At 42.6% G+C, this 144,179-nt stretch overlaps 1 protein-coding gene across 2 annotated transcripts; it reads left to right on the forward strand.

Annotated features, from left to right (window-relative positions):
- The first annotated feature begins 51,489 nt into the window (after positions 1 to 51,489).
- Positions 51,490 to 97,964, forward strand: TMEM121 (transmembrane protein 121). 2 transcript variants are annotated; one of them, XM_070746834.1, is made up of 3 exons: positions 51,490 to 51,810; positions 53,036 to 53,126; positions 95,675 to 97,964. In XM_070746834.1, exon 3 carries the CDS (start codon positions 96,362 to 96,364, stop codon positions 97,298 to 97,300), a length of 939 nt encoding a protein of 312 aa, XP_070602935.1. In that variant the 5' UTR covers positions 51,490 to 51,810; positions 53,036 to 53,126; positions 95,675 to 96,361; the 3' UTR covers positions 97,301 to 97,964. The 2 variants fall into 2 exon arrangements, with proteins under 2 accessions (XP_070602935.1, XP_070602934.1); XM_070746833.1 differs by lacking the exon at positions 53,036 to 53,126.
- The last annotated feature ends 46,215 nt before the right edge of the window (positions 97,965 to 144,179 follow it).

A 144,179-nucleotide genomic window follows, 5' to 3' on the forward strand; every position in this document is an offset into this window, starting at 1 on the left:
ACATCACAAAGGAGGAGCTACATTAATAAACAGAGTTAACTATCGAACTACTGGATGTTTCTCAATGTCTTTGGAGGCTGTCAATCTGCAGCGTGACAATCCCTCCTCAAATCGCCATTCTTTGCCAATCCTCAGGGCTTTTATTTTTTATAATTTTAAACCCATATATTTTCTCCTTGCCTCCCTTTTTACCAAAATATAGAATCTTTTTCATTTCCATTCTGACTTCTTTCTTACTCTGCCATTTCGCTCATAAAGTCAGAAAGTTCCTCCTTATTTCCAGGTTGAATCTCTCCAACCATTGCTCCTTGTCTGGCTCTGTGGTGCTTTGGAAAATAATGCGTTCACCTCCTCCCTGTGGCAGCCTCTCAAGTATTTGTAGACTGCTATCATGTCTCCCCTGGACCTGAAAAAAGAATCACTTTTACTGCACTTGGTATCAAGAGTGCAATGCAGAAATCACAGGCTGCCCACAAACAGTTGAGGACATTTTTGCAATCCTTATATGAAGAGTCACCAAAATTAAAACAATATATTCTTAAAGAAGAGAATCTGCTCTTTCTAATGGTCTTAAATTGAAAAGGATTGAAGCTGTCCCACAGGATCAAACGGCATCAAATAATTAAATACCAACTTTGAACTCTTATACTGTATTTTTAAAATAACTTGAAAGTGCTGCAAATTGGAAGACCTCATTGCAGCTGTATACTTAATACACCTGCCAAAAATCAACCTGAAAGGCGAAGTAGTTTTGAAACTACAGCAGCCTGAAATTGCTGTAAATTCTTTCTTTTTTGGGGGGGGTGGGGTTTTGCAAAGTTTGAGCCTGAACCATGTAAAAAGTAAGAGGACTAGGTATATGAGGGTTTGCCAGTTTATAATGCCTTGCAAGGTGTGCAGGTTCTCCAAATATTTCCACCATACTACTGAAACTGCTATATTTACAGTTTCTGGAATTTGGCCCAAAATGTCATTTTTGCTAACTCAGCATTTTGCAATCCTTTACTTGAGATCTCCTAGAACTAACAACTTTTAATCTTTTGGACTAAAATTTTGCACAGCATAGTTTTATGTCATAAAGAAACCATGTGCCAAATTCCATCAAAATCTGAGATGGTAAGTGTTCTGCCGGGCTCTCGGGTAGAAGCCTCCCGAAAATTCAAGGGTACAAATTTCAGACACACACACGTTTGAAAGTTCAAAACAATGTTCTTTATCACAAAATTCAAAAGAAACAAAGCACCTTTTTTGTATTGCAAAGAGGACTCTTCCCCAAAACAACCTTGTAGGCTGTACAAGTCCCTTAATCAGTCCTTAAGTACTTAGCTAGTAGCTGTGAAGAAACATCACAGCCCTCCTTCTTCCCACGAAGTGAAACACACATACACTTTACTCTGCTTTGGTGTCAAAGGCGTGAAAAATCCACAAACAAAGTTAAGAAACAGCGAGGCATGATCCTGAAGAACTGTGATCAGATAATCTTCCACAATGGCCAAGCCTACATGCTGCTATTTGTATCAGCAGCTCTAATTACTGGAGCCCCACCCAAACACAGGTGGCCTCTCTTATCTCCTGTAATATGTCCTCAATTGGTCTTTTCTACGCATAACTCTGCACCTGCATGGGTCCAAGACTTCCTCATCTGAAGCGACCGAAGATAATGAAGATTGGCTTCCTAGGCTGTGTGCCAAGCCTCCCTCTTCCAAGTCACTCCCACCTTCTTCTTCGTCCGAGGAAACTGCACTACCTGCCTCTGCCAGCAACAAAACAGGCCTAGGACATGTTGACGTTTCCCCTGCATCCACCTCCACATTCCCTGGAGTAGGAGCTGGGCCGGTGCCAAGCATAACGGTAAGGTGGGGACCACTGGTCCACTTGACACGGAATGACTCTATATCTAAATGAAAATGCAAGATCTGCTAAAGTATCTTGTGGTTAGCTCTGGCCCAGCTCCTGCCCCAAGGACTGTGGAGGTGGATGTGGGGGAAACATCCAAATGTCACAGATTCGGCCAGTGAAATATCATCTGAAGAAAGAAGTGTCTGTGAGATGGCAGAGGGGGGCCTGGCAGGCAGTCCAGGAAGAAACCAGTCCTCATTATCTTCGATAGACTCTGATGAGGAAGCAATGATAGACCCACGCATGCGTAGAGCTATGCATAGAAGAGAACAGCTTCAAAAGTATTACAGGCGATAAGAGAGTCCACCTGTGGTTGGGTGGGTTTCAAGTAATTAGGGCTGCTGTTAAATGGGCAGCATGCCGGCCTCGCAGTGTGGAAGATTATCTGATCGTACTTGTGGACTTTGCCTTGCCATTCTGGATTTTTCCCAAGACTCTGTGTTTGGATTTCAGGACTTTGACCATAAATCATAGTGAGTTTTACAACGTCTGCTTTCTTCATAGTAGAAGATACATTCCTATAGAAAACATTGCTTGTATCTTTATTTTTAACAAAGCAATCGACTATTCTTCAAAACCAACTATTACATCACATAATGCTTTCCTTCTTTTTTTCTTTGTTTTAATCTTTTATTTCATTCCAATTATCTATTATCCAAATTCCATAATCTATTGGTACAGGAAATGACTTTGATTAAAACTCTACAACTAGCAATTTCTTTTTTGCAATAATTTGATGATATCTATTTATTGAGAAAATAATAGAAAAAGCAACCCTTTGATAGCTCCAAGGACATAAATTCTAGACTGTAATATTGTGGTCCTGTTGTGTATGGACAGATACAAGATTCAGCAACTACTACTCTTCTACTGTTTGCCTGAAAATTAATTATCAGAGGTGGTGGATGCCCAAAAGAAATTATAATAATTACCTTACTTTTTTGGAAGTATAAGTACATGGTTGCAGATTTCCATTTGTATTTCATTGAAGGGATGGAAGAGACCGGGGGGGGGGGTCTTTTAGGCAGGAGACCTTATATCATCAAATGGTTGTCCAGTTTATTCTTGAAACCCTCCAGCAATGGGGCACCAACAAATTCTGGGAAGCAAGCTGTTTCATTGATTAATTGTTCTAACTATCAGCACATTTCTTCTTGGTTCTAAGTTGGATCTCTCTTTAATAATTTTAATGGGGTAGGACAAGAAGTATTGGTTTTCATCCATTACTTCTTGTCCTACTCCCAGATGCTTGGAGGATAAGTCAATTTCATCTTTTGACCGCTCCTCAAATTAACATTTCCCCCCTAATCCTTTTCTTTGATAAGTTGCAAATACAATGATACCTCGTCTTACAAACTCCTCGTCATACAAACTTTTTGAGATACAAACCTGGGGTTTAAGATTTTTTTGCCTCTTCTTCCAAACTATTTTCACCTTACAAACCCAAGCCGCTGCCACTGGGATGCCCCGCCTCCAGACTTCTGTTGTCAGTGAAGCGCCCGTGTTTGCACTGCTGGGATTTCCCTGAGGCTCCCCTCCATGGGAAACACCACCTCCGGACTTCCGTGTTTTTGCGATGCTGCAGGGGAATCTCAGCAGCACAAAAACGGGCACTTCGCTGGCAACGGAAGTCTGGAGGTGGGGTTTTCCAGAAAGGGGAGCCTCAGCGAAATCGCAGCATCACAAAACCACGGAAGTCCGAAGGTAGGGTTTCGAGGACTTCCATGTAATTTCATTGAGGCTTCCCTCGCTGGGAAACCCCACCTCTGGACTTCCGTTGCCAGCAAAGCATCCGTTTTTGTGCTGCTGGGATTCCCCTGCAGCATCACAAAAACATGGAAGTCCAGAGGTGGGGTTTCCCATGGAGGGGAGCCTCAGGGAAATCCCAGCAGCGCAAAAAATTATTTATTTATTTTTATTTATTTATTGGATTTGTATGCCGCCCCTCTCCACAGACTAGGGGCAGCTAACAACAGCAATAAAACAGCATATAATATTCCAATACTAAAACAGTTAAAAACCCTTATTATAAAACCAAACATACGTACAGACATACCATGCATAAAATTGTAAAGGCCTAGGGGGGAAAAGTATCTCAATTCCCCCATGCCTGGCGGCAGAGGTGGGTTTTAAGCAGCTTACAAAAGACAAGAAGGGTGGGGGCAATTCTAATCTCTGGGGGGAGTTGGTTCCAGAGGGCCGGGGCCGCTACAGACAAGGCTCTTCCCCTGAAAGATGTTTCTCTAATGTGAGCTGTGGATCAAGGAGGATGCCCAAGTTGCAGACCCTCTCTGAGGGGGTCAATGATTCTCCCCCCAGGGTAATGGACGGACAGATGGAATTGCCCTTGGGAGGCAAGACCCACAGCCACTCCATCTTGTCTGGGTTGAGTTTGAGTTTGTTGACATCCATCCAGGGCCCAACAGCCTCCAGGCACCAGCACATCACTTCCACTGCTTCGTTGACTGGACATGGGGTGGAGATGTATAACTGGGTATCATCGGCATATTGATGATACCTCACCCCATGCCCTTGGATGATCTCACCCAGCGATTTCATGTAGATATTAAATAGCAGGGGGGAGAGGACCGATCCCTGAGGCACCCCACAAGGGAGAGACCTAGAGGTCGACCTCTGATCCCCCACAAACACCAACTGCGACCAACCGGAGAGGTAGGAGGAGAACCACTGGAGAACAGTGCCTTCCACTCCCAACCCCTCCAGCCGGTACAGAAGGATACCATGGTCGATGTTATCGAAAGCCGCTGAGAGGTCAAGAAGCACCAGGACAGAGGACAAGCCCCTGTCTCAGGCCCGCCAGAGATCATCCATCAGCTCGACCAAAGCAGTTTCCATGCCGTAGTTGGGCCTGAATCCAGACTGTTGAGGACCTAGATAACCGGCTTCTACCAAGGACCATTGGAGTTGGTGCGCCACCACCTTCTCAACAACCTTCCCCATAAAGGGAAGGTTGGAGACTGGACGGTAGTTATTAAGCATTGCTGGGTCCAGGGAAGGCTTCTTGAGGAGGGGGCGCACAACTGCCTCCTTATAAGGAGCTGGAAAGGACCCCCCCCCCCCCAGGAGGCATTGACAATCTCCTGGACCCAGCTCCGTGTCACCTCTCGACTGGCTGAAACCAACCAAGAGGGACACGGATCCAGTAGTCAGGTGGCAGAACTCACAGCTCCAATGGCCTTATCCACTTCATCAGGTGTCACCAAGTCAAACTCCCCCCAGACAGATGGACAAAGACGTTTAGCCCCAGTCACCTTGACTGACTCGTTGTCAGTCAACTCTGTTTTCTAATTGGAGTCGAGGTCCACTCGGATCCGAGCGATTTTATCAGCGAAAAACCTGTTAAAGTCCTCGGCACTACTCTGCAAGGGCTCCCCAACTCACCGCTGGTTAAGAAGGGAGCAGGTTACCCTAAACAGAGCGTCCGGGCAGGATTCCGCTGATGCAATCAAGGCGGCATGATACGCGCTTCTTGCCGCCTTGAGCGCCACTTTGTAAGTCTTAATATAAGCTCTTACAAGTGTTTGATCGGATTCGGACTTACTCTTCCTCCATCGCTTCTCTAGACGTCTCTTCTGGCGTTTCAACTCCCGGAGCTCCTCGTTGAACCATGGAGCTCTACGGGGTCTAGTGCCGCGGAGAGGTCGCAGTGGCGCAATTCGGTCAAGGGTCTCCACTGCAGCCTTGTTCCAGGCCTCAGCTAGAGACTCTGCCGAACTGTGGATGAGTGTATCTGGAATAACCCCAAGCGCCTTCTGAAAACCTTCTGGATCCATCAGGCGCCTGGGGCGGAACAACTTAATCAGTTCCGCCTCCCTGCAGGGGAGGATTGGAGCCAGGAAGTCAAGCCGCAGTAGAAACTGGTCCGACCATGACAAAGGCAACACTTCTAAGCCCCTTAGCCTCAGACCATTTCTCAGTTGCTCAGAGAGGAATACCATGTCAGGTGCATGCCCCCCCCTCATGAGTCTGACCCTGTACTACTTGGGTCAGGTCCATGGCTGCCATGGTGGCCATGAACTCCTGTGCCAGTCCAGAGGTTTCACCAAGCGACGGCAGGTTGAGGTCCCCCAAGACAGTAAGTCTGGGGAACCCCACCGCCAGCCCGGCTACCTCCTCGAGTAGCACAGGCAGGGCTTGTGCCATGCATCTGGGAGGCAGGTACGTGAGAAACAAGCCCACCTGAACCCCTAACTCCAACTTTACCAGGAGGGACTCGCAACCCGCAATCTCTGGAGCAACGAGTCTACGCAGGCAAAGGCTCTCCCTGGTGATAATAGCCACTCCTCCCCCCCTTCCCTGGGGTCGAGGCTGATGCCATATTTGAAACCCGGCTGGGCAAATTTCAGAGAGAGGAACTCCTCCCTCCAGGCCCAGCCAGGTTTCAGTTACATATGCCAGGTCGGCCTCCTCATCCAGGATTAAATCCAGGATGAGGAGAGCTTTATTTACCACCGACCTGGCATTGAGTAGCAGCAACCTGAGCCCAGGGCCAGAATTACACTCGTCACTAGTATTCTGGGTTAAGCTCACGGAGCCGGAACAAGGGATCGTTATTAAGCAGCGATCCCTCCTTTCCCTGGAATGGCTTGCTCCATGATTCCCGGCATATCTGCCTCTCCCCAGCAGCACCGGTATATCCTGACCCTCTGCCACCCCAGAGATAGGTGCCTCCCCCTCCTGCCTCTCCAGTGCCAGGTAGGCCAAATATATTATTTACATCGCTCCCATTCATCTCATCCATATTGTAACCCCACCCATCCCATCCATACCAATCATTCACTCCATACATACTATACTCACCCCAATTATCCATCACTTAACCCCCCCAATAATTTAGTTAAAAAATAAAGCAATTAAAACACTAATAAAAATAAATAAAAATATAGAGTATACAAAATATAGGTACTAGTGCAGTAATTCAATTCATTAAATAAATCCAGTCAGCAGCAAGTAACAAAAATGCTAAGTTCTTAAAGTCAAAGGTTGTTCAGAGTTCAGGATCATTCAATCTCCCTCCCCCCTCAGGAAAGGGGGGGTGTCCTGCTCATCTAGTTGCATCACATGTCCATCCTTCTCAAAGTTGACATTTCCAATTCGCCATGTCCCCAGCAATATCCAAAGCCTCCATGCAGCCTCTGTATGGTCCATTTATGATCATAATATTTTCTTCCTCGGCTTCCTCGTTTTCCTGTAGGCCTCCGTCTCCTCTCTCTCCTCATCCTGCAGCTCCCCACCTGGCTGGCCCTCTGCCGCCGAACACCCCCACCATTCGGTGTTCTGGCTCTCCAGGTCAGTCCGGCACGTATGGTGGGTCTGGCTGTCCCAGCTCGATTTTCTTGGCAATTCTCAGCCTCCCAATGCCTTAGCTCAACAGGAGAGGGGGAAAAGACTGCAGGTGGCTTCATTCTAGCTGGTGGCCGCCATTTTCCGACCCCCAGCTGATTCCATAGCAAAAGCTCCGCGGCGAGAATAATCCAGAACAGATGCCATGGAGCAGGGGGCAGCGAGATCTTCCTGACTGGGCACAAGGTCCTTCCTCTGGAGCTCCAAACCCCCCTCTCTGTCCTCAATGAAATCTCCGTGGCGAGTCTCCGAGTCTCCGTTGCAAGGTAATCCAAAAACAAACGCCGTGGGGCAGTGGGCAACGGAATCCTCCTGGATTGAGTACAAGACCACCCCCCTCCGGGACTCCGGGGCTCCAAGCTTCCTTCTGTCTCCTCCTCCATCCTCCGTCTTCCCAGCGATGACAAGGAGGCAACAGACAGCACGCCGTGGCGCCGCAAACGGCAAGTGGCTCAACTATGTTTTTTGGTCACCATTTTCGTCATTTTCCGAAGTCCGGCCGATCACACCACAAACTTCAGGACAGAAAGGGGTGCGGGGCACGGGGGAACAGAGAAGGAGGATCCTCCTGGGCAGCAAATGCTCACCTTCCCAAGCCGCAAGTTTTAAGCCGAATTTAAACTGTCGTTCCCTATATTTTTTCGATGTTATCCACCGTAGTCCAGTGGAGCAGCAACTCCGCCCTTCTCCTTGCTCCCCACCAGATGGGCGCTTTGGCTGGTAAAAGGGGTGAGTTTGGGGCTTGCATGCATTAATCACCTTTCCATTGATTCCTATGGGAAACATTGTTTCGTCTTACAAACTTTTCACCTTACAAACCTCATCCTGGAACCAATTAAGTTCGTAAGACAAGGTATCACGTACCTGGTTCCCTTAAATGTTCATCATATGGGTTAGCTTTCAGACCTCTTACACTTTTCCCTTTCCTTCTATTTATTCCCCAGCCATGAAGGGGCCATTCAGAGTCCTTGTCCTCCGTTGTTCACCTCTCCTAACTGTTCTGTGCATAGGTGCACCTGGAACATGCCCCAGCTGTTTTTCCTCACTCATATCAGCCTCTGGTGGCTGGGAAAATGTTGGATGGTCCTGGCTCTGTTTCTGTGTCCGACACATCCATCAGAGACTTCCCCAGTTTTCAGAAATGGCCCAGGTTACTCCCCACTTTCCTCATTGTCCAAGTCTGCTGAAAGCTCCACTGGCTACTGGCAGGCCACAGCAGGCGGGTGGAGCAACAGATGAGTGCTAAAAGAAGGCTGCTCTCCTGATCTTTCAGATTTTTCAGCCACCTTCACTGGATCAGATAGCAACCCATTGTTTTCTCTCTCTTCTCCCTCCCTCCCTCCTCTCTCTTTCAACACATTTTCATGTGATTTTTACTCTGTGTCTCCCTGGTGCAGTGACAGGCAATAGGAACTGAAAAACCCTTTCTCTCCATCCACGAAATCACTCACACTCCCAATTCCTTTAAGGTTCCCATTGGCCTATAAACTAAAGCCAACTAAGTCAGGCACAGGGTTAGATCTAAAATCCTCTCCACTCTTTTCCTAGCAGCTTAGCTACGAGGTGGAAGGTCTCCAAACTTTCCTGAATCAGTAATAGAGGAACCAGCTTAAATAGAATTTTTGAGCTTGACAGAAGAGGCCTCCAGAGCAATGCTCAGCATGCAAAGGAATGCAAACATGCATGCACACACCCATAACTCCATCTGTCCCTCCAATACCCTGGGGGGGGGGAATTATTGACCCCCCTCAGAGAGGGTCCACAATTTGGGCGTCCTCCTCAATCCACAGCTCATATTACAGAAACATCTTTCAGCTGTGGCGAGGGGGGCGTTTGCCCAGGTTCGCCTGGTACACCAGTTGCGGCCCTATCTGGACAGGGAGTCACTGCTCACAGTCACTCATGCCCTCATCATCTCAAAGTTCGATTATTGTAACGCTCTCTACATGGGGCTACCTTTGAAAAGTGTTCGGAAACTTCAGATCATGCAGAATGCAGCTGCGAGAGCAATCATGGGCTTTCCTAAGTATGCCCATGTTACTCCAACACTCCGCAGTCTGCATTGGCTGCCGATCAGTTTCCGGTCACAATTCAAAGTGTTGGTTATGACCTATAAAGCCGTTCATGGCACCGGACCAGGATATCTGCGAGACCGCCTTCTGGCGCACAATTCCCAGTGACTGGTTAGGTCCCACAGAGTTGGTCTTCTCCGGGTCCTGTCGACTAAACAATGTTGTCTGGCGGGACCCAGGGGAAGAGCCTTCTCTGTGGTGGCTCCGACCCTCTGGAACCAACTCCGGCCAGAGATTAGGACTGCCCCCACCCTCCTTGCCTTTCGTAAACTCCTTAAAACCCACCTCTGTTGTTAGGCTTGGGGGAACTGAGACATCCCCCCCTTGCCCATGTAGTTTTGTGCATGATATGACTGTGTGTATGTATTTTATATATTGGGGTTTTTCTTTTTAGACTTTTTAATGTTAATTTGTTATTTTAGATTTTAATTATTAGATTTGTTACCATGTATTGTTTTTATCACTTGTGAGCCGCCCCGTGTCTGCGGAGAGGGGCGGCATACAAATCTAATTAATAATAATAATAATAATAATAATAATAATAATAATAATAATAACAATAATCTGTAATAATGAGGTTTAATTCTCTATTCAAGCGGAACTTGAACAAAAATAGGAACAATTTCTTTACTAGTATTGAACAGATGGCAAAATAAGGTTTGAGAAAGACTGCCTGAACAAAACAGTTTAAAGGGGGCGGGGATCAGTGTTCCCTCTAATTTTTTTTGGGGGGGGGCGGAAAAGTATAGTGTCTGAGCGGCAGTCCCTTCGGGACTGGGTGACAGAGAAATAATTAATAAACAAACAAACAAACAAACAAATAAAAAACCCACCCTGTTTTGCCTCAGATAATTTCAAAATAAAATACTGTACTGTGTGTCTATAACAGTGAGCTCATAATAGGGCAACTCCATCAATATCAAAATGCCACTTAAATAGTTGAGCTAGTTTCAAACTAGATTTTGATTTTCTTTCTCTCTTCCTTACTCCCATTCTTTTTCTTTCTCTTTTCCTTCCTCTCTTTTTTCTATCTGTTTCTCTCTCTTCCTCTCTTCCTCTCTCTCTCCTTCCCTCTCACTCTTTCCCTCTCGGCTTCTGGGCAGGTTTGGAAAACTCTGAGTTGATTATGATTTTTAAGTGAGCGATTGCTCACTGCTCAGCTTAGAGGGAACTATGGCGTGGATGACTTAAAGCGAGTCAGAGAGAATAGGAATATCTGAGGAGACGCAAGGCTTAAATACTGCAGAAGGCACAAAGGTGATGTTCCAGTAAAAGGACTCTGATATCTTTGTCCAAGGCATGTGTTTTTTAAAAATATTTTTTCCCATAGAAGTAAGATTAACTTCAAAGCAGAAATACTGTCAACGGTCACCACACCTTTATATTTTGTCATCTAGAAGTCTATAACATCATAGAGAGGGGCGGCATACAAATCTAATAAATAAATTAAATAAATAAATAAATAAATATTAGTACCGGGCATACATTGATGGGAATAAGGTGGTCGCTGACCATTTGGTGGGGGGGAAGCAACAGGGAGGAGAGTTCCGTTGCTCCGCTGGACTACGGGGGGAACATCGAAAATTGGAGGTTTTTTAACAAACGCAGCAATTCATCTTCTATGACACCGGAGAGGGGAGAAGTGCCCGTGTTGGAGAACCCTGCCTGGGGAAATGTTGGAGGTGTTGGAGAGGCGTTGGAGAGTCATTCTACTGATCCGCTGGGACCGGCTGTGACGCCGAGAATGGCGGCCGCCGTTACGGCTTGAGCTGCCCGTCCCCTCCTCCCCCTAGCCGCTTGCCGCCTGAGCCATCCTCCTCGAGCTTCCGTGAGCTTCCGCGACTTGCTTGTTGCTCTCTGTGACTGTTTGGCATCTGTTTGTCATTTAACTGCCTGTCACCAGTGGGAGAACTGCGAAAAGAACCGAAAGAAGGAAAAAACAGCAAAGACATTGAAGGCACCGAGGATCAGCTGGGATCAGCTGGGACTCGGGAAATGGCAGCTACGAGGAGAGATTGAGAAATCGAGCTGCTCATTGCCTTCCGCCTGCCGCGCCGATTTGCAGCCGACCTAGATCGGATTAGACAGCCCTGCTAGCCCTGGCTTATCGGATAAGGCATACCTCAGACGCCAGGACGCCAAATGGTGGGGGCACCTGGCGTCGAAGGGGATGCTGCCTGGCAGTGGAACCCGAATTACCAACCATTATGGGGACCATCTGTGTCGGGACCATCTCTGTCGGGATCATGTGGAGACTGCTAAGAAGAGGTTTGAGAGTCGTATGGAGCCACGGAGGGTGTGGGGATTCGGAGATGTCGCCTAACAGAACTATTAGCTCTTGGGGGGAGACTGGGGCGACCAGCGATTATTGGGACTGCTACAGGGAGAGAACTTGGAATAATCCAAAATAAGGCAAGAGACAGATCCTGGAGTGCCGGTTAATGGCAGTTGCCAACACTGAGAAGTCCACTCTATCATTGCACTTTAAGACTAAGACATTGGCTTTAAAACACTTTAAGACACTTTAAGACTAAGACATCAGCCAACCTGGAGTTTGGTTCCCTCGTGCTGCTGTGTTTCCTTCATTTTCTATTTAATAATTAATTTATATTTTCTATTTGATATCTATATTAATTACTGATAGGATTTTACAGTTTTTACTTATTAATATTTTAACTAATTTATTGGGGAGGGTTTCTTAAATTAGATGGATGATTGGAGGGGTTGTGATGATAGGTATGAAATGAATGACTGTTATGGGTGGGTTGGGTGGGATTCGGATGAAATTTATGAAAATGGTATGAATGATTTAATTAGCATGCCTGACACTAAAGAGGCGAGAGGGGGGAGAGCACTGATGTCTGGGGTGGCGGAGGGTCGGAATATTCCGGTCTTGCTGGGGAGAGGCAGATATGGTGGGGGCCACAGAGCTAGCCGTTCCAGGGGAACGAGGGATCACTGCTTAATAACGATCCCTTGTTCCGGCTCTGTGAACCCAATCTTGGGTACTGGTGATGAGTGTAATTCTGGCCCTGGGCTCAAGTTGCTGCTACTCAATGCCAGGTCGGTGGTAAATAAAGCTCTCCTCATCCGGGATTTAATCCTGGATGAGGAGGCTGACCTGGCTTGTATAACTGAAACCTGGCTGGGCCCAGAGGGAGGAGTTCCTCTCTCTGAAATTTGCCCAGCCGGGTTTCAGATATGGCATCAGCCTCGACCCCAGGGAAGGGGGGGAGGAGTGGCTATTATAGCCAGGGAGAGCCTGGGCCTACGTAGATTCATTGCTCCAGAGATTGCGGGCTGCGAGTCCCTCCTTGTGAAGCTGGACTTAGGGGTTCAGGTGGGCCTGTTTCTCATGTACCTGCCTCCCAGCTGCGTGTCACAGGCCCTGCCTGTGCTACTTGAGGAGGTAGCCGGGTTAGCGGTGGAGTTCCCCAGACTTATTGTCTTGGGGGACTTCAACCTGCCATCACTCGGCGTAACCTCTGGACTGGCACAGGAGTTCATGGCCACCATGACAGCCATGGACCTGACTCAAGTAGTACAGGGTCCGACTCACGAGGGGGGACACGCACCCGACATGGTATTCCTCTCTGAGCAACTGAATAATGGTCTGAGACTAAGGGGCTTAGAAGTGTTGCCTTTGTCATGGTCAGACCATTTTCTACTGCGGCTTGACTTCCTGGCTCCAATCCTTCCCCGCAGGGAGGCGGAACCGATTAAGTTGTTCCACCCCAGGCGCCTGATGGATCCAGAAGGTTTTCAGAAGGCGCTTGGGGTTATTCCAGATACACTCATCCACAACTTGGCAGAGTCTCTGGCTGAGGCCTGGAACAAGGCTGCAGCAGAGGCTCTTGACCGAATTGCGCGGTTGCGACCTCTCCGTGGCGCTAGACCCCATAGAGCCCCATGGTTCAATGAGGAGCTCCGGGAGTTGAAACGCCAGAAGAGACGTCTAGAGAAGCGATGGAGGAAGAGTAAGTCTGAATCCGATCAAACACTTGTAAGAGCTCACATTAAGACTTACAAAGTGGTGCTCAAGGCGGCAAGATGCGCGTATCAAGCCGCCTTGATTGCATCAGCGGAATCCCGCCCGGCCGCTCTGTTTAGGGTGACCCGCTCCCTTCTTAACCAGGGGGGAGTTGGGGAGCCCTTACAGAGTAGTGCCGAGGATTTTAACACGTTTTTCGCTGATAAAATCGCTCAGATCCGGGCGGACCTCGACTCCAATTGGGAAACAGAGTCGACTGATAACGATTCAGTCGAGGTGACTGAGGCCCGTACTTGTCCACCTGTCTGGGAAGAGTTTGATCTGGTGACACCTGATGAAGTGGACAAGGCCATTGGAGCTGTGAGTTCCGCCACCTGTTTGCTGGATCCGTGTCCCTCCTGGCTGGTTTCGGCCAGCAGGGAGGTGACACGGAGCTGGGTCCAGGAGATTGTCAATGCTTCTCTGGGGAGGGGGTCCTTTCTGGATCCCTACAAGGAGGCACTTGTGCGCCCCCTCCTCAAGAAGCCTTCCCTGGACCCAGCCATTCTTAACAACTATCGTCCAGTCTCCAACCGTCCCTTTATGGGGAAGGTTGTTGAGAAGGTGGTGGCGCTCCAACTCCAACGGTCCTTGGAAGAAACTGATTATCTAGGTCCTCAGCAGTCAGGATTCAGGCCCGGCTACAGCATGGAAACTGCTTTGGTCGCTCTGATGGATGATCTCTGGCGGGCCCGGGACAGGAGTTTATCCTTTGTCCTGGTGCTCCTTGACCTCTCAGCGGCTTTCGATACCATCGACCATGGTATCCTTCTGCGCCGGCTGGGGGGGTTGGGGGTGGGAGGCACTGTTCTTCAGTGGTTCTCCTCCTACCTCTCCGGTCAGTTGCAGTCGGTGTTAGTGGGGGGTCAGAGGTCGACCTCTAGGTTACTCCCTTGTGGGGTGCCTCAGGGGTCGGTCCTCTCCCCCCTGCTATTTAATATCTACATGAAACCGCTGGGTGAGATCATCCAAGGGCATGGGGTGAGGTATCATCAAAACGCAGATGATACCCAGTTTACATCTCCACCCCTTGCCCAGTCAGTGAAGCAGTGGAAGTGATGTGCCGGTGCCTGGAGGCTGTTGGGGCCTGGATGGGTGTCAACAGACTCAAACTCAACCCTGATAAGACGGAGTGGCTGTGGGTTTTGCCTCCCAAGGACAATTCCATCTGTCCATCCATTACCCTGGGGGGGGAATTATTAACCCCCTCAGAGAGGGTCCGCCACTTGGGCGTCCTCCTCGATCCACAGCTCACATTAGAGAAACATCTTTCAGCTGTGGCCAGGTTCGCCTGGTGCACCAGTTGCGGCCCTATTTGGATCGGGAGTCACTGCTCACAGTCACTCATGCCCTCATCACCTCGAGGCTCGACTACTGTAATGCTCTCTACATGGGGCTACCTTTGAAAAGTGTTCGGAAACTTCAGATCATGCAGAATGCAGCTGTGAGAGCAATCATGGGCTTTCCTAAATATGCCCATGTCACACCAACACTCCACAGTCTGCATTGGTTGCCGATCAGTTTCCGGTCCCAATTCAAAGTTTTGGTTATGACCTATAAAGCCCTTCATGGCATCGGACCAGGTTATCTCTGGGACCGCCTTCTGGCGCACGAATCCCAGCGACCAATTAGGTCCCACAGAGTTGGCCTTCTCCGGATGCCGTCAACTAAACAATGTCATTTGGCGGGACCCAGGGGAAGAGTCTTCTCTGTGGTGGCCCCGGCCCTCTGGAACCAACTGCCCCCAGAGATTAGAATAGCTCCCACCCTTCTTGCCTTTCGCAAGCTTCTTAAAACCCACCTGTGTCGTCAGGCATGGGGGAATTAAGATATTCTTTCCCCCTCGGCTTCCACAATTTATGTATGGTACGTTTGTATGTATGATTGGTTTTAAATTAAGGGTTTTTAGTTTTTAGTATTGGATTGTCGCACGTTGTTTTTATTACTGTTGTTAGGCGCCCCGAGTCTACGGAGAGGGGCGACATACAAATCCAATAAAATGAAATGAAAATGAAAATATCTACTTCTCTTCAGTTTTCTCAGAAGGCAGCTTAAAATATAATACTATGGATGGATATAGCATTGCTTAAAAATGTAGGGATTCAGCTCCAGTGATCTCAGAGGCCGATGTCTTAGAAGAACTTGAACAATTAAAGATAAATAAGGCAATGGGTCCAGATGGCATCTACCCCAAAGTTCTTAAAGAACTCAGATCTGTGGCTGTTACGCCCCTGACTGATTTGTTTAACCAATCCCTTTTAACAGGAGATGTTGCTGATGATTGGAGAATGGCCAGTGTTGTGCCTATCCACAAGAAGCGCAGTAGAGAAGAAGCTGGTAACTACAGGCCAGTTAGCTTGACATCAGTTTTAGTTAAAATAATGGAGACTCTACTCAAAAAGAGGATAAATCAGCACCTAAAACCCAATAACTTATTGGACCCAAATCAGCATGGCTTTACTGAGGGCAAATCATGTCAGACTAATCTAATTGATTTCTTTGACTATGTCACAAAGGTGTTGGATGAAGGTGGTGCCGTGGATATTTCCTATCTGGACTTCAGCAAAGCCTTTGATACGGTTCTACATAAAGAGCTGATAGATAAATTAGTGAAGATTGGACTTAATCCCTGGATAGTTCAGTGGATTTGCAGCTGGCTGAATCATAGATATCAGAGGAGGGTTGTTAATGGTGAGTATTCTGAGCAGAGACTGGGTACAAGTGATGTGCCAGTGTAATTATCATGCCCTACTCTATTTATATTTCACTGCAAACCCAGTGTAATCATCACTGCAAACCCTGTGTAATCTTACCTAACCTATTTGTATTTTTCAGTTTATACTCACTCATCACCATATCATCTTTTCTCACTCCATTTATTTCATTATTATTATACCTCAGTATTTAATTATCATCAATAAATTCATTATTTATAGTCTTTATATAGAATTATTAAATAAATCTTTACTCTTAAATTTTTAAACCTTTAAAAAAAATTTATAATTAATTCATCAAAATCTGTATTCTTTATTTCCCAGTAATACTATTTAATCCATTCTCCTTCTTTGTCTTTACCACTCTCGCTTTCCACTATAACTTCCAAAATATGACAATGTATGGTGTAATATAATAATGCAATATAATAATAATATAGTTCAAGTTAACATTAATCATATATTCATCTGAACCTCAAAAACAATTATCCTGTTCTACTTGTAAGTTTTTAAACCATTTTCAATTTATATCTCAATTAATAATCATCTGGATCGAGACTCACTGTTCACAGTCACTCATGCCCTCATCACCTCAAGGCTCGACTATTGTAATGCTCTCTACATGGGGCTACCTTTGAAGAATGTTTAGAAACTTCAGATCTTGCAGAATGCAGCTGCGAGAGCAATCATGGGCTTCTCTAAGTATGCCCATGTTACTCCAACACTCCGCAGTCTGCACTGGTTGCCGATCAGTTTCTGATCACAATTCAAAGTGTTGGTTATGACCTATAAAGCCCTACATGGCATCGGACCAGAATATCTCCGGGACCCCCTTCTGCCACATGAATCCCAGCGACCGGTTAGGTCCCACAGAGTGGGCCTTCTCCAGGTCCCGTCGACTAAACAATGTCGTCTGGCAGGACTCAGGGGAAGAGCTTTCTCTGTGGTGGCTCCGACCCTCTGGAACCAGCTCCCCCCAGAGATTAGGATTGCCCCACCCTCCTTGCCTTTTGGAAACTCCTTAAACCCCACCTCTGCCGTCAGGCATGGGGGAATTGAAACATCTCCCCCTTGCCCATGTAGTTTCTGTGTATGATTCGACTGTGTGCTTGTTTTTTTATATATTGGGGTTTCTTTTGGATTTTTTAACCTAAAACTGTAATTTAGATTGCTAAATATTAGATTTGTTACTATGTATTTTTTTTTTACCATTGTTGTGACCCGCCCAGAGTCTATGGAGAGGGGCGGCATATAAATCCAATAAATCTAATCTAATCTAATCTAATTATCATATTCTATTTTATTTATTTCCATAAATATTATTCATTCATCCTGTATCTTTCATTTTCCCTTTCACTTTTCCCCCTTCTTTTCATTGTAGTTCCCAATTTCATAACAAAATAATATAGTAACCATATAATTTCAAATAGTAATTAACAATAAATTCATCCATTTATCAAAAAATTATTCATTTATAATTTCCTCCTTGTCCAAATCCTCTTCCACCAGCTCTTCTTCTTATTTCAAGTGATGTTTTTTTAATCTTATTTTTATTTCCATTTCTCAAACTCATATTTCCAGTGCAGTTATTACCCTTTCCATATTCTCAATCCTCTTTTCCATGCTACAAAATTTATACATTCTGTCCCTTATATAATTCCAAACGTAGGTGTTTTCTCATCACATTTCCATTCCCATAGTCAAATAGCTTCACTCAAACAGTTCAGTGATTTTTTCCATCATCAGTTTCTTCAGTCACTGATAACAATTGATATAATCCTTTCATTTCACAAGTAAACACAAAGTTCATTCCATCATCGCCACCACGATAGATAAGGTGTTCCAAGACTAAGGTCAACAATTGTGCAAAGTAAATCAAAGATTCACCCTGTAATAATTCCTCCAACCAGCAGGTGGGGCAGTGAAGGGCTGCAAAAACGTTTGCTATCTCACTGGGAGTGTGGCTTATTTTACAGGTGTGACTTGCTGGCCATGTGACCAGGTGGGAGTGGCTTGACTATAATTTTTTGGGGTGGAGCAGTCTGCGATGCTTTTCTGTTTATGTCAGGTTAGCTTGTTGATGTGACTTTTTAGGGATATTTGATGACGATCCTAGAACTAGGTGTTTGAATGTTTTCCTTGAGGGGGAATTTGTAGGTCTGAGTGTTTTCAACTAGAGGGAGAAATCAATTGCTCAGTTTTAAATTGGAATGCTTCTGATTGGGTTAGATTGGAAAACAGACATTTGTTAAATTTGTGCTGATTATTGTGTTTCCTTCTATGTGTGATATACCTCCATTTGTTTTCCTCCAAGGGTTTATCAGCAGGGTCAAATCCTCTGAGAGTTATTTGTTAATTATTTGGTTCAATTTGGGCATAGTTTTCTTGCATAGGTTAGAGCTATCTTAGATAATTTATTTTTTCCCTCTAGTAGCTCACATAATTTATATTTAGCACATGTATAATTTGGGTGTTCTTTGGGCATAAGCATGGAAGTTGGAACATATATTGTATCAGTATCAGTTATCTTTTCCATGAGTTTGTTTCTTTTTGCTGGTTCATTCAAGGATAAAAAGTTTTGAATCGTTCTTTTTTTCTATCCTTTTTTCTGCCTTTTTGTGTTTGTTTTTCTACCTTGTTATTTATTGAACTTGCTTACTATTATGTTAGTTTTATTTATCCTTTACTTTCCTATATTTTCAAAAAGTTTTTGAGCTCCAGATCCTCCCTATTTTATTAAGATTTGCTTTATTTGATTGATCTTTATTAATCCTATTCTTCCTTGATTTCTAATCTTTCATTCTTGTTCTTGTTATTGCCTATTTATTTAATTTTTAATTTCTGTCCTCTCCGGCTTCTTCTTGTTTTTTCTGCCAGCTCCCTTCTTTCTTTAGGCGCTTGGGACTTTTCAGCCTCGTCCATTCTCTGGTCAGTTTTCTTGGTCTGCCATTCAACATTCCAGTCAGCTCAGTTCCTTCTTTACTTCTTGTCCTGCCTTCAGATACTTTGGAAAATAAATTGACTCACTCTTCCATGTGACAGCAGAGAAATACTGGAAGACTGCTATCATATCACTCCTAGCCCTTCTCTTTATTAGACATACCTAGTTCCTTTATCATATGGTTTAGGCTCCAGACCTTTTATATTTGTTGCTTTTCTTTGTATTTTACTCTCAATATCTTTTTGGTATCATGGTGATCAGAACTGGATGCAGTATTCCAAGTGTTGTCTCACTTCTGCAATATAAAGTGGTACTATCATTTCCTGTGGTCTGACTTACAACTATCCTTCTGTCAGTGCAACTTGGCCTGCATTAGTTTTTTGGCAGCTGCAGCATACTGTTGGCTCATACTTAAGTGATGGTCCACTAGGACATCTGAATCCCTTGCAGTTATTATTGTTATTATTATTTTGTTGAATAGGGCCATGTTCAAGTCTATTCAGATCCTTCTGAATCTTGAGTCTATCATTTAAAATGTTAGCTATTCCTTCCAATTTGGTATTGTCTTCAAATCTAACGAGTTCCTCTCCTAATCCTCTAATCTAGATAATTTATGAAAAATGTTAAAGAGTACTGGGTTAAGACAGAGTTTTGAGGTATCCCATTGCTTGCTTTCCTCCATGTAGATGTAGTTCCATTGAAGAATCAATGGGTGCTGACTGCAGTTGATCAGCCAGTTGCCAATCCCTTTTATCTATCTCACATTGTTCTATCTTACCATATTGTAAGTACATACCGTACTTTTTCAAATGCCTAACTAAAGTCTAGATAAACTAGGATTACCTAGCTTTTATTTCAAATGTTTATTCTTAGATAACTAGAAATCAAGATAAACCAGGATTAAACAATGGCAGGCAAATAGGCAGTTCAGCTGCTTGTAATATAAATGAACTGATTGTCATGGTTCCAAGTAATGAACTCAACCAATCCAGCAACTCTTGAGACTTTTAGCTTTCTCAAAAAACTGCTTTATTGAGTACATCATTTCAGCAGAGTTGAATTAGAAAACCAGCTCTGGATATTTCCTGCACTTTTAGTATAATTAAAGATTAGATAGCTCCCTTTCACTGGTCACACATCACATTGTCCAATTAGGCATTCTGGCTTCTTCTTAGTAATCTCTTCCAGTCTCTGGCCAGCACCTGTTGGGATGACCTTGATTCTCATGAGATAAGATGTTGATGTTTAGTCTGACATTCCAAGCTCCCACCCACCCACCCAATTGTGTCAAGCTGAGAAATGAAGAAAATGGCTGTGACAAGCCCAATCTGTTTCAAAAGTGACACTGACATTATAAGGAAGATTACAAGACTGTGTACACACACACACACACCAGCTGCATTTGCATTTCCAATAGAGTTGTGTACTAGCCTCAGTCCTGTTTGATAAGTTCTTCAGGCACATGTTGTCACACACTGTCCAGAGTTTGAAGAAGTGTATATCAAGTCCCCATTGGATTATTCTCTCTCTGACTTTTACAGATTGAATACTGTGCCTCCATACAATCATTCAAGAAATCATCTTTCCCAATGACTGTGTCTTCTTGGCACACAAAGAGTTAGTGGGTCTGACCCCCCACTAACACTGATTGCGACTGACCAGAGAGGTAGGAGGAGAACCACTAAAGGACAGTGCCTCCCACTCCCAACCTCTCCAGCCAGCGCAGAAGGATACCATGGTCGATGGTATTGAAAGCCGCTGAGAGGTTGGGAAGCACCAGGACAGAGGATAGACCCCTGTTCCGGGCCCACCAGAGATCATTCATCAACGCGACCAAAGCAGTTTCCGTGCTGTAACCGGACTTGAATCCTGACTGTTGAGGACCTAGATAATGATGTTCTAAAGTCAGCTGTGGATCGAGGAGGATGCTCAAGTTGCGGACCCTCTCTGAGGGGGTCAGTGATTCCCCCGCCCAGAATAATGGACAGACAGATGGACGTGTCCTTGGGAGGAAGTACCCACAGCCATTCCGTCTTGCCTGGATTGAGCTTGAACCTGTTGGCACCCATCCAGACCCTGACAGCCTCCAGACACTGGCATGTTACTTCCACTGTTTCGCTGAGTGGACACGGGGTGGAAATGTACAGCTGAGTATCATCAGCCTACTGGTGGCAACTTACTCCGTGCCCTTGGATGAACTCACCCATTTAACCCTGTTCCGGTCCCGTGAGCTCAACCCGGGATACTGGTGACAAGTGTAATCTGGGCCCCAAGCTGCTGCTACTCAATGCCAGATCGGTTGTAAACAAAGCTCTCCTCATCCGGGATTTGATCCTGGATGAGGAGGCCGATCTGGCATGTGTGACCGAAACCTGGCTGGGCCCAGAGGGAGGAGTTCCTCTCTCAGAAATATGCCCAGCTGGGTTTCGTGCATGGCATCAGCCGCGAGCCCAGGGAAGGGGGGGAGGAGTGGCTATTTTAGCCAAGGAGAACCTTTGCCTGCGCAGACTCGTTGCTCCGGAGATTGCGGGTTGTGAGTCCCTCCTGGTGAAGTTGGACTTAGGGGTTCAGGTGGGCTTGCTTCTCACATACCTGCCTCCCAGCTGCGTGGCACAAGCCCTGCCTGTGCTACTCGAGGAGGTGGCCGGGCTGGCGGTGGGGTTCCCTAGACTTATTGTCTTGGGGGACCTTAACCTGGCTGGGCCCAGAGGGAGGAGTTCCTCTCTCGGAAATATGCCCAGCTGGGTTTCGTGCATGGCATCAGCCGCGACCCCAGGGAAGGGGGGGGAGTGGCTATTTTAGCCAAGGAGAACCTTTGCCTGCGCAGACTCGTTGCTCCGGAGATTGGCCCACCAGCCGGGTTTCAGATATGGCATCAGCCTCGACCCCAGGGAAGGGGGGGGAGGAGTGGCTATTATAGCCAGGGAGAGCCTGGGCCTACGTAGATTCATTGCTCCAGAGATTGCGGGTTGTGAGTCCCTCCTGGAGAAGTTGGAGTTAGGGGTTCAGGTGGGCTTGCTTCTCACGTACCTGCCTCCCAGCTGCGTGGCACAAGCCCTGCCTGTGCTACTCGAGGAGGTGGCCGGGCTGGCGGTGGGGTTCCCTAGACTTATTGTCTTGGGGGACCTTAACCTGCCATCACTCGGTGGGTCCTCTGGACTGGCACAGGAGTTCATGGCCACCATGGCAGCCATGGACCTGACCCAAGCAGTACAGGGTCCGACTCACGAGGGAGGGCACACACCCGACATGGTATTCCTCTCTGAGCAACTGAGTAATGGAATGAGATAAAGGGGCTTAGAAGTGTTACCTTTGTCATGGTCAGACCATTTTCTGTTGCGGCTTGACTTCCTGGCTCCAATCCTCCCTCGCAGGGAGGCGGAACCGATTAAGTTGTTCCGCCCCAGGCGCCTGATGGATCCAGAAGGCTTTCAGAAGGCACTTGGGGCTCTTCCAGATGCACTCGTCCACAGTTCGGCAGAGTCTCTGGCTGAGGCCTGGAACAAGGCTGCAGCAGAGGCCCTTGACCAAATTGCGCCGCTGCAACCTCTCCGTGGCACTAGACCCCGCAGAGCTCCATGCTTCAACGAGGAGCTCCGGGAGTTGAAATGCCAGAAGAGACGTCTAGAGAAGCGATGGAGGAAGAGTAAGTCCGAATCCGATCGAACACTTGTAAGAGCTCATATTATGACTTACAAAGTGGCGCTCAAGGCGGCAAGATGCGCGTATCATGCCACCTTGATTGCATCAGCGGAATCCCACCCGGCCGCTCTGTTTAGGGTAACCCGCGCCCTTCTTAACCAGGGGGGAGTTGGGGAGCCCTTGCAGAGTAGTGCTGAGGATTTTAACATGTTTTTCGCTGATAAAATTGCTCGGACCTCGACTCCAGTTGTAAAACAGAGTCGACTGACGAGTCAGTCGAGGTGACTGGGGCTAAACATCTTTGTCCATCTGTCTGGGAGGAGTTTGACTTGGTGACACCTAAGGAAGTGGACAGGGCCATTGGAGATGTGTGTTCTGCCACCTGTCTACTGGATCCATGTCCTTCTTGGTTGGTTTCGGCCAGTCGAGAGGTGGCGCGGAGCTGGGTCCGGGAGATTGTCAACGCTGCCTTGGGGAGTGGGTCCTTTCCGGCCCCTTATAAGGAGGCACTTGTGCGCCCCCTCCTCAAGAAGCCTTCCCTGGACCCAGCTGTACTCAATAACTACCGTCCAGTCTCCAACCTTCCCTTTATGGGGAAGGTTGTCGAGAAGGTGGTGGCATTTCAGCTCCAGCGGTCCTTGGAAGAAGCTGATTATCTAGGTCCTCAACAGTCTGGATTCAGTCCCGGCTACAGCACGGAAACTGCTTTGGTCGCGTTGATGGATGATCTCTGGCGGGCCCAAGACAGAGGCTTGTCCTCTGTCCTGGTGCTTCTTGACCTCTCAGCGACTTTCGATACCATCGACCATGATATCCTTCTGCACCGGCTGGAGGGGTTGAGAGTGGGAGGCACTGTTCTTCAGTGGTTCTCCTCATACCTCTCTGGTCGTTCGCAGTCGGTGTTAGTGGGGGGTCAGAGGTCGACCTCTAGGTCTCTTCCTTGTGGGGTGCCTCAGGGGTCAGTCGTCTCCCCCCTACTATTTAATATCTACATGAAACCACTGGGTGAGATCATCCAAGGGCATGGGGTGAGGTATCATCAATACGCCGATGATACCCAGTTATACATCTCCACCCCATGTCCAGCCAACGAAGCAGTGGAAGTGATGTGCCGGTGCCTGGAGGATGTTGGGGCCTGGATGAGTGTCAACAAACTTAAGCTCAACCCAGACAAGACGGAGTGGCTGTGGGTCTTACCTCTCAAGGACAATTCCATCTGTCCGTCCATTACCCTAGGGTGAGAATCACTGGCCCCCTCAGAGAAGGTTCACAACTTGGGCGTCCTCCTCGACCCACAGCTCACATTAGAGAAACATCTTTCAGCTGTGGCGAGGGGGGCGTTTGCCCAGGTTCGCCTTGTGTACCAGTTGCGACCCTACTTGGACCGGGAGTCACTGCTCACAGTCACTCATGCCCTCATCACCTCGAAACTCGACTACTGTAATGCTCTCTACATGGGGCTACCTTTGAAAAATGTTCGGAAACTTCAGATCGTGCAGAATGCAGCTGCGAGAGCAATCATGGGCTTTCCCAAATATGCCCATGTTACACCAACACTCCGCAGTCTGCATTGGTTGCCGATCAGTTTCCGATCACAATTCAAAGTGTTGGTTATGACCTATAAAGCCCTTCATGGCACCGGACCAGATTATCTCAGGGACCGCCTTCTGCTGCACGAATCCCAGTGACCAGTTAGGTCCCACAGAGTGGATCTTCTCCGGGTCCCATCAACTAAAGAATGTCGCTTGGCAGCACCCAGGGGAAGAGCCTTCTCTGTGGCGGCCCCGGCCCTCTGGAAACAACTCCCCCCAGAGATTAGAATTGCCCCCACCCTCCTTGCCTTTCGTAAGCTGCTTAAAACCCACCTCTGCTGTCAGGCATGGGGGAATTGAGACCCTCTTCCCCCTAGGCCTTTACATTCTCCAATGCACTTGCAAGGAGAGTCCAAGATGGGTAATTCTACAGTCTGATTGGTCGGGACTGAGTTTAATTTAAATATTAGGCAGGTACCGCCCCCTTAGCCCTCCAGTCTTAAAAACTCAGTCGCAGTAAAGGGACTTTGAGTTTGGTCTCTTCTTATGTTTTGTTGTTAATATTGCTGTTATTAATAAATTTGCTACTAATATTTTTCTCTTTCTTTTTGTCTTTCAGGTGCAGCAGGGGGGAAGGATTTCCTCGGGCAGCCAGGGTTCAAACCTCCAGAGGGTTTAACCCTGTCAGCTGCTGCTCCTCTGGGATTCTCCCCACATTATTGAGAGTACTTGTGGGAGACAGAGAGAGCTCCCGGGCTGTCTGCCTCCATGGTAGCGCCCGGTAGCCGAGGTGATGACTGACGCTTCGGGGGGGGTCCACCCCTCCCGTGGCGAATAGGTCACAGGGCCGGTTGTCCCTTCCGGACAGGGGCCTTCGTGAGGGGCTCTGCGCTAGACGCGCCCCTCCCCCACCGCTCCGCGCTACCTCAGTGAGCGCCGAGAGTGCCGACTGTCAGCTGAGAGCCTCTGTGGAATTAGAAGACCGCGATCGGCGTCGGCAAGGCCTCAAAAGAGAGGCGCCGGGATCGAGAGCGCCGGCCTGGTGGCAAAGGCTCTGGAGGCACAGTTGGAGGGCAGGAGAGCTTGGCTTCCCGCCCGTTCCCATAGCAATGGCCCGGCGGTCATTTTTGGAGGCTGGAATAGACCGGGCTGCTCGTAACGCGCCCGAATGTATCCAGGGTTGCCGGGGCAACGGCCCAGCGGCCATTTTTTTATGCCTAATAAGACAGCTTGATTGAAGCGTCTCCCTCAGGCATCGGGATAGGAGCACCGAGCTTTCCTTCTGCCTGGCAACGCGCAGGCGCAGTCAGAGGCTCATTCGTGAGGGGCTTTTGTTCCTAACGGTCATTGGTGTGGCATTGCTCCTTGTAGTGCTTTACTCTCCCTTTCGTGAGTAGTTACTGACCATGGCAGATCAATCAGCCCAGTCCGGGGAGGAGGCCATTGTCACCAGGCCCAGCACCCCCAAGGAAAAGGCCCAGAAGCCCAAATCTTCTCAAGGGGCCTCTCTCAGAGAGGCGGAAAAGCGTATAAAGGCACTCGAGAGGCAGTTGGAGACCTCTCAGAGATCAGTTGGACCTTCTTCTTCTGCTCTGCCTCTCAATGCCATCCCTCCGCCAGTCTCCCCCATGTTCACACCAGGGGTTGTAGACTCGGCCTCTGAGAGGGATTGGTCTCCGGAGAGGGTCCTCCAGTCAACTACTTTAGCTAGGCCGGAGTCCCTAGGCTTGGGGAGGCAAACTACCTGGCCCAGCACCTTGATGGCTCCTCAGGCTACTATTCCTCAACAATTTGGACAGTCCCCTGCAGCTACCTTCACACCAACAGCGGCGGGGTTGCACAATGCACAGGACGCTTGGCAGAGCATGCCCCAGGCCCTGCAGGACCTTATCTCTAGCGCATACACCCAAGGGATGGCTAATGCAGTGCAACAGCAACAGCAGCTGCCAGCAATTCCGGTTCCACCCAGGTATAGGGACCCCTGGATGGCTCCTGCCACTCAGTCGATCATAGGGTCCAGGGAAGATGATACCTTCTCCAGAGATGAGTTTAGTGAGGCGGAGGATGAGCTGTCCGGCGATGACCAGCCACCGGAACAACCAATCTACACTGGTCTGTTTAAGTCATCCCTCTTCAGGGTTTTGCTGAACAAGGCAAAAACGACCATTGACCAGGCTGGAGAAGGAGGTCAAGGGGCGCCTTCAGCGCCGGGTCAGCCTACGGGAGGCCTGTTTGTCTTCCCCAAACAGGAGACTGTTAATGTGCCATCCTCCCACTTGTTTCTGGAGACAGTCCAGCGCCCATGGGAGAGCCCTGCGACAGCCCAGGGCCCATCTAACCTGGACAAGCGATTTTATACCTTTGACCAGGCTATGGAGGATCTCCTGGAGCTGCCTACGGTGGACAAACCGGTGACCAGCTTGGTCTCGAATGCCCTTGTCCCTTCAGAGTCTCAGGAGGGATTAAGGGCTGAGGACAAGAGGGCGGACAATGTCGTTCGTAGGGCTCATCAAATGGCGGCTTGGGCCGTAAGGGCTGCTTCTGCAGCCTCATTTTTTAATAGAGCTACGATCCTCTGGATACAAGAGATCCAGTCCAGAGTCGATCCACAAGATGGGAGACTTCGCCAGGACCTGAACAAGCTGTTGGCAGCCACAGAATTTTCCGCAGATGCCACCGTTAATGCGGCCAAGTTTGCATCTCCGGCAATGGCGTCGTCGGTGGCTTCCCGAAGGCTAATCTGGTTATGAAATTGGCAGGCCGATGTAAAATCCAAATGGGCCCTTGCCTCTTCACCCTTCAAAGGCAAGAAACTCTTCGGGGAGGTCCTAGATGATGTGTTAGTGGAAGATAAGGATAAGAAAAAGGTTATGCCTAGATCCAACAAGAAACAGGAGAAACGCTTTAATCCTTATCAAAGGAGACAGCCTTTTCGGTCAGATTCATCCTCGACCAGTAATCAGATGTCGAGGCCCTACTTTCAAGGATCCTTTGGCCAGGGTTCCTTTCGATCAGACAGTCTGATCGCAACAGGTCTTTTCAAGGCCGCCGCCCCTTCAGAGGTTCCAACAGGGGCTTTAGGAAGGCCAAATGACTTTCCAGTGGATATCCCTTTGGGCGACAAGCTGATACATTTTTCGGACATCTGGACAAACACATCCTCGGACACCTGGGCGGCTGCCACGGTATCGGAAGGACTGAGGATCGAGTTCATTCGCCCTCCACCGTTTTATTGCCGTTTTATTCCTTGTCGCACTCCCTTGGACATTCACAGGAAGAGGCTTCTGTACCAAGAGGTGTCACACCTATTGGAGATAGGGGCCATCGAGGAGGTCCCTCTACCCCAACAGGGTATGGGGTTCTACTCAGCAATCTTCCTGGTCCCGAAGTCATCAGGAGGGGTCCGTCTCATACTGAACCTTCGGAGATTGAACCTTTATGTCAAGTACAGAAGGTTCAAAATGCATTCTCTCAAGTCTATTCTGGCAGCTATCAGGCAGGGGGACTATATGACATCCATAGACCTGAAGGAGGCCTACCTCCATGTCCCCATATTTCCACCTCACAGTCCCCATATTTCCACCTCAGTCTGGATGGGGCCCATTTCCAGTACAGGGCCATGCCATTCGGGCTTTCATCAGTCCCAAGAACATTCACGAAACTGCTGGATGTCTTGACGGCCAGTCTCAGGCATCAATCGGTGCGCTTGATGGCCTACCTAGACGACATCGTCATTCTTTCCAGGACAAGAGACCTTGCATATCAGGACTTGCATCTAACGATCCAGACACTTCAGGATCATGGCTTTTGGGTCAATTTCGACAAGAGCCACTTGACTCCCACGACACGCCTTGCTTACCTGGGAACAATCATAGATTCCAGGAGGGGCTTGGTCTTCCTGTCCCAGGAGAGACAGTCCACTATCAGGCAGCTCGTTCGGGAATTGGCACTTCAACAATACCCCAAACTCTCTTTCCTATCCAAACTGCTCGGTACGCTGGTTTCATGTATAGATATCACTCCGTGGGCCAGGTATCACTTACGTCCTCTCCAGTGGTTCCTCTTGCCATTCCAGAGGAGGAAGTCCAGCCACTCCCACCAACGGGTGCATCTCGACGCGAGGGTGTGAAGATCCTTACAGTGGTGGGTGTCCCCAGCACTGGGAAAGGGTTCCCTATTTCTGGAACGGTACCTTCTGACAGTGACGACAGACGCCAGCTTGACTGGGTGGGGAGCCCATCTTTCCTCACATATGGCCCAGGGCCTATGGGAACCGTCGGACTTGTGGGATGTCAACATCAATTTTCTGGAGTTGAAGGTGGTCTCCTTGGCCCTCCTCAGTTTCGCGGACTTAGTGAGGGGTCATCATGTCCTCATTCGGACGGACAATGTCTCCACCTGGTCTCACATCAACAGACAGGGGGGGACAAGATCTCCGAGACTGATGGGGGAGTCGGAGTCCCTGCTCAGGTGGGCGGAGGCCAATCTGGCTTCCCTGTCGGCAGAGCATATCTCGGGAGTGGAGAATGTGTGCGCGGACTGGCTGAGCCGGGAGACCTTGGACCCAGGGGAGTGGCAGCTGGATCCAGCAGTTTTTCTGGACATTGTTCAGAGGTTTGGGAGGCCAGTCCTAGGCCTGTTTGCTACTCACAGCAACTCTCAGCTCCCACGTTTCTTCTCCCGCTTTCCGGCCCCAGGAGCGGAAGGGGTGAACGCTCTTCGACTCCAGTGGCCGCAGGGGCTTCTGTACGCATTCCCACCGATCTCCATCATTCCCAAGGTAATGCGGAAGATTCTGGAGCAAAGGGCGGAGGTGCTGTTGCTGGCCCCATACTGGCCTCGCCGCATTTGGTTTGCGGACCTGATGCAACTGTCAGTGTCGCCTCACTGGAGAATCCTGGACCACCGGATCTCCCTCTCCCAGGCCTCGATATCACATCCAGAGCCTCAGTGGTGGCAGCTGACCGTGTGGCGATTGAGCGGGAACATCTGAAACGCCAAAGTTTGCCAGACAAAGTCATTGATACGATTCAGGCTGCTCGCAGGCCTTCGACAAGGAGGATTTATCAAGTGACTTGGGCCTCCTTTTGTAAGTTCTGTGAGGAAAGGGAGGTGGATCCTCAGAGGGCCTCCCCTCTCATGGTTCTAAGCTTTCTGCAGGCAGGCCTAGAAAGAGGACTAGCACCAAACACGTTGCGCCGTCATGTGGCCACCTTATCCACGATAATAGGAGGAGACAGTTACCGCCCCCTCACCAGACATCCTTGGATCAGGGACTTCTTAAAAGGGGCCGCCAACATCAGGCCACCAACCATACATCGGTTCCCTTCCTGGGATTTGTCTTTGGCGTGCCTTAACTGGTCCTCCATTCGAACCGTTTCGCCATGTTCCGCTGAGATTGTTGACTCTCAAGACTGCCTTCTTGGTGGCCATCACATCTGCCAGGAGGGTCTCTGAAATTGCAGCTTTCTCCACCAGGGAGGACTTGTGCAGGTTTCACCCTGATAGAGTGGTCTTAAGACTTGATCCAGCATTTTTTCCAAAAATCAACTCCACCTTTCACAGGGCGCAGGAGATAGTACTTCCGGACTTCTGTGCCCATGGGACTCACCCTTCGGAGCTAAGATGGCATAAGCTCGATGTGAGAAGAGCCCTGAAAATTTATATCCGCAGGACTCAAGAGTTCAGGGCGTCAGAGGCCTTGTTTGTGTCCTTTGCAACTAGGTCCTCGGGCACCAAGGTCTCTTCTCAGACCATTAGTCGCTGGCTGCGTGAGTGTATTGCAGAGGCTTACAAAACTAAGGGATCCAGGGCATAACTGGACATTCTACACGCAGTACGGCCACTACAGCGGCTTGGAGAACTCAGGCTTCGCTAGAGGACATTTGTAGGGCGGCCACTTGGGCGGCTCCGTCCACGTTTGTCAGACATTATCGGATTGACTCCTTTGCTTCTGCGGAAGCAGCCTTTGGGAGGAGGGTATTGCAGCGGGTGTGTTCCTTTTCAGAGCCCCAGGTCAAGCCTTCTCCCTCCCTTTGATTATATCTTGGGTATATCCCATCTTGGACTCTCCTTGCAAGTGCATTGGAGAAGGACCGTTGAACTTACCTGAACGGTCTTCTCGATGCACTGCAAGGAGAGTCCAAATTCGCCCGAATTCGGGACCGGGGCTACTGTTGGAAGGTTGTGTGTGTTTCTGTTATCTTTACTAGTTACCTTGAATGTTTCAATAAATTTTGTTAGCTTTACTGCTCCTTCGTTTCATTTAGACTGGAGGGCTAAGGGTGCCTGCCTAATATTTAAATTAAACTCAGTCCCGACTAATCAGACTGTAGAATTACCCATCTTGGACTCTCCTTGCAGTGCATCGAGAAGACCGTTCAGGTAAGTTCAACAGTCCATTCTATGCATGGTATGTATGTATGTTTGGTTTTTTATATTAATGGGTTTTTAATTGTTTCTAACATCAGACTACTATTGTACACTGCTTTATTGTTGCTGTTAGCCGCCCCGAGTCTCCGGAGAGGGGCGGCATACAAATCCAATAAATAAATAAATAAATAAATAAAGTGGCGCTCAAGGCGGCAAGAAGCGATGGAGGAAGAGTAAGTCCGAATCTGATCGAACACTTATAAGAGCTTTTATTAAGACCTACAAAGTGGCGATCAAGACAGCAAGATGTGCGTACCATGTCGCCTTGATTGCATCAGCGGAATCCCGCCCGGCCGCTCTGTTTAGGGTGACCCGCTCCCTTCTAAAATAGAGGGGAGTTGGGGAGCCCTTGCAGGGCAGTGCCAAGGAATTTAACTTGTTTTTCGCTGATAAAGTCACTCGGATCCGGGCCGATCTTGACTCCAATTGTATAGCAGTATCGACTGACAATGAGTCAGTTGAGGTGACTGGGGCTAAACGTCTTTGTCCATCCATCTGGGAGGAGTTTGACTTGGTGACACCTGATGAAGTGGACAAGGCCATTGGAGCTGTGAGTTCCGCCACCTGTTTACTGGATCCGTGTCCCTCCTGGCTGGTTTCGGCCAGCCGAGAGGTGACAGGGAGCTGGGTCCAGGAGATTGTCAACGCCTCCTTGGGGAGGGGGTCCTTTCCGGCTCCTTATAAGGAGGCACTTGTGCGTCCCCTCCTCAAGAAGCCTTCCCTGGACCCAGCCGTGCTTAATAACTATCGTCCAGTCTCCAACCTTCCCTTTATGGGGAAGGTTGTTGAGAAGGTGGTGGCGCTCCAACTCCAGCAGTCCTTGGAAGAAGCAGATTATCTAGGCCCTCAGCAGTCTGGTTTCAGGCCCGGCTACAGCACAGAAACTACTTTGGTCACATTGATGGATGATCTCTGGTGGGTCCGGGACAGGGGCTTGTCCTCTGTCCTGGTGCTTCTTGACCTCTCAGCGGCTTTCGATACCATCAACCATGGATTATATGAGACAGATGGAAGAGTTAATAGAACTCGATTTGAATGGTGGTTGGGCCAACAAAAATGGTTGCAGATTAATGCAATATGCAAATATTTGAATAAAAGTGAGATTAAAGAAGCATTTTGAGAGAAGAAAACTGTCTAGAGAAAATATTGAAAGAAAAGATTAATGATTCAAAAGGACAGGCTAGTAAGATTTATAGCATGTTACTACAAGTGGAAGAGGAAGTGATTAAAGGCCTAACAAGATACTGGCAAAATGAATTACAGATTAATGAAAACGAGATGGAAGAAGTAGTAGAAAATATATATAAGATAAAGAACACAAGAATTAGAGAGATGAGAAGGAAAATTTTACATAAATGGTACTTCACGCAAGTAAAACTAGCACACTTCCAGAGGAAAGGAAAAGGAAATTGCTGGCATGGTCGCCAAATAAAATGAGTTTTTATGCATATGCTCTGGGAATGTGTTGAAGTTCAAAAATTTTGGAAGGAAGTACAGAATGAAATTAACAATATGCTAAACATTAATTGGATAATCATGAAAGAATTAGCAACACTAGTTAAACATCGGGAATTACGAGAATTTAAAGAAATCAAAACAGCAGCTTTGGAAAGCGCTCAAGCAGTAGTGGTAGTGGTGTGGAAGGATAGTCTTCGGAGAGGGGCGGCATACAAATCTAAGTAATAAATAATAAATAAATAATAGTAATAAATGGACAATCCAGAATTGGTACTGGTATATGGTGAACCACATCCACTTCGAAATTATGGAAATAAGATTAAATAACTTTGATGAAAATAAATTGGAGAAGCTGATGGCATGATGGAATAAGGTGAAAAATTATATCTTAAGTAGAATTTATGACGACAATGTGAAAAATAAATTCCAATCACTTTTTGTATGTAAAGAAATGTAAACCGGAGCTAAGGAAGAAATTGAAATTTATTGTAAATAATTTAACCCCCTAAATGGTGGTGGGGTTTATTGGTGTTCGGCACTTTTTCTTTAAGATTTTTTGTTTGTTTGTTTGTTGTAATAAAAATTTAATAAAAATATTTTCAACAAAGAAAAAGAGATACCATCGACCATGGTATCCTTCTGCACCGGTTGGAGGGGTTGGGAGTGGGAGGCACTGTTCTCCAGTGGTTCTCCTCCTACCTCTCCGGTTGGTCGCAGTCGGTGTTAGTGGGGGGTCAGAGGTCGACCTCTAGGTTTCTCCCTTGTGGGGTGCCTCAGGGGTCAGTCCTCTCCCCCCTGCTATTTAATATCTACATGAAACCGCTGGGTGAGATCATCCAAGGGCATGGGGTGAGGTATCATCAATATGCGAATGATACCCAGTTGTACATCTCCACCCCATGTCCAGTCAACGAAGCAGTGGAAGTGATGTGCCGGTGCCTGGAGGCTGTTGGGGTCTGGATCGGTGTCAACAAGCTCAAACTCAATCCAGACAAGACAGTGTGGCTGTGGGTTTTGCCTCCCAAGGACAATTCCATCTGTCTGTCTATTACCCTGGGGGGGGAATTATTGACCCCCTCAGAGAGGGTTCGCAACTTGGGCATCCTCCTCGATCCACAGCTAACATTGGAACACCATCTTTCGGCTGTGGCGAGGAGGGTGTTTGCCCAAGTTCGCCTGGTGCACCAGTTGTGGCCCTATTTGGACAGGGAGTCATTGCTCACAGTCGCTCATGCCCTTATCACCTCGAGGTTAGACTACTGCAATGCTTTCTACATGGGGCTACCTTTGAAAAATATTCGGAAACTTCAGATCGTGCAGAATGCAGCTGCGAGAGCTATCGTGGGGCTTCCTAGATTCGCCCACATTTCTACAACACTCCGTGGCCTGCACTGGCTGCCGATCGGTTTCTGGTCACAATTCAAAGTGTTGGTAATGACCTTTAAAGAACGGGTCCAAAAGAGGAAAGGAGAGCCAGGAGAGCGCCTCTCAGCTGACGGGCGGCTGGTGGGCGTGCCACTGCTACCGCGTTACGTGGCGAGGCCGGGTCCGCGATCGGCTTTTTCTTGGTGGGCAGGCAACTCCGCAAGGAGTTTCTGGGTGAGCAGCAAGGTGCGAAAGGCCGAGGAAGGTGCCATTTTAAATGGCCAGGCCTTCCCAGCGCCATTTTTAGGAACAGAAGGCAGGAAACGCTGGTTCCAGCAGCAGCTTGGTGCGAGGAGACAGGAAGTCTCAGGGTGCAGGCGCAGGAGTCCAGGTAAGAGGGCCACCATTTTGCCAAGTCATTTCAACAACAATGTGGTAGCTGCTTGAGCCCTTGAGTTCTACCTTACTGTGAGTAGCAATGGAGGGCAGTCCAGCCAGCGACAAACCGGCCCCCTCGCCTTCAGCCTCTAAAGATAAAGCCAAGGCCAAGGCCAAAGATCCACAGGCCTCCTCTTCGGCAAGGAAGCAGAGAGTCAAATTAAGGCTCTAGAGCAGAGGCTAGAGGCAGCTCTCCAACCCCCTCTGCCTACACCTGGGCTACTTACGCGGCAGACACCTACGGTCTCAGAACCACAAACCCCTCGGTCTACCTCTGGGCCTACTGGAATGTATACAGATTAGGACTGGTCCCCCGAGAGACAGTTATCCTTCCTGCCACAGATGGTCCCCTCTCCAGACCTGGGTCCGCAGGCTACCCCACAAGGAGCATGCAGGGCCCCTCAGCTACCTTTACACCTATGGCGGCTGGGCTCAGAGACCATCCTGAGACATGGCAACATATGCCTCAGGCCATGAAAGAGATGATCACAAATGCGTATTCTCAAGGAATAGCGGCACAGCACCCACGCCAAAACCAGCCAAGGAATCTCTGGTCGGTACCGCCCCTTTGGGTTTGGGGCCCTTGATGGAAGAACCTGCCCTGATGGAGGATAGTGATAAGGAGTATGATTTATCTGCTGATGATACAACCCCCGAGCAACAACAGGCAGCAGGGCTCTTTAAACCTGCCTTATTCAGGATTCTTCTCCATAAGGCAAAACAGGTAATGGATGTACCAGACATCACTAAGGCACCTGGAAACACTGACTCGACTAAGACATCTACCACCCTGTTAAAGGAACCTCAACCCGAATCAGACCATATCCCTGCATTGGAGATCTTTCTGGAAGGAGTAAAACGCCCTTGGTAGCATCCTGCAGAAGCATAAGGCCCCTCTGTCATGAAGAGGAAGTTTTATACCTTCGATGAGGAGGTTGAGAAACTTCTTGAGTTCCCACCGATCGACCAACCAGTGGTGACCCTGGTGTCCAGTGCTCTGGTACCTTCAAAGACAGGTGACAGTTTAAAACCAGAGGACAGGAAAGCAGAAACACTACTTCGTAAAGCACATCTGATGTCTAGTTGAGCATTCCGAGTGGCGGCCTCAGCGTCCTTCTTCAATAGGGCCTCGATAATGTGGATTCAAGAAATGCAATCCCGACTGGAACCCGATGAGGGTTGCCTGCGCCAGGATTTGAGTAAGTTGCTAGCTGAAGCGAAATTCTCGGCGGATGCCACTCTCACGCGGCAAAGTTTTCGGCAAGAGGCATGGCGACCACTCTCTCTTCACGGTGCCTCCTATGGTTGAGAAATTGGCAGGCCGATTTAAAATGTAAATGGCGCTTGGCCTCGACACCCTTTCAGGGCTCTAAGCTGTTTGGGGACGTACTGGAGTTGGTCCTCATAGAGGACAGGGACAAAAGGAAGATACTCCCCAAGGCACACAGGCGACAGGACCGTAGTCCTTTCGTTGGGATCCTGCCTCCAACGCAAGCCAAAATACGAGGACTTATTCTCAAGGACAATATAACCAACCATCATTCAGAAACGTTCCAGGATAGATCAAGAGGCTACCACCAGGCAAGACACCCCTTTAGAAGCGGTAGTCAGGGAGGATTCAAACGCTCCAAGTGACTCAGCTGCTCTTCAGCCCATAGGAGGCAAGCTGCTTCGCTTCAGTACCTCCTGGTGGAGCACATCCTCCGACAAATGGGCAGTAGCCACAGTCTCACAAAGACTACGCCTGGAACTCCTCCAGTCCCCACCCAATCACTTTCTACATTGCCCAGTGCTCCGAAACCCTCTAAAGAAAGCACAAATACACCAAGAAATTGCACATCTGTTAGATATCCAGGCGATAGGGTGCCATGTCACGCCGAGGGCATGGGTTTCTATTCAGTAGTCTTTTTGGTTCCCAAAGCCTCAGGAGGCTGCAGGATGATCCTCAATTTAAAACAGTTGAACACGTTCATACATTACAGGAAGTTCAGAATGCACTCTCTCCAGACAATCTTAGCTTCAATTCGCCCACAGGACCTTCTTATGTCCATAGATTTGAAAGAGACGTACCTCCACGTTCCCATTCACCCGGCACATTGGAGGTTCCTGCGTTTTTGTCTGGAAGGGACTCACTACCAGTATCGGGCCATGCCTTTCGGCCTTTCATCAGCCCTGCAAACATTTACAAAGTTACTAGACATTCTGACGGCCAACCTCCGGTCGCGATCCATCCATTTGATGGCCTACCTGGATGACATAATTATATTGTCTAGGTCGCCATCTTGGGCGAGGGAGGACTTGGTCCTAACCATTCAAACACTGGAGAGACACGGTTTCACCATCAACAAGGAAAAGAGCCACCTTTTGCCCACAACCCAGTTATTGCATCTGGGTTCCATCATAAACACAGTATCAGGTACCATGTCCCTGTCCCCAGAGAGGCAGGTCAACATCCGCCGTTTAATTTCCAGCCTCCGACACCAGAGACAAGTGCCTCTTTCTTTGCTGTCCAAAATACTGGGAACCTTAGTGTCAGCCATAGGCATTGTGCCATGGGCCTGACATGACATCAGGATCTTACAGTGGTTCCTTCTTCCCGCACAGAGGGCCAAGATGAGTCATTCTCACAGGCGGGTCAAGCTTCCTAAAGAGGTCAGAGAATCGCTGAGGTGGTGGATATCTCCAGCCCTGCTGCGGGGGTCCTTGTTCCGCATACAAGACCGCGTCATTCTTACCACAGATGCGAGCCTTTCGGGCTGGGGGGCTCACATTGGCCCCCATATGACCAAGGACATTGGCCCCCATATGACCAAGGACTCTGGACCACAGAAGATTTGACCCCGGTCAATATCAACTTTCTTGAGCTCAAGACAGTTTTTCTTGCCCTCCAGTCCTTCAGTTCTCTAGTTTCGGGCAGACATGTGTTGGTATTTTTTTTTTTTAAAAAAAAATACTTTATTTATAAATATAGTAAAAAAAGAAAAAAGGAAACAGGGAAAGGGTAGGGGGGCAGGAAGGAATGTACAGAAAAGAAAAAAAGGGAGGGGTAGAAAAGGATAAGGAATCAAGGTACAAAGTCGAGCAATTGATGTAAGCAGTACAGTTATACATTATAAGCTATAGGTTGTGATACATATAATTCTTGATAGGGATATTATATTTCTTAAACATTATAAATAAACAGTAAATAGAGAATATCAAAGATTTCCTTAGGTTATAATAATAAATGTTACATCTCCTGTTAATATATATTAGCTAATAGCAAATTAATGAAAATATTTTCTAAGTTGGAAGAATAAGAAAAGGGGAAAAGGAAGAGGATAAATAAAAGAAAGGAAAGAGTGAAGAGAAGAAAAGAAAGATCTGCGTGTAATGCAGACATTTTCAGGGACGACTTTTGTAGAAAAGTAGTATGAGGAGTATGTGGATAGTATAGTAAATGTATTCTATATGTTAGTGAATATTGGTAATAATATGTTATGTAACATGTATTGAATTAGTTTAAAGACGGATAAAAAGAGATATGATATAAATTTTGTTGCAAATTGATTGTTTTTGGCGCTCAGTCTTTTAATTGGTTTAAATTTAGTTAAAACGTTCGAAAGTAGAATATAGTTAATGGTTTGATAAAATAGTAGTTTTATAATATATAATTTTGGTATTTTTTTTGTGAAACCCATTTGTACCAATTTTCCCATATTTCATAATATTCTGAGTCTTTTTTGTTTTGTGTTTCCATTGCTGTTTTTGACATTTCGGCACACTCTATGATTTTTGTAATTACTACCAGTAATGAAGGTATTTGGTCTCGTTTCCAAAAGAGACCGAACGATATTCTTGCTGCTGTTAGGATTTGTAAAATAAGATATTTTTGTGGTTTGGTGAAGTTTTGCCTGAATATACCTAGAAGGTAAAGCTCGGGTTTGAATAGTAAGTTAATTGACATGACTTGGTCAATTAAGTTTTTAATAGTTGTCCAGTATTTTTCCACAAGTGGGCATGTCCACCATGTATGGTAATATGTTCCCGGTTTTATTTTACATTTCCAACAGGTGGGTGAAAAATTGGGGAACATTTTAGATATTCTTGCTGGGGGCAAATGCCATCGATAAAACATTTTTATTTGATTCTCTTTATAGGACATTGCTGTTGTCATTTTGTAATTTAGTGTCCAGGTTTTCTCCCATTCGATTAAATTGATCGTATATCCAAAATTTTGAGCCCAGGCTATCATACAGCCTTTCACTTGTTCTTCACAATTTTCTTGTGTTAATAAGTAATTATATAATTTGGAGATCATTTTTGTTGGAGGGCCGAAAAGAATTGTATCTATCACATTATCATTTTGGAATCTGAATTGTTTTTTATGTTGTTCATATTTTGATTTAATTTGTAAGTATGATAGCCAATCTATGTTTATTCCTTGGTCATTCAATTGTTGTTTTAATATGAGAGCATCTGATTTATCAAGTAATTGTTGGTATCTCAAAATTTTGGTGTGGGAGAAAAGATTAGGAAAAGTTAATAATTCATTCGGAGATGTCCATTTTGGTATTGAAATATAATATTTTTTCTTAATCGTAAACCAAATTATTAAAGTTTTGCGTAAATAATGATTTTTAAAATATTTAGGTATTTTGTGGTAGTCCATTGTTAAAAATATGTGCCACCCAGCAAGAAGATCGAAACCTTCTAGAGTTAGGAGTCTTGTATTCTTGAGAGTGATCCAATCTTTTATCATTGATAGGATTGTGGCTTGATAGTATATGAAGAAATCAGGGAGTCCGAGTCCGCCCTTAGATCTATGGTCTTGAAGGTTTTTCAGTTTTATTCTGGCCTTTTTCTTCGTCCAAATGAATTTCTTTATTTGTTTGTGTAAAGAATTGAAAAAAGATTTCTTTAAATTTATTGGGGCAACTTGAAATAAATAAAGAAACCTTGGAAGAATGTTCGATTTTATAGCAAATATTTTCCCCATAAGGGATAGGTTTAGTTTCGACCATCTATTGAAATCTTTTTGTGTTTCTTTGAGCAGCTGTTCATAATTGTCTTTTTTAATGGTGGCATAATTTGAGGTCATCCATATTCCTAAATATTTAATTTTTTGGTAATTTTGATTTTAATTAATTCTTCCAAGGAGAGTACATCTTTTGGTATCATATTTTTGGTTAAAAATTGGGTTTTATTCTTGTTAATTTGCAGACCAGATATTTCACCAAATTTATCTATTTCACCGAATAAAGTAAGTGCTGTTTGTATTGGATCTTGAAGGATAAATACAATATCGTCCGCAAAAGCTTGTAGTTTATACTGTTCTTTTTTGATCGTGATGCCCTGGATTTGTGTATTGTTTCTTATGGTTTTCAAAAATGTTTCTATAGCCAGAATAAAAATGAGTGGGGCCAAAGGACATCCTTGCCACACGCCTTTTGTTATAGAAATTGTATCTGTAATGTCGTTATTAAAAAGAATTTTAGCGGATTGAGTACTGTAGATGGTTTTGATTAAGTTGAAAAATTTGGAGCCGAAATTCATATATTCAATTTGATTTATGAGATAATGCCACTGAAGACTATCGAAAGCTTTTTTAAGGTCCATGAATATCAATGCAATTGTTTTATCATAATTTTTGTCGTAATATTCGATAGTGTTCAGTATCATTCTTGTGTTTGTAGATATGTTTCTTGATGGTAAGAATCCATTTTGGTCTGAGTGAATGATTTTATTTAATATATTCTTTAGCCTATCCGCAATTATTGATGTAAATATTTTATAATCCGAATCTATAGTTCTCCAAGAGATGTCTGTTTTGGGTGTCTTTGGGAATAAGAGTTATGTAAGCTTTGGACCAAGAGGTGGGAAGTTTTGCGTATGAGAGTGCGTTATTATAAATATCTAGAAGTATAGGCGCCATTATTTCAAGGTGGTATTTATAGAATTCAGATGGAATTCCATCAGGCCCTGGAGTTTTATTGTTTTTTTGCTTGTTTATTGCAGCTTCAATTTCTGTGATAGTGATTGACTTATTTAAGGATGTTCTTTGATCATCTGTTATCAGTGTTTTTTGTTCGTTTGTTTGTAAATAGTTCAATAGTAAATCAGCATCCAGATTTGAAGCTTTGTAAAGTTGTTGGTAAAAATCTTGAATAATTTGTTTTTTGTCGGAGTTAGTTGTTTTTAAGTGTCCGGAGGGATCGGCTAAAGCATCTATGTTTCTATCTAGTTTTTGATGGGCTAGTTTAAGTGATAACCAACGACCTGGTTTGTTAGCGAATTCAAAGTATGTTTGTTTTGCCATTTTAATTTTTTGAGCTATGTGTTGTTGCGTTATTAAATTTATTTCGTGTTTAATCGTTTTTATTTCGAGTAAAATTGTATTGTTTTTGGGGTCGTTGTGTAGTATTTTTTCGGCATCTTGAAGAGATGTGTTTAGTTTGTGTAGTTGAACATGTTTTTCTTTGTTTTTATTTGCGGTGTAAGAGATGTAAATGCTGCGTATATAGGCTTTAGTGGCGTCCCATGCTATTTCATTAGGTATCTCACCATTGAAATTAATTTTAATAAATGGGGGAATGTCATTTTGTATTTTGTGTTGGAATTGTTTTTGATTAATAATTGTTTGGTACATCGACAATCTATGAAAGGTATTGTAAGTAGTATCTCTAATTGTTAACAGTAGGGGGTTATGGTCTGCCCAAGTTGCATTTAGTATTTGTATGTCAATAATTTGATTTATAATTTCTAAATTGGACCAAGCCGTGAACAGGTTCTGTGGGGGGGAGAAAAAAAGTGTACTGTGTAGTTTCTGGATGGAAGTATCTCCAAATATCTTTTAAGGCAAATTCATAAATTGTTTGGTTAAAAGTTGAGGGTAGAATATTACGGGTGTGGTGTTTAGAGTTGCCTTTGTAGTCTTTATTTATATCTACTATTGCATTGAAATCTCCAATTATTACAAAGTTACTCAAATCTAGTTCTAGTATTTTTTTATGCAAGTTCTTAAAATAAGTAGATTGTTTAATGGATGGTGCGTATATTGTTATTATAGTTATTGTTTTCTTGTTTTCTAATTTTATTTGAACAATTAATAGTTGACCATTGTCATCGGTATATATTAATTTGGGAGAGTAGATTTTTTTAACATATAAGACTATGCCTCTTTTTTTTTCAGCAGCAGAAGCACAAAAAAATTCAAAGTTAGGAATAGTTAATAAAGTAGTCTCTTCATTTTTGATATGGGTTTCTTGTAATGAAATTATATCATAATTATATTCAGATAATTTGTGGAATATTTTTTGTCTCTTTTTATGCGAATTCAAACCGTTTATATTGGTTGAAAATAATGTAATTTTATTTTGTTTATTGTTGAAGTGTACTTTCCTTGGGTTTTTCTCTTCTTGCTTCTGTTCTTGCCCGGGTGATTGGTCCTTGTCTAGTTGATTCGCCATTCTGGTTTTGGGGTTCTTTGTCCTTGTCTCGAAGATTGTCGTCAGAGCTAATTTCTTCGGTTGGAACGGTGTCTCCAATGTCAGGTTCTTTCAAGGTAGCCTGATCCGTTTTCAAAATGTGGGCATAGAAATGTTTGGCATCTTCGGGAGAGGAAATTTTGTAATTTTTGTCCAGAAGTGAGATCATCATTCCTTCCAGTATAAGCCATCTGAATTGTATACCTTCTTTATTTAATTTGATTGCTAATGTTTGGTATGGCTTACGCTTTTCCCTCACCCGTCTTGGGATTTGCCGGAGAACTACAATGTTTCGGCCTTGGTGTATTGCTGGGTTCTCTTTAGAGATATTGTAGACTTCATCTCTCGTTTTCCTTTTAAGGAAACGTACATGTACCTCTCTGGGGAGCCTATTTCTGGCATATGAAGTGGAGATTCGATACACCTCATCTATTTGAGTAAGCATTTCTTCAGTGGTTTTACCGGTGATGTTTGCTATTATTGTTGCCATTGTAGTGGGGAGGTCTTGTTGGTCGGCTTCCGTTATATTCTGAAAACGTAAGAAGAAAGCTGATTTTTCAAGTTCCAGGTTTATAAGAGATTCTTCCAGAGATTTGTTAATGTGTTCTGCCCTAGCTTCCGAGAATTGAAGTCTAGTATCCATCCTATCGGTTAGGTCTTCAATGCTTGTTATTCTTTCTGTGTTTTTCGTAACGGTTTCGTGGACACCTTCCATTCGGTCCTCTAGTTTCGCCATACGTTCGTCAAGGTGGCCCGCATGGTCTTGAATTTTCTTGATGTCTTCTTTCATTTCTCCCATCGTTCCTCTTAGAGATTCAAAGTTTGTATCTAGTGAATCTTGCATTTTAATCATCATCTCAAATAGGGAGTTTAATGTTATAGTTGGAGTCACCTGTGATGACTGTGGAAGAGATGCTTTGTCTGACGGGGTGGGTTCTGAGGGGCGTTATTGAGTTGAAGTTGGAGTTGCTGGTTGGTTGGAGTTTTTCTTCCATGATTTCATTAGAGTTGGTTGATTTGAAGTAGACATCTTTATGTTAATTATAGGTAAAAGTCATTGTGATAAAATATTTATGTAATTATATAAAATGTATAAATGATAGAATATATGTATGATGTAATAAAGAGGTAATTTAGAGTAATTGGGATAAGATAGAAAGTTGTGATATATTGATTAGATATATAAGAGTAAGGTTAATCAAATATTAGTATGAGAATATCAAAATTTGTAACGCACAAATCGTTATATTAAGGATTCAAACAATCAGTAAGTTGGTAATTAATTTAGTATAATAAATATAGTCAAAATAGTATTATCTTCTGCAATAATTCAATATAAGAGAGCAAGAACAGTCAATCAATTAATCAATTAATTCATTGGAACATTAAATTACTATATATTGCAATCTATAGAATCAATTGGTTAAGTCTTATTTGAAATTAATTAGAGATAGTTAATAATAAAATCTAAAATCTAAAATTCATATAGGGCAAATCTGTCAGAATCACAATATAGACTACTTAGGTGGATCAGTAAGTAGGTTGTAAATATCAAAGTATCCTAAATGTTACACAGTTATATATATATATATTTTATAGTTTTTAGTCAATAGTATTTCTATATTTCTATGTTAATGTTAATATTAATGTTAGTATTAATGGTATATTAAAGTAAGTAGGAATCAAAAATCAAAAATGCAGTTCAACAATTCAGTTCATTAGTTTCAAAAATCAATAGGGATTAGGACAATGTTTCAATAGATCATTGGTTCAGAATATCAATATATCATACAAAATATTGCAAAGTAATATACAATCACGTTTCTAACAGATCAGATGATATGAGATGAGATGAGGGTAATGAAGATTAATCCAGTACTATTAATTTCCAGTGATTTCCAGTGATTTCAGTTCTGATGGCTCTTCAATAGACAGGTATAAAGTCAAAGAAGGATTAGTAGATGCAGAAAGGGGTAGTATATTGTTCAAAGAAGAGTATTATTTAATCATTGTAGTCAAAGTTGATGAGTCAAAGTTGATGAAGTCTATAGAATGTTAATCCTTAGTCCAAGGGAAGTGGAGATTCAAGATTATAATTACAAATGTTGCAAAGTTCCAAGGTAAAAAAGAGAAAAAATGAGGTAAATAGCAAGGTTCTTCAGAGATTTTAATATCCAAATGTCCAGAAAAAGAAGAAAAAAGAAGAAAAAATAATCCACAAATATGAAATTGAAAAAAAAGAGAGCAAAAAACAAAGGTAAATTTTATTTATTTAATAAGGGGTATTAAAAAAGGGAGAAAAAAATTGGGAAAAATGGTAAAGAAAGTCAAGGTAAATGGTAAATGGGGTAGATGGGATTAAGGTCTTCCGGATGTTCTTTCAGTTCTAAACTGCTTTATTCCTTTCCAACTGGTCAAGATGTTATATCAGAGACATATAAAGTTTTTTATTTTTGGGATTGAAACCTTCTCTTACCTTCAAGCACTTTATTTTAATTTTCTCCTTTGCGAATTTCAAATGAAGTCAATGTTGGTAGTACAAAAGGTGAAGTTGGAATCACAATCGAGTTAAGCAGAAATATCATTCTTTAAACCTTCAGTTAATTTCTGCAATGTCATCGTCGCCATATTGCCAGGTGTAAAGGAGAAATCGAAGTCGCCGCCTCCTAGAGATTTTCAAGCTCAAAAGGAGCTGGGATGGCAATCTTTGCAAAGGGAATTCCGCACAAAGCCACAAGTTCCAAAAACCGTCCGAAATCCTTCAATAGCAAACAATAGCAATCCCAAAGGTATTTGTCGTTTTCCACGGCTTCCAAAATAAAGCAGAGGCATCGCGCTTCCAGATCAGCAAAAAAGGGCCGATCTCTTCGGTCGACGATCTGGGGGATTCCCCGCTCCCCAGAGGGTCCGCCGACCACCCCCAGGTGCACTGGAACTTCCCCTCAAAGACCTTGGGCTCTTCGGGTCTGCGGTCGCCCGTTAGGGCTATCGTCAATCACGAAAAGCCGAATGTAACCTGGAGGATTGGGAAACACACAGCAACAACGCTACGCCACAACCGGAAGTCTCCCCATGTGTTGGTATTAATGGACAACGTCGCGACCAGAGCCCACCTGAACCATCAAGGGGGCACGAGGTCACAGAGCCTTATGAGAGAGACCACGAATCTGTTCACCTGGGCCGAGATTCATCTGGCTTCATTGACTGCAGAACATATCGCTGGAACCTGCAACACACAGGCAGACTGGTTGAGCAGGGCGACCCTAGACCCCTCGGAGTGGAAGCTGGACCCGGAGCTATTTCAGAAAATAGTTCTTCGATTCGGGACTCCGCTAGTGGATCTTTTTGCGACCCATCTCAACACCCAGCTCCCGAGATTTTACTCCTGGTTCCCTTCGCTAGGGGCAGAAAAGGTCAATGCCCTACTGTCTTCCTGGCCCCAGGGCCTTTTGTACGCATTTCCCCGACGAAGAAGGAGCGGAAGTCCTCATGGTGGCTCCCCATTGGTCTCGCAAACCATGGTTCTCAGATCTAATAGCCCTGTCAGTGTCCCCCCCGTGGAGGATCCCAGAGCAGAACATCTCTCTCAACCAGGGGACCTTGTATCATCCAGATCCCCAGTGGTTCCAACTAACCGCCTGGCACTTGAGAGGAACAGACTGAAAAGACAACATTTACCAGACAAGGTCATTATGACTATATAGGCCGCTCGCCGTCCCTCAACATCCAGAATTTACCAGGCGACATGGTCGGCCTTCTGTGATTTTTGTGCTATGCAACGAACCGATCCTAGGGAAGCATCAGTGGTGCCGGTTTTAGAATTCTTGCAAATGGGGATTGATCGGGGTTTGGCCCCCAACACCCTGCGGAGACAGGTGGCGGCTCTTTCGACTATTATTCAGGTGACTGAAGCCCGCTCACTGGCACACCACCCATGGGTAAAGGACTTCATCCGAGGAGCCTCTAACAAACACTCTCCGCCGATCCACAAGTTTCCTTCCTGGGACTTTTCACTCATCCTACGGGTGCTCACAGGACCCCCCTTTGAGTCCCTGAGATTGATTCCTCTTTGTTTGCTTTCCATTAAGATGGCATTCCTGGTAGCGATAACTTCAGCTCGTAGAGTGTCTGAACTTTCGGCCTTATCTACTCATCTGGACCTCTGCATCTTTTACCCGGACAGAGTCGTTTTAAAGTTAGACCCCTCCTTCGTACCCAAGGTGAACTCTATGCTTCCTGACTTTTGCACTCATGGTGACCTTATGCCACCTGAGCTCCGGCAGAGCTCAGGTGGCATAAGGTCGATGTTAGACGAGCATTGAAAATCTACATTAGGAGGACTAAGCCATTCAGAAAATCTGAAACGTTGTTTGTATCCTTTTCCCAGCACAAAATGGGACTAGGAGTGTCATCAACATCCATCAGCCGGTGACTCCACGAATGCATCAGCGAAGCATACAAAGCAAAAGCCCAGCCCCCGCCGCCGGGAGTGACAGCCCATTTGACACCTCGACTCCAATTGTAAAACAGAGTCGACTGACAACGAGTCAGTCGAGGTGACTGGGGCTAAACATCTTTGTCCATCTGTCTGGGAGGAGGTTTGACTTGGTGACACCTAAGGAAGTGGACAGGGCCATTGGAGCTGTGTGTTCTGCCACCTGTCTACTGGATCCATGTCCCTCTTGGTTGGTTTCGGTCAGTCGAGAGGTGACGCGGAGCTGGGTCCGGGAGATTGTCAACGCTTCCTTGGGGAGTGGGTCCTTTCTGGCCCCTTATAAGGAGGCACTTGTGCGCCCCCTCCTCAAGAAGCCTTCCCTGGACCCAGCTGTACTCAATAACTACTGTCCAGTCTCCAACCTTCCCTTTATGGGGAAGGTTGTCGAGAAGGTGGTGGCATTTCAGCTCCAGCGGTCCTTGGAAGAAGCTGATTATCTAGGTCCTCAACAGTCTGGATTCAGGCCCGGCCACAGCACGGAAACTGCTTTGGTCGCGTTGATGAATGATCTCTGGCGGGCCCAAGACAGGGGCTTGTCCTCTGTCCTGGTGCTTCTTGACCTCTCAGTGGCTTTCGATACCATCGACCATGATATCCTTCTGCACCGGCTGGAGGGGTTGGGAGTGGGAGGCACTGTTCTTCAGTGGTTCTCCTCATACCTCTCTGGTCGGTCGCAGTCGGTGTTAGTGGGGGGTCAGAGATCAACCTCTAGGTCTCTCCCTTGTGGGGTGCCTCAGGGGTCAGACCTCTCCCCCCTACTATTTAATATCTACATGAAACCACTGGGTGAGATCATCCAAGGGCATGGGGTGAGATATCATCAATACGCCGATGATACCCAGTTATACATGTCCAGCCAACGAAGCAGTGGAAGTGATGTGCCGGTGCCTGGAGGATGTTGGGGCCTGGATGAGTGTCAACAAACTTAAGCTCAACCCAGACAAGACGGAGTGGCTGTGGGTCTTACCTCCCAAGGACAATTCCATCTGTCCATCCATTACCCTAGGGGGAGAATCACTGCCCCCCTCAGAAAAGGTTCGCAACTTGGGCGTCCTCCTCGATCCACAGCTCACATTAGAGAAACATCTTTCAGCTGTGGCGAGGGGGGCGTTTGCCCAGGTTCGCCTTGTGCACCAGTTGCGACCCTACTTGGACCGGGAGTCACTGCTCACAGTCACTCATGCCCTCATCACCTCGAAACTCGACTACTGTAATGCTCTCTACATGGGGCTACCTTTGAAAAATGTTCGGAAACTTCAGATCATGCAGAATGCAGCTGCGAGAGCAATCATGGGCTTTCCCAAATATGCCCATGTTACACCAACACTCCGCAGTCTGCATTGGTTGCCAATCAGTTTCCGATCACAATTCAAAGTGTTGGTTATGACCTATAAAGCCCTTCATGGCACCGGACCAGATTATCTCAGGGACCGCCTTCTGCTGCACTAATCCCAGCGACCAGTTAGGTCCCACAGAGTGGATCTTCTCTGGGTCCCGTCAACTAAAGAATGTCGGTTGGCGGGACCCAGGGGAAGAGCCTTCTCTGTGGCGGCCCCGGCCCTCTGGAACCAACTCCCCCCAAAGATTAGAATTGCCCCCACCCTCCTTGCCTTTCGTAAACTGCTTAAAACCCACCTCTGCGGTCAGGCATGGGGGAATTGAGACCCTCTTCCCCCTAGGCCTTTACAATTCTATGCATGATATGTATGTATGTATGTATGTATGTTTGGTTTTTTTTATATTAATGGGTTTTTAATTGTTTCTAACATCAGACTACTATTGTACACTGCTTTATTGTTGCTGTTAGCCGCCCTGAGTCTCCGGAGAGGGGCGGCATACAAATCCAATAAATAAATAAATAAATAAATAAATAAATAAATAAATTTGACCCGGAGTGCAGCTACATCGGCAGCATGGTCCACACAGGCGTCCATCGAGGACATTTGCCGAGCAGCGACCTGGGCGGCTCCGTCCACATTTATTCATCACTACAAGTTGGATTCTTTCGCTTCAGCAAAGGCTGCATTTGGGAGATGAGTCCTACAGAGGGTGTGCTCTCCTCCGACAACTCTGACTCAATCATTACCCTCCCATGGTTCTTGATCTTTGGTATATCCCATGTTGGATTCTCCTTCCAAGTGCAGTGGAGAAGAACCGTTGTACCTACCTGAACGGTCTTCTCGATGCACTGGAAGGAGAGTCCAAACCCACCCAGCATTGTTCTCATTCAGGGTTGCTGGAGTTGGGGTCAGTTAAGATATATGGTTCTTCATTGTTGAAATAAATACTAATTGTTTTTTCCTTACATTGGTCTCGTTTTTAAAACTGAAAGTATGGGGGCAATGAGGGGGCGGTACCTAGCTAATATGTTAATTTCTAACTTAGTCTCTACCAATTGGATTGGTAAATAACCCATGTTGGACTCTCCTTCCAGTGCATCAAGAAGACTGTTCAGGTAGGTACAACGGTTCTTCTCAGGGTGCGCATGCACAGAGTTGCCAGACGAAAGGAACAGCTAGGGAACAAGGGCCAATGTGAGAGTTAGACCATGGGTGGCCCTTCCCATAGTAAATAAAAGAAGAGTGAAAGGGGAGTGGGCTTTTGCAGGAAATAATTTGTTCGTTCAGTTAATTCAATGAGGGTGAAGATCTGTTCCTGACTTCTTGCCACATTGTTGTTACAGTATGGTAGATATCATCCTGGCAACTCTCCATGCCTGGTAAAGGTCTGCAGTTGTGAAAGCTCATTAAAACTGTTTGCTGGAACTTTGCTGAAGAGATATTCCTTTCAAACTAAATAAAAGAGGCTTTACTGGGGTGAGGAGACCGTTCATGGTTTGGAAAGGTCTAGGTCACAACACAGGCATGAGTTCTGGAAATTAAAGTCCACTTCTCAAGGTTGACCACCCTTAAACTAGACACTTCAGCTGCTGGCAAAACCCACTGGCAAGCCCTGTGGTGTGAAACCTCCACTGGCTTTGATAACAGGCACAGCCAAAAACTGATAAAAGATTTTCTCAGAATAATATCCACAGTTTCTACAACAATGGACTTCAGTGGCCCCATTGTCAACTCTAATGCCACTAGTCAAAAGCCAATCTGCAGCTATTATCTTTCTTTCCCTTTCTCTGTCTCTTTTAAGGAACTAAATAGAGAAGTTACTGAAAAAACAAGAGGGTTATGAATAAAAGAGTCTACGGAGAGGAGCGGCATACAAATCAAATAAATAAATAAATAAAACATAATGCAATTACTCAAAGAGTTTTGTTGTTGGTGCCTTAGAACTTGTAAACTGATGCACCCTTGTTACAAGGGAAGCCTGCTGGAAATTTAAACTACTGTACTTTAGATTTGGCATGAGAGAGCAGGAACCAAACCTTAGTGTGTACACACAATACAGTAGTCCCTCACCTATCGCTGGTGTTACGTTCCAGACCTAGCCGCGATAGGTGAAATCCGCGATGGGGAATTTATCAACTGATAGTACTTATTTAAGTATTTATATTGTAATTGTTTGGCAAGTTTTCATTGTTTTAAGTGTTTATAAACCCTTCCCACACAGTATTTATTTTAGATACAGTAATTACAATTTTAGATTTTTTTTTTTAAAAAAAACCTGCCGATCGAGTTCGGCGGGCTGTTTAAATCTGCCGATCGACTTCCTCAGAAACCCGCGATGAAGTGAAGCCGCAGTAGGTGAAGCGCGGTATAGCGAGGGACTACTGTACACAATGGAGAAGAATAGGAGGAATTCAAATATCCAATTTTAGGTCAAAAAACCCAAAGGAATTTTTCCTTTTATTATTAATTTGTTTTATCAAGTACATATTGGTGATATACAAAGATATAATATTTATACATATGATACAGTAAAAGAGAAACATTGGGACAGGGGACGTAAGGCACTCTGGTGCACTTATGCACGCCCCTTACTGACATCCTAGGAATTGGGAGAGGTCAACAGTGGATAGTCTAAGGGTAAATTTTTGGAGGTTAGGTGATGATATTACAGAGTCTGGTAGTGAGTTCCATGCATCAACTACTTGGTTACTAAAGTCGTATTTCCTGCAGTCAAGTTTAGAGTGGTTTACTTTAAATTTGTATTTGTTGTGTGCTTGTGTGTTGTTGTGGTTGAAGCTGAAGTAGTCATTGACAGGACGACTGTTGCAGAAGATGATTTTATGGGCTATGATTAGGTCGTGTTTAAGGCGACATAGTTCTAAGCTTTCTAAACCTAGGATTGTAAGTCTAGTTGCATGGGGTATTCTGTGGAGAGCTCTTCTAGTAAAGTATCTCTGGACATTTTCTAGAGCGTTTATGTCCGAAATGTGGTATGGATTCCAGACAGACGAGCTGTATTCAAGGATTTGTCTGGTGAAAGTTTTGTACGCTCTGGTTAGTACTGTGAGATTAACAACACTTGAAGCCCCCTTTGGCGATGTTGTGGGATTTGGCACTTAGGTCATTTGATATGAGTATTCCAAGGTCTTTTATGGTTGTCTGTAAGGTCTTGTTTATTCAGCTTGTATTTGGTGTTCTGATTCTTTTTGCCAATGTGTAGTACAGAGCATTTTTGGTTGAGATCTGGAGTTGCCAGAAGTTTGACCATTCAGACACAAATCAAGGTCTTTTTGGAAAGTAGCTGTGTTATCAGTGGTGTTGAAAAATTTTACATCATCAGTGAAGAGAATGCAGTTGCTTGTAATGTGATTGCAAAGGTCATTTATATAGAGAATATGAAGAGAATTGCTCCAAGTACGCTGCCTTGTGGCACACCACTCTTAATTGGAACAGGATTAGATATGGCACTCCCTCTTTTGACAACTTATTGTCTGTTTAATAGGAACGCAGTTATCCAACTATGGAGGGATCCTAAGATGCCGCAGGATTTGAGTTTTAGAAGTAGATTGTCATGAACCACTGAGTCAAAGGCTTTACAGAAGTCAATGTAAATTGCATCTATTGATTTGCCCTGATTGAGATGTGCAGCCATATGTTTTTGCATTGAAAGAGTTGCAGGTTGCAAGATAATTTTTTAAATGTACAGATTATTTTATTAGTATTTAATAGATGAAAATTGCAATTAATATTATTATTCAGCCTTGCCATCAAAATGATGCTTAGTGTAGTTCTAAGAAAAATAACACAAAGAATAGTAATTAAAACTATAATTTAAAAAATAATTAAAGTGACTCAAAGTTCTACAGTTGGAGATGCTATAATGGGGGCAATAATTCATTTTATGGCCTGCCATTTTCATTCCTGGGGCACCAGGGGCCATCCTCCTAGTGAAAAAATATTAGTACTTTTAAAAATTAAATGTTGAACGAAACGCATTAAAACCATATTAAAGAAGGGGCAGAAATTAATCTAAAGCCCACAGAAAAGGGCAAGGCAATTATTTCTATTCATTGTATTTCCCGGGCATCCATTCCTTGTTCTATCACTTCTTTGCAGCTTATCCTGATTTTAATGGAGTCCCCTGATCTGCACGCCCATTATTTCCCGTGTCTTTCGCCATTCCTTCCCGAAGGATATTCCTGTTCTTCACTAAGGCGAATCGCAGATGCCGCCCCCTTCCCATCGTTGGCGTCATCAGAAGCTGCGATTTCCATCCTCTCCACCTGCGGATGCTCCCGCCACTTCCTTTTCTCCCCCACCCCAAATCTCCAAACCTAGCAGCCCCTCCTGCACAAGCGGCGGCGGCGGCGGCAGCCAATCTTGCACCCGTTGCCTCCCATACTTGCGTGAACGTGGAGTCAAGAGGCATTGCCAGGCGTCCTCTGTAAAAACCGGCGTGCCGTGGCGCGGGAAGGGGGGGGAGAGAAGCGATTCTTTCCAGAGAGGTCGTCTCTCTGTGCTGGGAGTGGGTCAGGACGATTCCCCTTCTCCATTTCATCTGGAAGCGTCTCAAACGCGCCGCAGCAGAGGCAGGGAATTCACTCAGCCCCGAAAAAAACGAGGTAAGGGTCCGAATGCACCAAACCCGAGGGTGTGCTGTGCTCTCCTCTTTCACGCCCGCAGAGAGGCTCTGGAGGAAATTCCAAGGTGTGGGAAGTCGGAATCCCTCCTGTCCCTCGACGCCGGCTCATTGCTCTGGGGAATCCTGAGCAGTGCATCCTGGGGGGCAATCCAGTTAATCGCCCCTCTACACCCCACTGTGCCAAGGAAGGTGGGCAGAAGTGCCAGATTGTGTTTACAATGCTGATGGAGGGAAGACAATTGAGCTCAATGGCGGTGCCTTCCCACTCGCTCCGGTCTTCCATCTTTGCTTGGCTATTTTTGCTGGATAGCTGAGATGATTGGGCCTGCCAAATCCAACCCTAGTGCTCAGTGGGTGAGGCAGATACAAACAAGCCAGCTCAGCTACTCAGTCAAGAAGCAGCTGGTTCATCTTCCCACTAGTTCACTGAACTGAAGGATGTAGAACAATCCTCCACATCCTTCTCCTCACCCCTGTCCCCACCAAAAGAGGGAGAGGAGCAGCAGCAGTAGCATGCATTCAAGGCCCACAAAGCCCACACAGTTAAATGGCTTAGCGGTTAGTTCTCATAAGAACAGCTATCCACTTCTGTCTGTTGGCTTGCATTGTTTTCCTTGGTCCACTGCAGCATTAAACCCATTGAACCTAATCTCCACTGCTTTGATAGGGAGGGTAGGAGGGAGACCCAGAGGTGGACGTACCTGCAGGCTTTCTGTGTCTCATTCTTGGCAGTGCCAATGGGCCCCATCTGCCATTATTATGCCTCTGAAAATGGAGCTAGAGCACGGGGCTGGTTCTGAAGGGACATTTGGTGCTTTCTGCATTTCACTAGGTATACTTTTTCCTTTCTAATTGTTGATAGTCTCTTGACCATCTGAAATTACCAACTGAGCACCACTCTGAAGGAACAAATCAGTAGAAAATAGTTGTTGCCTTTTCTGCTCTCTGTGTGCTTCCTCCCCTTGAACTGCACAACATGCTTTGTTCTTACTCTTCTTTGTACATTCCAAATTAAAGATGCAGGCATGTGATCTGAGATAACATCAACACCTTTTTGCAATCACTACTTACTCATATATATGTGTGGACATAAAAGCAATAGTTCTTTGTGCTGCTTGATTTCTAAATCTTGGGGAAGAGAAGAATTGAAAAAGAGGTGTTATTATTACTGTGTGGGACACATGGAAACACTTTCCCTTTCACAGGTGCATGCACACACACACGGCACAATGTCTCTCAGGAACAGTTCAGCAGATGGATAAGACTTCTAAGAAAGTACAAGTTCAACAACTGATGGTATGGATTTTCCTTTCCCCCTTCTGCAGAAATAGTCCATACTGTACTTGGATATGATAGGAGATAGCAATGAAATGCTTTTAGTATATGCACACTACTTCTCCTTTTCTCCTAGATCACTTACATTAAGGAAGATCTTCCATGGGAAATACCAATTTTTTGCATGATGGTTAGATTCTTTATTTCAGATTTAAGGCTACTTTATTTTTGAAGACAGGTATCATTTGGCAATTACATGAAATAGAAACAAATAAAAGAAATCCATGCATTGATGGTCCTTGTATAAGCAGTCAATCCATATGTTGTTGTAGTTGGTTGCTGTTGTTATTATTTGTTTACAGAAATAACATTCTGTAGGAGACAATGTGTAAAATGAAATACAATCAACCAAATCAGATCCATCATTAATATCCCGAAATAACCTTTAACCTGTTGCCTCAAATAAGTAACAACAAGAAAATGAAACATAGATGTGATTTTATAGTCATATTAAGCACAATCTTTAAAATTTTGCCAATTAAAAAATGGGCCCCAGAGGAAAAGGAAGTCTTGGCCTGGAAGAAAAAGGATACAGTATGAATGAACCTTTTGAGAGAGGAAGAATTCCACAATTTGGGAATCACAGGCACGAAGATCTTTCTCCCCATCCTCAATGTGAGAGAACTTAGGCCAAGGTTTCATTGTTTATCTTAAAGCTCAAGAAAGCAGATCAAAAAGAATCAAGCTTAGAAATGGTTGCCTTACTAACAAACAGCATAAAATTTATATTTTTAGTTATTTAATTAAAGTATAAAGTGAAATGTATATATTGCTTTCTGGTACCCAGGAATTTGAAATTCCAGGAATCATGGTGGCTAGTGGTTAGAATCAGTGGTGGGATTCCAATAATTTAACAATTGGTTCTCTGCCCTAATGACCAACTGGGTAGGTATGACTAGGTGGTCGTGTGACTGGGTGGGCATGACAAGAGACTCGTGTGGTGCTAAGGCAGGACTTCCTTGAGACCCTCACTCACTCTCATTATACAAGTAATCCTCCAGTTACAAATGTAATAGAACCTGCCAATCACATTTGTAACCTGGGGATTTGATTGAATCAGGTTAAATGAATGAAATCACTCCCTTCTTTCCCCAATGCATTTGTTAATCAAATGCACATGAGGTATCTCAGGCTGTGGAACAGCATCCAAGGCTTCCCCAATCCACTGAGATACCTCACGTTCCCCTGGGGTCCTCACAATTGCTTCCCTCACCCCATCCTGTCCTGCTGGGTCTCCAACAGACTAGGCCTGCTTTGCTAGCATCAATTCCACTTACTCCTCCCCACCCCATTTCCCCTGAATTGCTTTTTAAAGATCTCCAGAGCTCCAGAAGAGGCTGACCCACTGGCAGAACAGCCAAAGTGTTTATTAAAATGATGACAAAACTGTAAGAACATAAAATCTAAGGGAAATATTTAATTTAATTTAATTAATTTAATTTATATGCCGCACAACTCCTGAAGGACTCAGATTTTCTCAGCTTTACTCAGAAGCTTTTCACCAACTTGATGAGGAGAGACTGGGAGAGAGGGGCGAGGCTTCAGCCACTTTGGCAAACTGAGCTGTGTGAACTTGTGCGAACCAGCTGAATCCCATCACTGGTTAGAATGCAGTTTTGCAGGCTAACTTTGCCACAGTCAGTAGTTTGATCCTGACCAGCTCAAGATTGATTATTTCATCCATCCTCCCAAGGTTACACTGACCTGTAAACTGTTCAGAGAGTGCTGTAAAGCAGGGGTCCCTAACCCCCGGTCTGCAGCCCATTGTGAACTAGTCTGCACAAGTGGTCAGTGAGCATGCAAAGCTAGATTGATCTGTCTATCTATCTATCTACCTATCTACCTACCTACCTATCTGATTTACATGCTGCCCAACTCCTCAAGGACTCTGGGCAGCTTATAACAAATAAAAACAATATTTAAAAGAACAATTTAAAAAGTAATTACAAAACTCTAGTAAAAGCCATACATATATCTCTCATGGCTGAATCTAGATGGTATCTCATTCACCTCAGGTCTGCCAGAAAAGCCAGGTCTTGACAGCTTTGCGGAAGGCCAGTAGGGTGGGGAGGGTACAAATCTCCACGGGCAGCTGGTTCCAGAGAGCCAGAATCGTCACAGAGAAGGCTCTTCCCCATAGCCCCGCCAGTTGGCATTGTTTGGTTGATGGGACCCAGAGTAGGCCAGCCCTTAGGGCCCTTATCCCTTGGGAGGTATACGGTAGGAGGTGATCCCAAAGATAGTCTGGCCCTAAGCCCTGTATGGCTTTATAGGTGATGATCAACATATTGAATTGCATCTGGAGACTGATTGGGAGTCAGTGCAGCTCTCAGAGAGTTGGTGTGATGTGGGTGTATCTGGGTGCACCCACAATAGCTCGCGGCTGTGTTTTGGACTAGTTTAAGTCGCCGAACACTTTGAGGGTAGGCCCATGCAGAGTGCATTATGTTTTGGACTAGTTGAAGTCTCCGAACACTTCGGGGGTAGGCCCATGTACAGTGCATTACAGTAGTCGAACCATGAGGTAATGTGGGGATGAGTGACTGTGTGAAGAACCTCCTAGTCTAGGTAGGCAAATTAAATAACAGTTTTACATTTAAAGATGAGTAGTTAGTTGTGGGCATGAGCAGCATAATGGCCTAGGGGTGAAGATGATCACCTCCCACTTGAAAGGCTAACATTGCAATTCTAGGGGAAAAAATGAAGGAAGTGCAAGGAAAAAAGAAAGAAAAGGAAGGAAGGAAGGAAGGAAAAGATTTGCTAATTCCATGTAGCATCAGGAGCAAATGCTTAGCTACATCCAGTCACCCTGACTCCACTCTGAATTTAGAGATTACTGGGTCATGAAAAAGGGATTTAGTTAATTGGGGGAATGCCATGTTCCCCACTGTACTGCCACATTTAACAAAATACCAATAATGTCAGCAGGCTAAATAAACTTAAATATTAAAAAACTAAAGGGCATCGACTTCCGGGTGGAGCCCGATCGCGCCGGAGGAGGGGAGGCTGAGCTCCGGCACCGCAGCCCTCCTTTCCACCTTGCAGGACGCGGATTCGCGTTGTGCCGACACCGGAGGGGTCGTCCCAGGACAGGGGGGTCTCCTGGACACCCCGGGATGGATCGCCGTGGCCCCGGGGGTTAGGGACAACCCCGCAGCTGCAGGCATGGAGAGCTGTGCCCAGGCGGCTGCCTGGACACAGCCATAGCGGTCGCCGAAAGCGGAAGTCAAAAAATAGAAAAGAAGTCTACAAACAGCAGATCAGCAGATAAAGGAGATTGACAGCACCACACGGAACTCTTTTGGTATTTGAACAAGCTTGGAAAAAGAAGATTTTAAACTTTAAGGCGAATATAACAAAGGAAAGAAAACTGAAAGTGATATCCATACGCGGAAGAAAAGATCAGCCGGAACTACTTGTCTTTGTTACAATTAAGTATAACTTTCACTTTTTTCTAAACTTAAGATTATAGTGTGGTGTGTTTACTTTCCTTTTTTTTACTTTTCCTTGCTATATTTTTGATATATAAATTTTTTCTTCTTCTTTTGAAATAAAATTAAAGTCTGATTTGGTAATTGAGTGGATGAAGTAAAATATATTAATGAATTGAATACATGAACCTATGAACTGAACTAAATCGAATCTACGTTATTTGAATGGAATTTTACTGAAGCTATAATTATTCGAAATGAATTTTGGACTATTCATTCTATTTTTCTATTTTTAAAGTTTTTGATATTATTTTTATTTCCTCTTTATTCCTTTCTTCGGATTTGCTGGGACTATTTTTTGTGTGATAATAGAGGTGTAAGGATATCTTTTGTATTTTAACTTCTTTTGCTTCTTTGTATAAAATAAAGAGACTTGGACTATTTTATAAGTATTTGAATTTGGAAATTACACTGGACACTGGTTTTGGACTTATTTTTATTTTTCTTGGATAATTTTATTAGAACATAATTTAGGTTCACTTTACTTGGACTTATTAGAAATTTTTGGATCTTTTTTTTTAAGATTTTTTTGATATCTTTTTCTTTTTTAATCCAAAGTGTGTTTACTATAATTACTGTTTGATTAATTTTTCCCTCCTTATTTTTTTTTATATATATTTTTTGAAAATATTTTTTACTTAATTTTTTAAATAAATCCTTTTTTTCAATTTTTTTACAAATAATTTTTTAATAGGTTTCCTCCCTCCTTTTTTTCTCTCTCTTCTCTTTCCTTTTTTCTTTTTCTTTTATTTCCTTTAATTCTTTCTTCTCATCATAATCATATTCTTTCTTCCTTCCTATTATTAACTTAATTAATATGAGCTAGAAGCTTGATTTCTTCCCCTTCACACCTGATCCCCCCTCTTTAGGATACTAGGGTTTTAGAAGATTGAATTATTTTTCTTCCACTTTTTTTTACTTTCTTTCTGTTTAATTAACTTAAATAACCAATTATCGTATTATTATTGTATTAATTGAATTGATATTTACTCTTTAAAATTTTGGAATATGAAAGGTTCTCATAGGGCACAAAGCGCGACTTCGGTGACTACAATAACAACGTGAAAACAAACAACTACCCCTGCTTCGACTTCAACTACCACACCAAAAGTTTCCCCAACTTCATCACCATTACAACAAAGGACTATAACTACAATGTTAGCCAAAGAGAAAGAAAAAGAAAAGCCATTGATGGATCCTAACTTCCAGATTATTCAAGATGCCCTAGCTGGTATACAAGAGTCACAAACCCAGACAAAAACTCAACTTGCCGCGAATAAAGAAGAAATGAAAACGTATTTACAAGAAATGAAGCAAGAACTGAGACAAGAAATGAAGGAGATGAAAGATGAGATAAAAAAAGAAGTTGCTGAGCTTAAAACAGAGTTAACGGAAGTGAAAGGAAAGGTCGCTGAGATGGACGGAGATATAAAAACCATGCAACAAAACCTACAAGAAAGTGAAAAAAGAATACAAATGACAGAAGGGAAAATTCAAATCATGGGACAAAGAGTGGAAGAATATGAAGATCGTAACTATGCAGCCCGCAGAGATTTTGATACAGCAATAACCAACTTAGAAATCCAATCCGCGTCACATGGTCTGAGATTCCAAAATATTGAAGAAGAAAGAGATGAAGATCTACCCGCAAAAATGGCAGAAGTGATAGCCGCTATCATGCAAGCGGACCCAACAGAATTGGTAAAGAGAAATTGATGAAGTCTATCGAGTCCAGACTGGCTATGTGAGACGCCATAACTTACCTAGAGAAGTGCATATTAAATTTTCAAGAAGAATAATCAAAGACGAGATACTGAGATTGACAAAAAATAAGACTTTTCAACGTAATGGGAAAGAAATTACGATTCTGAAACAAGTACCGAGGAGAGTTCGAGAGAGTAGAAGACAATACTACTTTCTTACAAGCATTCTGATCAGAAAGAACATTGTTTTCAGATGGTTGGTACCGGAAGGTTTGACTCTGGCTTGGCAATCGACGAGAGTAAGAATAGAAAGTGTGGAACAAGCAAGATCTTTCTTAGCACGTAGCGGATTGGACAAAATCGAACAAATTCGGATAGAACCAAAGAGTACTGATGCTATGATGGGGGCCACTGGAGGTGGAGGGGAAGAACTACTGGCAGTGGAGCAGAAACAAACTCAGGCTTCACAGGAACTAATTTTGGAAACCCGGCTTCGAGAACCAAAAGAAGTTAAAAAGTACTACTAATAAAGATGACACAAGAACTGAAAATATTTTCAGTTAACGTAAATGGATTAAACAACCCGAGGAAAAGAAATCAAGTATTAACTAAACTTACGAAACAAAAAGCTCAGATAAATATTTTACAAGAAGTTCATATCAAAAAATCAAAACGAAGTCTTCTCAAAAACTCAAAATTGGGGAAATTATATACTAGCTTGGCAAACCAAAAGAAAAGAGGTGTAGCAATCTATATTGATGAATTAATTGAATCTAAAGAAATATATAATGACAGTGATGGAAGGATGTTGATAGTGCAATTGGACTTAGAAATAAAACCTCTGGTAATTGTCTCAATTTATGCACCAAATGATAACCAAAAACAATTTTATATAGATTTGCACGGAAAAATTAACGAATTATCAATTGAAAATATGATAATAATAGGGGATTTTAATGCAATTTCAGATGACCAAGCGGATTATACTGGGAAAAGAAAAGAAAAGAAAAAAAAGGTAATTTTGCCCAGGACGTTCTGGAAAATGTGTATGGAATTATCATTAAAAGATGTATGGCGAGAACAACACTTAAAAGACAAACAATATACAGTCATACCTCGTCTTACGAACCTAATTGGTTCCAGTGGGAGGTTCGTAAGACGAAAGGTTCGTAAGACGAAACATTGTTTCCCATAGGAAACAATGTAAAGTCAATTAATCCGTGCAACCAAAAAACCCCCCGCCAAAAAACGGCGTTCGGCGACTGCTGGGAAGCCGCGCGGCTATTTTAAAAGGTGACAGCCGGGCTGGGGGGCTTCCCAGCAACCTCCCGAACCCCAAACCCGGAAGTTCGGCAAAAGTTCGGGGGGGTCCTGGGAAGCCCCCCAGCCCGGCTGTGACCTTTTAAAACAGCCGCGCGGCTTCCCAGCTGTCTCCCGAAGCCGAATGCCAAACCCGAACTTCCGCGTTCGGCGTTCGGAGACAGCTGGGAAGCCACACGGCTGTTTTAAAAGGTGACAGCCGGGCTGGGGGGCTTCCCAGCAACCTCCCGAACCGAACCCGGGGTTCAGAAAAATTTTGCCTCTTCTTACGAACTTTTTTCGAGTTATGAACCGGCGTTCGGGAGGCTGCTTGGAAGCCCCGCCGCCCGGTTGTCACCTTTTAAAACAGCCGCGCGGCTTTCCAGCAGTCTCCGAACGCCAGTTCGTAACTCGAAAAAAGTTCGTAAGAAGAGGCAAAATTTTTCTGAACCCCGGGTTCGTATCACTAGTTGTTCGTAAGACGAGGGGTTCGTATCTTGAGGTACCACTGTACTTTTTATTCTAATCCCCATAAGACTTGGTCTAGAATTGATATGGCTTGGGCCCCTTCTCATATAATGGAACAAATTAGTAAAATAGTAATAGAGACAAATACTTGGGCAGATCACAATCCCTTATCCATATATTGGAAAGGTAAAAGGAAAATAAATAATTGGTCAATGAATAGAAATATAATAAAAGATCCAGAGTATAAAAAATGGATAGCAAAAGAATTAGAGTTTTTCTTTAAAATAAATAAAAATACTGATACTACCCCTCAAAATTTATGGGATACAACTAAAGCTTATATACGTGGGTTAACAATATCATTCATAGCGGGGGGAAATAAAGAGAGGAAAAAATGTTATGAAAAATTATTAGAAGAACTTAAAAGTTTAGAAATTTTAATGCAAAAAGAGGATAAGGATGACAAGCAAAAAAATCAGAGAGAATTAATAAGACATAAATTGAGATTAATAGAACAAGAACCAATTGTAGAAAAGATAAAAAGAGCAAAACAAGAATATTTTGAACATGCGAATAAACCTGGAAGATGGTTGGCATATAAACTAAGAAAAGAGAAAGAAAATAGAATTATAAAAAAGTTGACAGATTCAAAAGTACAATAAAACATAGAACAGAAGATTAAAAGGAAATAGTATTGGAATTTTATAAACAATTATATAAGAAACAAGAAATAAGTGAGGATTTAATCTTTAAATATTTGGGGAAAATAGACTTACCAGTATTAACTGAAGCACAACAGCAAAGATTGAATAAACCTATTACAGATATGGAATTAAAACAATTTATAAAAAATCAAAAAAATAACAAAGCAACTGGCACAGACGCAATACCAGCGGAATTTTAGAGATAGAAATACTTTTTTCAAATATGCTTGAGACATATAACCAAATATTGGTAGAAGGTAAATTGCCAAAAACATGGTCAGAAACTTTAATAATTTTAATTCATAAAGCTGATACAGAAAAGGAAAAAATTGAAAATTATAGACCTATTTCACTATTAAACATAGATTATAAAATTTTCATATCAATATTTGCTAATAGACTAAAAAGTATTATAAACAATATGATACACAGTGATCAAAATGGTTTTTTACCAGGAAGACAAATTAAAAATAACTTAAGAATAATAGTAAATATATTAGAATATTATGAACAACATCCAGAAAAGCAAATGGCACTTATATTTTTGGACGCGAAAAAGGCATTTGATAATGTAGATTGGAACTTTATGAAAATACAGCTAAATAAGATGGAGGTAGGTACAAAGTTTTTTAACATAATAGATGCTATATACTCTGAACAAACAGCTAAAATTATAATAAATGGTGAACAGACCGAAAAAGTAGATCTACAACGAGGAGTAAGACAAGGTTGTCCAATATCGCCATTATTATTTATTCTAACATTAGAGGTATTGTTGATAAAAATAAGAGCAGATAAGGAAATAAAAGGACTGAAGATAAAAAAATAAATTTATAAAACACAAGCATTTGCAGATGACGTGGCGTTTATTCTGGAGGATCCAACAGAATCTATTTTAAACTTAATAAATTTAATTGAAGAATATGGGAAAGTTGCCAGATTGAAAATAAATAAAGAAAAGATGCAGATATTAACAAAAAATATGACTGAAACACAAAGAAGGTATTTAGGAGATTTATCAAATATGAAAATTACAAAAAAAGTGAAATATTTAGGGATATGGATGACCCCTAAAGCAGTATCTTTGAAAAATGACAATTATTTCAAATTATTAAGTCAAGTTAAAACAGATTTAGAAATATGGAGTAATCTACAACTATCATTGGTAGGAAGAATCTCAACAATTAAAATGAATATTCTTCCTAAAATTTTGTTCCTTTTTCAAGTTATTCCAATAAGCCCAGGACCGAAATTTTTTGTTGAATTAAATAGGATAATAAAAAAATTTATCTGGCAAAGTAAAAAATCAAGAATAAAACAAAATTCATTAGAGGATCGTAAGGAAAGAGGAGGTTTAGGCCTCCCAAATTGGAAATTATATTATCACGGCACCGCCTTGACATGGATAAAAGAATGGTTGACCTTAGAAAATCAAAGGATACTCAACCTAGAAGGTCATGACTTGATGGTTGGTTGGCATGCACTTATATGGTACAATAAATTAAAAACACATTCTTATTTTAGAAATAATATTATTAGGAAAGCATTGATAGAGGTATGGAATGAAATAAAGAAAAACCATTTTTTAGTAATGCCGGAATGGGTATCACCTATTGAAGCTATTACACACCCGAACCTTAAAGAAAAAAGTAAGATGTGGAAATATAGGGATTTGTTAGACGATCAATTTAAATTAAGAACAAAACAAGAACTATATGATTTAGGTATTGACTTAGATTGGTGGCAATATATGCAGATTAGTTCTAGATACCAAACAGATGTAAAGACTTATATTTTTAAAAAAGAAAATAATGTATTGAGTAAATTATTATTTCAAAATCACTCAAAAACAATTGCAAATGTGTATAAATACTTAATAAATTACAGGACGATAGGTTGGATATTGAAAGACAATATGATCAGTTGGTGCAAAAATTTAGGCAAAGAGATAGATTTAGCTACATGGGAAAAAATATGGATGTATAATTGGAAAATAACAAAATCAATTTCCTTTAAAGAAAATCAAATCAAGATGTTCTACAGATGGCATCTTCCACCCTATAGAATTTCTAAAATGTTTCCGTCTATCGCGTATTTGTTGGAAATGTAAAAAAGAAATTGGTACATATTACCATGCGTGGTGGACATGTTCTGAGACAAAAATATTTTGGAACAAAGTAGAGAATTGGCTAAATGAAATAACAAAGGAGAAGATAAAAAAATCTCCTGAACTCTTTTTATTGGGTATTTCAAATACAAAGTATTAAAAAACCCTTATTGTTTAATAATACATATATTGCCTGCGGCCCGAATTATATTTGCACAGAAATGGAAAGAAAAAACAATACCAAAAGATACTGAAGTATTTAAAAAAATTATAGAATGTATAGAACTAGATATGATGACTAAACGTTTAAATAATCAAACTGAAACAGAATATTATAAAATATGGGACAAAGTATATGATTGGTGGAATTTTAAAAATGGTATTAATAATTAATTATAATATAGAATGAAATGGTAAATAGTATTACTAATAAACTTTTTATTTTCTCTTTTCTCTTTTTGTATAAGTATAGAATATTTTAAAATATAAAGAAATTTAATTAATAAGTTTAATATTAAAAACATAGAGTTGAATTTAACAAGAATGTAACTTACATGCGTGGTATTTCTGCTTAGATCTGATTACAGTTAGGATTTTTTATATTTCTGTATTAGATAGACTTCTACGACAAGCGGAGCAATGGTAGCTCCTTAAATGTTTAGTGTTGTATGTTTTTGTTTGTCTTTTTAAAAAATTCAATAAAAATATTTTTTAAAAAAACAAAAGTAAAGGGCATCATGTAGACTTTCAATTTTTCAAAGCAAGATTTATAAACATGGGTCTGTTATAATAATTGACAAGGTTAGTATCTTTATTGCGACCGAAGAAATTATAAAATTGTCAGCAAACATAATAAGATTCTTCTTCAGGGTAAATGTTTATGTAGCAAAATGACAAGACAGAAATTTGAGTCATTATTGAAAATTCCCCAAACACTTTTAATGTCAGAAATGCAGAAATGTATTAAATATTATTTGAATTTAAAATGTAGCATTTTATGTGATGACTATGTACAGAACTGATATACAAAATGGGCCTGTGAAATATGTTTATACTAGCCTCCCTCCCAAATTTATACAGTGGTACCTCATGATACGAACCCCTCATCATACGAACTTTTCAAGTTACAAACCCAGGGTTTGGAATTTTTTTGCCTCTTCTTATGAACTTTTTTAACCTACGAACCTGCCACTGGCCGCTGGGATGCCCCACCTCCAGACTTGAGTCCCTCCCGTTTTTTCCCACCCTGTCTTGCACCTTTCTCCCCTCTTGATCTCCATGGGTTCCTCCCATTTTTTCCCACCCTGTCCTGCACCTTTCTCCCCTCTTGAGCTCCATGGGTTCCTCCCGTTTTTTCCCACCCTGTCCTGCACCTTTGTCCCCTCTTGACCTCCATGGGTTCCTCCCGTTTTTTCCCACCCTGTCCTGCACCTTTCTCCCCTCTTGATCTCCATGGGTTCCTCCCGTTTTTTCCCACCCTGTCCTGCACCTTTCTCCCCTCTTGATCTCCATGGGTTCCTCCCGTTTTTTCCCACCCTGTCCTGCACCTTTCTCCCCTCTTGACCTCCATGGGTTCCTCCCGTTTTTTCCCACCCTGTCCTGCACCTTTCTCCCCTCTTGATCTCCATGGGTTCCTCCCGTTTTTTCCCACCCTGTCCTGCACCTTTGTCCCCTCTTGACCTCCATGGGTTCCTCCCGTTTTTTCCCACCCTGTCCTGCACCTTTCTCCCCTCTTGATCTCCATGGGTTCCTCCCGTTTTTTCCCACCCTGTCCTGCACCTTTCTCCCCTCTTGATCTCCATGGGTTCCTCCCGTTTTTTCCCACCCTGTCCTGCACCTTTCTCCCCTCTTGATCTCCATGGGTTCCTCCCGTTTTTTCCCACCCTGTCCTGCACCTTTCTCCCCTCTTGACCTCCATGGGTTCCTCCCGTTTTTTCCCACCCTGTCCTGCACCTTTCTCCCCTCTTGATCTCCCCACCATCAAGAGGGGAGAAAGGTGCAGGACAGGGTGGGAAAAAATGGGAGGAACCCGTGGAGATCAAGAGGGGAGAAAGGTGCAGGACAGGGTGGGAAAAAACGGGAGGAACCCATGGAGATCGTGAAAGTGAAATAACACCAATCATAGGATAGCCCATCAGTGCAAAATGCATGCTGAGATGTCACATATAAGGCCTACTCCTCCATGTAGTCACATTTTTCTTTTTCCCCCTCTGCAAAGGACTATGAAGCTTTAAGCATTAAATGGCCCTTAACTGATTTCCACAGCCCAGATGCAACTGCTGCATAAGTGTTCTTATCCTGTCTTGATAATGATGTTCATACTGAATGAACAGTATTCTCAAATGTAGAATATTATATTTTTGAGAATGATCAGGAAAACAGGAAAGGTCTTTATAATATCACATACTACTGTATGAGTCAGGGGCGGGAGAGGGGGTGCTGGAGAGCCAGGCTGATATAGTGGTTAGGGCACTAGGGTAGGAACCAAGAACTGAGTTCTAGTCCCATCTGAAGCATGAAAGCTGGCTGGCTGTTCTTGGGCTACTCCTCTTTTAGCTCATGATGTCAGGTCTGGACCGCAAGCTGCTCAGTTCCTATCACAACCAATGGACCAACTCTCTCTCTCTCTCTCTCTCTCTCTCTCTCTCATACACACACACACACACACACACCTCTTAATTTAGGTCATAGTCTACATAAGTAAATATATAAATACTTTCATAAATAAATAAAATTTTATGCTATTATCAATTTTATGGGGGGGAAATAAAATCCTAGAACATTATCACACAAAATCCAGCAGCATACATTCTTTTTATGAAGTAAAATAGCACCATTTGTACATTGCTAGAAACAATATTTTTTTAAAATGTTTAGAAAAATATAATTACTAAGTTTAGGAAGGGAACTGGACAGTAAGAAATGCTTGAACATTTCAAAACGGGCAGAAAGTTGGATGTCCCACATACTCCATTTAGTTTAGACAGCCCACCGTATTTTGACTTAACAAGAAAAAAAATGCTCCATGAACATGAGAAAATTCATAAAATTGGGCTTGGCATTGTATAATTGCTAGGAAAAAAGGAAATGTATGTACAATACTCCTTACCACTTTACTTGTCTAGACAAGTAACCCATTTCCAGATAAATTACTTGACTGGAGCATTCAGCATTTCTATTTTTAGCAAGTTTCCTTCCGGGCTTAAAAATGGCTTTTATTTATTTATTATTAGAGTTGAAAGGGACCATGAAGGCCATCGAGTTCAACCCCCTGCCCAAGCAGGAACCCTATAGTACACCAGTCAAGTGGCAGTTCAATCTTCTCTTAAAAATGTCCAAAGTGTTGGAGTTCACAACGTCCGCTGGTAGATTGTTCCATTGGTTTGTTTGTTTTTAAGTTTTTTTTTAATTAAATTTTTATCACAACAAACAAACAAAAAATCTTACAGAAAAAGTGCCCAACAGCAATAAACCCCTCCACCATTTAGGGGGTTACATTATTTACAGTAAATTTCAATTTCTTCCTTGGCTCCGGTTTACATTTCTTTACATACGAAAAGTGATTGGAGTTTATTTTTCACATTGTCGTCATATATTCTACTTAAGATATAATCTTTCACCTTATTCCATCGTGCCATCAGCTTCTCCAATTTATTTTCATCAAAGTTATTTAATCTTAATTCCATAATTTTGAAGTGAATGTGGTCCACCATGTACCAGTACCAATTCTGGATCGTCCATTTATTGCTGTCCTTCCACCCTAATATTACTACTACTTGAGCGCTTTCCAAAGCTGCTGTTTTGATTTCTTTGAATTCTCGTAATTCCCCATATTTAACTAGTGTTGCTGATTCTTTCGTGATTATCCAATTAATATTTAGCATATTGTTAATTTCATTCTGTACTTCCTTCCAAAATTTTTGAACTTCAACACATTCCCAGAGCAACCATGCCAGCAGTTTCCTTTTCCTTTCCTCTGGAAGTGTGCTAGTTTTACTGGTGTAAAGTACCATTTATCATCTCTCTAATTCTCATCTCTCTAATTCTTGTGTTCTTTATCTTATACTGTATATGTTTTCTACTACTTCTTCCATCTCGTTTTCATTAATCTGTAATTCATTTTACCAGTATCTTGTTAGGCCTTTAATCACTTCCTCTACCACTTGTAATAACATACTATAAATCTTACTAGCCTGTCCTTTTGAATCATTAATCTTTTCTTTCAGTATTTTCTCTAGACAGTTTTCTTCTCTCAAAAATGCTTCTTTAATCTCAGTTTTATTCAAATATTTGCATATTGCATTAATCTGCAACCATTTTTGTTGGCCCAGCCACCATTCGAGGCGAGTTCTATTAACTCTTCCATCTGTCTCATATAATTGTTCTATTCTCATTATGCCTTTATCATTTAATTCCTTTATAAATCTACCTAGATTAACGTCATTATTTATATTCAAAACATGCAACGTTGATAATTTTGAATTCCTATTTGCTAATTTCCCTTGCCATTTTGACCAAATATTTAGAGCTGCTTTCAAAGGATCAGCTAATCTATTGATTTCTATTTTACTCCATTTTTTAAATAATCTCTTTATTTTTAACATTGTTAATCTCCCTTTCAAGTTTCACCCACTTCTTTTCTGTCAATGATTGTAATTCCATTAATCTTTCTATTTGAAATGCTTCTCTATATGTTTGGGCACCCCCATCCTCCATCTTTTTCTCTGGCAATCAGCCATCGTTTCCTTGTTCTAGGCTTTTTATTTCCTTCAATCCAATAGTTCATTTTATTGTCCCATTCCCTTAATTTTACTCCTGGGAAGGTACCTGGTAAAACTTGGAATAAGTACATCGTTTTTGGAATAATCATCATTTTAAGAGCTCTTATTTTGGCCATTTTTCTCAAACTTTTATCTTTCCACTTTTTAACTTGCTTTTGCATTTTTCCCCCAAATTAAATTGTAATTTGCCTCAGCAATTTTGTTTGGGTTTTTGAATAACCAAATTCCTAAATATTTCATTTTTTTATATCCTAATTTCAATCCTGAAATTTTTCGTATCTCGATTTGCTCTTTGGGACCTGTATTCAAACAAAATATTTCTGATTTCTCAATATTAATTGAGAGACCAAATATCTAGAGCTGCTTTGGAGTTTCAATTTATCTTCTTCTCTTCCTGACACAAGAGGATTATATCTCCATAATTTTTGTTTATTGTTTGAATCAAGTACAATCACTGCTAATAATGGGGTGTGGTCTGATAACCAAATGCTTTCAGTTTCAGCTCTTTTAAGATGTGTATTCCCAGTTTTATTCATTAATATATAGTCAATGCAGCTAAACTTATTGTGCCTAGCTGAATAAAACGTAGCTCTATTTGTCGCTTCGGCATGAAGATCCATCATACCCAATTTATTTAAAGGCAGATTATTTTTTTCCTGTTTTCCTGCTATCAATTCAATATTGAAATCACCTGCCAAAATCACTGTACCTTCTGCAAAATTATTCAATTTACGCTTTGTATTTAATATGAATACCAGTTATACAATACAGTGCTTATTTCAACACCAGTTATACAATACAGTGCTTATTTCTTCTTTTGGCGTGTGACACGTCCCTCCTCCTTTCCCTTCTCTCGGAGTAAAGCTAGTTCCTTTTCTAATGCAATGATTCTTTCCTCCTTCTCTTGGCTGGTAGGACCTCCTGTAGATAACAGAGGAATTGCTTCTCCTATTGCTTCTCCCCCTTCGGCTCCAGTTGCCTCCTTTGTTGAGATTGCCTGCTGATTTATATCCGGGTTTATTCCCAGCTGTCGAAGCATTTGCATTCCGTCTTCCAGAGAACTTGCAAAATAAGTCTTGGCATCTTTGAAGATCAGGATCGTGGCTGGAAATTTCCATGTAAAACGAAGATTATTTTGAAAGAGCATATTCGTGACTGGTCTCATCTGATTTCTTGCCAGCAGCGTCTGAGCAGACAAATCTTTCAAGACACGGACAGGAGAGCCTTTGTAATGGAGATTTGGAGTCTGTTTGAGCTGTGTAAAAACTTCCGCATCCCTCCGCTCCAAGGCAAATCTTACCACAATATCTTTTTGATTGGCTGAATTCCAATGGACTCTTTCAATTTCATCCAAATCCACTGTAATTTTGCTTTCCAAGAGCCATTGTTAAATCAATTGGGTTAATTTCTTATTTTCACCAAAATCCTGCTTAAAACCCCTCAAACGTAAGTTTGATCTCCTCTGCCGGTCTTCAAAATTGTTTATGCGCTGCTCTTGTTTTTTTCTATCTGCCTCAAGTCTCAAGATCCTTATCTCCTGATCCTTGAACTTTCAGTTCATTCATGCCGTTTGTCACTTCTTTCATGGCTAATTGCATATCTTTAAGTTGTTGTCCTACGTTTGCAAATGCCTGAAGGAGTGTATCCATTTTTTCCCCTAGATCTGGAATAGTCGCCATTTCCCTTTGTCGTTTTACTCACTTTTTTAACAGTGAAGTTCTGGTCTGTAACTCCTCTTTTTAGCTGATCCAAGCAGGTTTTCCAAGTCTGTTTTAAATTCTCTACCTCTCAGTCCGCTTTTCACTTAGCTTGAGAGGGCTGTTAAGGGTTAAGATTTGTTTTCTCTAATCACATCTGGAGAGCGTTCCGTGGAGCGTCTACTCTCAGCGCATGCACAAAGCCTCCGATTGTTCCATTGGTTGATCGCTCTGACCGTCAGGAAGTTCCTCCTTATCTCCATGTTGAATAAAGTGATCCCCTCCTCTCTGTGACATCCCCTCGTATACTTGTAGACTGCTATCATGTCCGCTCTGGCCCAACTTTTCTGTAGGCTATCCATGCCCAGTTCCCTCAGTCTCTCTTCGTAAGTCTTGGTTTCCAAACCCTTAATCATCTTGGTTGCTCTTTTTTGCACCGTCTCCAGAGTTTCAATGTCTCTTTTGAAGTGTGGTGACCAGAACTGAATACAGTACTCCCGGTGTGGTCGGACCAGGGCGTAGTAGAGAGGTAGCCTTCCCTGGTCTTAGAGTGTATTCCCCTGTTGATGCAGCTTAGGATTGTGTTGGCTTTTTTAGCTGCTGCTGCACATTGTTGGCTCATGTTTAGTTGATTGTCCACCAAGACTCCGAGGTCTCTTTCGCACTCGCTACTGCTAAGAGGGGTTTCTCCCAGGTTGTATGTGTGTCCAGGTTTTTTTCTGCCTAGGTGAAGGACTTTGCTCTTGTCGATGTTAAACATCATTTTGTTGGTGTGGGCCCACAGTGTTAGTCTGTCTAAGTCTTTCTGTAATTTGAGCCTGTCTTCTAGGGTATTGGCTACCCCCGCCAGCTTGATGTCATCTGCGAATTTGATCAGTTGCCCTTCTATTCCCTCATCCAAGTCATTGATGAAAATGTTGAAGAGCATAGGGCCCAGGACTGAACCCTGTGGTACCCCACTGCCTACGTTCTTCCATGTGGATTTGGAACTGCTGAGGACAACTCGTTGGGTGCGGTTGGTCAGCCAGCTATTGATCCATCTGCATGTATTGTAGTCTACTCCGTTTTTTTCTAATTTGTTGATTAGGAGATAGTGGTCGACTTTGTTGTAAGCTTTGCTAAAGTCTACGTATATGAGGTCCACAGTGTTGCGCTGGTCTACTGATTTGGTTATGGTGTTGAAAAAGGATATGAGATTGGTTTGACATGATTTGTTTCTGACAAACCCTTGTTGGCTGTTGGATATTATCTTGTTTGTTTCCAGGTAGTGGCAAAGCTGTTTTTTTATTATTTTCTCCAGTATTTTTCCAGGTATTGAAGTCAGGTTAATAGGTCTGTAGTTGCTTGGATCTATCTTTTTCCCTTTTTTGTGGATGGGAACTACGTCAACTCGTTTCCAGTCTTCTGGTAGGTCTCCAGTGGCCCAAGATTTTTGGTAGATGAGGAGAAGAGGTTCCGCTATGGTGTCTGCCAGTTCTTTTAGGACTCTGGGGGGGAGTCCGTCAGGTCCCGGTGATTTGTACTCGTTAAGCTCCCTCAAGTAGTCCCTAATAGTAGCTTTGTCTGTGTTGAGTTTGGTTCCGGGGCTGTTATTTGCAGTTAGGTTGTAGGTTGGTTGGTTGGTGGTTCCTTTATGTGTGAAGACTGATGTAAAGTAGGTATTGAGCAGCTGGGCTTTGTCTCTGTTGTCGGTGATTTCGTTACCATCTTTGTTTTTTAGTATGGTGATTGTTTCCTTGATTTTTTTCTTGTTTATGTGGTGGAAGAAGCTTTTTTTGTTGTCGTTAATTTTCGTTGCGAGGTGCTGTTCGTGTTGAACTTTTGCTGTTCCTATGTTTTGCAAACAGCCAGGTTCTGGCTGTTTGCTGATATTCCATCTTGGTTATGAGTCATTCTTTCCATTTGTTGTGTTTGGCTTTTTTTTCTTTTACGTTGTCTGTGAGGTCCTTGTTTAGCCATGCTTGTGGACTTCAACTGCCAGAATTCCTCCTTCAGTTATGCTAGCTCAGAAATGGGAGTTAAAGTCCACAAGCCTTAAACATGCCAGGTTTGAAGACCCTTGCCCCCCTAACCCCTAACCCAGGGGTCTTCAAACTTGACAGCTTCTAATGGAGGCTGAGGTAAATAGGCAGCGCTGTGTTCTCGTCAGATCTGCTTCATCCTTCCTCCTCAGCTGCCTGGGTTTTGATTCCATCCAAAGAGGGGTGGCTGAGGAGGAAGGATGAAGCAGATCTGACTGTTGGGTGGCAGTTAGTGGCGGTGGCAGCAGCCTTCCCCTAGTCCCAGCAGCAGCTTTTCATGCAGTTTGGTGGCAGGTGCTAGCCGCCACTACCAAACTGCGTGAGAAGCTGGTATCACCAGAATACGGGAAGGCTGCTGCCGCTGGTACTGACTGCCCCCGATGGACTATGGGACTACACCCCAAGTTTAACAGCATGGGGGGAAACCCAAGCTTCTGTCCTCCGTCGCGTGGGTGCCTCTCTCCCTTGGTACATTTATCTCATTTCCTTCTCTGTAAATGTATTCTTCCAACAAGGGGAGGACGGGAGGCTGCTGCTTCCCCCACCGCTGCTGCTTCTAATGGAGGCTGAAGCAAATGGGAGCACTGTGTTCTCATCAGATCCGCTTCATCCTTCCTCCCCAGCCGCCCGGGTTTCGGTTCCATTCGAAGAGGGGTGGCTGAAGAGGAAGGATGAAACAGATCTGACGAGAACACAGCACTGCCTGTTTGCCTCAGCTTCCATTAGAAGTAGCGGCGGCAGGGGAAACAGCAGCCTCCCATCCTCCCCTTGTTGGAACGAAACGTTTACAAAGGAAGAAGAGCCAACTTGGTTTACAGAGGAGGAAGTGAGATGAACGTACCAAGGGAGAGAGGTGCCCACGCAACGGAGGACAGAAGGTCCGGTTTCCCCCCATGTTGTTAAACTTGGGGCATAATCTCATAGTCTGGCGGGGGTGGTTAGTAGCAGTAGCAGCAGCCTTCCCGAAGTCTGGCAATACCAGCTTCTCATGCAGTGTGGTAGCAGTGGTTGGCACCAGCCACCAAACTGCATGAAAAGCTGCTGCTGGGACAAGGGAAGACTGCTGCCACCGCCACTAAATGCCACCCTACAGTCAGATCTGCTTCATCCTTCCTTCTCACCCTATGCCCTTGGATGATCTCACCCAGTGGTTTCATGTAGATATTAAACAGCAGGGGGGAGAGGATTGACCCCTGAGGAACCCCAGAAGGTAGGGACCTAGGAGTCGACCTCTGACCCCCCCACTAACACCACCTGCGACTGACCAGAGAGGTAGGAGGAGAACTACCATAAAATGGTGCCTCCCACTCCCAGTCCCTCCAGTCAGCGCAGAAGGATACCATGATCGATGGTATCGAAAGCCGCTGAGAGGTCAAGAAGCACCAGGACAGAGGATAAACCCTTGTCCTGGGCCCACCAGAGATTATCCATCAGTGCGCCCAAAGCAGTTTGTGCTGTAGCCGGGTCTGAATCCTGATTGCTGAGGGCCTAGATAATCAGCTTCTTCCAAGCACCGCTGGAGCTGGAGCAACACAACCTTCTCAACAACCTTCCCCATAAAGGGAAGGTTGGAGACAGGACGATAGTTGTTAAATATGGCTGGGTCCAGGGAAGGCTACTTGAGGAGTGGGTGCACAGGTGCCTCCTTATATGGAGCCAGAAAGGACCTCTCCCCCAAAGAAGCATTGGTAATCTCCTGGACCCAGCTCCATGTCAACTCCCTACTGGCTGATACCAGCCAGGAGGGACACGGGTCCAATAAGCATGTGGCAGAACTCACATCTCCAATGGCCTTGTCCACTTCATCAGGTGTCACCAAGTCAAACTCCCTCCAGACAGGTGGATTAAGATGAGCCCATCATCTCGACTGACTCGTTGTCAGACAACTGCATTCCAATTGAAGTCAAGACCAATCCGGATCATTTTATCTGCGAAAAACTTGTTAAATGCCTCAGCACTACCCTGCAAGGGCTCCTCAACTCCCCCCTGATTAAGGAGGGAGCAAGTTACCCTAAACAGGGCGACTGGGCGGGATTCCGCAGACACAATCAGGCCAACATTGTAGGCACATCTTGTCGACCTGATCGCCACTTTGTAAATCTTAATATGAGCTTTTACAAGTATTCGGTCAAATTCGGATCTAATTTTCCTCCAATGCTTCTCTAGATTTCTTTTCTGCCGTTTCATTCCCCAGAGCTCCTCGGTAAACCAAGGAGAACTCCAGGGTCCATTGCCAAATAGAGGTCGGAAAGGCGCAATTCGGTCTAGAGCCTCTGTCGCAGCCGTATTCCAGGCTGGAGCAAGAGACTCTGCCGAACTGTGTACAAGTGAATCCGGCAAAACCCCAAGCACCCTTTGAAAGCCTTCTGGATCCATCAGGCGTCTGGGGCGAAACGTCCTAATTGGTTTTATCATCCAGCTCTGTGGCAATGAATCCAGGTCATGTATAGGTTTGTTTTCCTGCTCTTACAGTTCTCCAAAATCATTTTATCAATTAGGAGCTGGTCTTTTGTACCTCTGCTTCATCTTTTATTGCCCTTTTACTCCACTGGCATGCAACGTTCCCTCTAATGTGCGCAGCACGCTGGGGCGCAAGGAAAAACCAAGCTCAGCCCAGAGTTTTCTATGCCAGCATGATGGAGCCAGCGCCCTGTGGGCTGTAAGCCCCACCTGTGCCGCTTTCCCGGGCGTCCTTGACGTAAGCAGGCCCCTATGCCGCGGGAGGGGGGGCGTGCAAGCCCCTTGCCTCCACCGCCTCCTCTTCCACCGCCCCACTGCCTGAGCCCATTTACAAGGGGCTGGTGGAAGATCTGATGTCGCTTTTACTCTTTTCCCCCCTACCTTTAGCAAAAGTGACATCAGGTCTTCCACAAGCCCCTTGTAAATGGGCTCAGGCAGCAGGGCAGTGGAAGAGGAGGTGGTGGAGGCAAGGGGCTTGCACGTGCCCCCCCCCCATGGCACAAGGCGAGCATGGCGGTCAGGGCAGCAGGATCCCCTGGCGTCAAGACCTGCGACGGCCAGCAAAGCTGCTGACAGCAACCACCCGACCGCTGTGAAGGAGTCTCAAAAGCCTCCTGAGGGGGTTTAAAGCAGGGCCTGGAACATCCCCCCCCCGCATTTTGAAAGGGAGAATCCGGCAGTCAAAAGAGATGTGAGCTGTCCATTATGAGTGCTGAGACAATGGGAAGAGCTGTGAAACTTCGGAGAGAGGGGTGGGGGTTGGAGAGGAAGGACGAAGCTTCGGAGAGGGAGGATGAAAAGGCAGGAGGGGATGGAGCCGAGTGCCTGGCAGCACATCTCTTCCCCACCCCGTTTCCCTCCAGCACAGCCGGGTCCTCCCCCCCTCCGTTTTGGAGCCAATGGAATCTGCTCCGGGACGATCTTTCCTTTATTTCTTTATTGACCAAGTGTGATTGGACACACAAGGGAGGAGAGATAAACAAATGAGAGAGTGAAGGGGAGACAGAGGGAGAGGATGCAGGAATGAGAGAGACCTGGAAGGAGAGAATGAGAGAGAGGGAAAAGAGAGAAGTAGAGAGGAAGGAAGGAAGGAAGGAAGGAAGGAGAAATGGAGGGAGGGAGGAGGAAGAATGAAATGAATGGAGGGAAAGAGGGTGGAAGGACCTTTGGGGGGGGTAATTTTTTCTCTCTCATACATTCAAACAATACAATGTACCATCTAATTTTCCATGAATAAAATGCAGTATTTTCTTAGTAACTAATATCAATCATCCCAAAAGTTGCAAAAGGTTTTTTTTCTAATTTTGTCATCCAGTTACATACATTTTCTTTTAGTTAAATTCCCTCCTTAATGTTCCTTCAAAAAGTACAACACCAATTATATTTCTAACTTATTAACCAGTATGCCAAAGTGCTAAATTCAATTCCATTTATGCATTAATCCAAATCAGTATCACCTACTGCATATCTTATTATAATCAATACTTCTAACTTTATTAAAACAGATCAGCAATTCCTAAATTCATATATCTAAATAGAAAAATAGAAGTTTAAAAAAGAACAAACAAAACAATACTCCAAGCTTAATCAACCCTTCTCAAACTCCAATTTCTTCAATCTGAGCAGAACTTTGAACCAAACCTTTTTCTTTTTTCTTTTTTGTATCCCCTTTTAATCCCCTTTTCCATTTTATTCTTTCTATTCTTAATTCTAGGAAGAAAGGATTTTGTTAGAAAAATAAAGGGGTTATTGGATCAAACTTTGGAGACTTGACAAGTTAGTTATGATGGTGGTCGTGTCCCAGGCATAGTTCCCTCTAAGCTGCGCAGTGGGCTGGAGTGCACTAAAAATTGATGCTTGGCGCACGCTTTTCTATGGCTGCTCAGAGAGGAGGATGGCGGAGGCCCCCTTTCGCCCCCGCTCACCGCCGCCGCCACCACCAGGTCTTTGCCGGGACCAGCAAAGCGGCATTTCACTCCTCCTCAACAGCAGCTCTGCAGGGCTTAACGGTGCATTTTTCAAATGCCACACCATCCCGGATCGTGGGGAGGGGAGCTCTTCCCTGGCCAGATGACGGTGAGGCCCTCCTGATGCTTGCCCGCTGCCCAGGCCCTGCGCTGGGGGCTGCCCCTTGGAGCTGGGGGTGACGGGCCTAGCCTCAGCTTACTTGGCCCCGGTGCTGCCGAAGAGCGGGGCAGAGTAGGTGGTGGCGGCTGCAGCTACTGCTGCTCTGGGCTCGCCCCAGAGCTGAGCTTCCTTTGGATCCTTGGATCAGGGAAGCCGTCCACCCTCCCACCCCCAAGTCCATTGAAGCTCACTGCTGGCTGCTCCAGGGACTCCCTCCCTCCCTCCAGCCGCCTCCGTCCTCCTTTTCGCCTCCTTCGTTCCCACCCTCAGTCTCTTCTCCTGCGGCCAGCCTTTCTATCTCGCTCTATCTCTTGCTCTCTCTCTTTCTCTGTCTGTCAGTGAAGCGGCTGTGAGAGCGCTTTCTCAGAGCGCTTCGGGAACGCCTGCCCATCCTCTCCTGCAGCCTCTTTGCTGACAGCCCGGGATGAAAGTGCTCCCAGCGAAGGGGCTGCGGGGGGGTGGTCCCAAAGTGCTCTGAGAAAGCACCCCCTTGCTGGGCGTGTGAATGATGATGAGGAGAAGCCGCAGCCGCCACCACCGCTGCAGGAGGAGCCATGCCCCAAGATAGCAGGCAGAGGAGGAGAAAACCGGAGAGAGGGGCGGATATACTTTTCTGCCCACACCGAAAAAAAATTAGACGGAGCATTGGTCCCAGGGTTATGTGAACATCTTTTGGGATGTTCAAGCAGCTGCAGGGATTCAATTAATGACTGATAGAAACGTTGTTCTCATTGGTTCATTTACTGACCGTTCAAAGTCACAATGGCCCTGAAAAAAGTGACTTATGGCCCTTTTAACACTTAGGACCTTTGTAGCAGCCCGATGATCGGAGGATCAAAACTTTGCTGCCGTTTCATTTTTATGACTGTTGCTGTGTGTCCTGAGGTCACGTGACCCCCTTTTGTTTCTAACCGATCCACGCCCAGGCATGGAAATGTGCCACTCAGACATTATACTTTTCTGCTCACACCGAAAAAAAATTAGAGGGAACAATGCTGGCATGATGTCATTTTCTTCTTGATAGTCCTCAATTCTGTCAGCTATGTCATTTTCTTCTAGATAGTCCTCAACCTGTCAGCAGTTTGAGCAAGGTCGGCAAACATATTATTGGCCTGTAGTTTCCTGGTATGGCTCCTTTCGCTGCGTCTTTCAATATTAAATATGTTCTGCCAGTTGTAAGCCATTCACTGATATTTCCTGTCTGCAGCATTTTGTTGAACAATTCGGCCATTTTTGCATGCAGGCTGTTCAGGTATTTGAGCCAGAAACCATGCATCTGATCAGTGTCAGGGGATGTCCAATTCTTTACTTTCTTCACTCTTTTTGCAATCATTTCAGGTGTTATTTCCAGCTGCTCCCTATTGCTCTTTGAGAATTTTTTCTCAAACTCCTTTATCCACCTGGCAGTTTTGTTATAATCCTTTTCAACCTCCTAGAGATCTTTCCAGAACTTTGTTGTTATTTTTGCCTCTGGCTTTTCAATTTTCTTATCTGTTTGCTGATGCAGGTTCTGGTAGAACTGCCTCTGGTTGGATTGAAATGTTTGATTCTGCCTGTACTGGGTGATCCTAGCTTCATATCGCTCAATTTTCCTGGCTGTCACTGTCATCTGCTACTTTACAATTTCCAGAGCTTTCTTGATTTTTCTTGTATTAAGCCAGTACTTTTTGATCAAATAGTCTTTGATCTTCTGATTGTTCAGTTTCTGCTTCTTAATGTTCTTCAAGTTACTTACATCTGATCTCAAGCTTTTGATTTTCAGTTCTAGACTGATTTTCCATTTTGGTTTTCCAGTTGGTTTTCTGATTGGCTTCTGTTGCAGTAACCCTACTTCTTCAGTTACTATGATAGATGTACTGTAGGCAAGCTGATTCAATTCTTCAATTGAAGTTACATTGACAGTTGCAAGTGCAGAGGAAGAGTAAGTCTGAATCTGATCGAACACCTGTAAGAGCTTTTATTAAGACTTACAAAGTGGCGCTCAAGGCGGCAAGATGCGCGTATCATGCCGCCTTGATTGCATCAGCGGAATCCTGCCCGGCCGCTCTGTTTAGGGTGACCCGCTCCCTTCTTAACCAGGGGGGAGTTGGGGAGCCCTTACAGAGTAGTGCCGAGGATTTTAACACATTTTTCGCTGATAAAATCACTCAGATCCGGGCGGACCTCGACTCCATTTGGAAAACAGAGTCGGCTGACAACGAGTCAGTCGAGGTGACTGGGGCCCGTACTTGTCCACCTGTCTGGGAAGAGTTTGATCTGGTGACACCTGATGAAGTGGACAAGGCCATTGGAGCTGTGAGTTCCGCCACCTGTTTACTGGATCCGTGTCCCTCCTGGCTGGTTTCGACCAGCAGGGAGGTGACACGGAGCTGGGTCGAGGAGATTGTCAATGCTTCCTTGGGGAGGGGATCCTTTCCATCCTATAAAGAAGCGCTCGTGCGCCCCCTCCTCAAGAAGCCTTCCCTGGACCCAGCCGTACTCAATAACTACCGTCCAGTCTCCAACCTTCCCTTTATGGGGAAGGTTGTCGAGAAGGTGCTGGCACTCCAGCTCCAACTGTCCTTGGAAGAAGCCGATTATCTAGTTCCCCAGCATTCGGGGTTCAGGCCCGGTTACAGCACGGAGACTGCTTTGGTCGCGTTGATGGATGATCTCTGGTGGGCCCGGGACAGGGGTTTATCCTCTGTCCTGGTGCTTCTTGACCTCTCAGCGGCTTTCGATACCATCGACCATGGTATCCTGCACCGGCTGGAGGGGCTGGGGGTGGGAGGCACTGTTCTCCAGTGGTTCTCCTCCTACTTCTCCGGTCGGTCGCAATCGGTGTTAGTGGGGGGCCAGAGGTCGACCCCGAGGTCTCTCCCTTGTGGGGTGCCTCAGGGGTCGGTCCTCTCCCCCCTGCTATTTAATATCTACATGAAACCGCTGGGTGAGATCATTCAAGGGCATGGGGTGAGGTATCATCAGTACACTGATGATACCCAGCTTTACATCTCCACCCCATGTCCAGTCAATGAAGCAGTGGAAGTGATGTGCCGGTGTCTGGAGGCTGTTGGAGCCTGGATGGGTGTCAACAGACTCAAACTCAACCCGGATAAGACGGAGTGGCTGTGGGTTTTGCCTCCCAAGGACAATTTCATCTGTCCTTCCATTACCCTGGGGGGGGATTATTGACCCCCTCGGAGAGGGTCCGCAACTTGGGCGTCCTCCTCGATCCACAGCTCACATTAGAGAACCATCTTTCAGCTGTGGTGAGGATGGCGTTTGCCCAGGTTCGCCTGGTGCACCAGTTGCAGCCCTATCTGGACCAGGACTCATTGCTCACAGTCACTCATGCCCTCATCACCTTGCGTTTCGACTACTGTAATGCTCTGTACATGGGGCTACCTTTGAAAAGTGTTCGGAAACTCCAGATCGTGCAGAATGCAGCTGCGAGAGCAGTCATGGGCTTACCTAGGTATGCCCATGTTTCACCAACACTCCGCAGTCTGCATTGGTTGCCGATCAATTTCCAGTCACAATTCAAAGTGTTGGTTATGACCTTTAAAGCCCTTCATGGCACTGGACCAGAATATCTCCAAGACCGCCTGCTGCCGCATGAATCCCAGCGACCGATTAGGTTCCACAGAGTGGGCCTTCTCCGGGTCCCGTCAACTAAACAATGTCGGTTGGCGGGCCCCAGGGGAAGAGCCTTCTCTGTGGCGGCCCCGGCCCTCTGGAACCAACTCCCCCCGGAGATTAGAACTGCCTCTACTCTCCTTGCCTTTCGTAAGCTCCTTAAGACCCACCTTTGTCGTCAGGCATGGGGGAACTGAGACATCTCCCCCGGGCATATACAATTTATGAATGGTATGTCTGTATGTATGTTTGTTTAGAAAATGGGGTTTTTTAAATATTTTTAAACAGTAATTTAGATTTGTTGTAAATTGTTTTTCACTTTGTTGTGAGCCGCCTCGAGTCTGCGGAGAGGGGCGGCATACAAATCTAAATAATAAATAAATAAATAAATAAATAATATCAGTGGGACAAGTCGTTTCTTGCTTATGTTTTTTAAGGCTGGCAATCTCTTTTGCTTTGTATTGGACCCTGCATGAGCAAGTATTTGGTCCTTCAGTTCTTGCTGCCTTTGAATCATAGTGCCAGGTGTTTCATCTGCAGCTTCTTGCTGTCTTATCAGGTTCCATTTATACAGTGACTCCAGATCTTATTGGAGCTTTTACTGGTGTCAGATCAGACTTTGGTGTTTCTATTTCGCAGGTTTTCTGTATTTCTTCTAATTTGACTTCAATGAACATTTGGCTCCTGATTACGAGTCGTCGCTGATCAGCCAGTCAAAGTTCTGTTATTTTTGAGTCTGCATGTTCATGTTTCCATAATTGGTACATCTGTCTTTGATATCCATGTTTTTCAGGCTCCGAGTTGTAATAACACTTCATGATTGTGCAATTCTCTGACATTGAGAATTTCTGCCGCTTTTTCATTTGTAAGTTTTGTTTGTTTTGTTCCTGCAGCCCGTTTGTCAATGGCTGCCCAGGTTCCTCAGCAGCCACTGTAGTCCTTTTTATCCTGTGCGACGACCAAGCCAGTATGGACTTCTTTTTGTTTTGTCTCTCCATTAGTTTAACCCTGCTGTTCTGTTCGGGTCTGTGAGACCCGAAATCAAGGTTTGAGACCCTGTAAAAAATTTTCCCTGCATATCTGAAACTTGAAATTTCATGACTTTTCATCATTTCAGGGGTTCTCTCTATGAGAATTTTTTTTGGGGGGTGGGAGGTTTCTTTCTTGCTGAAAAAAAAAAACTCCCTAATGTTATGTTCCCGGGTCACCCTGACCCGGACCGAAAACTCTTCATTTGCAGTGCTTATGTTTGGTCTTTTTGAAAGCTTTTTTCACTTGGAAAGTAGTCTGAACATTTCTTCACACAATGGAATGAAAATTGAACTGAAAAAATTAATCCTTATTGGTTTATTTTGCCCATAAATGTGCCTCCCCCCCATTTTTGTGAAAGTTTTTTCAATTTATGGATAGTTTTGCTTGCAAAATGCAGTCTATTTTACTGGAGTTGGTGTGGGAATGGTACCCTGAACATTTCTGAATATAAGAAAAATATAAAGGAACTGAAAAAAATGATTCTTACTGTTTTTTTAACATCAGAAATAAGGCCTCCCCCCCCCCTGGCTGCTTGCAACAATTTTCACTTTTTATTTTTTTATGCTCCAAATCCGAAATATTCTTTAAAATCTTACGCATTCATTTACTCAATTTAACAATGCTGATCATCAAAAAAATATTTGTGGGGGTGGGGGAAAAATTTTTTTCTTGGCAAAAAAAAAGTCACATTTACTCTGTTCGGGTCATATAGACCCGGATCAAAATGATTTTTTTTAGGTACTTGAATTTGGTCTTTTTGAAAACTTTTTCCACTGGAAAACTAGTTTGAACATTTATGAACATAATGATATGAAAATTGAACTGGAAAAATTGAGACTTATATTTTTATTTTGATCAAAAAGCCCCTCCCCCCATCCTTTTTGAATTTCGTGTCAATTTATATTTTTTAAGGCTACAAATCCCTAAGGAATTTTCCCCCAAAAGGTTTGATATACTAAATTGAACAATCCTGAACATAAGAAAAATATAAATGAACTGAAAAAAATGACTCTTATTGGTTTATTGTTTTATACTCGAGTATAAGCCTACTCGAGTATAAGCCTATTTGAGTATAAGCATGGGGGCCCATTTATGAGCAAAATAAACCAATAAGGATCATTTTTTCAGTTTAATTTTCATATCATTATGTTCAGAAAGGTTCAAGCTACCAATCCCACACCAAAATAGAATAGTAAAATAGAATGCATTTTGCAGGCAAAATTATCAATAAACTCAAAAGTTTTGATATACTAAATTGAACAATCCTAAACATAAGAAAAATAGAAATGAACTGAAAAAAAATGATTCTTATTGGTTTATTTTTGAATATAAGACCATATCATTTTATACTCGAGTATAAGCCTACTCGAGTATAAGCCTATTTGAGTATAAGCATGGGGGCCCATTTATGAGCAAAATAAACCAATAAGGATTAATTTTCTCAGTTCAATTTTCATATCATTGTGTGCAGAAATGTTCAAGCTACCAATCCCACACCAACTTTAGTAAAATAGAATGGATTTTGCAAGCAAAACTATCCATAAATTGAAAAAACTTTCACAAAAACGGGGGGGGAGGCACATTTATGTGCAAAATAAACCAATAAGGATTAATTTTTTCAGTTCAATTTTCATTCCATTGTGTGCAGAAATGTTCAAACATGTTTCCAGGTGAAAAAAGCTTTCAAAAAGACCAAACATAAGCACTGCAAATGAAGAGTTTTCGGTCCGGGTCAGGGTGACCCGGGAACATAACATTAGGAACTTTTTTCGAACAGAACAGCAGGGTTAAATGGATTAGGTATGTTTAGTCCGGCTTCTCTGCTTTGACCACTCTGGCAAGGTTAGACCTACCAGTAGTTTGCACTACTGCTGGCACAGCTCTCAGCTTCATTGAAGCACACAAGCCCCAATACCACAAGAAGGCATACCTATCAGTGGGGATGATGATGATGATGATGATGATGATGATGATGATGATTATTATTATTATTATTATTATTATTATTATTATTATTTAGATTTATACACCGCCCTTCTCCTTACGGACTCATTTATCTTTGGGGTGGCAGTTATCTTTGGGGTGGACAAGTGTGCATGTGTTAGCTGAAGATCTTCCTGAGCTTTCCCAATACTCCTGCAATGTATGGAATGTTTATTCATTGTCTGTTATTGAGGAGCTCATATAGGGTCTTTCTTGAGATTTGTTAAAGGCACACATGTTCTGAGGGCTTCCTTGATGTGTTTTAGTTCTTTCTCATATTTGCTGATAAGCAGGCCTTCAGGTCAGTAATGTAAGGTTCTGATGACACCCATTTTGTATTCCATTAGGTGGTGGGAATCAAAACGTAAATTTTGATCTGGGTGCGGCTTTTGTAAATACAGTGATACCTCATCTTACGAACGCCTCTTCATACGAACTTTTCGTGATACGAACCCGGGGTTTAAGATTTGTTTGCCTTGTCTTAAGAACCACTTTCATCTTACGAACCCGAGCCCGGGTGAGTGCGCTCTCTTATTGCGCATGCACACTCTTACTGCCGCAGGGATTCCCCTGCCTTGTGACTGTCACTGCCAGGATTTCCCATTTGCTTTGCTGCCCCTGCTGGGATTCCCTGCCTCCTTTTGCTTGCAGCGCCAGTCCCAAGGCGGGGAATCCCATCCGTGACAAGGACCTGGGCTTCGGCCTCAGACAAGGCTTCCTGGCTCTTTCTGGGTCGCCCCATTGCCTTAAAGCAGCGAAGCCCCCCACTACCACTTTTGCCCAGTCCTCTGCAGGGGGGCGGGGGGAAGAGCCGCACCTGAACCTGGAGCCCGCTTAGGAGCCACCACCTACTCACTTCCTCTTGCTTGTTCCGCTGTGGCTCTTCCCCCCCGCGGAGGATCGGGCAAAAGCGGTAGCGGGGGGCTTCACTGCTTTAAGGCGACGGGGCATCCCAGGGAGACCCAGCAAGCCTTGTCTGATGCCAAAGCGCGGGTCCTTGCCACGGCAGGATTCTCTGCCTCGGGAATGTGAGTGCAAGCAAATTGAGCTGGGGAATCCCATTTCCCATTTGCTTGCCGCCCAGCTGGGATTCCCTGCCTCCTTTTGCTTGTGTGGCAAGGACCCGCGCTTCAGGGAGGCAGGACTTTTTCCCCGCTGAGCTGCTGGGCATCGTCCGTGGCACCAAACCCCGCAAAATTCTTTTTTTTTTCATTTCATTATGTTCAGAAATGTTCAAAGTAGTTTGCCAATGCCCAAGATAATCCAAAAATTCTGATTTGGCAGGCTAATCTATACATAGAGTGAAATAATTGCACACAGCCATTGGGGAGGCTCTTTTCTGAGCAAAATAAACAAATAAGCATCAATTTTTTCATTTCCTTTCTCATTTCATTATGTTCAGAAATATTCATATTAGTGTGCCAATGCCTAAGATAGTCAAAAAGTTCTGATTTTGCAGGCTAATCTATCTATAAATTGAAAAAAGTACACAAAATCTGGGGGGTGGGCTTTTCTGAGCAAAATAAACAAATAAGCATTAATTTTTTCACTTTAGTTTTCATTTCATTGTGTTCAGAAATGTTCAAAACAAAGTATTCAAACAGACAATTCCAGTAGTTAAAACCAACCTTTTTTTAATCCAGGTCATAAACGCGAGGAAAACAGCAGGGTTGTTACGCTTAATATTTCCTTAGCAGTGGGTTTGGTTTTTCAACAGTTCAGGAAATCAGAAATAGGTTTGCCTTTGAACCAGCTGCTCATTGTTTATTTATTTAGTATTTGGACTTATATGCCTCCCAACTCCCAGAGGACTCTGGGCAGCTCACAGCCAAATACAGATAAAAAAGTTATAACATAAAAACTTTCTAAAAACAGTAATAAACATCTAAAAACAGCTATCAGACAATTTAAAACAGTTAAGAATAACCATGCATACCCCAGGCTTGCCAGAAGAGCCAGGTCTTTAAGGCTTTTCAGAATGCCAGTAGAGTGGGAACAATCTGGATCTTGGGAGGAAGCTGGTTCCAAAGAGCTGGAGCAGCCACAGGAAGGCCCTCCCCCCTGGGCCCGACATTGTTTAGTTGACAGGGCCCGGAGAAGACCAACTGTGTGGGTCCATATTGGTTGCTGAGAGGTATGCAGTAGGAGTCAGTCTCGCAAATAGTCTGACCCTAAGCCATATAGAATTTTAAAGGAGATAACCAACACCTTTAATTGTGCCTGAAGACCAATCAGGGACCAATGCAGACCGCAGAGAATTGGTGTGGTGTAGGTGTACCTAGGTGCACCCACAATGGCTTATGCAGCTCCATTCTGGACCACTTGCAGTCTCCAAACGCTCTTCAGGGGTAGCCCCATGTAGAGCGCACTACAATAGTCTAACCATGAGGTGATAAGGGCCATGAGAAAAGCCTCCCAATCCAAATATGGTCATAAATGGTGCACTAGGCGAATCTATCCAAAGGCCCCCCTAGTCACAGATGTCAGGTGTTGATCTAATCCTAGCTGTGAATCTAGGAGGACATGCAAACTGCGAACTGATTCTGAGAGGGGTAATTCACCCCCTCAGAACCAAAGTTGGATAATTGATATAATCATTGGGAAGCAGTGCCCACAGCCATTTGGTCTTGTCGGGGTTGAGTTTGAGCCTGTTAACTCCCTGTTAGAGTCTTAACAATTTGTTTGTTTGTTTGTTTGTTTAGTTGAGCAAGTATAGGATTGTAGTTTGTATAAGCATAACATAAGTAGTAAATAATGATAAAAGAAGACAATCGGACAGTAGGACAAGGATGGTAGGCATAATGGTGCGCTTATGCATACCCCTTACCAACTTGCCACAGTCCTAGCACAAACTAAAACAAACATATCATTACTTTAATCAAAGTGATATCCTTCTCTAAAACTTACTACAGCTTGGCAGGCAGCCCAGATATCATTAGCCAACCTTGCCAGTTGCATTTCATAATCTAAACAAGAATGTCCGAGAGAGAGATATGAATCGGAACAAAAACGAAGTTGTCTTCCGTGCTGAAGCATCATGTGGCTAAGCCTTAAATAATGTAAGGTCGTGGCCAATTGTTCTACAGATCTATTCACAAATAGGCCTCTTGCTTAGCCATTCCTGCCTGCTAGCAGTCCTGCATGCCCTAGCATCAAGAATAGGCTCCTCTTCTCCTGAGTCACTCACGTGCACCTCAGGAGGTGCAGAAGGCCCTGGTTGGCTTTCAGCCTCTGACACCAAGTTCTCTCCAACCTCCTCGCTATCAAACTCAGGTGCCAGGTGTACGGGCCTATAGTATTGTGCCACAACCATGTCTTGATTCTTGGGGTCCATGACCAGCTGTGCGGGATGTGGATGGGCCACAACAAAAATACTTGCCACTAATTAGCTCACGTGTCTCTAGGCAGACACCCAGAGGGAGATGGGGAAGGGATTTATAAAGCTCTCAGCTTGGAACAGTATCAGAATTGAAAGACACCTTGAGATCAACTAGTCTAAACCACTGCTCTCACAAGACAACATACTACAGTATTTCTGATAAGTGCCTATCCAGTCAGAGCTGAAGAAGCTGATTGAAGTCCTGCCTGGGGCTCACCAGGTTCCCAAAGAATACAGGGATCAGGCTTCAGGAAGTGAGGAAGAATGCAACATCCTTCTCCCCCACCCCCATCGCCAAACCAATTGAGATTGGCCCCTAAAGCAAAGATGTACTCAATGACGCCAAAAAAGATTTCTGAGCTAAGGAAGCACCTTTACACCAACCTGGCCTGAAGGTTCATCTAATCTGCAAAATCCAGAATAGCCACCTCGGTGCTATTTAAAGAGAAAAAAGATGGGGGGATTTCCATGGAATAAAAGTGATGTGCGTGGAAAACAACTACCCTCTCCCTCCTCATAAAAGACATATTGAACTACCTTTGAAGCAGTGAAGCAGTGGAAGTGATGTGACAGTGCCCGGAGGCTGTTGGGGTCTGGATGGGTGTCAACAGGCTCAAACTCAACCCTGACAAAACGGAGTGGCTGTGGGTTTTGCCTCCCAAGGACAATTCCATCTGTCCATCCATCACCCTGGGGGGGAAATTACTGACGACCTCAGAGAGGGTCCGTCCTCGATCCACAGCTCACATTAGAGAACCATCTTTCAGCTGTGGTGAGGACGGCGTTTGCCCAGGTTTGCCAGGTGCACCAGTTGCGGCCCTATTTGGACCGGGAGTCATTGCTCACAGTCGCTCATGCCCTCATCACCTCGAGGTTCGACTACTGCAACACTCTCTACATGGGGCTACCTTTGAAAAGTATTTGGAAACTTCAGATCGTGCAGAATGCGGCTGTGAGAGCTTTCATGGACATTCCCAGATATGCCCATGTTTCATCATCACTCCGCAGCCTGCACTGGCTGCCAATCAGTTTCCGGTCACAATTCAAAGTGTTGGTTATGACCTTTAAAGCCCTACATGGCATCGGACCAGAATACCTCCGGGACCGCCTGCTGCCGCACCAATCCCAGCGACCGATTAGGACTCACAGAGTTGGCCTTCTCTGGGTCCCATCAACGAAACAATGCTGTCTGGCAGGACCCAGGGGAAGAGCCTTCTCTGTGGCACCCCCGGTCCTCTGGAATCAGCTCCCCCCGGAGATTAGGACTGCCCCCACCCTCCTTGCCGTTTGCAAACTTTTGAAAACTCATCTATGTCACCAGGCATGGAGGAACTGATATATCCTTAGCTGCCTTTGATTTTATGGATGGTGTGTTTGGGCTGTATGACTGTTTTAATAGGTTTTTTAAAAAAAATACTGTTTTAACATTGGATTTGTATATGATGTTTTATTGATGTGAGCCTCTCCAAATCCTCAGAGAGGGGTGACATACAAATCTAATATATTATTATTATTATTATTATTATTATTATTATTATTATTATTATTTCAAAACGGAAGGTGTTTACAAAACTGGATTTGAGAGAAGTCTATTACCAGGAGTACGTAAGGGAGGGGGATGAGTGGAAGACTGCTTTCAACTGCCCGTTGAGTAGCTTCCAATTCAAAGTTATGCCCTTTGGTCTACAAGGAGCCCCTGCAGTATTCATGCAATTGATTAATGAGGTGTTGCATGAACATTTATATAAGGGGGTTCTAATCTACTGGAACGACATTCTCATATTCAATGAGACATTGGAAGAACATGTGAAACTAATCCAACAAATGCTGAAAAAACTGTTAGCTGCAAAGCTTTGTGTGAAGCTGTCCAAGTGTGAATTTCACAAAACTTCCCTGGACTACCTGGGCTAACCAGTGTCAGTGAAGGCATAGAGATGGATCCCAGGAAAGTGTGAGCTGTATTTGACTGGCAACCCTCTCATACCCAGAAACAGCTGAAAGTTCCTGGGGTTCTCTAACTTCTATCGGCAATTCATCCAAGCCGCTTACAGAACCACTAAAGACAGGGTCCTCCCCCGCAAAGCCCTGGCCAGTGCAGTTTCTGGCCTAGACACTAGACTGTCAAAAAGCATTTGAAAGCTTGAAATGGCTGTGTGCAGAAGAAACCATTCTTCATCACCGAGACCCAGACAGGCAGTTCATCGTGCAGACTGATGCCATCAATGTGGTGGTGGCAATTATGATCCTCCAGAATGACCCCCAGGGATGGTTGTTGCCTTGCACATACCTGTCCAAAAAGCTCATGGACACTGAGCAGAGGTGGGCAGTATGAGAGAAGGAGACTTTTGCCATTTGTTGGTCTCTTCTATCATGGTGGCACTTTTTGGAGGGAGCCAAGATCCCCTTCAAGGTCTGATCTGACTATAAGAACCTTGAGGCCTTAAAGACTGCATGAAAGCTCTCCCCCCCCAAAAGGTCTGTTGGGTGCAGTACTTCAAGCGGTTTGATTTTAAGATGAAATATATCCTGGGGGAAGAACCTGCTTGCCAACCCCCTGTCAAGGAAACCTCAATATGACAGCTAGCAGGAGGAAGTAATCCACACCATCATCCCAGGCACACAGAGTGTGGCACAAGTCACTACCAGGAGCTAGGCCAGCAGATGGACTGACTCCAATGAAGGAAAGCTAACTGCTGATTTGAAGGCAGCACTATCTACCGACCCATGGCTAGCTGACAGTTAAGATACTTTGACGACCTAGGATGGACTAACCTGGGAAAGTTTGAAGATTTCCGTCCCCAACAGCATGAGACTTCTGGTGCTTAAGCATAGCCATGATTCTCGATTGACTGATCACTTCAAATTTCTAAAGATTCTTCATCTGACTGAACAACAGTTTTGGTGGCCCAAAATAGAAGCTGATGTGAAGGACTTTGTAAAAAGCAGTGCCTCATTTATTTATTTATTTATTTATTTATTATTAGATTTGTATGCCGCCCCTCTCCGCAGACTCGGGGCGGCTCACAACAACAATAAAACAATGTATGACAAATCTAATATTTAAATAACTAAAAACCCATTATTAAAAAGCAAAACATACACATATGCTAGCAATAAGACAAGACCAGGGAAATCTCCCTGTTTGCTTCAACAGGTAGCTGAATCCAGCTGCCCGTGGGAAGAAATAGCTAAGGACTTTATAGTAGAACTCCTGGGAAAGTGATGGCAACACTGATCTGGACTGTGATAGACCTGTTTTCCAAACAGACCCATTTTGTTCCTTGTTCTGGACTTCCCTCCCTCGGCTAAGAGATTGGCCAAGATTTTCATCAAACAAATCTGGCTGCATGGAGCTCCCAGCGAAGTGGCTGCGAGAGTGCTTTCTCCGAGCGCTTTGGGAATGTCTGCCCCGCCTCTCCTGCAGCCCCTTCGCTGGGAGCGCTTTCGTCCTGGGCTGTCAGTGAAGGGGCTGCAAGAGGGGCAGGGCGGGCATTCTGGAAGCGCTTGGAGAAAGGGCTCCCAGCGAAGCAGCTGCGAGGGCGCTTTCTCCGAGCATTTTGGGAATGCCTACCCCACCTCTCCTGCAGCCCCTTCACTGACAGCCCTGGACAAAAGTGCTCCCAGAGAAGGGGCTGCGAGAGGAGTGGGGAGGCATTCCCAAAGCGCTCGGAGAAAGCGCTCCTAGTGAAGAGGGTGCGAGAGTGCTTTCTCTGAGCGTGGAATCCCGGCAGGGGCTGTAATCAAATGGGAAATCCCGGCGGTGACAGTCACATGGCAGGGAAATCCCTGTGGCAGTCAGAGGCAGGCACAGGAGCCAGCGCATACACAGTATGAAACCACACCCACAGTAAGAGAGCCCACGCTCCCGGGCTCGGGTTCGTAAAACAAAAATGGTTCTTAAGACAAGGCAAACAAATCATAAACCCCAGGTTCGTATCACGAAAAATTCGTATGAAGGGGCGTTCGTAAGATGAGGTATCACTGTACTTTGTCAAATTCCTTACTGAAGTCACATATTTCCCTGCTCCACTAATTTAGTAACTTTGTCAAAGATGTCAAAGATGACAATGAGGCTTTTCTGGCATGAACTATTTTTAACAAACCCATGATGGCTTCTGGTAATAGCTTTGTTTGTTACTAGGTGCTAACAAATCTACTGCTTGATTATCTTTTCCAGGATATTTTTAGGTATTGATGTCAGGGTGATTGGACTGTAGTTTGCTGGATTCATTTTTTCCCTTTTGAAGATTGGAACCCCATCAGCATTTTCCAAAGTTTGGTGCTCCAGCTTTGAAAGATTTCCTTAAGTTGTTCTGGCCTGTGTGTGATGCATCTGACCAATGGGCCACCAGTTTGATAGGCCTGGACTAGAAGACCTCCAAGTCTCTTCCAAATGTTTTCTATATTTTTTCCGTGCTATCACCTTGCCATTTTCTCCCATTAGTGGACCAATCGATTCCTTTTCTTCTTGTTCTTTACATACTTAAAGAAACTGTTTTTTGGCAATTTTTCCAAATCTTAGTTCATTCTGCATCTTAGCCTTCCTGATTACTGTCATTGTTTTCCCTCAGTTTGTTAGAGAGATCTTTGTGCAACCATGTTGGTCTTGTATTTTTCTTTAGGCCTTTATTATTTCATTTTTCAAAATTTCCTGTCATTTTGAATTGTTTTTTCTCTAAGATTTCCATCTGTGGCATCTTTCTAATGTTTCTCTGTTTCTTAAAGTCAGCTTAAAAATACTGGACTGACTTTGTTCAGTCAACTGTGCATTTATTATGATTAATTCTAGTATGACTTGGTCACTCTCCTTCAAAGTTCCTGCTACTTTCATTTCATCCCTATTAGTTAGGATTAATTCCAGAATAGGTGACCCTCTATTCTCACCTCCATCTTTCAGGTAACCAAATTGACAGCTAGGCACATCCAAAACCTGTTCAATCTCTCACTTGTTGCTGTTTGCTTCTCAATTAATGTATATATATTTTTGCTAGTATTTCCACTGCTTATTTTGCTTTTAGCTTCTACCATGATCTGTTTATTAAAGCTAGATGAAAATAGCCTTCTAAAAGTTTTTTGCTACATTTCTCCATCTAAAACCTATCATGCCATCTGTCACTATATAAAACATATTTGTTTTGGATTAAAAAATTTATTTCATATTTTGGAGATTAATATTTCAAATATTAGAGATACCAGATCTCCAAGGATCCAGTTCTGCAGCAATTATTAAATTATTTTTATTTGTTACATTGCTGTTGTCTCTGTGGCAGAACTCTGACAGTTGTGAAGCTCAAGAATGGTGCAACACAATCCAGTCAAAGTTCAGTTCTTTATTTGCTTTAATATTTAGACAGAACCTTGCCAGGCTAAATTTTTGCTCCCTTTATCCCAATTTATATACTCTGAGAGATTCTAGGGTAGGGAAGGAATTTCATTGAGGGCCACATCAGGGTTGTGGTTGACCTTGGGAGGCTAGGAAGGCATGGCCAGGGTGGACGTGGCCAGCTTTCCTCCCTCCCTCCTCATTACCATCTCCTTTCTTCCTTTCCGCTTCCCTCTCCATTCCTTTTCCTGGGGAAGAAGGCAACTCCCCCTGCCCACTTTTAAATGTGGCCTTTATTAAGATATCTGCTGCCTGTCCCCCCACCCCAGAAAAGAAATTTCTGGGCCTTTTAACTTCGGGTTCTCACTTTTTGGGACAACCCCACCCCTCCTCCCCATACCTCTTTTGTTTCCAAGAAAAAAAGAAATGGGGGAAGGGAGAAGAAAGGGAGGAGAAAAAAGTCACATACTCACACACACAGATGACGTGAATTTGAGTTGAGAAGAGACCCTTACAAGCCTGAGTCACTGCCTCCTCCACTCCCACCGCTTTTTCTTGCAAAGAAAAATGCTCAGAAATGACACTTCCAGAGCCAAAGAGATGCACTGTGAAGCAAGGAGAAAAGGAAGAAAAACCTCATGACTTTAAAAACCCAAGGAGAAACACCCCCACCCCGCCAGCCTCCTCCTTCCCCACCTGGCTGCTTCTGCAGAGGCTGGCTGGGCTTGGCACCAATTGCTGCTGGAACCCCACCGGAGGTTTGGAACTAAAGGAGGTGAGCAATCAAGCAGGGAAGCCAGGACAGGAGAGATCTATTGTCAGCTGTAGTGATACCAGCCTTCATGATTTAGCTTTCGGTTCCCCTTTTTCTTCCTTCCTTTTCCGTGAGTGCCAGACTGAGGTTTACTTTCCTTTTCAGACTTTGAACACTTCCCAGCCAGGAAATTCTGCTTCTCTTGCTGCTTCCACCAAAAAGTCGCTTTCTCCAAGTCTCTCTCCTCCTTCCCTGCCTCCCTTCTCATTCTCATCTTGTTCTTTCCGCTGTGTTCAGGAAGGAACAAAATTATGCTTAGGCAACTGTGATTTTTCCATACAGGGCAGGGCGGGGGCAGTCCCAGTAAAAGGGAGCTGTACAGGCTGCAAGGCTGAGCTGGTGAGCAGGCCATGGAGGCACTGGTGGTGGGTGCAGCGCTGATCTATAACTAGATGGCAGCCAACCGGCTTGGAACATGGTGAGCCTTATATCCATAGGGCCAGCAAGGGGCCATCCCCGCTGTCTTAGCCCCACTTCCTGGACATGTGCACAGGAGCCAGCGAGTGCACAGAGGGGAAGACTGAGGTAGCAGGATACCAGAGGCCAGCCCTTCGCTGTCTTGAGGGCAGCCCCACGGGCCAGATCTAACCACATCACAGGCCAGATCTGGCCCACGACCCTTGAGTTTGATACCCCTGTTCTAGGGAGTGGTTATCCTAACTTTCTTCCTCTTCCCATGATTCAGCTTACTCTGGTATCTTGTGTCACCCACAACCTTGGAATGTGTTCCCTCCTTCTTGGGAACCTGATGCATTATTCTATCACATCACCTCCCCATTTATAGGCCCATTTCATCACACATCTTTTTCTTGATATTTTAATTGGCAATGGCAGCTTCTTAGTCGTATGCACTCATAACCTTTAATACATTGTAATGATTTATTATATTATGATAAATAGCATGTTCCCTTATTTGTATAACATATTGGGTTGAATGCAAAGAATGTAACCGGGGGTCATATGCTGAAACATATGCTGATACAGACTAACACCTATCATTACTGTGCAGTGACTTTATTTGGAATCCATAGTTGGAATTGAAGAAGTAGTTCCCGATGGATATTTGAAAGATTTCTGTGGCTATTCTCTTTTGACAACAACTATTAGTGCATAACATTTCTTTCTTATTCTTTCTGGTCATGGCCCAGATATTTCTGGTTCTATAAATGCACACCTAGACCAGATTAATGACTGCAATAAAATATATTTTGCCTTCTGAAATACATGTTTCCTGAGAGTAGAAAGTGCTTTGAATAGATGAAAAATTAGTTTGAAACTTCAGAATGGTCAAAATCAGTTTTGGGGGGAAAAGGATTTTGAATTGAACAGAGAAAGAGGCATCTAACAAATGCAGCTTTAAAATGCTGGTTAAGAAATAACAGAGCTTTTTCCTTCACCCAAGTATAAGGGAAAGTGAGAAAAGAGGTGATTGCTTCAAGTTAAGTTGAACACATTCACGGGGGCTTAGTGTCTTGGGAAGATGGGATCATATAATATGGTCTCCTAAAATCAATTTTAAAAGGGGCTAACTGAAGTGGAAAATGAAGTCACATCAACAGAATGTGATTTGGTTGTATTTCGGAATGAGAGGTTTTTCTAACATTGCCTTTGAGGCAAACTCGATTCCCCCCCCCCTTTTTTCCCCCCTTAATACTACATGATATTAGGGGGTTAGAAGATTTAAATGGACAGAAAGAAGTAAAAAAAAGAATATCAGAATATAAATAATATTTCCTTTCTTCTGTCTTAAACAGAAAGTATCAACCTTAATATAAGATTGAGTATCTCCCTCCAAAAGGCAAGAATCACAATTTTAGAAAAGCAGTTAAAAGGGAGGCCCATCAAAGGCAATTGCAGAACAGCAATATATTGTGCCAATGCCTATATTTCCTAGATGGCAGAGCTTCTCTATCATTTGCAAAGCCAGCCAGAGGGACTAACAGGGGAAAAGATGCCCTGGGAAATTATCACCCCTCTTTGCAGCTTTGAAAAACTCTGAATCATCCAGCTTTTGGGGAGCAATAAGTTTTGACCTGCTATTCTAGCAATGTCCCACAAAGAAAATCAATTAAAAATGTTTTACCGATGGCATTTGCCTCCAGCAAGATTATCTAAACTGCTGGAAATGCAAAACAAAACCAGGAACATACTACCATGCATGGTGGACCTGCATATATGCTAAAAAATATTGGACAAACATCAATAAATCAATAGACCAAGTCATGTCAATCAATTTATTATTTAAACCTGAAATATATGTTCTTGGTATATTCAGGCAAAATCTTACCCAAACGCAAAAATATCTCATCTTACAGAGATTCTGACTGCAGCAAGAATTTCATATGCCTTATTTTGGAAACAAGAAAAAACGCCATCAATATTGGTAGTCATTACTAAAATTATGAAGTGCGCGGAGATGTCCAAAATAGCAATGGAAATGCAAAATAAAAAAGACTCAGAATACTATAAAATATGGGATAATTGGTATAAATGGGTCACAGCAAAAAAATATCAAATTTTCATATTATGAAAATAATAAGCCTATCTCATTTTTGACTGCTCTAAACCGAAACAAAACCAACCTAAAAAATAATTCCAAAACCAACTAAACTGAAATTCAATTTGAAAAAGATTTTATATCATATCTCTCTTTATATGTCTTTAAACCAAATAGAAATTTTTATGCACAACATAACATAATTCACACACTTTTTTTCACATAAGAATACATTTATTACACCTTACATATACACCCCCTATCATTCTACTATACCAGGTCATACCACCTAAAACCGTCTGCGTCACAGGCAGATTTACACCCCCCCCAATACTTCTCAATCTTTTTCTTCTTTAAATAAACTTCAATTTCCCCCAAATATTCCTGTTGAATATCAATACACTATCTTTCTTTACTTGTATTCTTCACAAATTACCTTCTACTAACCAATATATACATACCCATTGGAAACTGGAAATTAAATGTATGAATTACAAATATAACATAAGATATAAATGGTAACAACAAGGATATCTTTTACTTACATAGAGAAATAGATTACTGATATAAAAATTTGTTATGTATTACTATGTATAACTATCATTTTCCTAAATTATTTGATTCTGTATCCTTTCCCCTTTTGCCTTTTTCTTTTCCTGTTTATACTCCCCTCCTTTTTTATTAATTTAATAAATAAACTATTTTTTTTAAAAAATTAAAAAGGGAGGCCCATCAAAGGCAATTGCAAAACAGCAATATACTGTGCAAATGCCTACATTTCCTTGATGGCAGAGCTTCTCTCATTTGCAAAGCCAGCACAGTTTTCCAAATGCAGGTTATTTGCCCTCCCTCCCCAAGTATTTAAAGTGTTTGGTAATACAAGGTTGTAAAACAGAGGTATTCCTTTTCTCTAGCTGTCAATATCATTGCTGTTAAAAAAGGCAGCTTTTTGAATTATATGACTGAAACTTTCCTCACTTATTTTTCTTCTGGGTTTTTATTTTCCAGCTCAGAATGGATAGTAGCAAGAAAGAGAAGCTGGATCAGAAGCCTCTCTTGGAAGTGCAAGTATTACTCTCCATGGATTCTGCTCCAGATAGAGTCATGAATGGAGGAGCAGGGGGACTAACAGGGGAAAAGATACCCTGGGAAATTATCACCCCTCTTTGCAGCTTTGAAAAACTCTGAATCATCCAGCTTTTGGGGAGCAATAAGTTTTGACCTGCTATTCTAGCATGTTATTATGGTTGATGCCTGATCATTTCTTTAATTGCTGAAGAACATGATGAGATGCTACCAAGAATTCCATAAGGAGGATTATCTATGAGCCAATGAGGGCTTCCTCATTTTTCAAGGACAATAATAGTGAAAAATTAAACAATTATAACTGAAATGAAGGTCTCAAAGATAATATCAGAAATTCTAACAACAGGCATGGTCAGAAGATGAATGCTGTGGGAAGCAGGAAAGGATCTTTCTGCTGGTGTAAATCTTGATCTTTGTGCAGCAATTACAATTCAGATGAGTTATCAGAACTTGAGGGTATCAGATGAAATATCATCTGTCATTGCCTTACTGGAATTTCTTTTATAAAGTTTTACTGCCAACGATTTCACCTGTGAAAAATGTAAGGCTGGCTCTTGAAGCAATACCACAAAGTGGGAAGAAAGGGGTAGGTAGTTCCTTCATCTCATCATGGTGCTTCCACCCCCAGATAAGCGCCATGTGTGTCTTACTACCATTGTTATTATGACCAGCATGGCATTCATGGATGCTTATCTGGTAGAGCAGAACCAAGGGCCTCGTAAAATTGGTGTCTGCATCATTGTTCTGGTAGGAGACATCTGCTTTTTGATAGTGCTACGCTATGTGGCCGTCTGGGTGGGGGCTGAGGTGAAGACAGCCAAACGGGGCTATGCTATGATTCTTTGGTTCCTCTATATCTTCGTGCTGGAAATCAAACTATATTTTATATTCCAGAACTATAAGGCTGATAAGAGAAATCTGGAGACTGTGGCTAGAAAGGCACTGACCTTGCTTCTCTCTATTTGTGTACCAGGATTGTACCTAGTGCTAGTAGCTTTGGACAGCATGGAATATATACGTACCTTCCGGAAGAAAGAGGATTTGCGAGGGCGTCTCTTCTGGGTGGCCTTGGACCTATTGGATATCTTAGATATTCAAGCCAACTTGTGGGAACCACAGAAGACTGGTCTGCCAATCTGGGCAGAAGGACTCATGTTCTTCTATTGCTACATATTGCTCCTGATCTTGCCCTGTGTTTCCTTGAGTGAGATTAGCATGCAAGGAGAGCATATCGCTCCCCAGAAAATGATGCTCTACCCTGTCTTGAGTCTGGTGACTATAAACATGGTTACAATATTCATCCGAGCCATTAATATGGTCCTGTTTCAAGACAGCAGAGTCTCTACAATCTTCATTGGCAAGAATATAATTGCCATTGCTACCAAGGCCTGTACATTCCTAGAATACAAGAAGCAAGTGAAGGAGTTCCCACAAAATGCCATTGCACTTGAGCTCCAGCAGAACTCGGTGCCCCACAACCAGACCCTTCACAATACACAAGGCCTTCCTCATGAGCCATCCCCCACCAGGGAGATTTTGGACACATGATGAGCCTCTTCCTAGATATCAGCATTGGTTCTTGTTTACTTGGGTGGAGGGAAGGGGCAAAGAAGTAGTACTGCTCTCATCCCAGCATAGAGAGCTGCTTCCAGCACAAGATTTTAACAAATGGAGCAACATCCCCTGCAACTCAGGTATTTCCAAGGGGCCCTCTGGAAAGAAAGCAAAACCAATGAACTTTCCTCATCCACTCCAGCATCTGATCTTTTCTATCTGTTTGTTACCTGTGCTTCAACTTGTAAGGAATGAGAATTTGTTATCACAGCCTTTTTTAAAGAAAGAGACAGGGCGGGATGGGGCAGAATGGGAAAATCAGGACTGGCACTTCAGTCAGCACACTAGAATCTTATTGGAAATTGTTAAGTTTATGGTTTCTTATTTTCAAACAAAACAAAAAAGGTCCTGTAAAGTCACTGCAGAAAACTGAATTTGGGACAGTTTCTAAAATCTTTGCTAAGTACATCATTTGCTCTGTTCAGTTCTTCTCAACAAGCAGCAGCCTCACTCATTTGGCCAGGAAAGTTCTAATATTGCCAAAGTCTTCAGCCAGCCTTCAAAGAATCTAATTTAACATCACATCTCATATTTTAAGAACGTTTATTATAAATCATTTATAAAATGATACAGTGCAAGCTGTCTGTTTTTCAGAAAACAAGTATTTCTGTTTCATTTACATGTATGCACACTTCAGTTCTGATGGCATGAAGTTTCAGAGGTTTTTAGGCTACACTGGCCTGGGGAAATATACAGGTAGTACTATAAGTGGAAACTCAGATTCACAAAACGATGAACATTCACTTTTATTCCTGCAGCAGCTTAATTTATAACTGCTGGTTTTATATGAACTACACAGACTGCCTCTAAAATAAGACATGGGACACTCTCTTTAGGCAAGAACTATTGGGACACAAAACAGAGCAACAGTTTCCTAGCAAAAATGTTGCACAAGCCTGAAAGCCATGCAAGACTATTTTTTTTTCTTAGTGGTCTCCCATTCCCTCACTGGTGTCTTGATCACATACCAACAGATTTTTGTAGTGAATGCTAATTCTACATCCATGCATATAGTATCCATTCCTCATTTAGCAAACTGAAACAAGGAATCAAATTTTGTCTTTTGCCATACTATCCCCATTAAAATATATAGTCAGTCTTATTGTGGTAGGGTTTACTATATGCTTTTAAAGCTCAGTCTTGTCATTAGATAAGAGTATCAACATTTGGCCTATAAGTTGAAAATGTTCAACTTGTTCATTACAGTGGAGAATAAAAGCAAAAGAATTGGCAGAAAAGAGCCTACAACATTTCTTTCATTTGTCAGAAGTGGTATAGGATCTCCTGCTCGAGCAGGGGTTGGACTAGATAACCTATAAGGTCCCTTCCAACTCTATTGATCTGTTAAAACATTCTTGTTGTATAAAGTAGCCATTCTCTCAGCCAAAAAAGCAGTGGAGAGGAATGTAAAGTGAAAAGGCAGTAGGAACACAAGTTTTGAAGATATTACATATCCTGAAACATGCAGATGTATGCATGTAAAGGGATAACGCTCTGTATGGATCTGGGGTAGGGTATTGGGCATTAACCAAGTCACTGCCTACATTGATCTTACTGCTCTTACTAGTTTACTAATTTTAGGCTCCCAAAACATGTTCAGGGTGTTGCTATCCCTGAAGGAAAGTGTATGAAGATGCTTAGTGCATTTCATTATTTTGTCAATTGTCTGAGGTCTGTGTGATACAGCTTCAAAGAGTTTAGTCACACCTAGGCTATGCATTTTATTTTGTTTGAAGATCATTCTATGTAATAAAGGGGTTTTGGATACCCACTCACCAAGGGTTTTTTTTTTTTTTGGACCTGTATGTTTTTCTTTTGTGATTATTGATGCTCTTACTTATTCAGAAGTTAGAAGGCCGTCTATGAACATCAAAGGTAAGAGCAATGAGTTAACTTTTGAACAAAAAAGTCTTTGGTTTTTTTCTAGTCTGCAAACAGGACATTAGTTGATTAGGGTAGACAAGATACATAAACCACTTTATGAGAGAAAACCCTTTCAACATAAGTTCATCAGAAGAGTATAGTTTTAAAGAAACATGGTTGAATAATTTGAAAAGGTACAAGGAAATGACTGATTTAAAATAGCATTTCATGTGCCAAAGAATAGCACCAGAAAGGACAATGATATCCATAAATTAGGATTTTATTTTATCAAACCAACTCCTAAATCCATTGGGCTATTGTAGGTTTCCTATGCAAAATATATAATATACTATAATAAGTTTTTCATTAAATCATATCTATCTATCATCAATCTATCTAACCTAATTCCAAGCATAAACCATTAGATAGTCAGTCTAATAAGGAGTAAAGAGAAAGAAGAAAAATGCAGATACAAAGTAGATGTAGGAAGCATACCCAGAGTAAGCCACAAAAACCTTAAATGCCGATATACTTAATGCTCAAAAGTTTTCAGAACAAATAGGATGAACTCGAAATAGTAGTGGCAAGTATGGTATAGTGTATACCATGAGAGCAAGTATGGTATACTGTAGTTGCCATAACAAAAGCTTGGTGGGATGAAACTCATGACTGGAAAGTACTAATACAAACCTCAAAAGAGACAGACCTAACAAAAGAGGAGGTGGAGTTCTGTTATATCAGGGGTGTCAAATTCAAGACCTGTGGGCCAAATCTGGCCCATGGGGTGTTTAAATCTGGCCTGGGACCAGCCTGGAAATAGCAAAGGACTGGCCCGTGGTGCCTCTGGCAGCCAAAATGGATGACCTCCTGCAACACTGCTAGCCAAAATGGGGCATGAAGAGGCCACACAATCCCCCCCCCTTTTCAGCCTGGACGGTCTCCTGCAGTACTTTGCCAGCCAATATGGGGCATGGGGGCAAACAAGGCCTGTGCCCCATTTTAGCCAGCAAAATGCTTCAAGAGGCTGTCCAGGCAAAAATGGGGTATGGGGCCCCCATGTCCTCTTTTGGCTGGCAGGGTACTGCAGGAGGCATCCATCTCATATCCCCTTCCTGGCCAGCCCACAATGGAGAACTACACTCAAAGAAATCCACTTTGATGCCCCTTCATTATAAGTTCCAGAGATGCACATAATAAAGGATGAAAGCCTCCTACAATACATATGGGACAACATATAAAGAAAAAAACTCAGTAACATTGCCATAGGTGTACATTACAGTCCACCCAACCAAGTAGAAAAAGTAGATATTTTTACTGTTCAGTTAAACATATGTAGGAAACACACCACAGTAGTAATGGGGGACTTTAACTATGCTAACATTAACTGGGAGGCAAACTCTGCATCCTGGGAGACCAAATAGATTCCTGACCTATTGTACATAGCTGACAACTTCATCACCCAAAAGGTAGAAGAGTTAACTTCAGGGATAGCTAATATTGGACCTTATTCTTACTAACATCAAAAAAGTAGAGGACATTGAAGTTGCAGGAATTTTAGAGGACAGTGACCATGTCATATTAGAATTCAATATAAAGCAAACACAAGCAACAGAACTCAAACCAATGTCTTAGATTTTTAAAAAGCTTATTTTAACAAACTCCAAGACAGCTTGGGAAGGATATCATGGATGAAAATCTTAAAAGAGCAAATCAATTCAAGAAGCTTGGGAAACTCAGAAAAATACAATTAAAAAGCCCAGTCAGTTGAGTACTACTAAAAAAGAAAAACAAGAAATCCATGAAAAAAGCCAGCATGGTTTTACAAAAAACTAATTTAGAGAAGTACAGTAAACAAAAAATGGAAAGAGGGACACATAACTAAGCCAGAACACAAACAAATATTCCAAACCCATAAAACTGAAGTTAAGAAAGCTAAGGCTTTGAATCGGGTGAAATTCAAAAGTTTTCCCCACCGGTTCTGTGGACATGGCTTGGTGGATGTGGCAGGAGAAAGATACTGCAAAATCTCCATTCCCATCCCACTCCCGGGTGAAGGATATTGCAAAATCTCCATTCCCACCCCACTCTCGGGCCAGCCAGAGGTAGACTTTGCCAGTTCTCCAAACTATTCAAAATTTCCGCTACCAGTTCTCCAGAGCCTGCCAGAACCTGCTGTAAAACTTGCAACAAATGTCAAAGACAATTTAAAAAGTTTATTTCAATCCATAAAAAGCAAGAAAAAATTCAAAGATATAATTAATCCACTAATGGGAAAAAATGGCAAAGGAGTAACAGGTAATTTAAAGAAAGCAGGTGTTTAATTCATACTTTACATCTGTCTTCAAACAAAAAAAACTACTCAATTTATCAAAAACAACTGTAAATTATAGGTTAGGAATGCAAATTAAAATATGCAAAAATAAGGTAAAAGAACAGCTGTGAGCTCTAGGCAGATTAAAATCAGCAGGTCCTGACAGTACATCCCAGTATTCAGAAGAAACTGGTAGACATTATTTCAGAACCATTGAAACGAAGATTTTCGAGCATCAGGGAACTACCTGACGACTGGAAAAGGGCTGATGTAATGCCTATCTTCAAAAAAAATGGGGGGGGGAGGAACAGATGCAGAAAATTACAGGCCAATCAGCATGACATCAATACCTGGAAAGACTGGAAAAGATAACCAATCAACAAATCTATAAACACCTACAAGCAAACAAAGCCAACACAGATTTGTCAAAGCAACAAGTCAACATAAGTTCATGAAAAACAGATCATGCCAAATCAATCTTATTTCATTCTTTAACAAAGTGACTAAATTAGTGGATTAGTGAAATGCTGTGGACATAGCATATACAGATCTCAGTAAATACACCAAGATGGCAACAACCAGGTAGGATGGTGAGGCTCTTGCTCTGAAGTCAACCAAGCTCTACCCACCCACCGCATCCCTACTTTCATATGATAGTGATCCACAAGGCACTGGCTCTGTGAATAACATTATTTTCTGAAGTAACTTGGTGAGTAAAGTTATTTCCTGAAGTGCCTAATATGTGAGGAAAGAGATTCCCCATAGCTGCAAACACAATTCCCTGAAATGCTATATGACAAAAGGATTCCCTGAAGCACCTGGGAAGGGGTTCTCTCAAAACACCATGCAGGCTCCACACAGTTTCCTTGAAGCACTATTAAGGCTCTGTCCCCAAAGTGCCTGGAAAGAGATTCTCCCAAAATGCCTAGAAAGGGATTTTCCCAAAGCCTAAACACCTGAAAAGGGATTCTCCTGAAGCCAAAAATGTAGAAAGGGATTATCACAAAATTATGGGATAATCGAAAGTGCTAAGTCCCCCGCTGCTGAATCCCCACCTGAAACTACCACTGAGGCCCGTAGCCAAAAGCAAAATCCTGAAGCTACCATCAGATCACTGGATCCTGAACCTAGCACCATATCACTGGATCCTGCATCACCAGATTCACTGAACAGATAAATGACTAATTAATTGGTTTTAATTTCTGGATCCTGGATCACCAGATCCACTGATCAAATAAATGACTAATTAATTGATTTTTAATTTCCCATACTAAGACTCTTCACTAAAGAAAAACCCCACTATAGCAGAATCCCAAACAAAGCACATAGTAAATGCTAACTTTTCCCAGCCTTCTGAGAGAGAGGCTACCCCAAAACCTCCCTTTTTAAGCATGCTGCAGATTTCTCTATTACTCTCAGCTGCGATCAAGATCTGCATCTGCACAGCTACTCCTGTCTCCCCATAATCCTTCACACACACACATTGAGGATGGGATCATTAATTACCCCTCCTCATCCTGACCCAGACAAGGCCCTAGATGGGGCTTTCATAGGCATTGCAGGAGCCTCCACCTCTATCTCTCCAGCATCTTCAGCTTTCATCTCTTCTTCTCACTCACTGTCTGAATCCTCCAATAGCCACACAGGACTTGGATGCTCAGACAGGCCCAGCTCATCCGGTTCAAAATCTTATCTGAGGAGCTGGCTGGGAGCCAACCACAACACATCCCAGGAGCCACTATCCTCTTTTTACCTCTTTCTATTGTAATTTCTTAATATAATATTGATTATAACTGACTAATCAATTAAACATTGAATGATTATGAATAAAAAAATTAATACTTTAGACATTGATTAATTATAGATTGATTATATTATTTGATTTTTTTTATGATTGGTTTGATTGATAATTTGATTGGTTAAGTAATATTAATTAATTGTGCCCTGATTAATTAATTAGATTAATTATTTGATTGGTTAAATATATAAACTAATCATACATTGATTAATTAATTTGTGAGACATTGATTGAGTACTGATATTAATTAATTAATTTTTCAAACACTATTTGACCATGCCAAGCAAAAACTCAAAAAACTCCACATCAAACACCCACAAATAGAAGATATCTCTACCAACGACTACAAATGCTATAAATGTAATAAAATTATCAGAGGATGATGAATTCAAGAAATGCCATGTATGCACAAACTATGCCCACCATACCTGCCTGGAAATAAAAAAATATGGAGCCAAATTCCTACAAGCAGCTCCCATATTTCTTTATTGCTATCCACCATGTTTACCAATATTGGATAACCTAATTAACATGTCTGATAGAAATAAGCATTAAAAACACAACAAATGTACATCGACTCCATGGAAACACAGTGGTACCTCTACTTAAGAATGCCTCTACTTAAGAACTTTTCTAGATCAGAATCAGATGTTCAAGATTTTTTTGCCTCTTCTTAAGAACCATTTTCTACTTAAGAACCAGAGCCCAGAAAAATTTCCCAAGAAAATTGAGAGCAGCACAAAAGCCCAGTCAGATTCCTGCCATTCCCTGTTTAACCCCAGCCATTTTGGGCTTTTCTGGGCTGCCAGAGTAGCCTTTCGGTGATGCTTATGGAGGTTTGGCAGCCCAGAGGGAACAAAGCATTTTTCTTTCTCTGGGCACTTGGAGAGGGAATAAACCATTTCGCTGTGGTGACTTCCTCGCGCTGCCTCCCATACACCCAGTGTGAAGTTGCCTCCTGGAGCATCTGGGTGTGGAAAGGAAAAGAGGGCACTTTACCCCAGCCAGATCAAGTTGGTTTCAGCCAAACCGAGGAGTCACCACAGTGAAGGAAAGGTGCTGGATACAAAGCGAGTGAGCAAGACGAGAGGGAAACCCTTCAACATGGGAAGGAAGAGGCAGCAGGTAGCAGCAGCAGCAACAGTCACATTTTGGTCAAAGGAGCGAGAGGTTCCCCCCTCTCGCCCGCCTGGGTTTCTCTCTCTGGCACAGTGTATGGGAGGCAGCCTCGTGCTGGGTGTATGGGAGGCGTATGCTCATCCTCGCTGCCATAGAGTCCCTCTTTTTTTTAAGCCTTAAAGTTTTGGATTTTTTTGATTCCCCTCACCTCACATTCGTCCTTCGGCAGCGACTGTCCTCCTCCTCTTCCTCCTCCTCCTCCTCCTCCCACCCAAATTCAGAGCTTTTATTTCTTTCCTAATGGGTTTGCATGCATTATTTGCTTTTACATTGGGAAATTTGCTTCTACTTAAGAACTTTTCTACTTAAGAACTTGGTCACGGAATGAATAAAGTTCTTAAGTATTTGGAAGCACTTTTCATATCTTTGGGGATGGGGGTAATTACAACACAGAAAAATAGAAACTCATTTGCTCAAAATTCTCTCCCAACACAATAACGGCAGAGACGAAGAGGTAAAAGGGCAGGAATTTTTAAAAAAATATTTTTATTAATTTTTGAAAAAAGGACAAACAGGACAAACATACATTTAACATGTATTTGGGCCTGCAATTACCCCGCTTATTTTAGAAGTCTTTCTAATACAAAAAAAGAATACAGTATACTAAAATTTTCAAAAACAGCATAGTAATTTAAATGAAAAGAAGAATTTTTGTTTTTATATATTTTAACCATTGGTAATGATAATTTAAAAAGAATAAACTATTTTTTATATATTTACATTACTTTCAGATCATTTAGCATTTTGGGTTTTTTTTAATTTAACCAAACATAAACCTTATTCCAAATATTATAAAAGTCAGATTCTTCCTGATTATTTAGCCGCCTTGTCATCATATCCATTTCAGCACATTCTATGATTTTTCTTATGACATCGTCCTCCTTGGGAATATCTTCTCCCTTCCAATTTTGTGCATATACTATCCTAGCCGCTGTCAATATACGAGTAATTAAGAAAAAAATATCTTTTTAATATTTTTGTTCTGTTATACCTAATTTTAAAAATTCTGAGGTTCTCTTTATGTCCTGTAGTTTAATTTCTTTTATGCACTTTTCTATTATATTCCAATATGATTTAGCTTTATGACAGGTCCACCACTGGTGGTAGTAGGAACCTATTTCTCTCTTACATTTCCAACAATTTGGGGACATGTTAGGAAACATCTTGGCAATTCTGTTGGGTAGCAAATGCCATCTACAGAACATCTTAATCTGGTTTTCTTTTAATGAGACTGATTTAGTCATTTTCCAGTTACCGTATTTTTCGCTCTATAAGACGCACCTGCTGATAAGACGCACCTAGATTTTAGAGGAGGAAAATAGAACAAAAATATTTTGAGCCAAAAAGTAGCTATCACACATGAGCAAGTTCTTGCATCCATAATTCTATCCTTTCTATGTCTTCCTCTTTCCTCCCTCCCACTTTCCTTTCTATCTCTCCCTCCCTCTTTTCTTTCTATCTCTCCCTCCCTCTTTCCTCCCTCCCTTTTTCCTTTCTATCTCTCCCTCCCTCTTTCCTTTCTATCTTTCTTTCCCCCTGCCTTTCTCCAAGCCCTTCCTTTTCCCTCTCCCTAACTACCCCCTTCTCCCTCCTTTCTATCTCTCCCTCCCCCTTTCTCTCTCCCTTCCTTCATCTTTCATTCCCTCTCTCTCCATCCCTCTTCCTTTCTCTCTTCCTTCCTCCCTCTTTTTTGTTCTTTCTCTCTCCCTCCTTCCCTCCCTCTATGTCTTTCCCTCCCCCTTCTTCCCCCCTCTCTTTCTCTTTCTTTCTTTCCCTGTCTTTCTTTCTTGCTTACTTTCTCGCTTTCTTTCTCATTCTTTCTCCCCTCCTTTCTTTCTCTCTCTCTTTCTCTCTCGTTCACCACGCCGGCAACAGAGAGAAAAAGAGAGAGAGAGAGAGGGAGAGAGAGTGGAGGGCGCCGTTGTCTTCGCCTCTTCCCGACAGCTCTGCAGCGAAGAGGAAACAGTCGCGCACCGCCTCCCGGGAGCCCAGCCGATTTTTGGAGCCTTTTTGTTTTCAGCTGGGCTCCCGGGAGGCGGAGCGTGGCCGGGTACCGTGTCTTCGCCTCCGCGCGCTGCCTCCGCCCGGCCGAAAACAAAACGGCTCCAAAAGTCGGCCGGGCTCCCGGGAGGTGGTGCGCGACTGTTTCCTCTTCGCTGCAGAGCCACACGGAGGCGAAGACACGGTGCCCGGCCACGCTCCGCCTCCCGGGAGCCCAGCTGAAAACAAAACGGCTCCAAAAATCGGCTGGACTCCCGGGAGGCGGAGCGTGGCCGGGCACAGTGTCTTTGCCTCCGTGTGGCTCTGCAGCGAAGAGGAAACAGTCGCGCACCGCCTCCCGGGAGCCCGGCCGACTTTTGGAGCCGTTTTGTTTTCGGCTGGGCGGAGGCAGCGCGCGGAGGCGAAGACACGGTGAACGGTGCTTCGAGACCTCCCCGCCTCCTGAAGCGATTCCCGTAGCCTTCCCAAAGGCTCGGAACCGCCAACGGTCCTCCGGTGCCGCTCCGCCTCCTAAACCTGCGCGGTGGAGGCGTCCCCCGGCCGAGCACTCCCGGAGGCCGAAAGGCGCGGCTCTCTTCAGGGTTGGGAAGAGGAGAGGCGGCGACAGAGGCGGGACACTTTTGGTGAGTATATCGCCGCCCCCCTCTGCTCCAGCGCCTCCCCCCCTCCCTGCCTGCAGCTTCGCTCCATAAGACGCCGCTGATTTTTCATCCTACTTTGGGAGGAAAAAAACTGCGTCTTATGGAGCGAAAAATACGGTAAATGTCCAAACTTTTTCCCAAGTTTCTAAATTGATTGTTTCTGAATTTTTATTAATTTTAAAGAAAATTTCTAATTCTTTCTCTATTAATTCCCTATATTGCATGTCTCTTATAATATTTCTATTCATCTGCCAGTTTATTTGTTTCTTGTGTCTTTTCCAGTATATCACTAAGGGATTATGATCTGCCCATGAATTTGTGTCTATCTCAATTTCTTTAATTTGTTCTGTGGTTGTTTTTGAGGTCCAGGCCATAACTATTCTTGTCCAAATTTTGTGAGGGTTTGAATAAAAAGTGTACTGTCTAGTTGAAGGGTGTCGTTCCCTCCAGATGTCATTTAATAATAATTCTGACCTCATTTTCTGAAAAGTAATTGGCAAAATTGTTTTCTTTTTTTTATGTTTCTTTTTACCCGAATGGTCCAATGATCTATTTGAAATTGCATTAAAATCACCAATTATAATCATATTTTCAATAGTTAATTCATTTATCTTTTGATGTAGTTGTTTATAAAATTCTGTTTGATTATCATTGGGTGCATAAATGGAGACAATGACAAGAGGTTTTGGATCTATATTCAATTGTACAATTAAAATTCTACCATCCTGGTCTGTGTATAATTGTTTGGAGTTTATTGAATTTTTGATATACATTGCGATGCCTCTTTTTTTTTTAAATTTGCTAAACTAGTATGCATATTCCCTATTTTTGGATTATATAACAGTTTTCTATTAGCTTTTTTTAATATGTACTTCTTGTAATATTATTATGTGTGCTTTTTTTTTTTAAGTTTAGAAAATATTTGATTTATTTTCCTCGGTTCATTTAATCCATTTACGTTGACTGAGAATATTTTCATGTCGTCCGACATGGTTATTTGTAGTATTTCTTGGTGTCTTTAGATTCTCGCTGTGGTTGTTTCCTTCTCTTACCCATGGCTTCCTCCTTTTCCTGGCTGATAGCACCCAACTTTTCTTCTTTCCTTAAAGATACTTCCTTTGTAGGTTGCTCAAATTTGTGTATACCTCTTGTTTCGTAAAATTCTCTTGCGTCTTCAATACTCTCCAATTTCACTCTTTGTGCTTGCCAATACAGAGAGAGGCCTTCTGGAATAAGCCAGCGGAAAGTTATATTTTCTTTAATTAAAATTCTGGTCAAGAAGTAATATTCCTTTCTGCTTTCTCGAACTCTTCTCGGAACTTGTTTGAGTATTTCTTTTCCTTTTTCTTGTAGTTTTTCATTTCTTGTCCATTTCAGAATATCATCTCTTAGAGACTTCCTCACAAATTTAATATGGACTTCTCTTGGTAAGTTATGTCTTCAGATGTAGCTTGTTTGCACTCTATAAAGTTCATCGATTTCTTTTATTAGTTCCTGGGGATCCACTTGAAGGATTCCTCCTATAATTTCTGCCATTTTTGCATGAGTGACTGTGAGCAATGAGTCCTGGTCCAGATAGGGCCGCAACTGGTGCACCCCATGCCCTCGGATGATCTCACCCAGTGGTTTCATGTAGATGTTAAATAGCAGGGGGGAGAGGACCGACCCCTGAGGCACCCCACAAGGGATAGATCTCGGAGTCGACCTCTGACCCCCCCCCCACTAACACCGACTGCGACCGGCCGGAGAGGTAGGAGGAGAACCACTGAAGAACAGTGCCCCCCACTCCCAACACCTCCAGCCGGTGCAGAAGGATACCATGGTCGATGGTATCGAAAGCCGCTGAGAGGTCAAGGAGCACCAGGACAGAGGATAAACCCCTGTCCTGGGCCCGCCAGAGATCATCCATCAACGCGACCAAAGCAGTTTCCGTGCTGTAACCGGGTCTGAAGCCCGACTGCTGGGGACCTAGATAATCGGCTTCTTCCAAGGACCGTTGGAGCTGGAGTGCCACCACCTTCTCAGCAACCTTCCCCATAAAGGGAAGGTTGGAGACTGGGCGATAGTTATTAAGTACGGCTGGGTCCAGGGAGGCACATGAGCGCTTCTTTATAGAGAGTTGGAAAAACTCCCCTCCCCAAGGAAGCGTTGGTAATCTCCTGGACAGTAATGAATGCTGAGTCATAGGGAGTAAAGTGCAACCTGATTGGGCCAAAGCATTATAAAATGTAAAGCACCTTTAAAATGGGTGTGGTGTTTTAGATGGTTGTTAGTTGGCTGGCTAAAGCAGTTTGAGTGTGAGTATTGAGTTAGAGCTGTGGTGTTGATATGGAGAAACCTGGGTTGGTTTAGTATCTACATGTAAGCAAGCTTTATTGCATATAGATAAAGTAAAGTTTGTTCCTGTAAATAGAAGACTTGCCATCTTCTCCCTTTAGTATATGTGGATGGTCTTGAGAGATAAGGGAAAGTGATGCTGCATAGGAAACAGACAAAAGACTTAAACATCACAGGGAAAAAAACATATCTGGGACCTGCCATAATTGAACAGACATTAAAAGTGGTGACAGGAAGCTTCCATCTTTGACCTGCAAGATTATTTTAATATAGCCTTACAGTAAAGTAATATTAGCTCATTGGGTTGTATTTCCTGTCTGGTTTACTCAGGAGGTCTGACATAATCCGTTAGGCATACCAGATCTGAGCTGCAAAACTCAAGACCACTAGATGAAAACATAGAGATTAAAATACAGAATACCCCGTATATACTCGAGTATAAGTCGCTCCGACTATAAGTCGAGGCGCCTACTTTTGCCACAAAAACTGGGAAAATTTATAAACCCCTGTATAAGTCGAGGGTGGAAATTGCAGCGGCTACTGGTAACTTATAAAAATGGAAACCAATAAAATTACATCAATTGAGGCATCAGTAGATTAAATATTTTAGAATATTTATTTCAAAGAAAGCCAGTAAACTAGCTCTGTAAGTTTAAAAGAGGGTAAACAGGTATATATCCCCCAAGGCAGGTATAGGCAAAAAAAATGCAAGTACCTAGGTACTTACCTTAATCCCCTGCTCCTGCTGGTTTGGGTTAGGGTTAGGATACTTGACCTCTCCTTGCCTCAAAGAGATACAATTTCCCTCTATATTTACAATTACTGAACATCCAAAATATACTTAATTCTATGTATATATGCCATATGTGTAAATAAATATTACACACAGGCACACAAAAATATACTGTACATTATCTACTATATAAACTGTATGTGTATATACAGAGAGAGAAAGAGAGAGAGCTCTTGTAAAATTATATATGGTACATTCAACCTCACTGTAATAGGAAAACAAACCCAGAGTCCACTTTCTGCCACACAGTTAACCATAACTAGAACATTACACATGTCTTCAGATGTACCGGTACTTCCCTAGCTTGCACATCACTGTTAGAGCTAGGAAATGTCATGGATTGAGTAAAATGTGGTGATTTTCACTTAACAATGCTTTTGCTTAACAACAAATTTTGAGCTCAATTGTGGTCATAGGTCTCTGTCTGTCTGTCTGTCTGTCTGTCTGTCTGTCTGTCTGTCTGTCTTCCTTTCCTGTCTGTCTGCGCCCCCCTCCTGTCCCCTCCCCGGGTAAATTACAGAGTCAATACTGTATTGTTTTTTTATTTAAGGTTACAAAGCAAATGAAGAATCATTTTGAGTATTCTTTAAAATTTCTTCAGTGAGATCCATAGCTAATCTGGCAAAAAAAAATTCACCTGGCAAAAAATTTTATTGTTGACATTAGGCACAGCCAGAGAGATGTCTTAAAAGGCAAACAAACTGTCAAAAAAGTATGTTTTTTAAAAATATAATATTTTGGTTGTTGAATTTAGATGGGTGGCTGGCAAGGACCACGCATTCCCATCTTTGTGTCCGCTGGGGTTAAAGGAAAGTTTAGGGACCCCCGCCCCTTGGAGAAATGCCTCGTTGGTGACATTCTGAGCGTTTTTGCCTCCCCACTCCGAAAACCCCACTTCTCGGCAGCTTGCCGAGGCTGAGAGGAGAGTGATTTTAAAAGGCACTCTCAGCTTGGGGTTTTCTCCCCGCTGAAATGTTGCTCGCCCGCCGCCCTCAACACCCGCTTTGTCCTCGACCCAGCAGAAGAAAACCGCGTCCTTTCCTGTTGCTCTCTTCCCGAGAGGTGGGGTGAGGGGGTGTTGAGAAGACAAGCAAGAATCCACCCCCCACACACACACACCTCATCGGCTTTTTCCCCCTCTAGCGCGGCATTGGAGTGTATGGCTGGCTCCTTTTCTTGCGGGGAGAGGGGGAAAAAGCTGGGGGGGTGGATTCTTGCTTCTATCTTCTCGCCACCCCCCCCCCCACACCTCACCGGCTTAGGAATGTCGTTGCCTCCCACAGCCACTTCCCCACGCGCTTCGGATGTGCCTGCCTTTCCTACAGCGAAGACAGGCGGCACCTTCCCGAAGGGCTCAGCTAAGCGGGTGGGGGAAGGGCTGGCCATTTGCCGCCTCTCTCCGCTGTAGGAGGGGCAGGCGCAAGCAAAGCAACGTTCCAAAGCGGTCTCCGGGAAGTGACCGAGGGAAAGGCAATCGTCTGCCTTTCCTTCAGCTCAAAAGAGAAGGCAAATGCCCTGCCTTCCCCCAGCCGGTTAACCGAGCGCTTCAAGTTAACCGGCTGGGGGAAGGCGGGGCATTTGCCTCCTCTTTCGGGCTGAAGGAAAGGCAGACGATTGCCTTTCCCTCGGTCGCTTCCCGGAGACCGCTTTGGGACATCGCTTTGGGAGAGGGGGCAACTCCTCCCGGTTTAAGAAGCAAGAATCCCCCCCCAGCGAAACGGCTTTTTTCTTGTTTAGCGCGGCGTTCGAGTGGTTGGCAGGTTCCTTTGCTTGCACGCAAGAGCCAACCACTCGAACGCCGCGCTAAACACGAAAAAAGCCGTTTGGCTAGGGGGGAGGGATTCTTGCTTCTTAACTGGGAGCAGTTGCCCCCTCTCCCAAAGCGATGTCCCAAAGCGGTCTCCGGGAAGCGACCGAGGGAAAGGCAATCGTCTGCCTTTCCTTCAGCCCGAAAGAGGAGGCAAATGCCCCGCCTTCCCCCAGCCGGTTAACTTGAAGCGCTCGGTTAACTGGCTGGGGGAAGGCAGGGCATTTGCCTCCTCTTTTGAGCTGAAGGAAAGGCAGACGATTGCCTTTCCCTCGGTCGCTTCCCGGAGACCGCTTTGGGACATCGCTTTGGGAGAGGGGGCAACTGCTCCCGGTTTAAGAAGCAAGAATTCCCCCCCCCCCAGCGAAACGGCTTTTTTCTTGTTTAGCGTGGCGTTCGAGTGGTTGGCAGGTTCCTTTGCTTGCACGCAAGAGCCAACCACTCGAACGCCGCGCTAAACAAGAAAAAAGCCGTTTGGCTGGGGGGGGGGAATTCTTGCTTCTTAACCAGGCAGTTGCCCCCTCTCCCAGAGCGATATCTTTAGCGGTCTCCAGGAAGCGGCTTAGGGAAAGACAGCCGTCTGCCTTTGCTTCAGCTCCAAAGAAGTTCTGGGAGAGGGGGCAACTGCCCGGTTAAGAAGCAAGAATCTACCCCCTAGCCAAATGGCTTTTTTCTTGTTTAGCGTGGCGTTCGAGTGGTTGGCTCTTGCGTGCAAGCAAAGGAACCTGCCAACCACTTGAACGCCGCGCTAAACAAGAAAAAAGCCGTTTGGCTAGGTGGATTCTTGCTTCTTGACCGGGCAGTTGCCGCTTCTTTCTAGCTGAAGCAAAGGCAGACGGCTGTCTTTCCCTCAGCCGCTTGCGCCCTCTTGTGGTGACATGTCAGTCACCCGAGTATAAGTCGAGGTCGGGTTTTTCAGCCCATTTTTGGCTATCCTCTATTTTGCAGCTAAGAGCTGGAGTATTTAAACATGGGATGGGGCATCCCAAAACTAAATATGCTTGGCAATATGTATACTTCTATACTTCCACCTAGCAAGTAAGAAGCCTATAGACCAAAGATATAAATAACTTCATTGTGATTCATCTGAATTGCTCTCATCCTTGCATATTGCTGTGATTTAATTGTTGAGTTGAATAGAATAGAAAATTGGTGCTCTCTCAGCAATTACCATGGTTACTCGTGCCAGCAGGTCCAGATGCACATTATAATTACTGCTCTGTCTCGTTTTTATGGAAATAACATATAAACCCATAGAAAGTGCATTTTCAAAATGGCAAAGAATGCAAGCATTAGGATATACAAGCAGAACAGATGGCTTTATTGTCATGGCAACATGGCTATCTTGAGGGCTCCTTCAGTGCTGGAGTAGATAACTAGTCAATATAACATTGCCTTGCAAAAACCACAGGCAATGGCATGCATTTGTTAATCCCATTTAGAATGGCAAATTATCCGTATGGATGTATTGTTATATTATTTCCAATATCCCACTTTTACTTATTATGGATGCTTCCAGAAACAACATCTTTGTTGTGCAATTGCCTTATTTATTTCCTTTATACTAGTGTATTGATTTTATTTTAAATCATCTTAGATTTTTCCCACTTCAGTATTCTCAACATTTTTTTTAATATACTGTACTTTTCAGAGTATAAGACACCCCCCCCCCCAAAGAATGGGTGGAAATGTTGGTGCATCTTATACACCAAATACAGCCATTTTTGGCCTCCTGAAACCCGCCCTGTATGTCTCATTTTCACCAAAACCAGGTCCTTTTTTTGCAAAAATTAGGCATGCAGAGGTTTTGGTAGCCTGCAGAGTGTTCCTGCGGGCTGGGGAGAGCAAAAACATGACACATAGATTAGATTAGATTAGATTTTTGGATTTATATGCTGCCCCTCTCCGCAAACTCGGGGCGGCTCACAACAATAACAAAAAACAGCACAGTACATAATACCAAATCCAATGCCCACCAATCTAATTACAATTTAAAATTAGTAATCTCATAAAAACAGTATATATAAAAAACAGGCACACAGTCAGTCAATCAACAAACAACATGGGCAAGGGGGAGGTGTTTTAGTTCCCCCATGCCTGACGGCAGAGGTGGGTCTTAAGGAGTTTACGAAAGGCAGGGAGGCTGGGGGCAATCCTAATCTCAGGGGGGAGCTGGTTCCAGAGGGTCGGGGCCCCCACAGAGAAGGCTCTTCCCCTGGGTCCCGCCAGACGACATTGTTTAGTCGACGGGACCCAGAGAAGGCCAACTCTGTGGGACCTAACCGGTTGCTGGGATTCGTGCGGCAGGAGGCGGTCCCGAAGATATTCTGGTCCGGTGCCATGAAGGGCTTTATAGGTCATAACCAACACTTTGAATTGTGACCGGAAACTGATCGGCAACCAATGCAGACTGCGGAGTGTTGGAGTGATATGGGCATACTTGGAGAAGCCCATGATTGCTCTCGCAGCTGCATTCTGCACGATCTGAAGTTTCCGAACACTTTTCAAAGGTAGCCCCATGTAGAGAGCGTTACAGTAGTCAAGCCTCGAGGTGATGAGGGCATGAGTGACTGTGAGCAATGACTCCCGGTCCAAATAGGGCTGCAACTGGCGCACCAGGCGAGCTTGGGCAAACGCCCCCCTCGCCACAGCTGAAAGGTGTTTTTCTAATGTGAGCTGTGGATCGAGGAGGATGCCCAAGTTGCGGACCCTCTCTGAGGGGGTCAATAATTCCCCCCCCAGGGTAATGGACGGACAGATAGAATTGTCCTTGGGAGGCAAAACCCACAGTCTTGTCTGGGTTGAGTTTGAGTTTGTTGACACCCATCCAGGCCCCAACAGCCTCCAGGCACCGGCACATCACTTCCACTGATTCGTTGATTGGACATGGGGTGGAGATGTACAACTGGGTATCATCGGCATATTGATGATACCTCACCCCATGCCCTTGGATGATCTCGCCCAGCGGTTTCATGTAGATATTAAATAGCAGGGGGGAGAGGACCGACCCCTGAGGCACCCCACAAGGGAGAAACCTCGGGGTCGACCTCTGACCCCCCACTAACACTGACTGCGACCGACCGGAGAGGTAGGAGGAGAACCACTGAAGAACAGTGCCTCCCACTTCCAACCCCTCCAGCCGGCGCAGAAGGATACCATGGTCGATGGTATCGAAAGCCGCTGAGAGGTCAAGGAGCACCAGGACAGAGGACAGGCCCCTGTCCCGGGCCCGCCAGAGATCATCCATCAATGCGACCAAAGCAGTTTCCGTGCTGTAGCCGGGCCTGAATCCAGACTGCTGAGGACCTAGATAATCGGCTTCATCCAAGGACCGCTGGAGTTGAAGTGCCACCACCTTCTCAACAACCTTCCCCATGAAGAGAAGGTTGGAGACTGGACGGTAGTTATTAAGCACGGCTGGGTCCAGGAAAGGCTTCTTGAGGAGGGGGCGCACAACCGCCTCCTTATAAAGGGGCAGAAAGGACCCCCTCCCCAAGGAGGCATTGACAATCTCCTGGACCCAGCTCCGTGTCACCCCTCGACTGGCCGAAACCAGCTAAGAGGGACACGGATCCAGTAGACAGGTGGCGGAACTCACAGCTCCAATGGCCTTGTCCACTTCATCAGGTGTCACCAAGTCAAACTCCTCCCAGACAGATGGACAAAGACGTTTAGCCCCAGTCACCTCGACTGACTCATTGTCAGTCGACTCTGTTTCACAATTGGAGTCGAGGTCCACTCGGATCCGGGCGATTTTATCAGCGAAAAACGTGTTAAAATCCTCAGCACTACTCTGCAAGGGCTCCCCAACACCCCTCTGATTGAGAAGGGAGCGGGTTACCCTAAACAGAGCGGCCGGGCGGGATTCCGCTGATGCAATCAAGGCGGTATGATACGCGCATCTTGCCACCTTGAGCGCCACTTTGTAAGTCTTAATATGAGCTCTTACAAGTGTTCGATCGGATTCGGACTTACTCTTCCTCCATCGCTTCTCCAGACATCTCTTCTGGCACTTCAACACCCGGAGCTCCTCGTTGAACCATGGAGCTCTATGGGGTCTAGTGCCGTGGAGAGGTCGCAACGGCGCAATCCGGTCAAGAGCCTCCCCTGCCGCCTTGTTCCAGGCCTCAGCAAGAGACTCTGCCGAACTGTGGAGAAGTGTATCTGGAATAACCCCAAGTGCCATCTGGAAGCCTTCTGGATCCATCAGGCGTCTGGGGCGGAACCTCCTAATTGGTTCCGCCTCCCTGCAGGGAAGGATTGGAGCCAGGAAGTTAAGCCGCAGTAGGAAATGATCTGACCACGACAAAGGCAACACTTCTAAGCCCCTTAATCTCAGATCATTACTCAATTGCTCAGAGAGGAATATCATATCGGGTGCGTGCCCACCCTCGTGAGTCGGACCCTGAACTACTTGAGTCAGGTCCATGGCTGTCATGGTGGCCATGAACTCCTGTGCCAGTCCAGAGGAACCGCCGAGCGATGGCAGATTGAAGTCCCCCAGGACGATAAGTCCGGGGAACTCCACCGCCAGCCCAGCCACCTCCTCGAGTAGCACAGGCAGGGCTGTTGACATGCAGCTGGGAGGCAGGTACTTGAGTAACAAGCCCACCTGAACCCCTAAGTCCAACTTCACCAGGAGGGACTCGCAACCCGCAACCTCTGGAGCAATGAGCCTACGCAGGCCAAGACTCTCCCTGGCTATAATAGCCACTCCTCCCCCCCTTCCCTGGGGTCGAGGTTGGTGCCATACCCGAAACCCAGCTGGGCAAATTTCAGAGAGAGGAACTCCTCCCTCCGGGCCCAGCCAGGTTTCAGTCACACAAGCCAGGTCGGCCTCCTCATCCAGGATCAGATCCCGGAAGAGGAGAGCTTTATTTACCACCGACCTGGCATTGAGTAGCAACAACTTGAGCCCAGGGCCAGAATTACACTCATCACCAGTGCCTTGAGTTAAGCTCATGGAGCCTGAAGAAGGGATTGCGACTAAGCAGCGATCCCTCCTTCCCCTGGAACGGCTAGCTCCATGGCTTCCGGCATACCTGCCTCTCCCCAGCAAGACTGGGATATTTTGACCCTTTGCCACCCCAGAGATAAGTGTCCCCTCCCCTCCTGCCCTTCCAGCGTCAGGTGTGCCAAAAATTCCATTCATGTCATATTCATTTCATACATATTATAATCCCCCCCACCCACTCCATTCCATCTATCACCCCCTCCCATTCATTTTCATTCACAGTATTCCATTCATTCCAATAATTACTAAAATAATCCCATTCATTCATGCCATCACTACCATCCTCCGATCCACTTAAAAATCCCCACAATAATTTAATTAAAAAGAGTTAATATAAAACTAACAGTTCATATTATTAAAAATATTAATTATTAAAAAATATAGATAAATATAAGTAATAAAAATAAAAATATAGGTAGAAGATATTTCAACTGGTCAGTTAATTAATCAATTAAGCCAAGTTCATATAGATATCATCCAGTCTAAAAAGGTGAGTCCAAGGGATGTATAATGTTATTAGTAGGACAAACAGTCCTGAGTATAAACTCTGTTCTCTGTCCTCCCAGGCTTTCTCTTTGCCACTGTCGTTGTTATCAGCTTTCTCACCTCCACGGCACCCCTGGTCTCTCGTGGGTCGCCCCAAATGTCTACCAGTACCTTTGCTGTTATTTGGGAGGTATCTCTGTATCTCCTGGTCTTCAGTTTTTTGTTTTTTTTTTTTAATATTTTTATTTTATTTTATATGACTTACAAACATTTAGACATCAAACAATACAACATTAAACATTTACACTTAATATATTTACAAAATTTATTTTTTTAACAATTCTATTTACTATACCTTTTTCTTGATTTCCACCCAGTTGTAAATTTTTTCCCACACTTTGTAATAGTCCTTATTTTGTTGGTTTTGAATTTCGTATGTTAATTTGCTGAATTTGGCGCAGTCTAATATTTTTTTAATTACCGTTTCTTTGTTTGGAATCTTGTCTTGTTTCCAGACTTGTGCATATGCTAATCTTGCAGCAGTAAGTAAATGATTTATTAAGTAGTAATTTTCTTTGCTATGTTTGCCTCTAATCATGCCTAATAAATACATTTCCGGTTTTATTTCAATTTTATAGCCCAATATTTCTTCCATCCATGCCCTAATTTGAATCCAAAATTTTTTTGCTTCGTTACATTGCCACCATATGTGGTAGTATGTTCCCACTTCTTTTTTACACTTCCAACATTTGTTACTAATGTTTACATTCATTTTGGCTAGGCGTGCTGGCGCATAATGCCATCGGAAGAACATTTTATAAAGATTTTCTTTATATGGTGTTGACAAAGTCATCTTATAATTAACTGACCATAGTTTTTCCCAGTCTTCTAGCTGAATTGCATATCCAAAGTTGGTCATCCAAGATATCATGTTAGGTTTAACAATTTCTTCAATGTTTTCATAGTTTAATAGATAAATATACATTTTAGTTATAAATTTTTTGTCAGATCCTGTCAATATTTTGTCTATTTCATTTTGTTTATTACATATTCCAAATTGTACCAAGTCCCTTTTATATCTGCTTTGAATTTGGTAATATGGAAGCCAATCTATTACTATACCTTCCTCTTTAAGTCTTTCTCTAGTTTTAAGACTTCCTTTAGTGTTTAATAGGGCTTCGTAGGTTATTTTTTGTTCTTGGCTTATTATGTTTGGATGAATTTGAGCTTCTAGAGTGGATAGCCATCTGGGAATTTCATTATAGTATTTTTTCCTGACTTTCCGCCAGTGTGTCAATAGTGTATTCCGAATTTGGTGTTGTTTAAAGTGAGAATGTTTTGAGTGTTCTTTTTCCCACAAATGTGCGTGCCATCCTTCATTTATATCGTGGCCTTCTATTGTTAGAATTCTAGGATTTTCAAGGTTGACCCATTTTTTAATCCATAGTAATTTAGTGGCTTGGTAGTATATTTCTAAGTTGGGTAAACCAAATCCTCCTCTTGTTCTTAAATCTTGTAGGGCTTTCATGTTTATTCTAGGTTTTTTATTGCACCAGATAAATTTAGAAATTATTTTATTTATTTTAGCAAAGAACGATTTGTTTAGTTGTATTGGTGCTGTTTGGAAGAGATAGAGCCACCTTGGAAGTATATTAGACTTTATTGTATTGATCCTTCCCATTAAGGATAGATTTAACTTTGACCATTTTTCTAAATCTTCTTTTGTTTTTGTTAATAATTTTGTATAATTTAGTTCTTTCAGTGAAGAATACCTTGTCGTAAACCAAATCCCTAGATATTTAATTTTCTTTTCTATTTGAAAACCTGTTTCTTTTATTAATAATTTGTTTAAATCTTGATTACAATTCTTGGTTAATATTTTAGTTTTGTTCCTATTTATTTTTAAGCCGGCCACTTTCCCATAGTTCTCTAATTCTTTTACTAAATATATCATTGAGCTAACTGGATTCTCTAAGAAGAAGACCAGATCATCAGCGAAGGCCTGTGTTTTATAAATTTGTTGTTTAATTTGGGTGCCCTGTATTGATGATTCCCCTCTAATTCGGTTTAATAGTATTTCTATAGACATTATATATATTAAGGGAGATAGTGGACAGCCTTGTCTCACTCCTTTTTTAATATCGAATGTATTGGTTAAATCTCCATTTATAATTATCCTTGCCTTTTGTTTGGAGTATATTTTATTTATTGTATTTTCAAAGTTCTCTCCTAAATCCATAGTATTTATTAATTTTTTGAAAAAGTTCCAATTGAGGTTATCGAAGGCTTTCTCAGCATCTAGAAATAGCATTGCAAACTCCTTATCATTATGGCTTTCATAATATTCTAGCATATTTAATGTAATTCTTATATTATTTCTAATTTGTCTGTTAGGTAAGAAACCATTCTGATCAGAGTGTATTATTTTGTTTAATATTTTTTTAAATCTGTCTGCTATTATTGCCATATAAATTTTGTAGTCTACATTTAACAGAGATATTGGTCTATAATTCTTAATATACTTTGGATCTGTGTCTTCTTTATGTATCAGCGTTATGTTAGCTTCTTGCCATGATACCGGGCATTCTCCGTTCGTTAACATTTTATTATAAATTTCTAATAATAATTCTCCCGTTACATGGAATGTTGCTTTATAGAATTCAATTGGGAAGCCATCTGGGCCTGGTGTTTTATTATTATTCTGTTTCATAATTGTTCTTTCCAATTCTTCTTTTGTTATTTCTTTGTTTAATATTTCTTTATCTTCTTTACTTATTAAATTGATTTTACATGTCTCTAAATATTTTAATATATCTTCTTCCTTAATATTTTCTTCACTATACAATTCTTTATAGTATTCTAATGCAATTTCTTTCTTTCTTTTTAACTGGTAATGTGTTATTTCTTTTTTATCTGTTAATTGTTGGATTAATTTCTTCTCTCTTTCTTTCCTCAATTTATACGATAGCCATCTGCCAGGTTTATTTGCGTGCTCAAATTGATTTTGTTTTACTTCTCTTAGTTTCTTAGTTACTTCTTCTATCTCTATTAATTCTAGTTTGTGTTTTATCAGCATAATTTGTTGCCTTATATTTGGGTTTCCTGGGTCTTTTTGGGATTCTTTTTCTAATTTTCCTAATTTAAATATCCACTCTTTTTGATTTTGTCTTTTTTCCTTGTTTTTTCTTGATTTATAGGCTATTGTTAAGCCTCTTTGATAGGCTTTTGCTGTATCCCATAAATTCTGGAGGGAGGTATCTGGATTGTTATTTTCTTTTAAAAATAATTTCATTTCTCTTTCAATCCAATCTATATATTCTTGTTCTTTTAATAATTGTAGATCTAATCTCCAACTCCTATTTTTTTTCTCCTCCTCATTCCATATAATTTTTATTGGGTTATGATCAGCCCAATCGTTTTTATCAATTTGAATTCGTTTTATTAAGTTTCCTATCTTATTATTAACCCACGCCATATCAATCCTAGACCAACTTTGGTGCGCATTGGAGTAGAATGTATATTCTTTTTTATTTTGGTTCCTTGTTCTCCAACAATCCCTCAGGTTTAATTCTTCACACATCTGATCAAACGTTTTTGGCAGTACTTTTCTTTTTTTATATCGATTTTTATTAGCACTTTTGTAATCCTTAATGGGATCGATAATACCGTTAAAGTCACCTATCATGCAAATGTCTTCTACTTCTAATTCAATCAGTTTCTGGTGCAAGTTATAGAAGAATTTTTTTAAATTTTTATTTGGTGCATAAATTACTACTAATGATACAAATACATTAACAATTTTAACTGTCATGATTAAAGTTCTTCCCTTTTTATCTGCATATATTTTCCTTGGATCTAATTCTTTTTTAAAGTAAACTGCAATCCCTCTTTTTTTGTTATGTGATAAGGACGTAAATACTTTCCCAATTTTCTCATTTTCTAATTGCTTTTCATTTTTTTGTGGAATGTGTACTTCCTGTAGACAAACAATGTCTAAATTTTGTTTTTGTAATTTATTGAATATACTATTTCTTTTCATAAATGAGTTTAAGCCATTTACATTAATTGAGATTAATTTAATTTCTGTTCCCATCCCCCTTTAATTCCTTATTTGTCTTCTGTTTGTCCTGTTTTCTTTCTGTGCTCTTGTCAATATTCTTTCTTCCTCCTGTACTATATCTTTAGAAGTTCCTTCTTTCCCGCTATCTGATTCTACCTGGGGTTCTTCTATCTCTTTTTGACTTCCTGTTTCCACCCTCTCTTCCGCTATTAATTCATCATAAAATTCTTGTGCCATTAGTTCGTTATTTACTTTTATTTTTTTCCTCTTCCATGTGATAAGCATCCCCTCCGGAATTAACCATCTGAAGGTAATTTTACTTTGATTTAACAAATCTGCCAATGGTCGGTATCCCCTTCGATTGTCCCTTAATTTTTTTGGGATTTGCTTAAGAACTCTGATTTCCTTCCCATTATGAATTATTGCTTCGTCTTTTGTAATTTTCAATATTTCATTTCTAATCTCCTTTTTTACACATCTCACGTGTACTTCCCTAGGAAGCTTATGTTTTCGGGCGTAGTTAGTGTTCACCCTGTAAATCTCATCTATTCCATTAGCTGTTTCTTGTTTATCTTTTTGTAATATATTAGCTATCATTTCTGTCATTGTCTCTACTAAATTCTCATCTTTCTCTTCTTCTACATTTTGGAATCTGACGTAAAATTCTGCTCTATCGACCTCAAAATTAATTATTGATTCTTCTAACTCTCTATTTAATTGCATCAATTTATCATCCATTGTTACTACTTTTTTGTCATTTTGTTCTACTTTCTTTTCAATTTGTTCTATTCTCCTTTCATTTTTTTCCAAAATTTGATGGATTATTTCAATTTTATTGTCCATTTTTTGCATATCTTCCCTCATTGCCTCATGGTTCCTATCTAATTTTTCCTCCAGTTTGAGCATTGTTTCTTGAATTGCCATTAATGCCTCCTGCGTTGTTTGTGGGGTGTTGCTAATATTACCAGTACTGCTGGCCTTTTCTGTTGCTAACATGCTAACTATTGATTTTTGGGTTGAGGGGGAGCCAGATGGTTTTTTTGTATATTTCTGGAAAGTTGCCATTTTAATCTTTTTAATTGATTATTAACTTGAATGTCTAATATTTTCTTGGAATCAGATGAGTCTAATATATAGTTAGACTTAAGGTATATAATGCGCAGTTAGACTTTTAATATTGAGCTACTTGTTGATGAGCTGTTATTGTTATTGTTCTTTTCTTATATTCCCCCCCCTTTTCCCCCCTCTTCCTTTACTCCAATAGATCAGTATAATTCATACAATGTAATTCAATATATTCAATAGTAATATTAATATTATTAAGCTAATATATATATTCTAAGTATAGATATTGTAGATATGTTATAGCTGAGATAGAAATAGGAATACAGATTAATTACTTATTTCGTTGTATCGTTAATACCATTCACTTCATAGGGATTCAATTCATCCAGAAAATAATAATAATCAACCTTTCTATTTGTTGTGGGGTTTTACCTAATTCTTCGTCCTTAGATTTTTAAGTTCACATTCAGGTTCAGTATATCAGAGTTCAATCAGGGTTCAATCAAGGTTCAATCAGAGTTCAATCAAAGTTCGGTCAAATTTCTTTTTCTTCCGCTATAAATAGCAAGTCATCAGTTAATCCGTTAATCAGGGAGAAAGTTAATTAGTAAATCAGTTAGTCAGTTTTTTCGATTTAGGGAAGGTAAAGAGGAGAGAAAAGAGATATAAATAAGTGCTTAGTTAAGCTAACTTCCTCCTCCCCCGATGTTCCTCTTCTCTGCACCTTCTTTTGGCTCTTTCCGCTTATCTTGTCAGCTTCTGCAGGCTCCTTCTTCACTTCCAAGCACACTCCACCGCTGCTGTTTATTTATTCCTCTGGTCGTGGACCTCAGCTCTTTACCATTTGTTCTTTAAGCTTCTTTAAACTCTGGAGCACTTCCTCCCTTTTCCGATCTCTCAGCAACCTCCGTATCTCCGTGTCTCGTCACTACCGCTGTAATTCTGTAGTTCCTGCAGTCTCCGTCGTTTGGCTCTTTTTTTCAAAAGTTAGTATTCTCCACCGTTTCTTTTAGTCACAAAACTCACAAACAGTTGTTAAGTTATTTAAGTTGTTTTTCAGGTTTCTCCTCCACGGGGTGCTTGTTAGTCCACTCCTATTGTTTTAGGTTTTAACTCCAAACGTCTTCCGGGTCTTCCAGGTTTCTCAGTAGAAATTTTTTTTTTTTTTTAGTCTTTTCTCCCCCACCGCTGAGTAGCCGCTAACCAACTTTGGTGGGTCCCATGCTGCTGCTCTCTCTTAACTTAATCTTCCATTAATTTGACTATATATATTTTTGTTATCATATTTGGGTTCTTCTTCTTTGTAAATAGGATTGTAGTTACACTCTCTTGCTTCCTCTGTTACGCTGGGCTGTCACAGCACTAACGTCACCATGTTGTTTGGTGACTCTCTTGCTTCGAGGTTTGCGAGGTTCTCACTCCTGCACACGGGGTGCTTGCTTCACACCTCCGTGCTAGGAGGAACCCTCGCTACTTCAGCCACCTCTCCAACGTGGTTGCGTCGAAATTCTGCCAAATTTCAACCCCCCGAACTGCAAAATCAGGCTTGGGAGAGCGGAGCTCTGCTCTCGCACGCCTGCTCGCCGTAGACCCGCCCCCGGAAGATCCTCCTGGTCTTCAGTTATAGCATCCAGCAGCCACAAGGTTTTCATACTGTCAATTTCAATCTGGCAGTCTCTTTCTCACAATCTCCTTGTTCACTATAATGGCCGGCCCTCCTTCTTCCAGGCACTCCAGCACCGAGTATGTCCACCGCAAAGCCCTCCGACGTCGAGCGTGCCCACCATGTAACCACTCGGCATCCAGTGTCTATCCGGTAGATCCCGTTGTTTTTGGGAACGTCCTGTTGTTGTGGGGGACGTTTCCGGTTCCGGTTGAGTAGCAGGAGGGAGGGAAGAGACTGCTGCTCCGCTGGACTACGGCATTAAGATCAAATATAGGTAAATTTTTTCAGTTAATTTTGAAAAACAACAGATAGTTCAGAAGGATTAGATTCCCCCGTTTCGGAGGATTGTGTTACCTTGTGTCTCGGCAGCGCTTTTCTCTTTATTTCCTGCTGTGAGAAAGCAGGGAGCCCCGATCAGCTGGGGCTCGGAAAATGACGACCGAGACCGAGCTGGCTTGATTCTGCCCTGAATCCACGCTTTTTAAGAGCATTCTGCAGTGGGGTGAGCTGTATTGTTGCAATCACATTGAGGCTCAACCCGGGGGCTGGCAGAGATAAGAAGAGTGGTGGTTGCCGCCCGGCATTGACCCATACCGACACGGACAGAGGTGGAAAAGGAGAGGTGGAGAGGGATTGAGAAGGAACAAGCAAGCGTGTGAATGTTCAGGGCGAGCATGCTGGGCGGACTGTGCACGGGCTGAGGAGGAAAGTAGATGGCTCATTTTTCACACAAATGGGAGCATTTTTGCCCCTAGGAGCACTCTGCAGGCCTCCCAAAACTTCTGTATGCCCCGTTTTTGCAAAAAATTGGCCCGTTTTTCGCCTCCCTATGTGTTATGTTTTTGCTCTCCCCAGCCCCAAGGAGCACTCTGCAGGCCTCCCAAAGCCTCTGAGTGTCCCATTTTTGTGAAAAACAGGCCTATTTTTACCTCCCGTAGCTCCCATGTGCCATGTTTTTGCCCTCCCCAGCCCACAGGAGCACTCTGCAGGCCTCCCCAAACTTCTGCATGCCCTGTTTTTGTAAAAAAAAAAAAGGGAAGGACAGAGGATTTGGGACTGATGCAAATAATGAGTTGAGCAACTCTGCTTTCTCTCTGTTGCCTGTTACTTCCTTCCCTTTTTAGTGGACTGACTGTTTCCTTGAATTTTTTCTTGTTATTTTTATCTTGGAAGAAACTTTTAAAATTATCTTTGACTTTTGTTGCAAGTCTTTGTTCATTCTGAGACTTTGCTTTCCTGACCAACTTTGCAGATTCTGCTTATATCCTGCCTTACTTATTTGTCTCTCTTTCCATTTTTTGTACTTGTCCTTTTTATCTTTCAAATTGTCAGAGAGATCTTTGTGCAGCCATGCTATTTCTTCTACATAGCCAAAGAATACATAACCAAAGGAGCAAGTAGGGTTCAGAAGTGGCTACAGCACAATGGATCACATCTAGTTGTTCAGCAAGTCACTGAAAGGCACAATAAATACACCATGCTCCTGTGCATGGCTTTTGTTGATGACGAAAAGGCACTTGACTCAGTATTCCAACAAGCAATAATTAATGCATTGCTCAACAAAGATGTAGATACTGATTACATAAATTTGCTACAATATATGGAAAAATAGAATAGAAGAATAGAATTTTATTGGCCAAGTGTGATTGGACACATAAGGAATTTGTCTTAGTGCATATGCTCTCAATGTACATAAAAGAAAAAGATACATTTGTCAAGAATCATGTGGTACAACACTTAATGATTGCCATAGGGGTCAAATAAGCAATGAAGAAGCAATCAATATTAATAAAAATCTTAGGATACAAGCAACAAGTTACAGTCATACAGTCCTAAGTGGGAGGAAAAAGATGATAGGAATGATGAGAAAAACTAGTAGAAATAGAAGTGCAGACTTAGTAAAAAGTTAATAAGGGCCCAGAGGAAAAATGGGAAAAAAATAAGGGGGGGGGGAAGCTTCTTCCATCACATAAACAACAAGAAAAAAATCAAGGAAACAGTCACCATACTAAAAAACAAAGCTGGTAACGAAATCACCGACAACAGAGACAAAGCACAGCTGCTCAATACCTACTTTACATCAGTCTTCACACATAAAGGAACTACCAACCAACCAACCTACAACCTAACTGCAAATAACAGCCCCAGAACCGAACTCAACACAGACAAAGCTATCATTAGGGACTACTTGAGGGAGCTTAATGAGTACAAATCACCAGGACCTGACGGACTCCACCCCAGAGTCCTAAAAGAACTGGCAGACACCATAGCAGAACCTCTTCTTCTCATCTACCAAAAATCTTGGGCCACTGGAGACCTACCAGAAGACTGGAAACGAGCGGACGTAGTTCCCATCCACAAAAAGGGGAAAAAGACGGATCCAAGCAACTACAGACCTATTAGCCTGACTTCAATACCTGGAAAAATACTGGAGAAAATAATAAAAAACAGCTTTGCCACTACTTGGAAACAAACAAGATAATATCCAACAGCCAACACGGGTTTGTCAGAAACAAATCATGCCAAACCAATCTCATATCCTTTTTCAACACCATAACCAAATCGTTAGACTAGCGCAACACGGTGGACCTCATATACTTAGACTTCAGCTAAGCTTTTGACAAAATCAACTACCATCTCCTAATCAACAAATTAGAAAAAAGCGGAGTAGACTACAACACGTGCAGATGGATCAATAGCTTACTGACCAACCGCACCCAACGAGTTGTCCTCAGCGGTTCCAAATCCACACGGAAGAACATAGGCAGTGAGGTACCACAGGGTTCAGTCCTGGGCCCTGTGCTCTTTAACATTTTCATCAACGACTTGGACGAGGGAATAGAAGGGCAACTGATCAAATTCGCAGACGACACCAAGCTGGCGGGGGTAGCCAATACCCTAGAAGACAGGCTAAAATTATAGAAAGACCTAGACAGACTAACACAGTGGGCCCACACCAACAAAATGATGTTTAAGATTGACAAGAGCAAAGTCCTTCACCTAGGCAGAAAAACCCTGGACACACATACAACCTGGGAGAAACCCCTCTTAGCAGTAGCAACTGCGAAAGAGACCTTGGAGTCTTGGTGGATAATCAACTAAACAAGAGCCAACAATGTGCAGCAGCAGCTAAAAAAGCCAACACAATCCTAAGCTGCATCAACGGGGGAATACACTCCAAGACCAGGGAAGTCTTAATACCACTTTACTACACCCTGGTCCGACCACACCTGGAGTACTGTATTCAGTTCTGGTAACCACACTTCAAACGAGACATTGAAACTCTGAAGAAGGTGCAAAAAAGAGCAACCAAGATGATTAAGGGATTGGAAACCAAGACTTACGAAGAGTGACTGAGGGAACTGGGCATGGATAGCCTAGAGAAAAGTTGGGCCAGAGCGGACATGATAGCAGTCTACAAGTATACGAGGGGATGTCACAGAGAGGAGGGGATCATTTTATTCTTCAGGGCACCAGAGGGCCGGATGAGGAACAACTGCTGGAAGCTGACCAAGGAGAGTTTCAACATGGAGATAAGGAGGAACTTCCTGACGGTCAGAGCGATCAACCAATGGAACAACCTACCAGCGGACGTTGTGAACTCCAACACTCTGGATATTTTTTAAGAGAAGATTGAACTGCCACTTGACTGGTATACTATAGGGTTCCTGCTTGGGCAGGGGGTTGAACACAATGGCCTTTTTTATTTTTTATTAACAAATATACAAAACATAAAATTCAAAACAGAAGACATTTAGGTCTTAGTATGTTATAACAATTTATAAACATAGAAGTTTATGTAAAGAGTGAAAAAGAAGGGAATAGAAAAAAGAGGGGAAAGGGTAGAAAGAATAAAGGAGATGGAGAAAATAGAAAAGGTAAGGAAAGTAAAGGGGTTGGCGAATATCCGAGGGAGCTGTATTGAAAACGGGAACCAATTCCTAATTTATTAGCTCATTCCCAAGTATCGGGTTAGTCATCTGGGTATTTAAGTGCAAGCGTTGAGTATATCTAAACATAGAGATTATAAGTTTTAATAATAAGTATTATCAACATATATCTAAAGTCTTTTATCACTATAACAAAAAAAAAATAAGAAAGCTATATATCGGATTTGTATCTGGTTGCGTTTATAACCATCATTTCAATTATGTAACGTGGTGTTCTCTTTTTTCTCTAGCCAACTATAGAAAGGATCCCAGCAGTTGTTGAATGAGGATGTTGTTTCATTCCTAACTAGTATAGTTAATTTTGTCATCTCTGCACAGTATTTAATTTTTTTAATTATTGCATCTTTCGGAGGTATATCCTCGTTTTTCCACCACTGTGCAAAGGTTAGTCTGGCTGCTGTGACTAAGTGGACAATTAAATGTATTTGGGTTTTAGGCAGATTTTGTCTACGAATGCCTAGAAGAAAACATTCAGGGGTTTTTTCAATTTTCAAATTTAATATTTCATCGATCCAGAGTCCAATTGTATTCCAGTACTTTTGAGCTTTTGTGCATTGCCACCATAGGTGGAAATAGGTGCCTATCTCTTGGTGACACTTCCAACAGTATGGTGAAAGTTTATTGTTTAATTTTGTTAATTTTATCGGAGTGATGTGCCACCTATAGAACATTTTAACTAGGTTCTCTTTGTAAGACGTGGCTATGGTTAGTTTGAAATTTCTGCTCCAGAGTAATTGCCATTCATCTTCTTGGATCTCTTTTTTAAGGTCCAGATTCCACTGTTTTACATTAATTTTTGTATTGATATTATCCAATTCGTTGAAATTTAAGTAGGAGTAAAATTTCTTGATTAATTGTTCCTGGGGTCCTGTGCAAAGTTTGTCTAGTGGAGCATTTTTAACTATTCCAGGTTTACTTTTATCCTTATTAAATTTAGTTTGTATCTGTAAGTATTCCCACCATTCCGTTTTTTGACCGAGATTTTCTAATTCTTTCCTAGATCTGATTTCACCATTGGGATTTATTATGTCTTTGTACCTTATTATATTATTTTTTTATGAAAATTGGGATGCACATATGCTTCTAATGGAGCGTACCATGGTGGAATTCCTTTGTAAAGTTTTATCTTAATTTTTTTCCAAGTACATATTAACGATTTCCTAATCAGGTGGTTCGTAAAATATTTGTGGGTCTTGGGCTTTTCATCTTATAAATAATAGTGCCATCCTAGATGGAGATCGTGACCTTCTAGATTGAGTAGTCTGGTATTAGATAGGCTCATCCATTCTCTCATCCAGGATAGGGATGCGGCAATATAGTAATCTTTCCAGATTGGAAGTGCCAAGCCTCCTTCTTCTTTCGTATCCTGTAGATATTTTAAGCGAATTCTTGGGCGTTTGTTCTGCCAAATGAAATTACTGGTAATTTTGTTCAATTTTATAAAAAATTCTTGGTTCAATTGAATTGGAATTGTTTGGAATAGGAATAGTATTTTGGGCACGATGTTAAGTTTTATGGCCGCTATTCTACCTAGCAAAGAGAGTTGTAGTTTCTTCCATTTTGTCAAATCGGATTGTATTTTGTCTATTAGTTTATTGCAGTTATTTTCTTTTAGGCTGGACACTTTATTCGTCAAATTAATGCCTAGGTATTTAATTTTTTTTACTATCTGGATGTCTAGTTTGGCCTTTAAAATGGCTTTCTGTGGTTCTCTCATGTTTTTGGTTAAAATTTGAGTTTTAGTTTTGTTTATTCTGAGTCCTGCTACCGTGCCATATTTTTCTAGGATGGCAAGTAAATTAGGTCCTGATTCTAATGGGTCCTCTAAAATAAATACAAGATTGTCCGCAAATGCCTGTAGTTTATAGATTTCATTTTTACACTTTAGGCCTTTTATGTCTTCCTTTTTTCTAATGATTCTTGTTAGGACTTCTAATGTTAAGATGAAAAGTAATGGCGACAATGGGCAACCTTGTCTAGTTCCTTTATGTAAAAAATTTTTTGTTGAAATATCTCCATTGAGGATAATATAAGCTGATTGATAAGTATATATAGCTTTCATTGCGTTTATGAATTTAGGGCCGAATTCCATATATTCAAGTTGTTTAAGTATAAATTTCCAGGACATGTTATCGAAAGCCTTCTGGGCGTCAAGGAATATAAATGCCACTTGTTTTTCGCTGTGGGTTTCATAGTATTCCAGGGTATCCAATATTATTCTAATGTTATTCTTTATCTGTCTCCCTGGAAGGAAGCCATTTTGATCTGAATGTATGAATTGGTTTAGAAAATTTTTAATTCTACTAGCTAGAATAGAACTGAAAATTTTATAATCTGCATTTAAAAGAGAGATAGGTCGGTAATTGGCTATATCTGTAGGGTCCGTATCTTTTTTTGCTATTAGTGCTAAGTTAGCTTCTGTCCAGGATGTTGGAATTTTGCCTTTGTCTAGGGCCTCGTTTAGTGTTTCTAACAAAGCCTTTTCCATTTCAGTGGGAAGATCTTTATAGAATTCAGGTGGAAGGCCGTCGGGGCCAGTGGCTTTATTATTTTTCTGGTTTTTGATTGCTTCTTTTAATTCTGTAGTGGTGATTGCCTTATTTAGTATGTCTTTCGTTTCTTTTGGAATTTGGGGGAGGTTGGCCTGATCAAAAATTTCTTGTATTTTTTGGTCTTGTAAATTGTTACATGTATTTTCGTGGTTATCATAAAGATTGCTATAGAAATCCCTAGCTATCTGTTTTTCCCCCCCCAAGTCATGGCATAATTCACCGTTTTTCGATTTGAGACAGTTTATGAGTTTCTTTTCTCTTTGTTTTTTGAGTTTGTTAGCTAACCATTTGCTAGGTTTATTAACATTTTCCAAATTATATTGATTGCTACTTTTAATTTGTTGTGCTAGATTTTGTTGATCTATTAAGTTTAATTCATGTTTTATATGGGACATTTTTTTGTTTTATTTCTTTCTTTTGGGGGCATTTTTGTAAGTTTTCTTCTAGCAGTTTGTATTCTTCTTCTAATTTATCCAATTTCCACTTTTTTAGTTTAAATTCTTTAGCCATGTATGAAATAGCAATTCCCCTAGTTACAGCTTTGGCTGTATCCCATACATTTTGAACACTTGTTTGTTCTTTGGTATTTTCTTGAAAAAAGAAATTCATTTCATTTTGAAGTTTCTGTTTGAAGTTTTCCTGATTAAGAATAGATTTTTGAAGAGTCCATCTAGAACATTGTTTAGTTCCTTTCCATATTACTTTAAGTGCATTATGGTCTGAGATCAAGTTAGGTTCTATCTCCACCGATTGAATTTTTGTATTGAGTTCTATTGAGGTCCAGACCATATCTAGTCTTGACCAGGATTGATGTCTGTCTGAATAGAAAGTGAATTTTTTATAATTAGGATTTCTATCTCTCCAACTATCTTTAAGTTTTAGTTCTTTAGCTAAATCAAAAAAGGCTTTGGGTAGGATTCTTTTCTTATGTTTATTCCTGCCATCATTATTGTAGTCCAGTTCCTTATCAATTATTCCATTAAAATCCCCTAATATACAAATATTATCCGTAGCATGTTCATTAATGGTAGTTAATAATTTTTTATAGAATTTTTCTTGGCCTTCATTCGGGGCATATATATTAATTAAGGTTATTATTTCCGATTCTTTTTGTAATTCTATTATCAAGACTCTACCCTCTTTGTCCTTATATTTCAGTTTAGCTTGTATAGTAGGGTTAATATAGCAAATTACACCTCTTTTTTTCAGATGCTAGTGATGAGAATAAATTCCCTAACTTATTTCTTTTTAGAAGATGCTCAAATTTATTTTTAATATGGACTTCTTGCATTGCGATAATATCTAAGTTCAATTTAGTAAGTTTATTTAGAATTTGATTCCTTTTTTTTGGCGCATTCAAGCCATTTATATTAATTGAGTATAATTCAATTCCCCAGTTAGCTGTTTTTTGTACCGAGTTCAAGTTATCTGTACTTGGGTCTAGTTGCCCTAGTACTTCTAGTCTCTTTTGGTATGCCTGCGTAGCCATTATTCCCTGTGGTTATATTATCAATAGCCAATATTCCTTCTGTACTGCTTTGAGTTTGAACCGATGTTTGATCAATAATTGGCAGAGGGTTCCTTGTTTCCTTATAATTTTTTGTATCAGCCGTCTGGTTGCTAGTAAAGTTTTTTTCAAAAAATTCTTCGGCTCTATCAATCGAGTCTATTTTTATTTTTTTGTCTTGCCAGGTCACTAGCATTCCCTCTGGGACTAGCCATCTGAAATTAATGTTATGCCTAGTCAGTTTAGCAGATAGAAAAGTATATGGCTTACGTAGATCTCTTACATGTTTCGGAACTTGCTTAACCCTGCTGTTCTGTTCGAAAAAACTCCCTAATGTTATGTTCCCGGGTCTATTTGACCCGGACTGCAAATTGATAATTTTAGGTACTTATATTTGGTCTTTTTGAAAGCTTTTTTCACCTGGAAACAAGTTTGAACATTTCTGCACACAATGGAACTGAAAAAATTAATCCTTATTGGTTTATTTTGCACATAAATGTGCCTCCCCCCCGTTTTTGTGAAAGTTTTTTCAATTTATGGATAGTTTTGCTTGCAAAATCCATTCTATTTTACTAAAGTTGGTGTGGGATTGGTAGCTTGTACCTTTCTGAACATAATGATATGAAAATTGAACTGAAAAAAAATGATCCTTATTGGTTTATTTTGCTCATAAATGGGCCCCCATGCTTATACTCAAATAGGCTTATACTCGAGTAGGCTTATACTCGAGTATAAAATGATATGGTCTTATATTCAAAAATAAACCAATAAGAATCATTTTTTTTCAGTTCATTTCTATTTTTCTTATGTTTAGGATTGTTCAATTTAGTATATCAAAACTTTTGAGTTTATTGATAATTTTGCCTGCAAAATGCATTCTATTTTACTATTCTATTTTGGTGTGGGATTGGTAGCTTGAACCTTTCTGAACATAATGATATGAAAATTAAACTGAAAAAATGATCCTTATTGGTTTATTTTGCTCATAAATGGGCCCCCATGCTTATACTCAAATAGGCTTATACTCGAGTAGGCTTATACTCGAGTATAAAACAATAAACCAATAAGAGTCACTTTTTTCAGTTCATTTATATTTTTCTTATGTTCTGGATTGTTCAATTTAGTATATCAAACCTTTTGGGGGGAAATTCCTTAGGGATTTGTAGCCTTAAAAAATATAAATTGACACAAAATTCAAAAAGGATGGGGGGAGGGGCTTTTTGATCAAAATAAAAATATAAGTCTCAATTTTTCCAGTTCAATTTTCATATCATTATGTTCATAAATGTTCAAACTAGTTTTCCAGTGGAAAAAGTTTTCAAAAAGACCAAATTCAAGTACCTAAAAAAAATCATTTTGATCCGGGTCTATATGACCTGAACAGAGTAAACGTGACTTTTTTTTTGCCAAGAAAATTTTTTTTCCCCACCCCCACAAATATTTTTTTGATGATCAGCATTGTTAAATTGAGTAAATGAATACCTAAGATTTTAAAGAATATTTCGGATTTGGAGCATAAAAAAATAAAAAGTGAAAATGGTTGCAAGCAGCGGGGGGGGGGAGGCCTTATTTCTGATGTTAAAAAAACAGTAAGAATCATTTTTTTCAGTTCCTTTATATTTTTCTTATATTCAGAAATGTTCAAGCTACCAATCCCACACCAACTCCAGTAAAATAGAATGCATTTTGCAAGCAAAACTATCCATAAATTGAAAAAACTTTCACAAAAACGGGGGGAGGCACATTTATGTGCAAAATAAACCAATAAGGATTAATTTTTTCAGTTCAATTTTCATTCCATTGTGTGCAGAAATGTTCAAACTTGTTTCCAGATGAAAAAAGCTTTCAAAAAGACCAAATATAAGTATCTAAAATGATCAATTTGCAGTCCGGGTCAAATAGACCCGGGAACATAACATTAGGGAGTTTTTTTGCCCAGCAAAAACTAAGCCCCCCACCCCCCAAAAAAAATTCTCATAGAGAGAACCCCTGAAATGATGAAAATTCATGAAATTTCACGTTTCAGATATGCAGGGAAAATGTTTTACAGGGGACTCAAACTTGGTTTCGGGTCACATACGACCCGAACAGAACAGCAGGGTTAAGGATAACCAGCTGCCTCCCTTTGTATTCTATAGGATCTTCTCGAGCTCTATGGAGTATTTCGTCCCTGACTGATTTTTTGACTAGTTTAATATGGACTTCTTCGGGGAGGTTGTGGCGTCTGGCGTAGTTAGTATTAATTCTGTAAATTTCGTCAATTTCATTTAACATTGTATCTTTTTCGATGCCCAACGCTTTGGACAAAATGTCTGCCATAACGTCTGGTAAATCCTCACTTTTCTCCTCCCTAAGGTTTTGGAATCTAAGGAAGTGATTGGCCTTTTCGCTCTCAAGCTGGATTACGGTATTTTCTAATTCCTTATCAGCTTGGACTAATTTTTCAGTCAGGTCCTCCATTTGTCTATGATCCTGATCTATCCTGTCTTCCAAATCCTGAATTTTTTGTTCTTGTTTTAGCATCTGTTGCTGGAAAGCCTCATGCCTTTTATCCATATTTTGCATCCTCTCTTTTAACTCGGATGTATCATTTCTCACTTCCCCTATTTCTTTTTTAATGTCTTCATGATTCTTGAGCATTAATTCCTGCATTTGCAACAGCATAGATTGTAAATCTTTATAAGAATTGGACCTTTCTCTGGGGAGCGTATCCTCCAATGATCTCTGGGTGGAGGGGCTAGGTATGGCTGAAGTGGATTGGTTAATTGACCTCTTCCCCGATCCTAGTTTAGACAAGTTAGAAAGGCTTGTCATTTTGACAATGTTCCACCAATTAGCCCACTTATATAGATCTCTGATGGTCCCTTCCAGAATTAGGTGGGGGTAGTATGCTTAAGTAATACAATTAAATACTCAGGTCGAGAAATAGCAGTTCTAATAGTTAGTAATAAAGATCTTCTGTGTTACTGTTATATAGAAGTAAGAAGAGTAATTTAAGAAGGCAGAGTGGAAGTAGGACTTATATCTGGGAGATTAGTTAGATATATAATTCCAATAGGTTATACTGTAGACAGATATATATAGACAAATGTCAAAAAGTTATTAAGGGGGTATACAGTATCTCGGCTATGATTATAATCAATGGTTATCGGTTTTGTAGATAGTTCTTCCCAACAGAAAGAGTTAATCAAGTTTTACAATAATAATGTATATATGTAAATAGAAATATATCTTACGTTTTCTAAAAATGGTGACCCGTCAGAAAAAAGAAAACTTAATTCATTCAGAATTCCTTAAAATCTTAGTATCTTTAAAACATGTTGTATATATATATATTGTAAATAGTAATAATACAATGAAGAATACAATGAACAGTTAGGTAGTTTTTAAAGACAAAATTATAGGTAAAGGTTAAGCAAGATTAGTAAAATTCATTTCTAAAATTCTATAATAATTTTAATGACTAATATTTCTAGAAGTTGATAGTAATAAAAGAATTAATAAAAGTATTTAATAGTTAATAGGGAAAATATCGTATTCTGACAGAATTATTTTAAAATATTAATCTACTGCTAAATTAGTAATTATATATAGGTATTAAATATATATCAATTAATCAGTTAATGTCTTATTATAAAAGGGTAATCTAATAATATTTTAAATTAATTAATAGGTTATAGATAGTATATAAATATCAGATAGCATAAATACATATATATTCTAACAATAGTAAGCAATAGTGAGAGAAACTTTACAGCCAATGACTTCGTGTAAATGGTTTAGTGGGTCAGACCCCTTCTCGTTTTCTTCGTGTCAAGATCTAAAAGGTTAAATTGGGTTTCCTTAGCGTGGCAGGTTAATAATAGAGGACAGGTAGAGTAGTGAGTATCTTAACACTTAGAATCATCCAGAGCCGCTCCGTGTTCCTTCCTTTCGCCAAAAGCAGTCAACACCCAGTCGAGCTCCTGCAACTTCGCAAAGTCTTCGCAAAGCCTGTCAAAGTTAAACTAGAATCCTGCAGACCGTTCCCTCTCCTTCTCTTAGCCTCCACCAACGTAGAGGCCCGATCTTAGTTAAATCAGGGTCGTCTGCCCTTCGGTCAACGCGAGGAGTCTCCGAGCTGTATTTCCTCCGCTCCACAGGGCGACGCGTCTCTCTTCGCAAAAACCGGCCAGTCGAATCTCGTCGGGGTCTCAACCGCTCTCCCTTCAACAGCAGCCAGTAATCCCCCCGAATCACCGAAGACTCTCAGACCGCCACCTCCAGGCTTCTGCTCCCCCCATAGATTAGACAGAACGGGAGAAATTCAAAAAATATCAGGGTGTCTTCCTAAACCCAGCCAAGTGTGACGCAGCAACAAAAGCAAAAAAAAGAGGAGGAATGCACGCTATTCACTCGGATCCTCTATGGAAACTTCAAGAAAGAGAAAGGAAAAAAAAGAGCACTTTTTTACAGTTTAAATTTCCACGGGGGACGTCAGATCTTGGTAAGAGGTAGAAGCTTTACACGATGTTATTGCCTTTTGGATATTTATTTTGACTCAAACGTTAGGTCGCCGCCAACCGGGGGGAGGAAGATGGCGACTCCTCCCTCCTCCTTCTCAGGTCTTGGCTATTTATAGTTTTAGTTTTAGTTTAAATGACGTTGCCCCATGGAAAGACTCACTTATAGACGATAATCTCACGATGTATCCAATACCGATATGTTTTTAGTCAGCTCCGACGTCTTGGTCGCCTCGCTGGTAACAATTTAGTTTCCTCCAGCTGGGAACCTTCTAGGCCGCCATGTCGCTCCTAGCTTACAGGCATTCAATCTATGCAGGGGATAATCTGCTCCGTTGATCAGGCTGCCACCTCGAAATCAAACTAACGGCACCCCCTTTCCAACAGACCCTTTTTCGCAGGGTCTGTGGTCCCGTAGGACCGTTGAAAACCTGTAAAACGGCGGTGTTTTACGGAGCTCTGCTCCCCACCGACCGTTCAGTTCCACAGTTGGCTCCGTCCCCCTCAACACGATGGCCTTCATGGTCCCTTTGAACTATAACAATAAATGAATAAATGAATCAATATTAATAAAAATCTTAGGATACAAGTAACAAGTTACAGTCCTACAGTCCTAAGTGGGAGGAAAAGAATGATAGGAATGATGAGAAAAACTAGTAGAATAGAAGTGCAGATTTAGTAAAAAGTCTGACAGTGTTGAGGGAATTATTTCTTTAGTAGAGTGATGGCATTCGGGGAAAAACTGTTCTTGTGTCTAGTTGTCTTGGTGTGCAGTGCTCTGTAGCAACATTTTGAGGGTAGGAGTTGAAACAGTTTATGTCCAGGATGCCAGGGGTCAGTCAATATTTTCCCTGCCCTCTTTTTGACTCATGCAGTATACAGATCCTCAATGGAAGGCAGGTTGGCAGCAATTGTTTTTTCTGCAATTCTGATTATCCTCTGAAGTCTGTGTCGGTCCTGTTGAGTTGCAGCATCAAACCAGACAGTTATAGAGGTGCAGATGACAGACTCAATGATTCCTCTGTAGAACTGTGTCAGCAGCTCCTTGGGCAGTTTGAGTTTCCTGAGCTGGCACAGAAAGAACATTCTTTGTTGTGCTTTTTTTATGATGTTTTTGATTTTAGGTCTTGAGATATGATAGAACCTAGAAATTTGAAGGTCTCTACTGTTGATACTGTGTTGTCTAGTATTGTGAGAGGTGGAAGGGTGGAAGGGTATCTCCTAAAGTCTACCACCATTTCTACAGTTTTGAGTGTGTTCAATTCTAGATTGTTCTGGTCATACCACAAGGATAGTTGTTCAACTTCCCGTCTGTATGCGGATTCATCATTGTCTCGAATGAGTGCGATCACTGTTGTATCATCTGCAAACTTCAGTAGTTTAACAGATGGATCGTTTGAGATGCAGTCATTAGTGTATAAGAGAACTGATGAGAGTACACAGCCTTGGGGGGCACCTGTGCTAATTGTACATGTATCTGATGTGATTTTTCCTAGCTTCCCCAATAGTGGTGACAATTTGCCTTAATGATATTAAAGTTGAAATCAACATAGAATGAAATAGATGACAAGCAGATTCAATACCACCTATCCTTTTTCAACCTGCCTTGAAGAAATATATCACAAACTAGATTTGACAAAAAATGGATTAAAAATCAATGGCACCTAGTTACCATATTTTTGGGAGTATAAGATTCCCTGGGCACACCTTAGTTTTGGGGCGGAAAACAAGGGGGGGAAAGTCTGCCTCTGGAATTGGAGTTTTATCAGGTGTGAGGGTTTTGTGAAACTAAAGTGCCCTGCTGTTTTTGAATCATGACTTTTTTCCCTAAACTAAAGTCCATTGGTTTTTAGGGATGTAGAGTTTCACTCCAAACCATGAAAGGCCCTCACATAGAATGAAGTCTTTTTTGTGGTGATTAAATCAGTGGTCTTTTAGTTGTCATACAACTAAATTCAATATACTGCAAACATGCAATAGATTATAATCCAACCAGTGTATTAAACTTTAAAATAGTTGATTTTAACAAACTCAGAGAGATCCTAAGCAAAATTTCATGGATAGAAATCCTAAAGGGGAAAACAAGGAAACACTGAAAAATATTAATAATGGAACTTGGAAGAGCAGCTGGTGTGGTATGCATGCCCACAGTGGGCTCTGAGTGCCACCTCTTGCACACATGCCATAGGTTCACCATTACAGCTATAGGAACTCCTGCTTGAGCAGGGGGCTGGACTAGAAGGACCTCCGAGGTCCCTTCCAGCTCTATTCTGATGTTGATTACTTTGTTAGGTGCAGTTTTATGCTGCTTTTCTTGAGTAATAACTAGGGCTGCCTATTTGCCATGTAGGGATAACTGGCCAGACAAGTTCCCGCTTAGTTCTATTGTATTGTGACATTCTAGATAAAGTGTCTGCCAAAAAGCAATAGCTGTGCCCAATTGACCTGTTTGGGGAACAGTTTCCTAGGGGATTTAAGAGCCTCCAGATTTTATAATCCATCCAGACCTCAAAGAGGATTTTGCTTCCCTCTAGGAAGTGTCTCCAAGTTAGGAGAGCCCATTGCACCACATAAGCTTCCTTTCCCCATATTCTTTATTGTTTCCATGGGTTTCTTTGAGTGTATGTTCAAGGTTGTAAAGCCCCCTGTTCATTTTTATGTAGTAATACAGCCCCCCATGGCTACAATGCTAGCATCTGTTACAGCATCACTATGATAATGTGATCAAAATTCAGATGCTTCGCAACTGATTCATATCTATGGTGGTTGTAGTCCCAGAGTCATGTGATCACCTTTTGTGACCTTCTGGCAAACAAAGTGAATGGGGAAGCCAGATTCACTTAGAAACTATGTCACTAGCTTAACAACTGCAGTGATTCACTTAATACCTGTGACAAGAAATGTTGTAAAATGGGGCAAAACTCACTTAACAGCACAGAAATTTGGGGTTCAATTGTGGTCATAACTCAAAGATTACTGTACTGCAATGTTTCCCTTCCCTCCCACCCCCTTTTTCTTTAAAATGTAATGCTACATCTTGCTACTTTCTTTTTGTGAAGAAGGATCAGTGTTTAATGGAACTGCAGACTAATGTAGGGGGGATCCTTCCTGTTCCTTTGATTATTATAACATCAGAGAGCAAGAATGGAGGAAAAAAATATAGAAAGGTCTGAATCAACTCCCCCCGGAGATTAGATCTGCCCCTACCCTCCCTGCCTTCCGTAAAGCTCTTAAAACCCACCTTTGCCGTCAGGCATGGGGGAACTGAAACATCTCCCCCCGGGCATGTACAATTTATGTATGGTATGTTTGTGTGTGTGTCTGTTAGTATATTGGTGTTCTTTTAAACTTTTTCTTTTTAAATATTTAAACTATTTGGATTTGTTATGATTGTTTATGCCATGTTGTGAGCCGCCCCGAGTTCGCGGAGAGGGGCGGCATACAAATCTGAATAATAAATAAATAAATAAAATAAAAGACCAGTGTGTGAATGTGTGTAAACAACTTGAAAAGCAAGGGAGAGGCATGGGCATAGGGAATAATCCCTAAAAAGGAAATAAAGTCAATGCTCCATGCCTTTTCTGCACTAGTTCTATGAGACATAGATCAGTAAGACTAATTTCAATCCCTAGAAAGATGTTAAAGTAGGTAATAAAACAGGCCATAATTTTTACATTATGTTGTGGTTGGCTCTGGCCCAGCTCCTGCCCCAAGGAATGTGGAGGTGGATGCAGGGGAAACATCAACATGTCATAGGCCTGTTTTATTGCCAACAGAGTCAGGTAGTGCAGTTTTCTCGGACGAAGAAGAAGATGGGGGTGACTTGGAAGAGGGGGGCTTGGCACACAGCCCAGGAAGCCAATCTCCATTATCTTCGGTTGATTCGGATGAGGAAATGTTAGACCCACGCAGGCGCAGACTTATGCATAGAAGAGACCAATTGAGGAAATATTACAGGAGATAAGAGAGGCCACCTGTGTTTGGGTGGGGCTCCCGTAATTAGAGCTGCTGATATAAATAGCAGCATGCTGGCTTGGGCCGTTGTGGAAGATTATCTGAACGTTGTTCTTCAGGACTGTGCCTTGCTGTTTCCAGACTTTGTTGATTTTTCACGACTTTGAAACCAAAGCAGAGCAAAGTGTGTGTATTTTACTTCGTGGAAGAAGGAGGGCTGTGATGTTTCTTCACAGCTGCTAGCTAAGTACTTAAGGACTGATTAAGGGGATTGTACAGACTACCAGTGCTCTTTGCAATACAAAAAGGGTGCTTTGTTTCTTTTGATTTTTTGTGATAAAGAACATTGTTTTGGAACTTTCAAGTGTGTGTGTGTCTCAAATTTGTACCCTTGAATTTTCGGGAGACTCATACCATAGAGCCCGGCAGAACACATTATTAGTTTATATTATGATGATGAACTATTTTCTATGGTCATAGAAATTAGAAATAATGAGAATAAATTGCTGCTACCTAGACTTGATTTAAATATTTTCAAAAATTGCAATAAATAAGAACTGTACAAAGATAGAACTAAAACTAACTTTGAGTTTTGTTTTTAAAATGTGGAAGTTTTGCTGTCTGTAATGGATAGTTTCACTGTTTTAACTGGTTTTCCTACACACTGTTGAGGGTGTGATGGTTGTTGAGGTTCTTTCCAACTCACAATGATTTTATGTACAGATAGACATTTTTTAAAATAGCTGAGCATGTGTGTGGGTGGGCACTGGTTGAGAATGAATGGGAAAAGATGTTCTGGAGTGTGGATAAACCTGCACATAATAGTCTGCAACTCCTTAATACAAATACACACCCTGTTTTCCTGAAAATAAGCCCTACAACCAAAATAAGCCCTACTTAAGAGTCTGCACAGTCGTGCAGCCGCCCATTCCATTCCAGCTGCCCCACCACCCCAGGTGAAGTGGGGTGGTGGGGCAGCTGCCTCATGCAATCTGCACTGGCTTATCTCAGGTCCCGACAGCCAAGCCATCAAGGCCCTAACACCTTCTTCATGGTGGCACAACTGGCAGCCATCTACAGCAGCACACATGCCCTTACAGGAGCAGCTCTGGCACAGCTGGTTAAGACACTGACTAGAGGGGAGAATATTCTAGATTTAGTTTTTATGAATGGGAATTCAGAGGTTAAGATGAGAGAAAATTTAGGTTGCAGTGACCACCTATGTTTGTGGTTTGATGTAAAAACTGATTGTGAGCAATCCTATACTACAACCAAAGCATTGGATTTCAGAAAAACAAATTTCAATGAAATGGGGGAATATTTAAATAATGAATTAAAGGGGAGGGATAAAACAGCAGGAGCGAGAGCCCAGTAGCCGCCCCGAGTCTTCGGAGAGGGGCGGCATACAAATCGAAGTAATAAATAAATAAATAAATAAATAAATAAAGACTGTATTTTAAAAGGCCATCTTAAAAGCCACTGAGCTGTATGTAAGGCAAGTAACTAAAGATAAAAGGAAGAAGAAACTGCTGTGGTTTAGTAATGATGTAAGGGCTATAGTCAATTAAAAAACATCTGCCTATAGGAGGTAGAAAGAGTCGGGAAGTATAGCTGACAGAGAGGTGTATAAAATGAGACAGAAGGAGGCAAAACAGATAATATACGCTGGTAAAGCCTCAAAAGAGGCAGAAATTGCCAAATCAGTAAAGAAGGGGGATAAAACCTTCTTCAGATATATTCGTGATAGGAAGAAGAAAAACTGCAGCATCACAAAGCTTAGTACTGGGGATAATACATACATTGATGGGAATAAGGAGGTCGCTGACTATTTGAATAGCTACTTCTGTTCAGTTTTCTCAGAAGACAGCTTACAATATAATACTATGGATGGCTATATTATTGCTTTCAGCTGTAGGGATTCAGCTCCAATGATCTCAGAGGCTGATGTCTTAGAAGAACTTGAATAAGGCAATGGGTCCAGATGGTATCCACCCCAGAGTTCTTAAAGAACTCAGATCTGTGATTGCTACCCCTCTGACTGATTTGTTTAACCAATCCCTTTTAAGAGGAGATGTTCCTGATGATTGGAGAATGGCCAGTGTTGTGCCTATCCACAAGAAGGGCAGTAGAGAAGAAGCTGGTAACTACAGGCCAGTTAGCTTGACATCCGTTACAGTTAAAATGATGGAGACTCTAATCCATCCATCTAAATCAGCACCTAAAACCCAATAACTTATTGGACCCAAACTGGCATGGCTTTACTGAAGGCAAATCATGTCAGACTAATCTCATTGATTTATTTGACTATGTCACAAAGGTGTTGGATGAAGGTGGTGCCATGAATATTGCCTATCTGGACTTCAACAAAGCCTTTGATATGGTTCCACATAAAGAGTTTATAGATATATTAGTCAAGATTGAACCTAATCCTGGGATAGTTCAGTGGATATCAGAGGTTTGTTGTTAATGGCAAGTATTCTGAGCAGAGATTGATTACAAGTGGTGTGCCACAAGGGTCTGTTCTGGGTCCTAATCTTTTTAATATTTTTGTGAGTGACATAGGGGAAGGTTTGGTAGGGAAGGTTTTCCTATTTGCTAATGACTCTAAAGTGTGCAATAGGCTTGATATTCCTGGAGGCGTCTGTAATATGGCAAATGATTTTACTAGATAAGTGGTGAAAGCAATGGAAACTGCAGTTTAATGTTTCCAAATATAAAATAATGAGATTTCGGCCAATCAGCAATGGCAGACGAAAGTCTGGTGATGACGTATAATGTCATTGGGCAGGAAAACCTGTGGTATAGAAAAAAACCTGTAAAGTATTTTTTAATTAATATTTTTTGAAAAACCGTGGTATAGGCTATTCGCGAAGTTCGAACCCGCGAAAATCGAGGGAACACTGTATATCTATCCTAATATAAAATACAGGAAATAGTATAAAGCAGACTAGGTGGACCATGAGGTCTTTTTCTGCCATCAGTCTTCTGTTTCTATAAGCTATCAGTGTCATATATCCCCACATACAACCAGAAGTTGTCTCCCATACATGGGGTGGGGGGTGGGGGAAACAAGACACTGTCCAAAAATAAGCCCTAGTGCTTTGAAAATAAGACCTGGTCTTATTTTTGAGGAAACAAGGGTATATATTCATATACATCTACATATAGGTTTTATAGTCCAGCAACATAGAGTAGCTGTGTGATCCTGGATCTCCACAGTGCTTGGATTTTCCCCATCAAATCCAACAATCCAAGAAATACTTAATCACATGGCTCCATATTAGACAATGATCACTTTATATTAGTTTTCATTTGGTGTATATTTCT

The sequence above is a fragment of the Erythrolamprus reginae genome, chromosome 3, assembly GCF_031021105.1.
Source record: "Erythrolamprus reginae isolate rEryReg1 chromosome 3, rEryReg1.hap1, whole genome shotgun sequence".
In the NCBI taxonomy this organism is placed as follows: domain Eukaryota; kingdom Metazoa; phylum Chordata; class Lepidosauria; order Squamata; family Dipsadidae; genus Erythrolamprus; species Erythrolamprus reginae.

Bases quoted from the DNA above. Each gene is read 5' to 3' on its own strand.
- TMEM121 (XM_070746834.1), top strand. From the start codon at position 96,362: ATGGTGCTTCCACCCCCAGATAAGCGCCATGTGTGTCTTACTACCATT.